General features: G+C 42.4%; 3 protein-coding genes and 1 long non-coding RNA gene across 13 annotated transcripts; 2 read left to right on the forward strand and 2 right to left on the reverse strand.

Annotated features, from left to right (window-relative positions):
* Positions 1 to 49,372: 49,372 nt before the first annotated feature.
* On the reverse strand, positions 49,373 to 56,849 carry LOC147440748 (uncharacterized). Of its 2 annotated transcripts, XR_015184286.1 has the most exons (3): positions 51,780 to 56,849; positions 50,709 to 50,876; positions 49,373 to 50,497 (listed from the first exon to the last, which is right to left on the reverse strand). It is a non-coding gene; the product is annotated as an uncharacterized LOC147440748 (long non-coding RNA). The 2 variants fall into 2 exon arrangements; XR_015184285.1 differs by having other exon boundaries at positions 50,709 to 56,849.
* A 199-nt stretch (positions 56,850 to 57,048) lies between these two features.
* On the forward strand, positions 57,049 to 62,372 carry LOC147440749 (uncharacterized). Of its 5 annotated transcripts, none has more exons than XM_086482579.1 (14): positions 57,177 to 57,315; positions 58,217 to 58,283; positions 58,899 to 59,058; positions 59,131 to 59,175; positions 59,441 to 59,731; positions 59,818 to 59,910; positions 60,020 to 60,109; positions 60,233 to 60,316; positions 60,397 to 60,474; positions 60,575 to 60,827; positions 61,043 to 61,178; positions 61,341 to 61,435; positions 61,844 to 61,967; positions 62,058 to 62,372. In XM_086482579.1, exons 5-14 carry the CDS (start codon positions 59,527 to 59,529, stop codon positions 62,139 to 62,141), a joined length of 1,242 nt encoding a protein of 413 aa, XP_086338705.1. In that variant the 5' UTR covers positions 57,177 to 57,315; positions 58,217 to 58,283; positions 58,899 to 59,058; positions 59,131 to 59,175; positions 59,441 to 59,526; the 3' UTR covers positions 62,142 to 62,372. The 5 variants fall into 5 exon arrangements, with proteins under 5 accessions (XP_086338703.1, XP_086338705.1, XP_086338702.1 ...); XM_086482578.1 differs by lacking the exon at positions 57,177 to 57,315 and adding an exon at positions 57,574 to 58,073; XM_086482577.1 differs by lacking the exons at positions 58,899 to 59,058; positions 59,131 to 59,175 and having other exon boundaries at positions 57,049 to 57,180.
* Positions 62,373 to 65,292: 2,920 nt separating this feature from the next.
* On the forward strand, positions 65,293 to 66,052 carry LOC147440750 (DNA-directed RNA polymerase II subunit 4-like). Its single transcript, XM_086482580.1, has one exon. The coding sequence runs from the start codon at positions 65,646 to 65,648 to the stop codon at positions 66,030 to 66,032; it is 387 nt and encodes a 128-aa protein (XP_086338706.1). The 5' UTR covers positions 65,293 to 65,645; the 3' UTR covers positions 66,033 to 66,052.
* Positions 66,053 to 100,546: 34,494 nt separating this feature from the next.
* LOC147440751 (uncharacterized) lies at positions 100,547 to 103,774 on the reverse strand. Of its 5 annotated transcripts, XM_086482583.1 has the most exons (3): positions 103,217 to 103,772; positions 103,070 to 103,123; positions 100,547 to 102,610 (listed from the first exon to the last, which is right to left on the reverse strand). In XM_086482583.1, the coding sequence occupies exons 1-3, from the start codon at positions 103,751 to 103,753 to the stop codon at positions 101,669 to 101,671; spliced, it is 1,533 nt and encodes a 510-aa protein (XP_086338709.1). In that variant the 5' UTR covers positions 103,754 to 103,772; the 3' UTR covers positions 100,547 to 101,668. The 5 variants fall into 5 exon arrangements, with proteins under 5 accessions (XP_086338709.1, XP_086338707.1, XP_086338708.1 ...); XM_086482581.1 differs by having other exon boundaries at positions 100,547 to 103,123; XM_086482582.1 differs by having other exon boundaries at positions 103,070 to 103,772.
* Between the last annotated feature and the right edge of the window lie 40,405 nt (positions 103,775 to 144,179).

The raw sequence follows: 144,179 nt of genomic DNA on the forward strand, positions 1-144,179 counted from the left end.
TGAGGATCCTTGATCCTCAAAGACCCTTTCCCTCTTTGGTTTGGGTTGATCTAGTGGTGGTGATTTGGGCACATGACGAAGGGTAGTGATGACTTGGACTTCAACATCTTAGATTGAACCATTATAGGACATATAAGAAGGTGCTATCATATAAGCTAGAAATATAAATCTAAGGACTTTCTTATTTATGTAATGACAAAAGAATAAGTGAGAACCATTATCATATGCTAAAGTTCTATCTCAAAAGCCATAATCATCTAATACTTAACGTCAAAACTCATTATCTTATGATATAAAAAATATAACTTTCAAATACATCATAATTTGATGATTTTGACACCATCAATGCATCCGGAACGCCCAAAAACCTCAAAAACGAATGGCTACATGCCTTGTTTGGACACTCGGAGAGGTCGTTATGACCCAGAAAAGGCCTCTGGAGGCACTTTTCTACACGACGCGATAGAGGGGGCAGTGATATTGTCACTACCCCCACTATCGTGTCATGTGGGAAAGTGCTTCTAAATGCCTTGTTTGGGTGATAACGCCTATCCGGATGTCGAAACGGGACATGTAGCCAACCGTTTTTGGGATTTTTCGGCGTTCGGGATGCATCGATGATGTCAAAATCATCAAATTTTGCAATATGTGAAAGTTAGCATTTTACTTTGAAGAGTTAGAAAAATCTGAAAGAGTGGGTACTATTGAGATTGTCACTATGTCTAATTTTGCTTAATGTAGGATAGTCCAGACTTTGTTAAGTTCTTGTGGATTTGATTGATACCAGGTATGTTCTAGCCATGTGAGACAACTTGGAGAGAACCAAGAGCTAGAAAGTAAGAGCTGCTTTGCAGGAGGGGGTGTTGGATCACAAAGTAGCCTTGCATGAATGAAGCAAGGAAAGTGTTTCTTGAATTTATTAAACACCTCCATTGCATCATGAGGGTAGGGATGTCACTGCAAAGAGTCCAACAACCAAAACAAAGCGATGGGAGAGGTTCTAAGATTCTCAAATTGTTGCTATCACGTCGTGTAGGGGGAGACCCGGATGGGGAAGGCTATCCGAACAAAGCGAAGGGGGGTGTTCTTGAAATCCCAAACAGGTGGTATCGTGTCATGCGTGGAGGGGAGGACCCAAGTGAAGAAGTTGGTCTAAATGAAGCAAGTTCCTGAAATCCAAAACCATCGCTCTCGCATTGTGTAGGGTAAGGGGAGACACAAGTGAGAATATTGACCCAAACTAAGCAACTATAGGGATTTAAGAAAGTATGAGACACAGCTATTGCATCATGCAGGGCTAGGTTGAGAGGTTGGAGAAATGCCTCAAAAGCAAGGGGAGAGTTTTGTGGTGGGTGGAAAATGAACACGTATGCAAGTTTTATATACCCAACCGTACGTACAAGTTATCGTTGTTGTTAGTGGCATACGTCACTTGGTGCCATGTGGCACCAAAGATCATATTTTTTAGTATGGATATAAGCCAACTGCCACCCCTACGTGCACGTTTCAACCCCAAAGTGCTCTCAATTTTTCCACAACCAACACCAGGTGATAGGAGTAATTTTAGCATTCTCACTCCCCCTTCTATTGCTTCTTTTGGGCTCCCTTAGCGCATTTCTTCCACATCCCTCACAACACGATAGGAGCACTTTAAGCATTTTCACACCCCCTTCCATCGCTTTGTTCGGGTTCCACGTGCAACTTCCTACTAGAAATAGTCATTGATGAGGATGAGTTGCAGAAGGTATTTTCTCTCTGATATCTCCTACCACAATCTATTTCTATTAAAGCTATTGTAAAATTGTCTTGCAAATTGAACTTCTTAGTAAGGATAATTATTTTTAAGAGAGCTAAAGGCTCCAGAGCAAAATCTATAGAGTCCACTTCAAGAGCTAAAAGCATTAGCAGAGTGGAGGAAAATCTCGTGAAGGTCAAAAGAGCTAGATAAAAGGCCATGGAAAAATGAGAGAGAGAGAGAGAGAGAGAGAGAATGAACTCATTAAAAATTAGGAGAAATAATTGTTTGCCACCAAGTCACTTGAATGAGGACAAACTTTGAGGCAAACCACAAAGGAATAGTGTGAAAACGATATCTTTTATGATATGTTGCGATATGTACTTAGATACGCTTTGAATCGCGTATATACTCTTTGAATACCCAAAACGGTCAAATTTGGAGCCGTTTTGACCGTCAACAGCTCCGCTAATTAGCAACTTAACCAATTCCTTACACATGCCTTTTTGAGGCATTTTTGGCCCTAATGACAACAAAATCAGTCGATACAGAAAGAAATCCTAAGATGATCAAGTGCAACATTGTTGGTGAGAATGAAGAAAAACTCTCAAGTAAAGTAAAGCTAGATTTTTAGTTAGAGAAGAACTTCATGTCCTTTTGCACTTGGAAAATTTGTGAACAACCACAGCTGGAAGATGCTCCTGAATTTGTGAGCATATCTGGAGACAAACAAGCAGAATGTTCATCTCCACCACCAATGAAGTAAGTTTACAGAACATTACAGCCCAGTTCCATGTGATCACAGTAAAAGATGTACTTGATGGCCTCATATTGGGAGGGCCACTATCTCAGAAGGCCTTAAAGATACAAAATGCAAACAAGGTGGAGTCTTCTCAAAGACAACCAAGAATGAAGACCAACCATAGTCACCCGCGGACAACAGCACAAATTCCTCAAGCACAATTAAAATGGAGACTGATATCAAAGCAAATCTTATTAAAGATGATTCATCTCCATTGAACATAACTTTAGAAGAGCTTAAAGAAAATCAAACAATAGCAACAAGTGTAGATAAAACAGATTAAAGAGCAAGCATGAAATCTATTGAGCAGAGAATGCCACCAAAGCCATAAGTAAAGAAGAACAAGGTTGCAAACAACCAGGAAGAAATAGGAAGTTCAAAGATGAATCACTCATTGCCAGTTGAATCAGCCGATGTAAGTTAGATTGGAAAATAGAGACTCAATCCACCCTTCATAGAGACACAGTTAGATCAAGATGAGGCCATGGCAAAAGCAGGACAGAGATCTTCAAGATGAGACCATGGCTATAGTACTCAGCAGTACAAAAGGAGCAAGTGTCAGATGCAATGCTCTACTGGATAAAGAAGCAAAGAGCAATATGGTTGCGAACAACATCCAGAGTATTCTAGAGCTTACTCCAGGCAATCCTGATAATAGAGAAATCATGGGTAAGGCTACAAGTCAAGAAGAAATGGTTGCTACCCTTAGCATGCAAAATCATGAAGAGCAGGTGAAGTTTCAAGTGAAGCCTTCAAAGGAAAGCCTTCAATCGAAGAATCAAACAGATAATGGAATCTTCAAATCAAAGAAGGACAACCCAACCAACAAGAATGCAAATTTGAAGAAGATAAAACAGGTATGGCAAAAGAAATCTTCATTTCCAACTTGGTCCTTCATTAATCCTCTTTTTGAGGATTCAACCTTACTTTTACCTAAAGAAATGTTTGTAGGTAGTAAGCACAAGAATGTAAAAATTCAAGTCGTTAGGGTGCAAAAAACACTCTTTGGCATAGTCAGAGTGGGTTGCTAAGCCAAAAAATGACCAAAGCATTAGTTCCAAAGGTTCAAGTCATATTTAACTTTTTGCTAAGAGTCGTAGTTATTAGGCTTACACTCAAGCTGGAAGAGTTAACCATACCTAAGTCATGTCGCTCATGCTGGATGAGATGAGCATAAGAGTCAAAGTCTACTAACTTACAATTGGTGGAGTGTCATAGAGTCCAACACTCACGCACAGTGCACAGTAAGATGAGAGCACATATCCTCGTCAAAAAAAACCATTCTTCAAGGAGTGCCAGCTTGCAAATCCATGTCATATGCTTTTATAGCTACACCATCTTTTCGAAGAACCCCTCAAAATCTTTCTTGCAGAGTATATTGTTTTCCATGAATTTTTGTGTATGCATAAATAGGATGTCCCAACATTGGACATATGCATTAGACACTCTTTTTTGCTTCTACCTATGCAACTTAAGTGGACTACAATAGGCAAACCAATGTTCCATCATGCTACCCTCTTATATTTGCTGCCTTTTTAATTCCATATCTATCAGAAAATAATCCCTTGAGTACTTTATTAATATTTCCCATGCTATTAAGTACTCCAATAATGCACGTATCCCAAAGGCACTTTTTTCCATTGGGTTTTTTCCCTTTGATCATCTAGGTAATAGACCCTAATTTAGAACCTCATCATTCTACTTCCCTTGTAGATACTTTTCATAAATAAACAGCAGCCTTATCATTATGCTATTACAACTGACAAATGCAACATCATCTCTCACATCAGACATATTTGGACCAATCAAGATGCTGCAGTAAATTGAACCTCATCAACAAATTCAACGATAAATGAAGACAATTAGCCCATCAACAACCAATCAAAAACCTTCCATAGCCTCCACGGACACTTTTCAATAGTGCCCAAGGACAGGCATTAAAATCGGAAGGGGGAATGTTAACGGGCTCAATGGGAGTTCCAAGATGTAAAGAACAGGTCGGTTAGTGTGCCTAGGTGGCGGATTCAGTAAGTGGTGGAGCCCTAAAGGCCTTGGGCGCCTGGACAATGCATATTTTTACCCTAGGTATATAAGGCAGTGTGTAAAAGAAATTAGGGTTCTCAAGCTCATTTGTTGAGAGCACTCTTTGGTGAGAGCTCTTGAGGTGTTATCAAAAGGAAGAACAGGTCGCTTATGGAGATGGCAAGATGTATGGTCAAAAGTCAAGCTTTGCCACATTCGTTTTGGCTTGAGGCCATCATGTGTGCCACTTATGTACTCAACAGGTGTCCTACAAAATCTTTGCAGTCTGTGACTCCATATGAAGCATGGCATGATAAGAAGCCATTTATTGATCACATGCGCGTTTTTGGGTGTTTGTCTTATGCTTTGGTGCCACAAATGTAGCACAAAAAATTGGATGATAAGGCTATCAAGTGCATTTTTGTTGGTTATAGTGCTGAAAGCAAAGGTTACAGGTTGCACCATCCGCAAATAAATTGTATCTTGGTTTCACGGGATATTGTGATTGTGGAAGATTATGTTCAACCCTTGTTGTCATGTACTAGAGACATTAATGTAAGCTCACAAGACATTTATGACAGTTTTTTGCCTCTTTTCAGTGGTGGAAGTTCAAATATAGATTCCAATGAGGCAAATATACAGCCTATAGTTGTTTTTGAAAATGTTATAGATCAGCCAATTTCCAATGTAGATGTACATGATATACTTGATGAGGAAAGGGCTGAGAATGAGCAGGCTATAGGTATGCCAAAATGGTTGGTGCATACTTTGCGTGACAGTAAATTGGATGCACTTTTGTCTAGTCGTACTCATTGAGGTTCTTGCCATGCATCTTATGCATAAGATTTTCTATGCTTTGGTTGTTTCCAATTTATGTGATATTGAGGAACCTTAGACTTTAGATGAAGCACAGAATTCATAAAATTGGATGGTTGCCATGCAATCAGAATATGATGCACTTATAGAAAATGACTAGAAAATGACACGTGGACTTTATGTGATTTACCTCCTGGCACAAAGGCCGTTGGTACGAAGTGGGTTTACAAGTTGGAACGCAAGCCAAATGATGAGATTGATCACTATAAGGCTCGATTTGTTGCAAAGGGTTATGCACAGCAGAAAGGCATAGATTATGAAGAGACTTTTTCTCCCACTTGTTGTATGACTATTGTGCGTTTTCTATGTGCATCGATAGCTCATTTGGTCAGGATGTATATCAATCATACATTGTTACAGCTTTCTTGAATGGTGACATATTTGAGGAAGTTTATGTAACGCAGCCTCATGTTGTTGTCAAGAAAGGACAAGAGGATGAAGTGTGCAAATGTAAGAAATCTTTGTATGGGTTGAAGCAATCTCCTCGAGCTTGGTATGAGAAAGCTAACACTTATTTGGTCAAACGAGGCTTTCATAATAGTCCAACAGAAACCACATTGTATGTAAAGCGTGAGGATGAGGTACTTCTCATTGTTGTTCTATATGTGGATGATTTGCTTATCAGCAATCTGAATGAGGCACATATTGTTGAATTTAAGTCTGATTTAAATGTTACTTTCAAGATGAAAAATTTGGGGTTGTTGCATCATTACTTGGGTTTATAGTTTAAGTAGTGTGATGGTGGTATTGCCTTGTGTCAAAAAAGTTACATAGAGACATTGCTACGTAAGTTTGGACTTGAGGAATGCAAACCTATTGCCACTCCCGTTGAAATAGGCTTGAAATTGAGTGTTCATTATGTTGGTGATCCAGCCAATGCCACTCTTTACCAAACTATGCATGCCTTATTTATGTATGCAACATGAGACCGGATATTCAGTTTGCAGTCTCACAAGTCAGCAGATTTATGCATAGCCCAGGGTCTAAGCATTGGCACGCTGTCAAGCCGATCTTTCGCTACTTGGATGGCACTTTATATCTTGGGTTGTTTTATCCCAAGGAAGGATCATTGCCGCCAGATTTACATGCTTTTTCATACTCGGATTGGACTGGTTGTTATGACACACAAGTGTCCATGAGTGGCTTTTGCTTACTACTTGGTAGTTCATGCATATCATGGTTGAGCAAGAAGTAACCTACTGTGGCCACTTCCAAAATTGAGATTGAGTACAGGGCACTCTTCACAGCTACGGTTGAGTGTGTATGGCTCAAACATCTTATGGCTGATTTGGGTGTTAGACAAGACACTACCAACATCATCTACCCTAATAGTCAGAGCGCATTAGCAGTTGCGAGAAAACCAATTTTTCATGCTCGCATAAAGCACATTGAGGTGCATTACCACTATGTCTGGGACCCGGGGGATTCACTCTATATATAAAACGGGACGCCACGTGCGAGCGGACAACTTGATAAAACCCCTATATACGACTCATATTAGGGAACATGACCCCCCTTTCTACGCTTATACGACAATCAATGCAAAAAATTATCATACCCTTATCTTACATATAAAATTTAGGTCTCACATGATCTAACTGAGTAAAACTAGTCAAAGAGCGTGAAGCATAGTGACTGGCAACGTACTAAGGAACCACTTATGTTGATAACTAGATGTACTCTCAATGTGTCTTAGTTTGACTCTCAAACTATGTACCCGTTCAACTTGCACTCTAACTACTCATCCAATTCTACCCCATCTAAATTACTCAAAAAACATGGTCATATAGTTGTGCTAGGTTCTTCGTGTAAATTTTCATTTATACAAACTCTTTATAGCTTTCATCCCTCAATACATGAACTATAATCACAAAACAATCAATTGATACAAAGCAGTGTTAGTTTTTGCATGGATCTTTGTAGCTATTGACTCAAAAGTTCAAGGGAAGAATCTTTTGGGAAGCAATGATTTTGAAACACAAAAACTTCCTCTCATTTTTTCCTTTTCTCACTCCCCCCCCCCAACCAATAAATATGATACACCCTCCCTTATTTTTAAGCTTAGGAGATAAATTATTGGGGGTTTGCCCCTAACTTATACACTTATGTAACTTATAAAAAAAACTCCCTCCCTTGTACTTACGTGGTGCGATACGTTTTCCATGGTGAATCCCCCGGGGTCTGGGAGAGACTCTCAGCAGAAGAGATCAACTTGGCTTATGTGCCAACACAAGACAACCTCGTAGATCTTTTCACAAAGGCATTGTCTCGTGAGAAGTTCGAAGCTTTCTGCAAAGATTTGGGCCTACTCCCCTGATCATGTCCTTAGGGCATGGCACTTCCCTATACTTTATGTGCCAACTCTCATTCACCGCATCACTCCCAAGGAGGATTTGTTACCATATACATGTGGTAGTGATGTGAACACACTTAGGACCGCCGGGGCATTTTTTCCCTCACTAGGAGGTTTTTCCCCCCGAGCATCGTATATATGCCCATCACTCTAGGCTATCTTATCTTTCCATTACATACTAAGTAATACTACTCTCTGTTGTGTGCCTTGAGCTTCCTTCGTCTTATCCAAGTTGTGTGTGTTTCCCTGCAATCCTTATTCCAACATGATGCACTCTTGTGGGCTAAACAACCTCTCAAAATGCTTTCAAATTAGTTCTAGATTTTGAGACTCCGTTGAGACATTGGGATCATCTCCTTTGAACAAGGGGTCTTCTCTCTAGAGTTCTTCCATCTAAGGGATCTAAACATTTCTTTTTTAAGTTGGTCATTTCCCACCATTGCTTGAAGAAGAAAGTTGAGTGTCATAGAGCTATGTCTTCTTCCAGTATGAGCCTGGCTCAAAGATGTACAACTTTCAATTGAGAGACATTTATACCCCATTTTCTAGAGAAACTAGTTCTTTGTATACAACCTCCCTTCTTCTCTTTATGATCTTCGTGAATTTGCAAATTGGTTGAGGGCAATTGGAGAGGCTGTTTGAACAATATTTTTACGGACGAGGTCAATCCTACACTATTTATCAAGCGAAAGACAAAACGCTTTCAAATTGTGTTGGCTATGAATGAACACCTCAATGTGATTTTACCGTTTAGGAAGGATGTGCCTTGAGCTATTGATAGAGACTGCCCAAATTAATCACCATAGCATGAAGTTGCGAGTTATTTTTGGTTATATCTCTCCCAGTCTAGAGCAACCTTGATCAAACTTGTGCCAATATTTGAGAAAGCCTTGTTTCCAAAACGGTCAGACTTCCTCTTGGTAAAGATGAGATCTCGAAGTTTCAATAGATCCTTGCAAATTTGCAAGCTTTTTGAAGTAGTGGATTGTTTGTATTTCTTACGAGTTTTTCTTCCGTTCATCTAGTTTGAAATTGGCTAATTGGGATTTTCCACCGTGTCTCGCCTAAACTAAGGCAAACCTTTCACAGACACTAACTTCAGTGCTCGAAAAAAACTTTTTTCCAAAAACTTGGCAAACCTACATAGGTGAAACAACAAAGGTAAATTGACAAAATTTGAAGGTTTTTACACTAATTTTTTCAAATTTTCGTAAGTTTTCTCACCTTCAAAGTATAAAACTTAGAGGTAAATTTCAAATTTTGGTAGGTGGGATTACATTAAACCTAGGTTTTTCCCGAGCATTGACTGACTTGTGCTTCCAAGGAGAATTAGTGTACACAAGGAAGTGCTACCTAACTCATGTACTTTTGGTCTCTTTCTCGTTTATGACATGGCATAGGGCATTGAGCAAAAGCATAGAGACTAAAGAGTCAAGAGTCAAGACTCAAAAAGAGTCAAGGGTTTGCTCATAAGGTGTGTGGTCTTGTGTAGAAAAGAATGAGTGAGGCGGTGTAAAGGGGTGGGGGAATAAAAAGTGCGTGCATTCATTCTAGCCTAGGAGAAAAATCCAACGTGTTGATGGCAAGAGTTCAAGGCCCAAGGGTGCTCGTGAGAGTTACCGGTATTTTTAAAGAGGGGGCATGCTGTCTTGTCCAGATGTGGGCGGACAAATGGCTGCGCGCAATGTACCAAATTGTGCCCATCAAATGAGCAAGACGTAGCTGCGTGCGTTCGAGGAATGATTGAAAACGAAAGATAGCTCAAGGCTGCTTTGCCTTTTCAGTTTTGTCATATGCCGCCAAGTGCCGCCACACCTTCATATTTTGTCCTTCTTGCCACTAGGCCTAGGACGACCATAAAAAAGCAATATCAAACTTTCTTGTGCTTCGAGTGAAGCTCATTACTTTATGCACATTTTTTGGTCATTTGTCAAACAGATTATCTTATTCAACACGTGTGAGTAATTTCTTAACCATTTTGCGTAAACGCATGAAATTTAAAATTATCACATCTCCTAGACAAATCAAAACCCTAATTGCCATGGAACGGGCAATGAGAGCGACCCTCTATGCATGCATGTTCGTCACCTTGATCTACATGCTCCATACACTCCAGCTTTCAAAGTTCTTCAAGACTCACTCGCCTCGACTAACACACCCTTTCCCCTTTCCCCTTTAGGCGAAGGGAGATGTCTCTCCAAGATGCTCTCCTCAATGGCGTGGTTCCCCTGCTTTCTCATAGCCTCCTCGACACTACTCACTCTTATGCCCCTCCAATGCCTAGAGCCTCCATGGCTATGCAACAACCTCCCTTGGTGCTAGAACAAAGAGCGCTGCCAAGTCTACTTTAGAATGCTCAAGCTCTCTTGGGACATGGACCTGTTGAAAGTGCAAACATTCTAGTGCCCCACATTTCGTCTATGCCTTTGTGCACCCAGATGTCATCCTATGCTGACATCACGAAAACAATGCTCCAACACAGTCCCATCAACTCCTTGTTCAGACCCTCCTTTTTGAAGGAACAAGGTATGGTTTTTCCTAATAGCTCTATGGATAGTCTGTTTTGGGCAAATGTGACTGCTCATCAGGGGAACATCAACTGGTAGGGAATGTGAATCCTAGTACTTCCCAACCAAGGCCTAATCCTTCAAGTTGTGTAGTTCCAGAACAAAGCTTCCCTAAGGAGTATCCTGACGATGCAGGACCTAATATATACTCTAATTCTGATGAGTCTAACATGGATGAGAGCAATCAAACTGTTGAACCCCTTGCCCCTCTTGAAGCGCTAGTGATTGATAAATTAAACATGATCTTGAAAAAAGGTTTGACCAGCTTAGTGATAAAGTCCTCATTTGCTTGTGCCATGGACCCAGACCCCCTCTGGATGCTTTGAAGAGCTGGATCTCCTCTAATTGGGTGAGCAGAAATGTGAACCCCTATCATGTGCAATATCTCCCTAATAATTACTATATGTTCTTCTTCGAGGATTCTAACAGTGCGTTGCACGTTTTGTATGAAGGACAATGGCTGATAAAGAGTACCCCACTCTCTCTCTTCAAATGGTTCAAAGGATTCAACCCTAAGGGGGATAAGCCTTCTTGTGTCCCAATGCGGGTGGATTTTCCAGAAAAGGAGGGTCTGAACAAGGAGTTGATGGGACTGGGAGAGATATAGCCTTCTACCTTTTGCTGAGGAATATAGGGAGCATGGTTGGGAAAGTTCTGGGGCAAAAATCTAGAGGGGCAATCAACCCCAAGTGGCATCCACAGGTCCTAATAGAAGTAGACATAAGCAAAGCCCTGGAAAATGAAATCTCCATTAAAGACATCAATGGATTTCTACTCCATTCTCAGAAGATTCTGTATAGGAACTTGCCCAAAACCTGCTTCCACTGCCATGCCCAAGGACATCTTATGAAAGAATGTCATGTCCTCAATAAGGCTAAAGGACCAACTGCTCTCTCAAGTGACAAACAACAATTCCAACATGTTCCCAAGGGGAATGCTAGTTAAAATAACAAAGCCCCCAAACCCTCTAACCCAAGAACTAACAATAGATTTGATTTTCTGATTGAAGAAGTATTTGACCCCTTGATAGAACTGGCTGAAGATTTGAGTACAAAAAGGCCCCAAACTAACAAGAATCCGATCGGCAGGCTAATTACCATGAGGTAGGGCTAGAGGATAAAGGCTCTGGCTCAACAAAGAAACTCCCCCTAGCCCTAATGTGCAGACTCGATGTTGCTCCTCATATGGCAATGAATAAGAAAGTGGCAATGAGGGTATTGAGAACACTCAATTCAATGACAAAGGAAGAAGATCAACAAGCTTTCTTGGTGGAACTGGATCATCGTGATAAAATCTCTAAACAATTACTAGCAGCCTCTCCTCAACCTCTGGCTGATACCAATATGACCCAAGCAAAAGACGAATCCCTCCCAAAGCAGAATTTAGGAAAAAGCAAGAGAAAGAAAGAAAAGAACAATGACCCAAGAAGAGTCTCAAGCCAAACCCTCCAAAACCAACAAAAAATGAAGTGCCCAAATTTGAAAGGTTTCTCTCTCAATTGCAAAGGCTTGATTGATCCTGTCAGGGCTTTGGCAATTAAGAAATAACTTTTGGACATTAGCCTTGTCCCTATTTTCATTTGCTTGCAGGAAATTAAGGCCTCCAAGAATCCTTTGGAGGATAATCTAAAAAGAATCCGTCCTAACCATGTTTTGTTCTGTATTGAGCATTCTGCAAGTAAAGGTGGTGATGTAATTGGACTAGTACATAAGTATGCAAATTATGTCTCAGAGGTCATAAAATCTAATATGGGGAACTGGATAGCTATCTCCCTCAAAGCTCCTTTCAATTACACTCTTGTAAATGTTTATGCTCCAAACTCTGTCTCTGACAGGTGCACCAACTGGCAAGATATCTCTCAGATTGCTAAACTTGTTACTTTGGTAGGTGACTTCAACATGGTGGAAATTTAAAAGACAGTATTGTGCCTATATGGAAAGAAAATAGAGATCTAGGATGACATGGCCACTAAACTTGATTTGGTGGATGTATCAAAGAATTGTGGATGCACTTGGAGCAATAAACAAAGTGGTGCCTGCTATAGGGCTGCAAGGTTATACAAAGTGTACATGACAATCAGTTTGCTTCAAGATCATTGGTCTGTGGATTGTAAGTCTGATTCTTCTCTGTTACTTTCTGATCATAAACCAGTTTTTTTTTAACTTAATAGATCAAATAATAATTATAGAGCTGGTTGTGTTCATATTGATTCGTCACTGCTTAAGTTGAAGTTCATAAGAGAAAAAATCAAAAGTATTTTCTTCTTTGAGTTTGGAACTGCTACTTCTTCATTTACTGCATAGGAAAATTTTGTCAAGAAAGTTCAACAACTCCTGCATACCTACTATAAGAAGATAGCCAAACAAACCAGGGCTAAGAGGAGAATGATGATAGCTAGCCAAATTCTTCAACTAGAAGAAAGTCCCAATTACTCAGATCCTCCTACTTCTGAACTCCTGACTTTGATAGAAAGTCTTAGATAGGAAGAGCTCTTAGACGCTAGTGGTGCCCTTGTCTATACTAGAGGGTTTTGGGCTGGTAAGTTGGATAGACCTACTAAAAACATGTTTGATTTGTTGAAAAAGAAAAATCCAAGGATTTTATCCCTTTTTTGAAAGATGGTTCTTTAGCCATTTCTCACAAAGAGAATATGGCTATTGCTCATAAGTTCTTTTCCAATATCTTTTTTGAGCCCCCCAAGAGAAATAGGGGCATCTAGGAAGCAAGAGATCAAATAGATCTAAAGAGGAAGAAAACGGTCTCCTCTCAATATGCTAAGCTTTTGGATCAGCCCGTCTTTGAGGGGGAGTTTAGAGAAGCTATCTCCAAGTTAAAATATGGTAAGTCACATGGAATTGATGGCATCCCTAATGAGTTTTTTATCGAATATCAGGACTTTCTAGTCCCCTATCTCTCTATTATTTGGCAAGAAGCCACTAGGAAATGGGCTCTTCTTGTTAGTATCAACATCGGAGTTGTGAAACTCATACATAAAAAAGGAAGTAATGAGGATCTGATTTATTGGAGGCCTATTAACTGTCCGACAACCCTCTATAAGATTTTTGCCTTGTGTTTGGCTAGAACCCCTATGATAGACCAGATTATGCTTAAAGAACAAAAAGGTTTCATAAGAAGCAGGTTTATCCTTGATTCCATCATCACTCTTTGGGAAGGCATTGAGCATGCTCTGGATGTTGGTCAGGACTTTTACTTTTCTAAAGTAGACTTTCATAAGGCTTATTATGATAGAATGGAGTGGGACTTCGTTCTCCAATCTATGCATGACATTGGTTTTGGGAAGAAATTTATTAAATTTGTTCATGTGTTGTTTGGGAATGCTTATGCAAGGATTGCAATGAATGGTGATCTGACAGACACAATTCTCCTCATGAGATATATCAGGTAGGGTTTCCCACTAGCTCCTCTATTCTTTGCCATTTCCTTAGATGCATTGAAGTGGTTCATCAAGGACAGAATCAGTGAAGGTAAGATCAAAGGGATCAATATACAGGGAGCCCCTTGTCCATTATGCCTACAACAGTTTGATGATTATACAAATGCTCTTATGCATGCTGACAGTGATTCAGTGAATGGGTTTTTAGATTGTCTCAATCTGTTTTGCCTTGCCCCAATGGCTCCATTATTAATCACTTCAAGACTAGGTTCAAGTCATCTAATGGACAAGTGCCTATCTCAATCAATAATGCTAGTTGCCAGATCATTCCAGATGGTCAAATGTTTAGGCTCTTGGGCATACCTATGGGGTTCAAAGCAACTATGGAACAGAGATGGAATTAGGTTTTAGATAGATTCAAGAAGAAGGTTTTTCAATGGAAAAATATGCAACCCAACTTGTCTTCTAGAGTGTTTGTCTTGAACCATTGCCTACTACCTTCTTTGATCTACTTTATCTCTTGTTGGGCGCCCTCCAAGGTCCAACTAAATTAGGTCATTCAGCTCTCAAGAAGATTTCTTTGGGGAGGTGATGATCTTGGAACAGAAGTACCAAAGGTTGCTTCGAAAACATGTTGTATGCACAAATCTAGAAGAGGGCTGGGAGTGTTGGATCTTGACAAAATGGTTGTTAAGCTTGTTGATGAATGGGTTTTTAGATTTGTTGAGTCTAATGACTTTTGTGTTTGCCTTCTCAAGATTCTGCAGCAAAATGTCATTTGAAAAGCTACAAAGTCTGGAAAGAGTTATCCATTTGGGATATAATGACTGCTCCCATTGAAATTAGATGCCCCACGTAGTCTGTCTCTTCCAGATTCTGGAATTCTTGGTTAGCGATAAAGAAATATTGCCAAATCCCTACTAACCTGTTGGCTAACCCTATTGTCTTTATGCAGGACTCTATCTAGTTTGGACACCTTCCATTCAAGGATAGGGTAGCTCTTAACATCAAAGCACACAAAGACTTCAAGAAAGGATTAAGGACTTGGGGAGATGTCCACATCAAGGCCATTTGTTGTCTCCAAATGACATTTTTTATAAATACCATATGTCTTCTGGCTGTCTTGCATAAATCATTAATAGACTACTCCTCATTCACGATCTCAAGACAACCAGGAGTCTCCCTTGCAAGAGCAACCCACTGTTATATGTTGTTGACCAAATGTTTAAGAAGCTAAACTTCATTCCTGAATTTGATGCCTCCCTCAAGGCTAAACTTAAGCAAAAATGGAGAGTGTCCTAGAGTAGCAAGCAATGGATGTACAAGTTTAAAGCTATCTGGAGCTTTCCTATCCGAGTTAAGCATTCAGTGCTTGGCTGGCTGGTTTTGCATCAGGGGTTATGGACAACAAAGAGGGATTTGAAAGATGGCATTGGTAATGGATACTGTCCCAGGTGTGGGGAGCAGGAAGAAATCATTCACCTTTTTATGAAGTGTCCAAAATTGAAGCCTCTTCAACAAAGTATCACCATAGCATGCTTAGCATTCCATCCTCAGCCTTTTACTTTTTTGGAATTGTTGATTGAAGAACGCAAGTATCTAGATATTCCCCTTTGCAATCTATGGAGAAATGCATACATTTAGTTTGCCTGGATTCAAAGATTGGATGCCCTGTACAATGTTTCTGAGTTCAAAATCTCTTACTTATTCATAGCTGAAATGAAGTCTTTAGCCAAGTTCTCTCTATAGAGTATTGCGGATGTGCCTTCTGATCCTTTGTATATTATCCAAAGATGTCTGCCTTGTAATCAATGGAGAAACTGAGCATTTGTGATTTTATTCTAGAGTAAGACCTATTCTGGCAGATTCTTGTAGTGTTTTGTAACCCCTTGATGGGACTACCTCTTTCCCTACCTTTGAGGCCTTGTACTCCCTTTTCTCCTCTCTTTTCATACAAATTTATGTTTCTTTCAAAAAAAAAAACCCTAGTTGCAAAATGCCCGATGCCCATAGGCCATAGCTTAGTTGGTAAGGACCAAGTTATTCTAATCGTGACCTATGTTTGATACTTCAAACGTTACTACAGCTATGCGGATTGGCATCTACAATTATGCGGATTGATGCCAATCTCCAAGGAAAATATGATGTCATGGGTGTGTCATCTCTAGGTATGTGAAAAAATACTTGAAAGGGGATACGTTTTTTGAAGTTCCAAAGCTATTTCCCTCAAGCAGCATTGAACAATAACTTAATTGCTAAGATGCATGTTATATACCCCTCCTGACTTCGTGCACGCAAGTTGATAGTCAAGCTCCATTGAGGCTATCTCTATTGACCCCAATGTCGAAGCAAGTGAGGTTTGGATGATGGGGCATCTGTCCTCATTTTATAAACACACTATAATATGGATGTGTGGTTAATGTTCATGAAAAATTTATTTTCCTTTGAGCCCCTTCCTCCTTATGGAATTGGGCATATAGTTGAGATGTTGCTAATATTCCTACATACTTACGATCGTACCACCAACATCTTGCTCTTGTGTGCCCTGGCCCTTGTTAGACTAATCTGTGTAGTGTGAGTGCTCATTAACCTTTGCCCATGTGTAGCTCTTGCTTGATGATAATTGTCCCTTGCTTGACGACCATATGGCTATTAACTTGACATTTGAATTCTATCTAGCACAATTAAGGAGACGTCAAGAATTTTCATGTTTAGTCCAGATCCTGTTGAGGTGTTCGATATATCCTCTATAGAGAAGATCTTTTCATAAATTGTTTTAGTCTTAAGCAAACTAAAAAGCCTTTCTCCATGCCATTTCCAAGCTTTCCAATCTAGCGGTGTGGAGCAAAGAAGAAGGGTTAGGTTTGAGACTTTTTCAAGTAATCTTCAGATGAGAATCTCCTCCTGGAGTGAAAGATAATTGCAATCAAATGGAGCCAAGTAGTTGAAAACATCTGGAAGGCCAAATGCAAAGACCGTGACAAAGTTTTCCTTTGGAAAATCCTTTTTGGATTCATGCCAATGGGAGATAAGGCGATAGCAAGAGGCTTAGGCAATGGCACCTATGTCAGATGCAAACACCCTACTAAAACCCTCACGCACTTGTTCTGGGGATGTCCAAAACTCAGAGTCTTCATGGGCACAGTCTGCAGGTGGGTGTACACACATCTATAAACTCCCTTCTTTAGGCACGACCTAGCTATGGGCTCTAGGTGCAGTGACAATGAGGATCTCTTGATTGACATTTGTATAGTGAGAGCTATAGCTTTGAGAGCAATTTGGCAGTCCAAAAATGTGTTACACTTTCAAAAGAAGTGTAAACCTTTGGACACAAACTTAGTTCTAGAAACATGTTGGTGGCAACTCCTTAGTAGAAGGAATGAGCATTGCAAGATACACAAGAAAGAGCTGTCAGGGAGGTGCAACCCCTTTGATGTATTTTTCCTGTTGAGAACCTTGTGCAAAGGATAGGCCAGGGCGGTTTGTAACTTTTTGTGATTAATGCAATTCAAGCTCAACCGAGCATTTTAAAAAAAAAAAGAATTTTCATGTATAGTTTGCTATCATTGCATATAGCAATGATAGAAACCATCAAGGCAAGGATAGAGTTTGCAATGAGGATTGCATATAGCAATCGTCATAGGGATAGCAACCTTCAAGGCAGGGAAGTGTGACCTAGTCAAATTTTCCACTTTGTTGTTATTGAGTGGGGTTCAAGATGGTATTACGAAGTACACTCCGATGGGGTCTATAGCTTGCCTCACCAGAATCCTCCCTATGGGAAATACACGAAGCAGCCAATAATGTATAAGGACGTAAGTGAAAGAAACTGAAAGAATTTGAGGCTTGAGTGAGTCATGAGTGGGGATCGCAGCTTGCCAACAATAGTTTTCCTAATCGAAGAAAGTAGCGGCACACTTTTTTTTAAAAATGGTTTTTATGTCAAAATTTGAAGCATTTTCCGGTATATTAGCATTGAAATTTGTAAAATTTTGCTAATTTTCTTCAAGGCAAGCTCAGAATCTAATGGAGATTTTGCAATTTTGATCGGATAAAAATGTAATTATACCTCGATGTTTTGCAAATATGGTGAGAAGAAGCTTGCAAGGTTGCTTTTTGATGGGCATTGTACTCATCTTTGGATATTTTGCCCGCTTTTTACGGGTGAAATGTGAGCTACACTTCAAAAAATACACTAAAATGCCAAGAAATTCATCAAATCTGGAAAAGCTGAAGGGCAAGGGTGTCTGTCAACAATCTACCATGGTGGGTGCCAGGGTTCCTTTTTGTCGGGCATTTCACCTGTTTTTGAAATATTTCACCCATTTCTTACAGGTGAAGGGTCCTCAGTCTAAGATGTACGAGTCCCATATATGAACGTGACGACTCCTTCGCCGTCGGGGGTCGAAAGATTGAGGATTGTGGCTATTCATCCAGAGCCCATTCCTCACCAGAATTTTTGCATGCACCATAAGATTTCAAGCACGTCAACAAACAGAATGCACCTTTTGCTCTCTCCAATTAAATGGTGTCAAACTAGCCGGTGGAATGTACGGAAGTGTTGTCATCTTAGTCGTGGTAATCCTGCCTGTGACACTTGAATTGCTCGCATGTATTGTAGTCATGCGTAGTGCAATGCAGTTCTAGCCTCTAGGTCTGCCCCCCTGACTGTGAAGGTCGGGTTGTGAAGGTCGGGAAAGGTTGAAGCACCCTCCAACTACCCCTAAAATCCACACTTATCAACTAGAGCAACGACTTTTTAGTTGGGGAGTGCTTCAACCACCCCCCACAATTCCAAAACGCCTTTTAAGCAAGATGTGGCAAGTTTCACAGTGACTGCCTCCAAGGTGCACCAGCTGCTCTCGGTACGCACGATGAAGGGCCCTCCAATGGTGCAACCCTTTAAAGGGACTATGGGAGAGGGCTATAAAACCCCCTTTTAATAAACGCTTAGTGTTACTTATTAGAACCGGCCATGCGTTGTAAGCTCGCATTCATTGGGCTACAAGTATTCGAGATTTGACGTAGGGCTGCAGTGCAAGGGGCAACCCCTCCATGCTCCATAAGCACACTGCTCTTATTAGCCCTGCGGTGGCTACTTTACAAGGGCATTGGAAAGAGTGCGCGTGACTGGAAGTTCGTTGGGCTCGACAGGCTGCTCGCTTTCAGTGACGGCTGCCGGGAATGCCAGGCTGGCGAGCCACGTCAGCCAGTCACGGTTTCGAAAAAGCGATTTGAAAAGGCTGGCAGCGTGGCGCTCTCTCTTTCTCGTACAGAAATCCGTCATTTTCAGTGAAAGCAACGTAACTCTCACACCCATGAAACACTTGCAGCAGCCTGCAGCCTCGTTAACGAATCCCTGCGTCCCTCCCTCGCTCGCTGACCGAAGACTTTTGATCTCAAAATACTTGCTTTGCATGAAGCTTCAAAACAGTTTTTGAGAAATGGGTGTCAAGACCCCTATCTATATCTATATCTATTCTATATTAAAGAGAGAGAGGTGACCCTCCACGTGGCTGCTTCCCCTCCCTTTGGCTCTCCCATTACCTCCAACCTTTTGGCCTTCGTGGCACGAACAGCAGCCCATGTGGCATCCCCCTTGACACATGGCAAGCGTTCCTGAGCGCGACGGCAAGAGAGAGAGGGAGAGCCTCGAACAGCGGGAGTGCACTCAGTGTTCACCATTAGCGAGAGCATGGCATTGAGTTGCGGGGCATATTCATCTCATTGTCTTTCTCATGGCTAGATTTCGTGCTCTGCCGATATTGTCGAGGTGCCACAACTATATTCTGCAAGCCAGGTTGAGGTGCCAGTGGTGTCGACGTTAAAATTCTCCTCTTCTTCTTCTTCTTCTTCTCAGTGTCCCAATTAAAGAGAGAGAGGTGACCCTCCACGTGGCTGCGAATGCTTGCAGCCAGGGCCTTCCCCTCCCTTTGGCGCTCCCATTACCTCCAACCTTTTGGCCTTCGTGGCACAAACAACAGCCCATGTGGCATCCCCCTTGACACATGGCAAGCGTTCCTGAGCGCGACGGTAAGAGAGAGAGGGAGAGCCTCGAACAGCGGGAGTGCACACAGTGTTCACCATTAGCGAGAGCGTGGCATTGAGTTGCGGGGCATATTCATCTCATTGTCTTTCTCATGGCTAGATTTCGTGCTCTGCCGATATTGTCGAGGTGCCACAACTATATTCTGCAAGCCAGGTTGAGGTGCCAGTGGTGTCGACGTTAAAATTCTCCTCTTCTTCTTCTTCTTCTCAGTGTCCCAAAATCGATTCCTTGGGTCGCGGGTGGGATTGCATGCATTCTGCAGGTCCCCATCAGCCTCAAGAGGCGGGGAAGGAAAGGCAGGCACATGGAAAGCCGAGAAGGTTTCATGCTCGCAATTGCTGTCGACCTGCCGCTCGCAACCCTCCGCCTCTGCCTCTATCTTTGCCATCCTCGACACCCTGTCGTGCCTCCACCTGCCTCGGCCTCTGGCAGACTCTCTCTCTCCCCCTCCCCTTCCTTCAACGATCGAGAGCGCTCTGCCTTGAGCAGATGGGTGCGGTGCCTTGAGTAGCAGAGCAACTCTCTCTGATTCAAAAGCGTCCAAGCCTCAAGGGCTCCTTCTATCTTGAGCTGTAGGTAGGGAGCATTACCTCAAATCTGAGCGAATATTCTGCTTCATTTCTGTCATTGTCTCTTCGTCTTTAATACCTTCTCATGTCCATCATGCTCAAGCTTATAGCTTACCGGCGTGCTTGGAGCTAGGGGATGATCACCCCTCCCATTGACCGTTCCACTTCTCCATATAAGGTGTGGATGTCGAGTTGACTGAAGAGCGTACCCTCAAAGAGCAAGCACCATGGGTTGCCAGAGCAATAGTAGTGGCTAGGTGCCCCCAATTAACAACATGCACACTTGGGGATTCAGAGCGCCATGGGCTGCCAACACTGCAGCCAAGAGTCTGAGTGCCGTTTATGTTCCCTCAAAAGATATTTTTTGCTTAGATGCCTCAAATTCTTCGATCACATACATTCCCAGTCAATGTCTGCTTCTGGGCATTTATGATTACAAAAAGAGGTGCGATTAATTGAGGTGGTATTGTTGGATTTGGTGCCATATTGATGTTGCGAGTAATTGGCCGAATGTGCACTTGATGTGGGTAACCCAGAAGAATTGGGGCCACATGGCTTGAATAATTTTGTCCTCACACTGATCAAGAAGCACACCAGTACCTTGAGTTGCGGGGTACCTACCCCTCTCTACATCCACGTCCTCGAGCCCGAGCACCCCTCTACACTCCCTCTATGAGAACTCCACAGTCCAAAGGTATATGCATTGTGGATTTACAAATGATCACTATCGAGGCTGGCTATGCTTTCAAGTAATTATTAGTTCTCATCTCTCTCTTACAGAGTTTCCATGGTGCTTTGCTTATATTCTATTTTTGTTTGGTGCATTCCAGGTTGCGAAATATACTCTTTAAGATTTCAGGTTTGCATGCTTGCAAAAACAGCATGCAGCTAGGAGGGCAAGTAGAAATTGGCTGAACAATAAATGTGAGCAGATTGAGGCAAAGACAGCTTGCATAATGCATCAATAGCAAGCTCGAAATGTGGTAAAAAATCAAAAGTCCAAAACAAAAAAAATCCGAGTTGCAAGCGATAAAGAGGGAGAGAGGGGGAGAGAGAGAGGCCGCCGAAGGCGGCTGGCCGTACTAGTTCTACTCTATTTGCGAAGTGGGTGTCTCCCTCAATTCCAAACACGCTTATGGTTTTTCCTTTTAAAGACCTATTTAAGAAAAACAAATTTAAAAAACCTATTTGAGAAATGCGTGTCACAGTGACACCCATTTCTCAAATAGGTGTTTCAAATCACCTATTGAGAAATAGGTGCCCACTACACACCCATTTTTCAAGGGGTGTTTTGAAACTTCATGCAAAGCACCTAATTGTATCACAAGATCTATTGAGAAATAGGTGCCCACTTTCATGGCAACACACCCATTTTTCAATGGGTGTCTTGAAACTTCATGCAAAGCACCTAATTGTATCACAGTGTTTGTGAAAGATCATATTCTGAACGATACACAATTCTTTTTTATGAGTTTGGAATGAGCTAAATACTTATGATAGCTCTTCTAGGTTTGTAGTTAAAGTTAGTTCAGATCAACTTAGAACTTTAGATCAGACAAGAGTGGAACAGAAGTGTAAAACGGGAACTAAATTATAAACAAAACTAAAAATGAGATTAAACACTAAAACTGGAAACTGGAACTGGAATGTGATGAGATCAGTGTAGACAAGTACAACAATGAGAGCCAAGCCTGCTTTGGGCTTGATTAAAGTTACAAGAGTATAAAGAACTCCAAGATACAAAGTAGTGATAGTGAAATGTGTGGAGTCCTCGAAAACTGAATAGTGAGCCTCATTTATAGCCCTCGGATTGGGTTTCTAACTGACTGTGTACTGTGTCAGTTACAACAGTAACTACCCTTGGTAGTTACCAATCTAGCCAGCCCAAGCGCCCATTCTAAATCTTTGTTTGGAGGTTGTTGCCATTCACAGTTCCTTCTCCCTTTTCTCTAAATTTTGAAATATTTCCAAAATTTAAGGTAGACAAGAAGAGTTGTACAAGAAATATGAAACAAAGAAGATTGAGAGGATGCTGGCTTCCATGAACATTTTTCCATTAACAAAGATAGATGAGTGTTGTCTTGATGGATAAAGAACAAGATAAAAGGCACAAGAAGCAATACCCAGATCAGTTTACTGAGCTGAATCTTGGGGAAAGATCAGTTCAACTAGATGGACGGCCACCAGAGCAGCAAGTACACGATAAATTTGGCTTCAAGCCAGCATAGGAAACCAGTTAGGAAGACTCGGATCAAGGAAGCCAAGCATATGAGGAAATAAGAATTCAGAATGGATTACTAGAGTTGAGCAACCCTTTCAATGACTATGCTATTGGCATTAGGACTAAAAAGGAAGCTGATTCATTTGCCAAGCAAAAGAGAGGAGGCCCAATTTGGTTGCTTTCAAGTGACCAAGAAGTCAAAGAATGGAATCTCAACTCAAAGGAGAACCCTCGAATGATTAAAATTAACAAGCATCTAAATTCAAAGATTAAGGACAAAGCAAAGGCACTGTTCCAAAAATAAAAAGATGTATTTGCATAGGAATACACACATCTGAAAGGAGTAGATCTAGAGGTGTCCCAACATCGAACATCAGTAAAACCATATGCCATGCCAATGAGGTTGTAGACATACAGAATGAATCCAAATTATGCCAAGAAGGTCAAGGAGGAGATAGATAATCTTCTCAAATCAAAGTTCATAAAACAGAGGTGGCAAGCAATGCCTGGCTATTTCCAATGGTGTTAGTTCCCAAGAACAATGGAAAGCTAAGGGTATGTGTGGATTATAGGAAGTTAAATACTCATACCATCAAGGACCCCTTTCCACTACCCTTTAGAGACATGTTACTAGACAAGATTGCAGGCCATGAAATGTACAACTTTATGGATGGATACAGTGGATACAATCAACTTAAGATTGCACCTAAATACCGGACTAAAACAAAATTCGTCACTAAATGGAGAGTATTCATGTACCTAGTCATGCCATTTGGACTCTGTAATGCTCCAGCAACCTTCCAGAGATGCATGATGGAGATATTCCATGAGTTTCTACACAATGTTTTGGCCATATTTCTAGATGATTTCACCATCTCCACAAAGAAAATGAATGTGATGGTTTTTGAAAGGTGCAAGAAGAAAAGAATGTGCATAAACCCTCTCAAATCAGTGTTCATGGTATGAAAATGACATCTTATGGGACACATTGTTTCCAAAAATGGCATTGAGATGGCCACTGATAAAGTTAAATGTGTTGAGCAAGCTAGAGCACTGACAACAGTGTCTGAATTGATCTCTTTTCTAAGGTATGTCAACTTCTACAGGCCGTTTATTCATATGTTTATCATATGTTTGCAGCTAAAACACTTCCATTATATGAGTTGACCAAGAAAGAGAATAAGTTCATTTAAACCCAAGGATGTGAACAAAGTTTCTAGTGCTTGAAGGAGGAGATCAGCATGAAGCCACTTCCTCGTCAACTAGATTGGGATGTAATCTTTTCATGTACATGTGGATGCATATGGAATGACGATGGGAGCTATCTTGGCTCAACAGCTTGATGGGAAGATAGACTACACAATCTACTTTGCCAATCGCAGGTTCAGTCCAATAGAACAAGGGTATTCAACTACTGAGACAGAAGCACTTGGAATGGTGTTCAGTGCCACAACATTCAGACATTATTCATTGGGGTAGCTATTTCACTTTTATGTGGATCACTAGGCATGTCATAATAATCAATATCTAATTCTCCTAAATGATTTTCTCATATTAAACTGATCATTTAATGTGGGAAAGGCCAGGGGAGAAAAAGCTAGAATATTGGTTAAGCTAGCAGACCGGCCACAGTAGGGATCCAAAGGAGGGAAAATAGGGATCCAAAGGGGGGGCCATCTGCAAAAGATCCATGTACAACAATGGGCTAAAAAGACCCTAAGGTTCAGCCCATTAAGACTTCCAAAATGCTAAGGTTCCAAAATTCAAAGGTTGTGTCCAAAGGTCAACCCTAGGAAAAATTGGATGCTTTGTGTGTGCCCTAAAAGTCTTTGCACATCCCTACATGGGAGGGGGCGAGCCCTAAAGGTAGGGGATGAGAGAGAAATCCACACACACACACACACACACAGGCTCCCTTTACACAAAGGGAATGAGGGACACATGTCAGCTCCCTAGGCCAGATGCCCACAAGGTGTGCCCAATTTCTATTGGATGACCCTTGAAGTGGACCAATGAGAATTAAGCTAGAGTAAATCTAGTTTAATTAATTTAAAAACATTTAATAAAAGAAACCAATGAGAATTAAGTCTCCTAGAAGACTATTGGGCAGTCTCCCAAGGGGTCCAATGAGCATTCGGAGCCCCATGGCTTGCCTGATTCCTATTGGCCAGGAGGCAAAGGGGTCCAATGAGAGTTTAGTTTAATTATTTAATTACCTAAAGCTCTCACAAAAGGGGAAAGGGGGACACATGTCAGAAGGCTACCACTTATGCTGCTTAATTGTAATTGGCTTGACTTGGGGGGGGCCAATGAGGCTTCAGCAAGAGCAATTAGCAAGAGGGCTCGCCCAAGAGAGAGAGGGGGCTGATTTTTGCAAGGCATTATCACACACACACACTCACACAAGCTCATGTGTGAAGAAAGAGAAGACTATCTCTTCCCAAGCTTTAATGGAGAACTCATCACCTACTCCAAGCTTGTGAGATAGAAGCCTACATCAACACTCTCTTGGCATGTGGATGCAAATCCAACCAAGATCCAAGCTTCAATGCATGCTCATCTCCTCTACCAAGCTAATTACTAAGCTAAGCTATGCTACATATGAGTGATTATGTGAGGAGATGTACATCTTTCTCGTAAGATACTCCTTCTTCCTCTCAATCTACTCTCATACCCTGCTAGCTCTCACCATCTTCGAAGGTGTGTGAGGTCTTGGGTCTGAGAACGGGGATAATTCAAGTTGTGTTTGTTAAGTGTTTTGCGTAGTGCATGAAGTTTCCATCTTCATTGCACTAGCTAGTCTTGAAGGAACACAAAGAATTGTATTGTACAATGTCTCCATTGATGGGAGAAACCATAATACAAAGCCTTTTGGAGGGGGGGACCGGCTCCATGAAAATCCGGTCCTCAACTGTTGTCAATAGCTTAATTTCTCTCTCTTTTGAAAGTATTGTCGATGCTATTTAACTAGGTGTTATGCTTTTTGTTGCTCTCTCCACCCAAGCACTCTTGTAATTCTCATTAGGAATCTATTCTAATGAAATGCCCACTATGTTCATGCTAATTTCCGCTACACATAAGCTATTTAGGCCATTAAATATTACATTGGTACCAGAGCTCAAGGTTTCTCTTTTCTTGCTCAAGAAGGGAGGTCCTCAAGCTAGCTACAAATGGTCGGTATTATTAATTGCCTGTGAGTAAGTAGAATAGGGATTTTTCAGCCTTGCAGTGCGCCTGCCTTCGTGCAGTTAACGGGGCATCACCGTCGAGAGATATGGTCTTAATAGTGGAGTCCTACGGGGCTTGCCTATGGCTTAACCACTATTGAGCTATTAGAAGCTTGACAGGAGCCGGTGCTGTTTTGGTGTCGAAAGACCCTCTCTTCTATTCCTTGCAATTAATGGTATTCGAGCCGCGGGTACAGTAGCTTGAGTGCTTTTTCTAAAGGGGTAAAGAGGAGTAGCAACTAGGGCTTGAAGTTCCAAAGTACACCTAAAAAGTTTACACCTAAAAGTTGTTAGAATGGCTGACAATAGTAAAGAGAGTGAAATTAATGTTGATAACTTTGATTTTGCTCATGAGCAAGCTACTAATGATGCTTCAATGCTTGTTAACTATCTTGTTTCTAGGCTTCAACAAGCCATGGGCAATCCATCTCTCCAAAGTGAAGTGCAACGGCAGCTCCGTGCTCACGGGATTCTCCAAGCTCATCACCATGACGAGAGAACACCTAGGAAGCCTCCTTGTGAGACTACCAAAAGAGGTCTCTCTCCAATTCGGGAAGAAGAAGAGAATCCATATGAAGGGCTCAAGAATTTACTTCTTGATGATGCATCTTCTTCCCAAAGGCGAACTCAAGAGTCTCCACCGAAGCAACGAGAAAGAAGCGAGTCTCCCGCCACCTCGGCGGAGATGGCTCCACGAAGACGGCGGGCTAAACGCTCTCCATCACCACCAAAGCGGAGAAGACCATCACACTCTTCTCCACGCCATAATTCAAGGAGGGATGATAAAAAGCAAGAGAAGAAAAAGGCGAGAAAGAGGAAACCCTCTTCTCCATCTTCTTCATCCTCTTCCTCTTATGAAAGCTATGGTGAAGACGACAAAGATCAAGACAAGAAAAAGGCGAGAAAGAGGTCACCCTCTTCTCCACCTTCTTCAAATTCTTCACCTTCTGCAGAAAGTGATGGTGCAACCTTTGAACCATCAAAAAGAAGAGGCCATAGGAAATCATATGCCGCATGGAAGAGGTCGTCCAAGTTGAAGAAATTCAAAGAGGGCGGGAAGAGCATCTCTTTCCTTACCTATGATGGTACCTTTGGTTCTACGGACAAAGTCTTGGCCTTTATCCAACAATTCGATGCGGCGTTTGGAGATGAGGGCTTCACGGAGTCCTCTAAGCTACGCCATGTAGCTATGCACTTTCAAAAGTCCGCCAAACAATGGTGGTCTAGCCTACGAGCCAACGGTGAAGCTCCACGAACATGGAAAGCTTTAAGAGCTTCCATTATGAAGCAGTTTTTGGCCACCGATGCCAAAGACAAAGTACTCACCGAATGGCGAAGCTTAAAGCTCTCTCCCAATGAATCTATCCACAAATATGTAGACAAGTTTTGGGACCTACAACTCAAAGCCACTGTCTTCAAAAAGTTGGATTTTGGAGCGCAAAAGCAACAATTTTGTGCGGGCTTAACCGACGAAATGGCGGAGTATGTCAACTCCCAAAGACCACGTACCATATCGGCGGTAATACACCACACTATGGTTGCCTCTCGAATCAATTTCCAAACGGGGGCAAAAAGAAATAATAAGCCCCCGGAAAACAAGGGTTCCAATGAGCCTAAGGGGAAGGACACTGTCCAAAAGTCTCCTAAGGGAAATTCCAACAAAGCTAAAGAGAAGGGAGTTTACAAAGGTAAGAATAAACTCTCTCCTGAAGAGCTTGAGCGTTATCGTAAGGATAACCGGTGTTTCAAGTGCGGCGAACAAGGGCATGCGTATCGCGCTTGTCCCCAAAAGAACAACCGCCAAGATCCTCCTAGAGCTTCCTTGGTTGAAATCCAAGAGGAGGAGACTCACCAAACTCACCACAAAGGATCTCCTCTATGCCATGCTTGGGGAAAGGTAAGAGAACATGATGCTTTTATTCTCTTTGACCCTGGTTCTACTCACAATTTTATATCTATAGAGTTGGCCACCAAGCTAGGAATACAATCCTACGAGATGGGAGATGTCCTACCCGCAGACAGTGCCTTCAAGGGGCAAGAAGCTTCAGTCACTCCCTTAATCGGGAAATTGAGGCTTCATGTCCAAGGCTATGTGGACAAAGAGGACTTCTTTATCTCTCCTCTCAAGCATGAGGATGTAATCCTAGGGGAACCATGGTTTGACCGCCTGGCTGCCGATGTTAAATTTTCTGAAAGGAGAATCTCCTTTAAGTTCAGGGAAAAAGACATGTATATAGATGCTAAGGAAATGGGTAACACCATCCCCATTGTACATACACCAGCTTTCAACAAGTCAATAAAGAGCTCTATTTCCGTGTACATGATTTTTGTTAAAGACTCTCAAAATGAACCTAATGCTTTAGCAAAAGAAAATAAAAGCAACCAAAAGGAATTAGAGTTATCCAATTTTCTCAAGGGGTTTCAAGATGTTTTTATTGACGACATCCCTTGTGAGCTACCTCCTAAACGAGGTAATGATGACCATGCAATTGAACTTCTTCCAGGAAGTTCACCGCCTAATAAACCTCCTTATAGAGTTTCTCAAGCTCAACAAGAGGAGATTATGCGGAAAGTGCATGAGTTAGTTGAGAAGGGTATGGTTAGGCCAAGCTCATCTCCATTTTGCTCACCTGTGCTATTAGTGCAAAAGAAAGACGACACATATCGTATGTGTGTCGACTATAGAGCACTAAATAGGATCACTATCAAGAATAGGTTTCCCGTTCCACGGGTAGAAGACCTATTTGATAAGCTACAAGGATCGACCTACTTCAGTAGGGTTGACCTAAAAAGTGGCTATCATCAAATAAGGATAGTTGATCAAGACATTGTAAAGACCGCATTTCGTACTACATTTGGTCTTTACGAATACATTGTCATGCCTTTTGGCTTAACCAATGCACCAGCCACATTCAACCGCTTGATGGAGAAGCTGTTCAGGCCTCATCGAACCTTCACTGGAGTGTTCTTTGATGATATTATCATCTACTCTAATTCATTGGAGGAACACAAGCAACACCTCCATGTAATATTTCAAGTTTTAAGAGAGAATAAACTTTATGTTAATCTAAAGAAAAGTGAATTTTTCTTGCAAGAGATTCAGTATTTAGGTCACATTATCTCTCAAAATGGCATCCAAATGGATCCATCCAAGTTAGAGGTAATAAAAGGATGGCCTAAACCAAGGAATCTTCATGAACTAAGAAGCTTCATAGGTATGTGTGCATACTATAGACGCTTCATAGAAAAGTTCTCACAAATTGTGGGACCATTACATGACCTAACAAAGAAAAGCGTTAGGTATACATGGTCTGCTAAGGAGAACAATGCTTTCGAAAAGCTTAAAGAAAAGCTTATCTCTCAACCTGTGCTTACACTACTGGCTCTCTCAAAACCATTTGAGGTCCAATGCGATGATTGTGGTGATTGCCTTGGAGCTGTTTTGCTCCAAGAAGGGCACGCCATAGGCTATGAGAGTCGAAGGCTCGACCCTGTTGAGCAAGCTCTATGCATATACGAAAAGGAACTCCTTGCAGTTTTACATGCCTTAGACTCATGGAAGCACTATTTATTGGGGACTCCTTTCATTCTGCGAACGGATCACCAAAGTCTTAAGTACTTCATGACGCAGACCAAGCTCTCCGACAAACAAATGAGGTGGGCAAATTTCCTTTCGCAATTTCATTTTCATATTGCTCACATTGCTGGCAAGCACAATCAAGTAGCCGATGCACTCTCAAGATGGCCGAGAGTGAATGCGGTTTCCATAGCAACTCACAATGATCTATCTTCAATGATAGAGGAGTACGCTATTGATCCCGACTTTAGAGATGTGATTTCAGCCCTGGCATTAGGGAAGAAAGAAGAACCATTCACTTTACAAGATGGTTACCTTCTCTATGGCAATAGACTATGCATTACTAACTCACTACGTGAGAAAGTAATGTATGAATCTCATGCTCCACCTTATGCAGGGCATAGAGGAATTCAGTCTACCTTAAAGGGAATAGAAACATATTTCTATTGGCCTACCATGAAAGTGAACATACAAGAGTATGTTTCCAAATGTGTGGTATGCCAAAAGACAAAATTTGATAGAGGGAAGCAACTTGGATTGCTTCAACCCTTGCCAATCCCTAATTCACCATGGGAGAGCATATCCATGGATTTTATCTTTGGATTGCCTAAGTCTATCCATGGGAATACGGGAATATGGACGATAGTAGACAGGTTCAGTAAACAAGCTCATTTTATACCTGTCAAAAAGACTATCAAAGCCCATCAAATGGCAACCCTCTTCATTTCACAAATTTTCAAGTACCATGGCTTGCCAATGTCCATAGTGTCGGATAGAGATCCTAGAATGACCAGTAATTTCTGGAAGGGTCTCTTTGAGAATTTAGGTACAAGGCTAAACTTCTCTTCGGCCTATCATCCACAAACTGATGGCCAAAGTGAAATAGCTAACCTAACCATTCTCGATCTACTAAAAGCCTATGTAACGGAAGTAGATCAAAGATCCCAATGGGAGAAGTACTTACCCTTAGTGGAGTATGCTTACAATAACACTGTACATACTTCCACGGGAAAAGCACCTTTCGAAGTAATTGAGGGAAGATCAAAAAGTCCCTTGCTACTTAAGGTACATGGGAAGATCTTCGCTGCAGATGAGTATAGCCGATACCTACAAGAATATTTCCAAAAGATTAAGGATGCTATCTCTATCTCACAGCAAAGGCAAAAGGCTACTGTTGACAAGCACAGAAGAGCCCAAGCCTTTAAAGAAAATGATTGGGTCTTGTTAAAGTTTTCAAAGGCTCGATTAAGGCACACAACGGGCAAGAATCCTATGGGTCACCAAAAGTACTATGCTAAACTAGCAAAAAGGTACTATGGTCCCTTTCAGATTCTTAGACCAATCAATGAGATGGCCTATCAACTCAAGTTGCCCAATCATTGGCTCATACACAATGCTTTTCATGTGAGCCTATTAAAGCCTTACAAAGGAGAGCCACCTCAAGAACCAACTATTGAAGACCCACCAGAGATCGAGGACCAAGAAGAGGTGTTGCAACCCGAGTCTATTCTCCGACATGAAGACAAGGTACTAAGAGGCGGTATGACTATCCGACGATATCTTATTAAGTTTAAGAATTATCCTTTTGATGATGCTAGATGGATGCAAGGCATACAATTAAAGGATAACCTAAACCTTGTCAATGCTTACAATGCTTCCCAAGAGTAAGCAAATGTACAAAATGTTAAAAAATGAATAAAGTTTTTGTCTTATAAGACTCTCCTTTTCTTTATTTGTGCACAAAAATGAAGTAGTATGCATGCTTAGATCAAGTTTGTGGAGACGACGTCTCCCAAACACCAAGTAGAGCTTGTCACTCTACTACGGAAGACTGATAGGACTACTGTGCAGACATGCTTGCGGCAGCCTCAGGCTCTCAAGCGCCAAATGGACTAGTCATCCATTGTGGAATGATGTCGTAGGGTAACATAGGGATCCTCTACCCGCTAAGAAAAGGACTCATGAACATGCTTTATCTTCTCTACACCATAGTCGAGGACGACTATGATTTCAAGAGAGAGATAATGTCATAATAATCAATATCTAATTCTCCTAAATGATTTTCTCATATTAAAATGATCATTTAATGTGGGGAAGGCCAGGGGAGAAAAAGCTAGAATATTGGTTAAGCTAGTAGACCGGCCACAGTAGGGATCCAAAGGAGGGAAAATAGGGATCCAAAGGGGGGGCCATCTGCAAAAGAGCCATGTACAACAATGGGCTAAAAAGACCCTAAGGTTCAGCCCATTAAGACTTCCAAAATGCTAAGGTTCCAAAATTCAAAGGTTGTGTCCAAAGGTCAACCCTAGGAAAATTGGATGCTTTGTGTGTGCCCTAAAAGTCTTTGCACATCCCTACATGGGAGGGGGCGAGCCCTAAAGGTAGGGGATGAGAGAGAAAGCCACACACACACACACACACACAGGCTCCCTTTACACAAAGGGAATGAGGGACACATGTTAGCTCCCTAGGCCAGATGCCCACAAGGGGTGCCCAATTTCTATTGGATGACCCTTGAAGTGGACCACTGAGAATTAAGCTAGAGTAAATCTAGTTTAATTAATTTAAAAACATTTAATAAAAGAAACCAATGAGAATTAAGTCTCCTAGAAGACTATTGGGCAGTCTCCCAAGGGGTCCAATGAGCATTCAAGAGCCCCATGGCTTGCCTGATTCCTATTGGCCAGGAGGCAAAGGGGTCCAATGAGAGTTTAGTTTAATTATTTAATTACCTAAAGCTCTCACAAAAGGGGAAAGGGGGACACATGTCAGAAGGCTACCACTTATGCTGCTTAATTGTAATTGGCTTGACTTGGGGAGGGCCAATGAGGCTTCAGCAAGAGCAATTAACAAGAGGGCTCGCCCAAGAGAGAGAGAGGGGGCTGATTTTTGCAAGGCATTATCACACACACACACTCACACAAGCTCATGTGTGAAGAAAGAGAAGACTATCTCTTCCCAAGCTTTAATGGAGAACTCATCACCTACTCCAAGCTTGTGAGATAGAAGCCTACATCAACACTCTCTTGGCATGTGGATGCAAATCCAACCAAGAGCCAAGCTTCAATGCATGCTCATCTCCTCTACCAAGCTAATTACTAAGCTAAGCTATGCTACATATGAGTGATTATGTGAGGAGATGTACATCTTTCTCGTAAGATACTCCTTCTTCCTCTCAATCTACTCTCATACCCTGCTAGCTCTCACCATCTTCGAAGGTGTGTGAGGTCTTGGGTCTGAGAACGGGGATAATTCAAGTTGTGTTTGTTAAGTGTTTTGCGTAGTGCATGAAGTTTCCATCTTCATTGCACTAGCTAGTCTTGAAGGAACGCAAAGAATTGTATTGTACAATGTCTCTCTTGATGGGAGAAACCATAATACAAAGCCTTTTGGAGGGGGGGACCGGCTCCATGAAAATCCGGTCCTCAACTGTTGTCAATAGCTTAATTTCTCTCTCTTTTGAAAGTATTGTCGATGCTATCTAACTAGGTGTTATGCTTTTTGTTGCTCTCTCCACCCAAGCACTCTTGTAATTCTCATTAGGAATCTATTCTAATGAAATGCCCACTATGTTCATGCTAATTTCAGCTACACATAAGCTATTTAGGCCATTAAATGTTACAAGGCACTACTATTCCTTATCAAAAAAGTGATTAAAGGAAGGTTGATTTGGTGGATGATGTTTTTAATGGAATTTGAGTTCAAAATCTTTCATAAGCAAGGGAAAATCCATTGTTGTGTTGATTTTCTTTCAAGAAGCATAGAAGGCATCTCAAAGACATCATTAAGAGATAAACCAATTGATCCTAAACTTTTTGAGAATACAAATAAAGCAAGACCAATCCTAAATGGCAGGATGTGTATGATTTACTTCAGCTAAGAGAATTTCCATAGGATTGATCCCAGACAATAAAAATTCACTGATAATTAAAAAGTTTGAAGTTTACCATCATCGGAGGAGCTCTTTAGAGGTTAGATGGTGGGTGCCTTGATAGATTTTAGTCACTATCTTTCAATACCTTGACGGCTATCAGAGTCCCTTACCAATGGGTCCACATGTTGATATCGCCAACTCCGTAAAAGCAAGATGTTACTTCACGTTTTGGAATGCTTTTCCCTATTTCTTGATTTATTTCAACTATTTTCTATGTTAAGTTGCATTGATGCTTATTGGACTCACTTTAATATGGCCCTCTAAAAGACCTCCAAAAATCTCTCAATGTCATTTTTGGGGAAAAAAATCAAGAATTTGGTAAATTTTACACTAATACATTTTACTTGTATTCTTTAAGGCAATCTCAAAATTCAACCACGATTTTACAATTTTAGCAAAATGCACTAAACATCGAGTTTTTATAAACACTACAAGTCCCAATCTCATGGCCATCTCCGATGTCCATGTCTTGTGCTTGAATAAAGCTTTTTTTTTTTAAAGAACTAATAAAACCTACATCCAAAGAATTTCACAAGGAGAGAAGCTTCCCTTAATCCATTCCAAAAGGAGTATAAAACTCTGATGGAGTTATCGAGAGGTAGTTCTCACCACAAGACACTATTGAACAGGCTAGGGCTAATTACTTCCTTAATAAAATAAATTTAGTATCACGTGTGGAGTGTCTTGACTCATCGTTTGAAAGCTTACATCTAGAATCTAATCAATTCCTTTTGTCAATTCTCTTTGTTTTCTTTGCGATATGTAATCTACACTTATACAATATTACCCTTAATAGCATCAAGACAATTTACTAGAAAAACTAAGAGAACTCTGGTAATAGCATTGACTTTTCACTTAGGAGAGCTCTGGTAGTAATTGTTAAGTATGGAGCCTGATTTACCCCTTGTAATTCTCATTATTAAAAACGCACATATGTAAAGCCCCCGTTATGAGGAGAAGCCATCGTGCGTGAAGAAAAACACTCATCAGAAAACCAATATTTCCATTGCTGGAAGATTCCTTTTTGCCGGAATAGCATGGCCGAACGGCGGCTAGATAGTGGTCGAAAAACGGTCAGGTTGGTCGGTAGTCAATGGCCGGTGGCCGAATTCAAGACGGACTTGTCTTCTCAAGGACAGCCACACATGGGTGCATTGGAGAGTCCAACTTGGACTTGTCCACAAGGGCGGCTACAAACGATTGCCTCTCATGAGAGAGGACAACTCTTTTGGACTATAAAAGAAGGCCTTTTCTACACACGTTTTGGAGTGTGAAGTTAATGCAACAAAGTGGGCGTGAGGTGGTGAGAGTGAAGCAAGGCGGGAGCTCTATTAAAGGTATAATCCCTTTGTAACCTACTTCTTGTTTGAATACTAAATCCATTGAGTGGCTGCTTTCCCGAGGATGTAGCTCTCTCTCTCTCTCTCTCTCTCTCTCTCTCTCTCTCTCTCTCTCTCTCTCTCTCTCTCTCTCTCTCTCGTGTGGCTTTGCTCGTAGCTAAAGTATCTCAAGGAAAGGATTCCATGAATTGAGTGGGAGTGGCACTGACATTTTCTTACAAGGGTATGCTGATGCAGATATGGCAGGTGACAAGGACACTAGAAGGAGCACTACTGGCTACTTCTTCACGATTGGAGGCACAACAATAAGGTGGGTTTCAAAGCTACAGAAAGTGGTCTCACGTTCTACCACGGAAGCAGAATATGTAGCAATGACGCAAGCAAGCAAAGAGATTATGTGGCTTCGCTGATTCTCGGAGGAGCTTGGATACAAGCAAGACATATGTGTCATGTACAATGACAATCAAAGCGCCATTCATCTTGAATGCAGCCTTTCACTCAAGGACAAAGCACATTGAGGTAAGATATTACTTCATACGTACTATTTTGGAAGAGGGACAACTAAAGCTAGGAAAGGTGCACACAAGTGAAAATCCTGCATACATGTTTACAAAAGTAGTCAACAAGGAGAAGTTGAGATTTTGCTCGTATTCTTAAATCGGACATTCAAGGATAAAAAGCCAGGATGGAAAGCATTCACACAGGTTTGGTGTGGAGATCAGTCTCCAAGTGGGAGATTGTTAAGTATTGAGCCTGATTTACCCCTTGTAATTTTCAAAGCACATTGAGGTGAGATATTACTTCATACGTACTATTTTGGAAGAGGGACAACTAAAGCTAGGAAAGGTGCACACAAGTGAAAATCCTGCATACATGTTTACAAAAGTAGTCAACAAGGAGAAGTTGAGATTTTGCTCGTATTCTTAAATCGGACATTTAAGGATAAAAAGCCAGGATGGAAAGCATTCACACAGGTTTGGTGTGGAGATCAGTCTCCAAGTGGGAGATTGTTAAGTATTGAGCCTGATTTACCCCTTGTAATTTTCAGTATTAAAAACGAACATATGTAAGGCCCCCATTATGAGGAGAAGCCATCGTGCATGAAGAAAAATCAATCGTTGAAAAACCAAAATTTCCATGCTGAAATATTCCTTTTTGAAACATATTATGGCCAAACGATGGTCGAAAAGTGATCGGAAAACGACCAGTCGGTTGGTCACTGGATGGAAATCAATGCAGTGGCCAGTGACCGAATTCAAGACGAACTTGTCTTCTCAAGGGCAGCCACACATGGGCGCATTGGAGGCTCTAACTTGGACTTGTCTACACAAGGGCGGCTATTGTGTGGACGGCGGGTAGACAGACATGCGAATAACCTCCCAACCATCCTATATATATGCCCCTGGCCCTCTTCCATATATAGACCCCTTTACTGCATGTGTGTCCGGCACATTGCCCGGGCCGTGCCCGTCTAGTCCTACCCTTGGCATGACATTACTCCCCCCTTGGAGAAGTGTTTTCGTCCTCGAAAACACAAGTGGTGGTATCTTCATAAGAACACTAATTTTTTCCACCGTGGCATCCCTCACGGATCCAACGGTTCGTTGAATCGGAACCCGGTTCATTGGGAGGTTCAATGAAATCAAGAGTAACATCTTGATTTTCTACATTGTTATCCCTGTGCAACCGTCTTGGTTAACCGACTCATAATCAAAAGAGCGTGAAGGCTCCATTTAGAACTCACTTGAGAATGCTAAACGAGTTATCACAACTAAGAGGTTTTTAAATGCATACCCAGGTTTCAGACTTTCTGAAGGTACTGGAATGTGCAATATAACCTCGGCTCATCTTTCCATGAAACTACTATGCTAACATACTCATCAGCAGCAACCAAGTCCTTGACTTGCGGTGGTTTCTTGCCAATATTCAACCTCATCCAAACTGATGATTAAGGTTGATAACTTGAGAATAACAGACAGAGACTAGAACTAGCCGTAACATGCCTTTCATCATATGAAGCAAACTCCAAACCAGAAAGGTAACCGATCTAGTTGTTTCACTTCTTGCTAACGTATGCACTTAGCATATCCTTTATCGTGCTTTACTAACGTATGCACTTTGCATATCCTTTAGTACTAAATAGAATGCTTATAAGCTGCCCATCCTACGCGGGATGAATAGCAACAGTAAGAGTGAGGTGCTTTCCCCCAACCACTTACAGACAGTCGCCCAAGACTGACGACAAACTATGACTCAATCATTGATTATCCAGCCATATACTCGATATGGAATGGAGACAACCAACTAGGTTGAAAGCAGATTGGAGTTTCAAGCAGCCAATCACGAACACCCATACTCAGCCATCACCTTGTATGGCAGGGTGGAAACTCATACTAAATCTGCAAGAGAGATTGCACTGGCAGTGCAAAAAATTGCAGAAACAATTATGTCCATGAATTTGCATGCCGCTCCGAATAAATTTGTGTTAAACACTAGGGCCCATAACACCTAGTGTGCATGCATTTAACACAAACATATCCGAACCGCAATTCCATGACGAGACTTTCCACGGTACGTACGTGAAAGTCTTGCAACAAATTTGGACCATAATAGAATGTGATAACCCGATCACAGCTAGGTACCAACCATGAGACATTCTCATGAATATAGCATATTTGGCAACAAAAGTTGGACCATAACAGAATGTGACAACCCAGTCACACCTAGGTACCAACCATGAGACATTCGCATGTACATAGCATACTTAGCTATATGTAGAAACGACCCTCCGTTAAGGTGGTTTCACAGCATTTGTAATCGTAACAAGTTTGTACTTAGTACCCGACAATTTTTGGCCACTGAAATTGCTCCTGATACTGTGTGCTTAATATGATCGAACCAATGGATGCGACCAGCACCTAGGGACTTCGTCGCGACACATTGGTAAAAAGTTGGCGCCAGTGTCATTCCAAGAGACTCATATTCTCCACATGTGGAATATGTCTCAAACAAGGATATCAAGAAAAGTGACATCCATCAAGTACGAGCTGGTACTTGTGTGTGGAGGTAACTGCAAACACTCCGCGACAAGAGTGAGAGGGACCCTCATTATCATGCTCCACACTGGCTAAACTGAACTCCTTGAGTTCGGAGACCATGTTGTATCCCATGTGACAACATGTGCCAAATCGAACCCTACAACTAGGTTCGTAACAGCATAAGGTATAGTGGGCGGTATGGTCCAAAATACTTTGTTCCAACATGCCCTTGGCATGGCTTTGAAACATTCAAGCGTATTTATACGACTTGCACTGGAAACCGTGGGTGTTGCCTGTGCAATCCAACCCCTTTGGTTAACATCTACGTAGTCAAACCCCTTGGTAAGACCCTCTATAGAAACTGCTCAACTAGCAGGCAACGGTAACCAACATAGTTAACCGTGTACATAATGATTGGAATCAAGTCGAAAAGTTGAATTCGTCCGCTATCGTGTGGTAGATTGCGGAATTCTTCCTTGGAAGTTTAACTGGGAGAGATCAAACTGTGATCCTCAATGCCGATGGGGTGATTTAGCAATCACCCTCCGGGTCGTACCCCAAACAATATGTCCATAGACACTCCGTAGTGCTATAGAGAGAGCAAGAAATCCACACAAGTGAACTACCTAGCTCTTGTGGACAGCCATGGTGTCTCAACTGATTGCTGTATCTATACTTCATTGTAGAGATCAGCTGCTGTGAGTTGAAGATTTATCAAAAACTGAACTTGAGTGTCGCACTGAAAATATGTAGTGCAAAAATGACACTGTAAACATCTTGAATGATAAGACCCTTGCTTTTCCATTAATGTCGATGTATACTTCCCTGGGTAGATCTGTTCAGTCTTGAAAACAATCACCCAAAGAATGCCAATAGTTGGGTCTTACCCTTGGCCTGACAATGGCTCTTAGCCTGTGTGGCTCATAGCCCTTGTGCAAATTAGTGTTCAATGGACGAACCGATGAAGACTAATTTGAGTAGCATCTTAGCCACGTGCTAGCTGAGAGTTAGAGCACCTTGGCTCAGGCTGACTCACGAGCAAAACACGTATCAAAAGCTTCTCAAAATATTTTTTTATTTTTCCCTTAAAGAGAGAGAGAACGAGAGAAGAAGAGCATGTTGGGCTAAGGAACTATCCTTAAGTGTTAAGAGTGGGTGCCCAAGCTGTGTGCTCTTACACATCGTATGCCTGACGTGCAACTTATTCTATAAGAATTCCATAGTTTTCTAGTATGACGCTCTCATCGAGAGAGGTAATAGAAACACAAAACTCACTCCGACCCACCTACCTTGTAGGGGTCATGATTGTATGAGTACGAGTGAGCTATGTCACTTTGCCCATAAAATAAGTCTTAGATTGAGGTTCCTTTTAGTGTTGTTGTGTGTTAATAGCAACCAACAATCATGTTAAACAATCCTGTGAAACAATCCATCACGTATGTTGTCCTTGACAGAGTTACGAGTGTGATAGCGGAAGCGTAATCCATGATGGGGTGGAGGTGAGTCCACCTGGGTAACATGCATTGCATGCAAGCTTGTAAGCCCGTGGCTACTATGACGGCCTCAAGCGTGGGAGCCGAAACCAGAAGTGCCTTGCACAACCTGCATTGGTAGTGGGACATCATAACGGGATATCACCACACCTAAAATGGGAGCAAACTACAGGTCATACCAGTTCCCCAAACTTGCGTGCCAATACCCTTGATGGCAAAGCAATGGGCAGTAGCATGGCACGCAAGAGAAGCCTTGCTTCATGTCGAATTATCAAAACACTTTGCTTTACGCGACAAACAACATGTTCCAAAGTAAACATGAAAACATGCAAAACAAACAAATTTAAAATTTGACTAATCTGGTTATCCTGTTGTAACCGGTTTTCCTGAACTGGTGATGGAGAAACTCGTTCCCATCATGCTCGTAGCCTATTTTGCTATGCGAGAGAGAGTTGGCGTGTGTATCATATACATATTTTGTGTATGTAATGAAATAACAATGCAAGCAAATTGGTAAATCCTTCCCTAGTTTGTATGCTCTTAGCATATGCCAAATGTGGGGAGTCTCAATGCAAGATGCATAAAATGAAGCCGTGCTTCACATATTTACTTATGAAATTCTTGAGAGCTCATAGCTACTGGATATTCATGTTGACAAATGTATGTCATATCAAAAGAAAGTCGACCTTGTCGATCATTCACAAACAATAGACCTTGTCTACTTGTAAATCTCATTAAGTACTCTTGTCGACGAATCTTACTTACCGCCGATTTCAAGAAACGATGGCAATTAGTCGGCCATGCCGACCATGTGTGCCGCTGCCGGCTGCCCTACTCATGCTTGGCTCTATGAATGATAGCCCTGATCAATCATTCCATTGCATACAAGAGTTATCAAGCACTTGCTCAATAACTACTCTACATCATGCTGTCAAGGGCCTTGCCCAACTTGCAACCAATGTGGAATTGTGTGAGAACTTCCATGCTCTTACCTCCTAGGTTTGAGTGCCATGGTTCGTGATAATCACCACATGGTGCGGTTGAACGATGTATACATATGGAAGCCTTGCTTTGCCGCACCCCTAAACTCAGAGGTAAAGAAAGAAAGGCTCTTGCCAGACATTCTTGAAATCGGCCATGCCGATCATCAATCCGGCCATGCAAAACAGCGGTGCAGCAAGATCAATCTCCGGTGCCAACAAGCATTTTGTAAAAAAGATAATGGCGTACCTCATGAACGCATTATAGGTAGAGAAACCTTGCTTCTCCGCAAGCCCAAACTTAGGGCTCTTGCTAGTCACCCTGAAATCGGCCATGCCGATTAACGATGCAACCATGCAAAACAACTGTGTACGCATGAGCCGAAGTAGGCACCGGCCTTGCCGTTGCATCAAATATCAAGCTTAGAAATTCGTTATGTATAAGTCTGCAAAATAGCATCACATAGGGATTAAGAAAATCCTTGGAAGTACGAAAAGACCAACCTGATGAGCATGGCGTTCGTTCGTGTACGCGGCAAATATATCTGCCATTCGATCAACAATATCGTCTTTGCTTAGGAGCTTTGCCCCTTTACCAAGCAGAACAACAGGCCGTGCCTGTCGAGCATGCTCAGTCGAGTTACTTCTGTTGGATGCCCATCATAGGGAGAAGCTATGCTTCTAATGTAGATTGTCGTGTCCAAGCCATTAAGGTTATGGCGCTGCCAAAACCGTGCCAAGAACCATGACGTCGATGTTGACATCTCCAAGCATGCAGCTGCTCGAGGATACCACGCTAGAATCTCCCTCATGCGTGCTGGGAGAAGATACTGAAAATAGGGGCCTTGCCCGTGGGTAAGTGCCCTTGCATGGTCAAGCTAGGGCACTAAACATAACAAACATAAAAAACTGTTCCTTGCATAGCGGCTGCAGACAGCGTGAGCAAGGAAGTAGGCCAATCAGCCGCTGCAGACCTTCTCTGGGCAAGCTCATGTGACGAAAAACTCTCCAAATTGCAGCGTGAATTCATCAAGCCCTTCTGCATGCAATTGTACGCATGTCGAAAAACGCTTTCTTGGTGCACTGGAGCCCCTTCACGCGCAGTCTGCAGCCGGTTTAGACCTTCCTCTTCTCAAATGAAATCGTTTCCTGCCTTGTCGACCTTTCATGACCGCCATGACCCTTTTGAAGTTTGTTACCCGAGCAAGAGCCACAACCACGCTCCTCAAAAACGCCATGGAAGAGGTTGCTCGTCCTTTGCATGGTTTCATGCAGCCCACCACAACTTCGTCCTTCCTCAAAGCGAGAGAGAGAGAGAGAGAGAGAGAGAGAGAGAGAGAGAGAGAGAGAGAGAGAGAGAAAGCGAGAGAGAGACCGAGCTTCCGTGAAAGCCATGCATCGCCATGAACAATCACCATCTCCGTCTTCCCTGCTTCTTCCTCTCCACATTGCTCTGATACCAATGTGAGGACAGCGGGTAGACAGACATGCGAATAACCTCCCAACCATCCTATATATAGGCCCCTAGCCCTCTTCCATATATAGACCCCTTTACTGCATGTGTGTCCGGCACATTGCCCGGGCCGTGCCCGTCTAGTACTACCCTTGGCATGACAGCTACACATGGTTGCCTCTCGTGAGAGAGGACAACTCTTTTGGACTATAAAAGGAGGTCTTTTCTACACACATTTTGGAGTGTGAAGTTGATGCAACAAGGTGGGCATGAGGTGGTGAGAGTGAAGCAAGGCGGGAGCTCTATTAAGGGTATAATCCCTTTGTAACCTAATTCTTGTTTGAATACTAAAGCCATTGAGTGGCTGCTTTCCTGAGGATGTAGCTCTCTCTCTCTCTCTCTCTCTCTCTCTCTCTCTCTCTCTAAGGTCTCTTGGGATAGTTTCCTACGACATTAAAAACTCTCTTCTTCTTCTTCTTCTTCTTCTTCTCTCTCTCTCTCTCTCTCTCTCTCTCTCTCTCTCTCTAAGGTCTCTTGGGATAGTTTCCTACGACGTTAAAAACTCTCTTCTTCTTCTTCTCTCTCTCTCTCTCTCTCTCTCTCTCTCTCTCTCTCTCTCTCGAAAATTTGTCTCTCTCCATTAAGTAAGCTACTCTACTATCTATTTAGCTGCGTTCTATTTCCTAATAGTAATTTGGTAGTATCTCAATTCAAAAAACACAAAAGAAATACACAGGAAATGAGATAGATAAAACATGAAAAACCCTAATAAGAAGAAAGATTTTGGTAATACTTTGGTATACAATTGAAAACTAATAGCCACCAATATTGAGAGAATGAATGACAATGTATCAAAAGTGAACATGGACTGAGTCAAACTATCTCCCTAGCACCTTCAAGCTAGTTTGGAAAATGAGATAAGCATGCATACCCATTCTATACATAATCTATGGTGATGCTACAAAAGGGGACCTAATCCACAAGTACCAAAGCTTCGTACTCCAACTTAAAAAACCTCACTACAACCGTCACACAGATACAAAATACATATACAAACCGCATACATTGTCTATAAGAAGTTTCCTAGAATAGCCAATATGGTGAGTACACAAACGTACAAAGATATAATTATAAAAGATATATGGAAACTAGAGAATAAAAGAGAACAAGGTATTGTTAAAATAGTAAACTGTGCATGTACAGTTGCACCAAATCAAAAAAGAAACTCGCAAAAACTACAAAATATCCCATATCAATGAGACCTTCTCTCAATCAAGAATGAGGAGCCAAAAGATCATATGATCATCAACATGAGGCGATTTTATGAATCCAATGTTGAACAGGGTAGGGAGGTCAGAATCTTGAAAGAAGATTTTCAAAAAGAACTTTGTTCTTTGGAGGTAGCATTTATTTGGAATAATGAAAACACTGCTAACAAGCCATCTTAATATTTATGACTTTTGTGCTTTGATACAAAAGAGGGAAAGCTCTAGCTGCAATGCAATACAAGTAACATGGGACAATGGGGGGACAATTTTCTTTTTTACATCTTATTGTTTCTACCCTAGCTCTCCATGTTTTGAGGAGCCTTTGGGATAGAGGGAATGTTAGAGCATTTGGTTTCATCAAAGTGATATTAGCCTAAATTAATATAGGAAATGACATTAAGACTTGGGCTTTCTTGATTAGTTAGAACATGTTTGGGGTGGATTGATCAATTCTTCCCACCCATCAATCAGTGTCGAAGAACTTTTGTCTGAGTAGCTTTGGAGTTCACATCTAAGCACATGCACCTACTTCTCCACTTGCATGTCCTCTAGTTAAAACTTTTTAATTTTCTTAATTTTCCATGTTTATGTTTACTTAGGTCAATGATGATTTGTTTGACCTCCTTGCTAAAATGTGATAAGGTTATTTGGGTATTCTTCACTGCCATGATTGAGGCTCTAGATGGAGAGTGTTCCTATCTTGCAATTATGTCTCATAATGTAGTGATGCACTTAGTGCCTCCCATACTTTAGTGCTTCCATGAGAAGCCACCAATTGGAATGGTTTACGAGGGCTTATCTTAGTGGAACAATATAAGAAGTGCAATGTCGTGAGAAGGTGGGGTATAGCGGCTCCTTATCGCATAGTAATGCATATCTCGTTTGCTCGATTTTATATAGCATTGATGTATGGGTCTCTGACTTCCCTGTAAAAAGCCCAATTTTATGGACTATTATGTGAATTGTTAAGTCTTTGTGTCATCCACGTCTCATTTCAAGCATGGAGGTGTTATCTTTTTTTTATATTATGCTAACATATATCTCCACTCATAGTTGTGAGTATGCCGTTTTTTTTTTTAAGTGCAATGTCATGTAAAACCTATCTAACTATGCCTTCTTGCAATTATCTCTCATAATGTAGCGATGCAATTAGTGCCTCTTATACTTACCTTTTGCCCTAAGAAGCCTTAGTCTAAGAAGCCACTAAGGCTTCGTTGTCTAGGGAGATTCTAAGCTCTTCCCATTAGCCGTTTTCCTTGCCTCGTAGGATTGTGTTCTTGGACTGAGAAAGAACTCGACATGACTGAAGGGACTGCATCAACTTTAATGCCTCATGTGAGGGGTGATCTTACAACAAATGAGGGACTAAGGGATTGAACATCCCATGCGTTAGGTCACTATCCCAAATGCAAGTGGCTACGGAAGGAACAAGAAATTGAGGGCTAAATAAAAACGGCATGAACACAATGCTTTTTGGAAAATAGGTACTCTCGAAAAGGGGCTTGATGTGGTGATAATGATTATTCAACAAAAACTAGATTGTGAAATATGCTAGTGCCACTAACAAAAAGTTTGTTACTAAACACATAAAGAAAGGTTGAACTTTAGGGTTGTAGCTCTACTTCATGACTATCAAAACGAAAAGATCGGGCACCTCTACAACAACCATTGTGCAATAACTCCTGTCTCTTTGAATAGATTGACCACGATTGAAAACGACCAAAGAACCAAGAGAGTTGAATGTTCATAGAGAATGGGGAACATAGAGGACTTTGATTATAGGTTGTTGTAGAAAACACTCACGAAAATCAAGGCTTCATAGCCAGTTGGCCACTATGTTGTTGCATTGGCTACCTTGCATCTTTGCATAAAGCTTCATTCCACCACTTGCAAGCTCTGAATTTCGTGATTGGGGGTGGCTGAGACAATGGGAATGTATGCTCAATTGAATTTTGGTTCTATAAAAGTATAGCGCTGGCCCGTCGAGTACACTAGCTTATCTTTGATGCAGAAAATAACTTTAGCAAAGCGTGGAGTAGTTTGAATAGTGATTAGTGTCGTCATGGGATTACCCAGCCACATTCTTGAGCACAAGCACATAGTTGGAAGCTAGAATAGAGAAATAGGGCAGAGGTTGCCAGGGGTCTAATGTAGGGAAGCAAAATTACTACTGCAAAAATACGAGCGATTATTGCAGGGGGCGAAAGAGCTTGGTTGATGTGAGCCTCTTGGGCTTTGGGTGACTGTGTAGAAGAGAAGTATTCATAGCTCCTAGCCTGGCTCGATGGAAAACGTAATAGATACGTGAAGCAGGAAGCAGAAATTAAACACTAAGAAAGTTCCTAACAACCTAGGGACTGCCCATCAACTCCACCAATGTGATGTGTCAGTCACGTGCGAGTGAGCGAGAGAGAGATAGACGAAATTGAGTGTCTCTTGCCCTTGAGCAAGTACGTCCATTGAGTACCAAACATTTATACAAGGGTCCACACTTAGGCCTATCTGGCCACACACCACAATAGTTTTTGAAGGGCAGCCCACATTTTTTTGGCATACCGGCAAAAACACCTACAAGCAGGTAAACTGCGTCAGTGGTTAAGCATCGGGCCCGCAGGGGTAGAAAAAAACATTTTTCCTAACCGAAGAAAATAAGGGCAAACTTGAAATTCTCTCGGTTTTTGGGTCGAAATTTGAATCTTTTGCCGTAATTACACTAAAACTTGTGAAAATTGCCCGGTTTCTTCAAGGCAAGCTCAAAATCTAACCGGGATTTGAAGATTTCAGCCAGTTAAAATACACTAGACCCCGGTTTTTTTCTAACACTGCATCGGGGTGGTTGCCCCCGTGTAGGTAGAGGTGATCGGCACAGCCGATCACGAAGATTTTGGGGGGCGCTAGTATGCGACTCCAGGGTATAATCAGCTACTCGCTCCAGGCCAGCACGCATGTGTGTGTAGCGCAATGGTAGAGACGCAGCTTGCTCTCACCTTGGTACAGAGTTTGACTCCGCGTGAGGTACGCGTTGACTGTCTTTTCGGTCAACTGGTTGTACCCTATTATGGGTGACAGCAGACCGGCTAGGAGCTGGCTGCCACGATGTCAAGCTCCCCGATATTTAACAAAAGCCGTAAACTGCATGTCAAAAATCGATCCTGAGATTCATTGGAACCAAACTGCTAAGGGCATGGTCACGCGAGGCTTAGTTATATGTAAGCTTCGACAAGCCTGACGATGGTGGCAGGCACGGCAGGTCAGAAGGCGACGGGCAAACATCTGTAGTGAGAGAGAGGGTGAGGCGCAGCGAGGAGAGAGAAACAGGAGGCTGACCGGCACGCGAAGGGCTTAGTTCTCCAACTATGCTGAAAAAGGCATAGTTAGCCTACGAAGCCGGTGGACTCTTGCGAAAAGCTGTTTCGCGTCAGTGGTTGTCGGCTCGCTTACTGAAAACTAAGCCTCGCGTGACCATATCCTAAGTTGCGAAGGTGGAGGAGAACAAAACTTGAAAGAGCGGGACTTCGCTTCAAAGTTGAAGTAGTCTAACAGTCTAACTTGTTAGGGCCCAGGGGTGGAGTCCCGCTGGACCGTGGTACCCCATTGATTGAAGAGTGGGACAAAAGCTGAGCACCGTTAAAAGAAAGCTGGTGGTGATTGTGGCCGGGCAAATGCAATTGGGTAAGAAGCTGAGCTGGTTAGACATGGCGGCGACGGTGGTACAATTGGCGGCAGTGCGGCTCTCTCTCTCCTCTCTCTCTCTCTCTCTCTGGTAAGAGGGTCGCACCGTGGCATTACCCCCTGAGTCCCCCTCCCCCCTCTCTCTCTCTTTCTCTCCCTCTGCTAGCCTGGTACGACGTTTAGCTTTGCCGAGAGATGGGGACGTGAACGGTGAGATGCGTGCGAAGGTCCCAAACTCGCATTGCTTTGTTGGTCGGTGGTGACCAGGAGTGATGGGCGATTTCCAAACCATCATCCCCACACGAGTGACAAGAGAGAGAAAGCGGGGCACCAGAGAGACAAAATTACAGTCATTTCTTTTTTTGGGTATATATATATATATATATATATATATGTGTATATCTTTTTAATGGGTACATATATATATATGGGAAAAAAAATAGGAAATTTGTCTGTGAAAACGGCAATGCCCACTTTGGCTAATCTTAACTATTTAAAACACTCACTCACTAAATTTTCACTCGCAAGTACTTTTGTTAGATTCGTGCAAAGGAATGAGAATCTAGTCCATGGATCGTCATCAGCCAAGATCCTAATGGAATCTACTTGAGCGCCCATTAGATTAAGCAAAAATAAAGAAATCTAGAGAGATGAAAAAATGGGCAATTTTTTGCTTTTAAATATTAGTATTGAGAATTTCTGATGATTACACGGAAAAGGCAAAAGTGAGGGGTTTCTGTTTGTTATACATGTAGGGTCGTATTGAGTCATGATGGTGCAGCCAAGAAAGACTTCGTCCCTTGTCACTCATGCTGTTAATCATCATCCTAATATGGAATATTCCCTTAGCCAAATAACACCATTTATCTCTACTCCAAATTATGGATAATGGCTAAATAAAAATTTAAAATATGAAAATAAGATTTCAACTAGTGAGCAAAAGGAAGCTCCTTTTTTTTCTTTGGTTGAAAAGTCGGTGACTAATACTACAATTTTACATTAGCTCGACTCGTTGAACAATATTATATTATATTATAATAGAATCCCTCCCCCCCTCCCCCCCCCCCCCAAACATGGCAAGCGCTCCTTGCTCCGGCATGTGTGCCCTGCAACTCCCAACGAGCGAGAGAGAGAGAGAGAGAGGCGGCCGGCCAGACTAGTTGTATTAAAGAAGAAGAAAAACCAAGTACAAAAGACCCACAGAAAGGGGGTGGGCCTACCCCAACGAAGGAAAAAGTACGACTCCATAATGGCTTGTTTCATCTTTTAACAGAAGTGACACACACCACCCTACCTCCCATTTAAATATATAGCTCTCACCTAGCATCCACTAGGGTAGATATAACATTGCTTGAACACCCAACCTTGAGGACTCCACCTCGATAGCCACTCCACTAGGGTAGATAGACATAACATTGCTTGAACCCTCAACCTTGAGGAGTCTCGACTAGCGTCACTGGGGTAGATATAACATTGCTTGAACGATCAACCTTGAGGACTCCACCTAGATAGCCACTCCACTAGATATAACATTGCTTGAACGATCAACCTTGAGGACTCCACCTAGATAGCCACTCCACTACGGTAAACATTGCTTGAACCCTCAACCTTGAGGACTCCACTTGGATAGCCACAACAACGCTCGAACCCTCAACCTAGATAGCCATTTAAGCACCATACCAACTCAACTAAAGTTAATGAAAGGATTTTCCAACTTATCAAGCAAAACTTGTTTCTCCATCATGTTTCTTTGTCTCATCTGTTGAAGTCTTAACAAGCCCTCACGGGCTTAGATCTCCAAGCTCAAACAGCTCAATGCTCACGACAATAGATGCTAAATGGATTACATTGGGGGTGTGGAAAATTGCGGTATGTCATCCCCCTAGGCTTTTTATCCCCTAAGCTACCTTCTTGAGTAATAGGTATTGAGTTCGAAACTTGTAGGATAGATCTTTGAGGGCTCTGGGGATTGTTGCTACAATGTTAAGAAATTCTCTTCTCCTCTGCTTAGTGTGACTTTGCATCCTTGTTGATAGTAGATACTTTTTTTTTTTTTTTTTTTGGGTGGGGGGGGGGGGGGGGGGGGGGGGGGGGGGGGGGGGTTTGGTGCTTTTTTCATTAAAAAAGAGTTCAATCATTAATCGATGGTGGATAATCTAAGAAAAACATTGGTTCCGTTAAAAGATGGACTTTTGGCACATCCATAGAAATGAATAGTAGGTTTGAGGGAGACACTTCTATAAAATGGGAACACACCAATTAGCTCTCCCAAGTTGCAATCCTGGCTTTTGAGGGAATCCAGCCACCACCCCAACGTTGTGCACCCGTTTTATGCTTTCCCCCTCCATAACATCATCATCATCAACCACACCAACCCTTTTTCTCATCCCCAAAGGAGCTTTTCTAAGAGGCATGTTCACACACACACACACACACACACACACACACACACACAAAATACATGCACATGCATACGCGCCCACCACATGGTGACTGGTCTACACATAAGCATTCTCTCAAGTTGTCAGCTTCCAAGCCCCCTAGTTTATGGCGCTGTTAGGGAGTTTATATATATGTGGATTGTCAAGTAAGCTCTACCACATGTTAAGTCCCTTTTGTGGACTCCAGTCTCACTCTTTGCATAAGGGGAGTGTGAGCATGACATGGGTGAATATTTTTTGTTTATAGTGCATGAAGAGCATGATAGCCTAGAAAATACTCACAAACAGCAAGACATTGAATTTTGAGATGCATTTATGTTTGAAAATCCCAAGCCAAGAAACAGGGGGTGTGAGACCTACTTGCACCCGCACCCCCACCATTTTCCAACATTTGATATTCACAAATGCATGTCAAAAATGGGTCTTTATACATTGCACTAAGAGGCCCTAGGAGCACTCTTCTTTGCTCACATACAAAAAACTTTGGCTATTCATTGAAGGTTACCATATGGTGGCAGGTGAGTGTACAATATGGGGGGGGGTTTGTAAGGGAAAAAAGGATAGATTTTACAATATGGGGGGGTTTGTAAGGGAAAAAAGGATAGATTTTACAAAGGATCTCTCCCACATTCTTAAAAATGTGCATTGGATCGAGCAGATGATTAATAAGTAGATCACTCCAGTACGGCAGGCCGCAATTAGCGATGATGCAGATTTGTATATAAGTTAAGGTTTCATGATACTAACCTGAACACTCACCAAAACCTGGCCAGTCGTGCAGGGTCCACATAAGAATGCCTTGCACATGGGCATGTCGCCGTCCAATCGGTTGGGACATGTCAACCACATCAATCCCTGACCACAATATTTGAAGCTCTTCTATAAGTGGTGCCAGATAGACGTCCATGTTCTTTGCTTTGTACTTTCCTGGGACAATGAGTGACAGTAATAGATGGCCTTTCTTGATAGCCAGCCATGGAGGAAGATGATAATTCACCAAGAAAATAGTCCATGTGCTCCATGATGAACTGCGTAATCCAAATGGGTTTACTCCATCCATTGCTAACCCAAAATGGAGTGAACGAGGCTCCTCCGCAAATGTACGCCATTGTTCTTCTATGTGCTTCCATGCACGAGAGTCAGCAGGCACGCGCATCACATCATCCGTGGATCTAGTGTTGGTATGCCACGTCATCAAAGATGCTATAGACTTGCTCCTAAACATGCTCTTTATTCTTGGAATGATAGGAAAGTGTCTAAGAACCTTTGCAGGGACAGATTTTCCTTGTGTGTCCTCTCTATATCTGTTTGATCCACCTTGGGACACTGTACTAGATATGCGTACTCATTTCGAAAGAGTATACAATCCTTAGGACATGCATGGATTTTATGATAATCCATGCCCAAGTTGGTAAGAATCTTCTTGGCAGCAGGTTGGGAGGGAGGCATGTGATTGCCTTCCGGCAAAATTTGCTCGTTTAGCAACCTGTCAATACATCACCACATCAAAAGCCATGATTATTGGTTTTTTGTGTCCATACTAAGCATATAGTACATTTATCTGAAAAGCTCTGTGACACTCCTGTCAAACCATCCATAAATAGACTGTAGATTAAGCAGTGCCAAATATGTATGAAGAACTGAAATGTTTGCACCATTGTAAAGCGGCGTTCGTGCAAGTCCCCGCATCATCTCACCTTCTGGCTCAACGTCACTCTCATGTCGTCGATGTGGACGTGATGACTGAGGTTGATCGACATTGTTTCCTTGGATGGTTTCTCCACCTTGGTTTTCAATAACCGGATCCATGTCAAAAAACGCATCCAACATTTGATCCATCTCAGCTTCTTGGAATGTGACATTCTCTGTTGGTGGGGTAGATTCCGATAGATAAGGCGATTTCATTAAACGCAGGTGATGTCTCCTTATTACTACTAATGAATGCTTTGCGCGAAAAAATAGTGTTTGTTACCATAAGGATGACCAGACATGGAAGGCGCTTAAGAGCAAAAATTTGAAACAACAAAAAATTGGTGGATTTTTGTTTATGATCATGAATTGCTAATAGAGCCTTTTCCATAAGAACACATGAGATATTTATCTCTGGTCTTCAAGATTAAGCCAAGGGTTTTACTTTTTTGGAGATGCCCAACATTGAGCGAACTAAGCCATTTCTCAGACTTCTGCATCAAAATCTCCATGCACATGCACAAGAAGAACATATGTGTAGGTAGCCATAGGGTTAGAACAAAGGTTCCAATGTGAGACGGAAACTAGGAGGAGAGCTAGTAAGAAAGGGGCCATATATAGGTTAAGTCTATATATAAGGAGGTTGGGTGGTGCTTTCCTAGTTTCTACGAGCTCCGTTCTCATGGAAGGCTCAAGGGAGCTATTCAGAGAATATAGACTATGGTGATGGCCTAGTTGCAAGCATGACGAATAGACATAGAGCACTTATGAGAGCCACTTTTTTACCTTAAAAATGTTATTACCCATTCTAATACAAATCGTCCCTTTGCATTAGGAAAAGGGATCATTAAGTAGAATTGTTTTTTTTTGTCTCTGCAAAACTTGATGTTGTCCTCTTAAACATAACCATTGTGCTTTGTCTTATTGGATGCCTTAGTGATAACTATTATTTGCAATCATTTCTTAAGCGCAATTTGTGTACGTCATGCAACTCATTCTCTCAAAGATCACAACTATGGACAACAAATATGCAAAGCAATTGTTTCAACTTCACAAAAACACCAAAGGCAAGAAAGTACCTAGCTAAGGTGCCCTCACATGGGAAGGGGTATTTTGGAAATACATGTATTTGGGAGTACCCAATAGCATGCATTGTTGCTTGTTTGCTTTAACATGGGGTATCTTCAATGAGCCAAATAGCTCTTTGATTCATCTTTGGAACATTCTTCAACTTCCGTCATTGTACTTGGCGTTTAAAGTTTCTTTGTTGTTCAACTTGCATTCTTTTAGGCGCCATGTATGAATACTGTTGGGATCAAATAAATTAAAAAACCTATATATAGATCAACATTTTGAGATTTTGTTGGCTCATTTAGGTAAAAGCTTCATAGTAATAAGAGTACCAACATTCTTTCAAGATTTAAGAGTGTCCTCAAAGAAAATACCAACTCCATCTATGTGTTTTAAGAACATATTTGGACGGATCAGCCCTTGTTATAACAAGTAGAACGAAGCATGCATGCGCTTTGGACTTCAATATCCCAATCAAAGAAGGGGGAGGACGTGGTGGTGATGTTGAAACACAATCAAAACATCATGTAAAAAACAAAGCTTGAAAACTTGTAATAACTTACAAATCAACATGCCCCGACGCATATATATGATGTAATAGTAAAACTAATTAGTAGCACAAATTGATGCAAATTTTCCACTCAATCACCATCCTTCATAGTATATTACAAGTTTGTATATTAAAGCAAAATGATCTCTACATGATTCCTAGCATCTATCATATATACATGTCCTTTTTAACAAATACAATTTCTACTAAAAGTATGGCAATACACTGAAGTATCATGCCATACTAGTGTAATAAATTGGTATCTGAGTAAACCAAGCATCTTTCATATATTTAACTAGGTAATCACCTTAAAGCAATTGATTGTATTGATGTGAGGAACTATATTGAAGAAAACCTTATACAATCAAAAGCTTCAATGCTGCAATAAAAACCTCCTTCAATACTTTGTTCTTATCAAATTGGCTTGGATTCTCTCTTGCCTAAATGGGGCTTTGCTAAATGTATGAAAGTACACCTTATGTCTCCATAAAAGAAAAGACAAAACCCAACACATTAAAAAGACATCCTTTCTAGTAGAAAGCAATGTGCTAGAAAGGAGACCTTTCCAATGCTAAAGTCTCTAAACTTTTCACCACCTTTTATTTTCTATTTCATAGGTATATTTGAGGTGGTGACTATTGATCCTTTAATCATAGTTACAACCAACAACTGAATAAGTTAACCAAGATAACAACTTACACATTTGAATAGGTCTTGAGAAAATACCTTTTGTCATGACCAAACTTTTACTAATAAGCACTTTTGACTCAAATGCAAGAATAGATGCATTTTATCCCTTGACCTTGCACTAGAATGAATCTTAGTATTGTTCTATCTTCTACTTACAACACTAACACCATGCATGAATTAGATACAAAGGCCATCTACAATAACTAGAGCCCCTTTACCATGTATGCATTGAAATACAATGCTCTAAACCTAAAAAGGTCCGGGCCGGGAGATATAAAGGTCTTTTACAACCAAACACCCCCCATACCACAACCTACATAGTACAACATGTCTTGAAATTTTTGAATTTTTGGTCTCTTACTCATATTTATTATGGAAGGATAAGTTACAATTGACACAAGGACCATGAAGAATATATGAAGAATCGTGAGATGTATGTATGCTGAGTTATAAAATATCTCCAACAAGATGTATAACCATGTAAGTAAGTATCACATTCTTGATGAGTGCTTGACCTACAAAACATCTCTTCTAGGAGAATTTTCTTTGATGCTTACTTTCTTAAAAATTACTACAATTGAATATATCAAACAAATGTGTTGTGTGATGCAACCTCTAGAAATGGCCTTACTACACTTTCATCTTTTTAACTTTTAATAAAATACACTTGTGTTTGTCATTGTAGCAATTATGGTGCACACTTTTATTTTTGTTTTAAAGAGAGTATATTCAAGTATAATGATAATGAGCAACACTCGCTTAATTTATCATAAAATGCTATATTAATATCTAGCCTTTGGATAGCATTCATTCGTATCCGCACTAAGATTTTTGAAGTAAACAATGATGTTTTATACAACTAATATTCGACCAATTAGCAATATTTTCAACACTCACATACATATTTCTCATGCTACTCAAGGTTTAAGGAGGAACTTGAGGTTTACAAGCTTGAAGCTGACAAGAGCATCATGCAAAACTCCATTCTTCACCTTTTCAAGGTTTGTGAACAACATAGGATTGTAGATCACTATCAATTGAAAGAATCTCAATTGTAGTTAATATCATTTTTTGATGGATGCACCACTTTAACATTTTGACCACAACATGATTTGTTTGATTCAAATATAGAATGTGGTTCTTATTGATGTGTATACCAAATTGTGTTCAAGAAAAGCCCATATTCACATATAGGGAAAAGTGCAATATATACTCATGACAGTCATCCATGAGACAATATTTTAGTAAAGATGGCCACTAAACAAGTACTCACTAGTGGCCTGAATCTTTAGAGTACTTCTCCACGATAAGCCTCTCCTATCATGAAGCAAAAAGTATGCAAGAATCCCCAATACAATTGACCAAGACTGACCATTCCCAAAAACCATTGCAAGCACAATGGCTTTCTATCAATGTTGCAAAGATAAGGAACTAGATTTTTCTAGAGTTCCCAATCAAGACTACCAAATAACCATTATAGTGTCAACTTTTTTTGGTGCAATTAAGTGAAGGAAAAGAAGAAGAAACAAGAGGGGAGAAAGGGCATACTACATAACTTTTTGCAAGTACAACACTAAGGTATTGTCTAAGTCCCATAAAATCTAAGATTGTTACACCTACTACGCCTTGTAGGCAATTCAACATGTATGGGATCCCCTACAAATCCTTGGAGGCAACTCAAATTGTAATGATAAGCATCAGCTCACCATATCTAGCGAAGAAAAAAGTTTCCTTTATAGTGAGGGGAGGCTTATCATTACCGAAAGGTAAAGCACTGTGATACAAAGAAAATATCTTGCAAACCACATTCCCCCAAGGCATGCAAAAGTATAACAAAAGAAGATTCTTCGACCTTCCTCACTAGATAAACATGATGATGATTCCGTTATAACACTTGCTAATTCTTGCATATCATGAGCATACATAGACTAGAGCAAAAGTGTGACCCCCAAATATGCATCTTAATTGGGCCTAGAAGTTTCCTAGATGGCTTGCGTGTATGCCTCGACCATCCTTGCCTCTGCTCCCACAAGACTCAAGTGGATCAACAATGTTAGCAAAATGTTTACAATAAGATCAACGTACATCAGTATCACGAATCATAAAAGGAATGAAGCTAAGGCATGAATTGGTGCACTCCAAAAAAATCGGTGAATCCTAAGCACAATCTTTGTGAAGAAATTATAGGTTGTGCAAGGTGACTTAGTGCTTTAAAGGCATAACATGCACAATGAAAACCCTCATCACCATAGCACTAACTAATTTCTTTGGGAAACCCTTATTACCATAGCACTAATTGTTTTCTTTAATTTATCTATAGAGACAATTTACTACCTATAAAAATTCAATCACCAATACATCATCATCATTATCTCTCTCTCTCTCTCTCTGTCTCTCACACACACACACACACACACACATTCACCATGATGTAACTCTCTAGTCTCATACGTCAATATAACCTTTAGAAGACGTTAATTCATTTCTCTCTCTCTCTCTCTCTCCCCCCTTCTCCTCACATTCACCATGATGTAACTCTTTAGTATCATAGGTCAATATGGCCTTTACAAGACATTAATTCATCTCTCTCTCTCTCTCTCTCTCTCTCTCTCTCCCCCCCCACACACACACACACACACACACACACACACACACACACACACACACACACGATGCTGTAGCAATTGACCCTTCAAGGTCATGACATACAAGACGACAACATAGATAAACAATGTTACCTTAATCAATCCCCTCCTAATTGGTCCTTGTTATTAACTGAGATTTACATTAACTATCGAAGTGTTAGCACCGTCCATCTAAATTTATTATTGTTTTCATTTCTTCTTCTTTTTTTCGTTTTGGTGTGTGTGTTTTTTGGGGGGGGGCGGGGGGGGGGGGAGGGCGCATGACTAGATCTTTTCCAAGCTTTTAAGCTTAGTACTATCAAGATCATGACAAGACCTTATAATTTTTTTGGCTGTTCAATATAATTCACTCACAATTGTGAGTTTTGCCAAAAAAAAAAAAAAAAAAGCTTGGTACTATCTCATCTAACAAGCTTCTTACACTTGGCAAATAAAAGACCAAACATCCTCCCTTGCCCGAGTTGAATATTTCCATATCAACAAAGAAGAGGAGAGAGGCAAGCGTGCACTCACACCCATTCGACCTACTCAACCCACTCCAACTTGTCAACTTGCATCTAACCGTGGCGTTCATGAGGCTTTGTTGAGTGAACCCCAACACATTAGAGCAACTAGTGTGAAAGTTAGCTAAATGAGGTGAGAGAACACCTAGTTGTCAATCAAACTACCCCTTAACTCCTCCACTAAAGCTCGCTCAATGTGAATCAAAAGAGAGGGCACTCAACAAACACCTCTACTAACAAAGGATGTCATCCTTCTCCATTGCTGAGAGAGAGAGAGCAGCTCTCTCTCTCTCACACACACACACACACTCACACACAAGTTTGAGTTTCACACTTATGGCTAGGGATCTCTCTCTCTCTCTCTCTCTATGTGTGTGTGTCTTTCTCTAAGCAACTCAAGCGTGCGCTCCATGTGTGTGTGTGTGTGTGTGAGAGAGAGAGAGAGAGAGAGAGAGAGAGAGAGACACACACACACACACCACGTGTGACAACCCACTTCTAAACTTGCTTCATTCCCATTGGCTTTGCATTGTTTAGGCTCATATGGGCCGATAAGATAAAAAAGAAGACTAAAATAGTCTCCTTCTTGGGCACCCAACTAGGCTTAAAAAAATTGAAATGCTCAATGGGATGCTCACTTTTATACCTCCCACCTCCATTAAGCCCATCATTATCCGCATAACCCCCTCCATGGACCTACAATTAAGCCCACTTCAATTCCCTGTATAGAAGGAGACTCCAAAGGGTCTCACATTTTCTGGCAATAAACTTTGAAAGGGTAACAATGGACGCGATATAAAACAATGTCTATATTCTTGCACTAGCTGGATTGTATAGAGATAGTTGGGCTTGCCATCCTTGGGGCTCTCTCTCTCTCTCTCTCTCTCTCTCTCTCTTGTCGGGGGATTACCAATTAAAAACCCCGTCGCAGCGTTCTCTGCGGGCTGTATAAATGGATCATTACCGGCTTTCAGAATAAGCACTACCCTCGCACTCACCACCCTATAATCTGAGCAATCAGGTCCTCTCTCTCTCTCTCTCTCTCTCTCTCTCTCTCTCTCTGTGCTTACATCCTTCATTCGTGCCCGCGCGTTACTAGCATGCAAGGTCGCTCCCACAGAGCTAGTAGGAGCCACTGAGGCCACCCTTGGCGAATGTAAGTTTTCCCTGAACTTTTACTTTCACTAGGAGCAAGTCCTTTCAAGAATCGCTATGCAAGCTTGAGTGTTGTCTAAATCAGTAGCAGATACTACCTCTAGGTGAACAGGGTAACGAGAGAGAGAGAGGGAGAGAGAGGGAGGGACGGCGTGTGTGTGCAAGAAGAACCCACTACGTAAACTTGAGCCCTCTGCTCGCGCGCGCGCGTGTGTGTGTGTGTGTGTGTGAGAGAGAGAGAGAGAGAGAGAGAGAGAGAGAGTAACCCACCACGTAAACTCAAGCTCCGTGCTCGCGCGCGTGTGTGTGTGTGTGTGTGAGCACACTACGTAAATTTGAGCTCTCGCGCCCGTTGTGGTGTTGTGTTTGCTTGTGTGTGTAAGAGAGAGAATAACCCACGACGTTCTCTGCGTTTGTGTGTGTGTGTTTGTGTTGCGCTTGTGCCACTACGTAAAGTCGAGTTCTCTGCTCTAGCAAGTAAGCCTTCACGCAGAGGCAGGAAAACGCACACAACACGCCTTCCTTCTTTACCGAAAGAAAACGCACAAAATGTTGGGCGCTCCGTTAAGCTTTTTTGAGGCGTAAACAATACTCGCCCTCAATCCAGGGCTTTTGCGTTCACACCATCGCCCGCCCATTAAACAGGAGGAATTTTGGGCAGCGTTCCGCCCTGCTTCACCAACAATGCCATCATCATCTGCATCTGCATCCGCCCTGCTTCTGCAGGCACTCATCAGCCCTTCCCTGCTGCCTCTGCAGGTTCCCCTGTTTCCAAGATTGTCCCTGCATTCATCTGCCAATTTTGCTCTGTTTTCTTGATTGCTTGATCTGCGATTTTGCTTTTTTTCCTTCATAAGGTTCTTAGCCATAGCCTTTGGCCATGTGATGATTCTCTACTCCAGGTTGAAGGAACAGGGGAAAGCAAATACCCAAAGAGCCTCCTAGAGCAACCGGCCGACACCAGCAGAGGTATGCACATCTCTTGCATTAGTTTGATGTTAAATCTGCCTTTAATGAACAGCAGCTCTTAAATGAAAACAGCTGTGATTTGCATAAACTGACTTTGAAAACAAAAGATAGAGATTTGCAAGTTGGATTACTGACATAGAGAAAACCCATTTTGATCCATATAGTTGATGTTATCAACAAGAAAGAAGTCTTTAAAGAATGTCGAAAAAATCCTGACCCTTGCAAGTTAAGCTGAGAAGTAGAATTATAGTAAGTTGGTTAACAACGACCACAAATTGACAACATTGGTTGGAAACTGTCCAATGTCAAATGCTGGCCATCCCTTGGCAGCTTACTTGGAAAGAGGAGAATTCAGTTCCACTTTTACTTTGTCAAATTTAGTATTGTCTGACATCTAAACATCACATTGCAGCTACTTGGCATGCCAAAACATGCCCTAGAGGTGAAGGCAGAGACGTGTACAGATAATTTTTTGTGCCTTTGTTTAGTTTGTGGATGGGTCCCTTCGTTAAAGGGCTGCATTTACATCCTTAACATTCTGTTTTGTAATGCCTATGTGAGGCTTCACCTGTTTATCTTTAAAAATGTCGAGAGTTTTATCAGCTTGTTGCATAGGTAGACTGCAAATATCAACAAAAATACAAGAACTCTCTACCAGAAAAACGCCTCATTGGCTATGGATTAGGCAGTGGCCCTGTGGTACAAAGTTATAAAATGGTGCTTTTCCCCACCGGCATTTCGAGAAAATGTCACCATTTCACACCGTCCCTATCGGGTAGGTGCATTAATTTAGGCTTTTTCCTTTCCATCGCAGGGCTATGTTTTTTTATCGTGGATTCCGTGACAGGTAAGCGGGTACTATGAACCCTCTGCCCCATGCTTCTGCCCACAGGTTAGATGCCCGGCTCACCACTCACTTGTTGAAGCATAGTGCAATTTAGGCCCAAGCCTCATGGATTCCTAAAGGGCTCGCTTTTTGAAACTGTGTCTTTGCATGGTCACACGTGCACTTAGTTATTTGTCTCATATGCAAATATGCAAGTCTTCTTGTAAATATGCCGATTTTGGCTTAGTTGCATTAATGATATATCACTGATAACTGATGCAGGCGTGACCACATCCTTAGTCATTTGCTCACATCCTATTGTTGTTTGCAGCATGTCCAACATTTTTGTGGGTGAACTCTGAGAGCTTCTTCTAGGCCTCTCGGCAGGAAAGCTCTACTACAGCATCGTTTATAAAAATGGCCAAGGCAATTGAGAAGTGCATAAATCGGACACACGGGCAAGAGAAATGTGTTCGCGAGAGTCACATATCTGATGGAGCAGAGCTCTTGAACACCAAGCTACTGCTACAACCCACTGAATATACCGTGGAGGTGGGCGAGTGTGAACAATTGGAGCTTTTAAAGCTCAAAGTTAATGCACCAACGTCAGCAATTAGTATCAGTAAGCTATAAATTCCAATCTCAAATTTCAACCCATTCCTTGTTTATAAAATCAACTCTGATGGCACCTACAATATCACATTTCAGCTCCTGCTTTCCACATCACCCAAGTTGAGAACAACTTTCCCATGCAAAATATCAAGAGAAAGAAAACCCAGCAAGCCAGCTCTATCGTACACTGTAAGTTTTCTCAACATATCATAGTTTTCATTTATTTTGTGTTGCTCTCATATGATTGCTAGTACCCAGCTCTTGCTATGAAACAATAATGCAGTCAAAATGATTTCAGTTGCCAGTGAAAGTGGTACAATGCTCCTTCAAATGCAAGGCAAAAAAGATCGTTTGAAGCATTTAATCAGGGACACTCTCTTGAAAAGCTGTAAGTGTTAACAAACATAAAGTAGAAGTAGGTGTGCATGTAGCTAACAAAGAACATAGACAATCCCCATCGTTAAAAAGTATTTTGGGGTTTTCTACCTTACTAAATGGGTCATTGGTGCAGTTGGCCGCTTGATAGGTTTATGTGAAGGAAGACAAAGGGCAAAGATAATCAGAGTGCTAAATGGGGTGGTTAAGTTTAAGAAAGGTATCTAATTGTACAGTTTTTCATAGCACAAATATTGCTCTGTTTTCGACGCTCACAGTCTCCTACTTGATCTACTCTAGATGCTATCCCAAGCAAAAGGGTTTTACAGGAAAGAGATGCTAACAGACTTCTTGCTGAGGTACACCTTATGGAAAGATGTGAGTGCCCTCTCTGCTAATCTTTCAACAGCTTGTGTTTGGTGCTACCTTCTAATTAAGCTGATAAATTTAGCTCTTCCTTGTTTTCCCACGTTAACAGTTTGCAGCGAAAGTGACAAAATTCTGTTACCTGGCATGGTTGAGGCCATCAATCATAGTGTTGTCAAGTATTGGCTCCGCAGATACAGCTTGTTCTCTCGGTTTGACGAAGGAATAAAGATTGATGAAGAGGGCTTGTTTTCTGTCACACCAGAAGAGATAGCAAAACATCAAGCCGCTCATTGTGGTAGTTCCGGCATTGTTATCGATGCGTTTACGGGTGTTGGCGGCAATGCTATCCAATTTGCTTGCATGTGAGTGAACCTGTTGAAACAAATTCCTTTATCATAACAAATTTATTAAAAGAAACTGTCTCTATATATTAGTAAGTAGAAAGGAATATTCTCATGACAAGCATTCAAAAACCATAAACAACACATTGTAAAAAGCATAATTGATGGCATACCTGTCCCTTTCCGCTGAGGATGTGATAATTCACTAACATGGACCACCTTTTACATATTTCCAGGAACTTCAATGTGATTGCAATTGACATAGATCCAAAGAGAATAGAGTATGCTCGGCACAATGCAGAAGTATACGGCGTTGCCCACAAAATAGACTTCATAGTAGGAGACTTCTTTCAATTAGCACCAACCCTAAAGGTAATTTCTCTTCAAACTCTGCACCATGTATTGTATTGGGCATACAAATTGTTGAAAGCCTAGAAGGGGAATATAAAATTTGCAAAACCTGAAATTTCAGTTGTCATACAGAGTCCAAAATTGCTATAAAGTCCTAATTATCAACTTCTACTTCATGTGCAGGGAGATGTTGTATTCCTATCACCACCTTGGGGAGGGCCTGAATACATTAAGGCGGACAAGTATGACATAGAAACAATGATAAGGCCTGCCAATGGGTAAGTCGATCCTACCGATCAGCCACACTCGTCTCTTGTGCATCTGTGTGCGCGCATGTGAAGGTGGAGACCATAGTACCCATCAGACACTCTCGTCCATTGAGCATCTTTCTATGTGCACATGTGAGGGTGGCATCATCTTGGTGTGCACATGCGAAGATGGAGTCCATCGTACCCATCAGCCACTCTCGTCCATTGAGCATCTTTCTATGTGCACATGTGAGGGTGGCATCATCTTGGTGTGCGCATGCGAAGATGGAGTCCATTGTACCCATCAGCCACTCTTGTCCATTGAGCATCTTTGTGTGTGCATGTGAGGGTGGCATTGAAAGGGATCTTCAATGTATGTAGTTTGGCTAGTTTAACCCCCCTGTTCAAAACCACACTAAATTAGCCATCTCTATCCAGGTTCTCCCTTTTCAAACTGGCTCTAACTGTTGCCCCTAGTGTGGCGTACTTCTTGCCTCGAACAGTGGATGTTGAGCAACTTTCCCGCTTGTCGTGGCTATCAAGTCCTCCTCTGCCTTATGAGGTAGGATACTTCTTGCACAAAGCTCAACCATGTCATGCAATTTTGTTAGCTGTTTTAAAACACACATATTACTCGGATGGACATTTGCAGATTGAGAGAAATTATGTACGCGATGAATTGAAGGCCGTTACAGCCTACTATGGTAACATAGCTAGCCGAAAGATCGAATATTGAGAATGCATGACTCTTCGTTCCCACGTCAAGAGCTGGCGGCAAGGCAAAGTTTTGAACCCAGACAATTTAAGAGACGCATAGCAGAACTACATAGTTTCTTCTCGCTGTAAAGCACCCAAAACCGGGTTTTCAATGTCCATCTATACTTACTGTACCACTATTCTTTATGCCTATAGTGTTGTGGGCTCAGTTTTGAAAAATAAAAGAGTAGACTCTCTGAAGCAACCTCTTTCCAAGCAGCTCTCTCTCTCTCTCTCTCTCTCTCTCTCTCTCTCTCTCTCTCTCATAACCTTCCTTTTTTCCAAAGAAGCTTTAACATATAACATGATTTTCCCTGGCATATTCACTTCCTACTAAGGGAAGACAATGTGGTGAAAACACTGCATTCACTTGATTATAGAAAGAAAGCATAATCGGAAACTTTAATTTACATAAACTGTCTTACATAGCTAACCTTATGCAAAATATACATGATGAGCCATCTATAATTTGCTCTTGCATACTGCAAGTATGCACATAATTAAATGAATACCAGATCTTTCCCCAATAACATTCACATTGCTGAAATATCTTGCAATATTTGTGTTTTTGTAATGAATCAGAAGTCGTAAAATGTTGCTAGCACTGTCTGTACAAGCCACTACAATTTAGAAGAATTTTGGCAAAATCTGTGGTAGCCAAATCAACAGACAAACGCAGACAACATATGACAGCTATTGAATGCTTTACAAGAACACAATTGAGTGTTTCAAGCTTGATGAGGTAAGGAAATGGAAATTGTAATGCAGAAAGTTTTCAAAAAGCTTATTTAATGGCAGTTTCATGCTTGGACTATTGAAACATGGTGTGCTACAATTCAATCATCAACCTGTAAAACTGGAATAGTATGATGTATTGCGATCGTTCGTCATGCTCGCATATGGAACTGCTTATGGGTATGGAAGTATGGAAAAAGTATGGTTCACATCACGCACCACATGTCACATAGACTTACGACAGCCTAAATTCAAGGAAAACCATGCTATATATGACAGAAAACCATAATATGCCCCGAATTGATTACTATACATATGAGACTCATATGAAAGAACGAACATACTTACATACCTCCACTCATCCAATAGGAAATAGATCCAGCAACCCGGAAGCCGATCCACACATGCATCCAACTCCGTGTTACACCTGTTATCTACCATGTCCCCTTCTCTCTCTAGGCATCTATCAGGTCACCCACCAGAAAGAAAGGTACTACAGGGGAGTATGCTCTCTCCATTTCACCTTCATAGTTGAGGATCCAGAGAAGGTGTGGACAAATATGAAATATTTTTTTTTACTTTCCCCTAAGTTTGGCATGCTTTAATTATGTATTGTCCACTCCTAATACCCATTACTTATTACCCCTATAGGTGACTACAACCAGCACAACCAAACTTTGGCATTTGCTTATTTTTGCAATTACGCTCGTTGTATCAAATCCGGGCTTGTCTATCTCCAACGCCTAATAATTTCCCATACACCTCCCATGAGAAAAAGATTACATATATGATGGCCCAAAACTCTGTAAAATTTGTCTACCCCATAGGTATGATTGGATTGTTGACTGTGCAAGCCTTTAGGTGCACACACTTGCAATTTGTGCATCACTCAATCAACAATGCCAAAAGCCATCGTGATGCATACGGGCACGCGGCCCTTGCCCGACCATGTTTCATGGCTAATATTTGGAAGGGATAGGCACCTCCCCTTGTGGCCTTCTGATGTGCTGCAAAAAAAAAAAAGGCCTCAATGCATATAGGCTACTGAATTTGGCATGCAAACTATGTGCATACCATGGGAAGATCAACAAAAATCAGCCCTCCTGTTACCGATCATATTGTGTATGGTGTGGTTCCGATTGATGTTTTGTAAGCTATCCTGTATGCCCATAGTGTTGAGTGTAATTGTTGATCCCAGTCTGTCCTTGATTCTGATACAATTTTAGTCAAAATAGTGCATAGTGTTTTATTTGTGGCCTCAGCTTGCCCATTTGCCTGTGGATGATATGGAGCAGATTTCTTATGTATGACCATGAATTCCTCTAACAGGTATTCAATGACTTCATTAAGAAAATGTGTTCCTCGATCACTGACAATTTCTATTGGTAATCCGTATCGTACAAAGACATTCTCATACAAAAATTGTGCAGTGGTTCTTGCGTCTGCTTTTTGTGTTGCTTTGGCTTCAGCCCATTTTGTGAGATAGTCCGTAGGCACAATGATATATTGGGTATGGATGCGATATGCAGGGGGTGAAATAGGCCCCACAAAATCAATTCCCCATTTTGCAAATGCCCATGCTCCCACCATTGGTCGTAGTGGCATCTCTTCTCTCTTTATCGGCACCTTAGTGTGCTGTCATGCGTCACAACGCTTAACAAACTCCTCGGCATCCATGTGCATTGTAGGCCACCATATTCTTGCGGTGGTTAAAACAATTTTTGTCGTCTTATCGCCTGAAAAATGACCTCCACTTATTCTTCCATGTGCGTGTTCTAAAATCAGCAAGTATCCACTTTCACTTGCACAGATTCTAAGTCCACACATCTACCTCAACTTCACTGAGACATGACGAGAATATGTTCACGAGGTAAGGAGTTCACCTTCCATCTTCCATCTTACACCTCTAGACGTCGACCGGACAGTAAACAAGGATTTAGCATACCTCTTACACCTTAGAAGCTTGTGGGAAAGTAACTGAACCTCAACTCAAAGAAACCTGTCCTTCTCTCTCTCTCTCTCTCATACACACACACACACACAAACTTACGGGAGAATGCTAGCGGATTTGAAAGAGATGGAGCCCGTAGAGAGCGTCTGCGTAGGAGGTATCACCACTCCACTGCTTGAGAACATATCCAGACCTTCGCACACGTTGAAGTTTTTGTTAAGGAAAAATTACCAAAATACCCCTCTAATTTGTGGAAATTCCCAAAATACCCCTCTAATTTCAAAAATTCCCTTGTATCTATTTTGGTTGAATCGTTAAAGCTTATCATTACCTTGATTATCTAACAGCGGTTTTGACAATCCTGTAAGCATAGCTACGCCACTTGGCAATATCTCATTGGAGGAGCTATAAAAAAGAGGAGATAATTTTGGCATTCGTCTTCCGCTTTGAGCGAACGATTCCTCAGGCCCATGAAGGAATCGTTCGTCGCAACGTTTACGTTCAGTATAGCGGGAAGCTCTCCTAAAGGCTGCGAGTGCTCTGCAACTACCCTGCACAAGCTCTGCCAAAGCCTGCAGCCTACGTCAGCAACCTCGCGAGCGATCGACTCTTCATGTGTGCTGGAAATCAATTGTTCGCTGACGTTCACGGAGAGGGAACGAACCAAGTGCATCTCTTTCATGTGCGCACTACAAGAGATCGGGTCGAAGCAACGCCTTCCAGGTCCCTGAAGACTTCGCTTTCTTTCTGTTGCGCTACTCTTGCAAGCGCGCGCGAGAGAGAATACCGCTACCCATCATGGAAGAAGAAGATGCTTCAGAACTCAAGCTTGGTGAAGACTTTGAGAAGGCAAAGTGCTTAATGAACTCTGAGGTAGCAGTCATTTTGGAAAGGAAGTATGAGCAAATCCAACAACTTTCTGATCCAGCATCTCAAGTATCACAGGTCTTCGAGAAGTCCTTTCAGTATGTGAAGCACTTCAGTCGCTATCAAAATCCGAATGCTGTCAAACAAGTTCGAGAAGTGCTTAGTCAAAATCAGTTAGCTGAGTTTGAGGTTTGTGTAATTGGAAACTTGTGTCTTGATACATTGGAAGAAGCAAAGGCATTGGTTCCTTCTCTTGCTAAGAGAAGCAAATCTGATGAGGATGATGCAGATTTGGCAACAATTAAGAAGTTTGAATAGTATGGATATGCATAAGGAGAGTTTGTATTGTCCAATTTTGACCATCATTCAAAGACTTGAGTACAGCTTTTGACCATGTATGGTATGTGTCCAGCTAGAGAGAAATTCTCTGCTGAAACAAACCTTAAGATTCTGCCTTGAGGTGACTCGACTGGATTGTGGTGTTGCTCTATTTCCTATTTTTTCTCCTGAACTTTGTTATTTTGCATGGTGGCTGATGATATGAGAGTTGATAACTTTCAAGACAGTTGCCACAAGTCACACTGGGGCTTGATTGGCAACTTAATGCATAGCTGTTTGAACCCTGCATGAGAGGTAGATTGCAAGTGCCATCCTTGAGTCATGTGCAGAATGGGGAAAAGAATTATGAGCATTTGGAGCAGAGAACAAGAGAGGGAACATGAAAAATGCTTTCGGTAGAGGAAAGGCTTCATAGTTTAGAGCAGGGCGTACCTCTTTCAACAGATGAGCTTGTACAAATTTTGCAGAAGTGCAGGAAAGAGAGAGCTGGAAAAAATGGAGTGCGCTGTTATGCATACCTGCGGAAGCATGGATTGGAAGCTGATATATATCTTGGTAATTATCTTGTTCCCATGTTGGTTGACATAGGACGAATCCAGGATACTCAGGTAGTCTTTGATTGGCTACCTTATCGAAATGAGCAGTCATGGAACTCTCTTCTTTCTGGATGTGTGAGTTGCGGCAAGGCACAACATGCTCTCATTCTTTACAAAAAGATGCAGGAAGATCCTTTGCACCCAAATGGGCATACATTTATTGCTTTACTCAGTGCCTGCGCTAAGCTAGCAGATCAGGAGAATGGTGTTGAATTTGTAACCATATATATGTGGTAGAGATGTGTGTGAACACACTAAGACCGTCGGGGCATTTTTTCCCTCTTTAGGAGGTTTTTTCCCCGTGCATTGTATATACGCCCATCACTCTAGGGCTATCTATCTTTCCATTGCACACTAAGTAACATACTCTCTATTGTGTGCCTTGAGCTTCCTTCGTCTTCTCCAAGCTGTGTGTGTTTCTCTGCAACCCTAATTCCAACAATTGGTATCAGAGCAGGTCACGTCCTCCCGGGCTTAGTCGCCAGCTGCTCCAACACACGCCTGCTCACTTTCTCCGATTTCAGTGAGCTTTGGCGAGCGTTCGCAAGTCGACAAAAATTTTGGGACTCCTCGAAGAGCTCGGTCTGCTCAGAATTTTGATTTGGGTTCATTTCGGCCTCCGTTTCCACTATAGGCAGTACTGCACAGGCTATTTCGTCATTTTGTGCAGAATTTCTATCAGTGCCGTTTTCTGCATAACAGGTGCCTTATAGTCTTCTACGGTTTGTGCTATATAGCACAGGTTGTTTCCGCTCCATTTCTCCTATTTTCGGACAGTTTTCACATCAGGTCAGCATTTACCATGGCTGACAACAACAACACAGATGTGTTCAAGATGTTTGCTGCTAAGGACACGTTGGATGGGGACAACTACCCTATGTAGGCTTATATGATGCAACATGTTCTTGTGTCAAAGGGTGTCTGGAACATTGTGCAGGGCATTAATGTACGTCCTAGTTCTGAGGATGTAGGCGACGTTGAGGATGTTGCAGGTCTTGCTGCAAGGATTGCAGCTGTTAGAGTTGTTTTGCCTACTGGCAGAACAAGCTCGTTGGGATGTTAAGGATGCGCAGGCTCATGCATTGATTGCGTTGTCTGTGACGTGCACCATTGTTCCTCACATCCGTTCAGCAAAATCTGCAAAACAAGCTTGGGATATTTTAGCAGGTCTTTATACAAGCCGCAATGAGGCTAAAATTGCTTTGCTGCGTAAAGAGCTGGAGTCGAAGATTATGCACGAGGAAGATGATATGGACACTTTCCTTGCTAGTGTCAAGGATATCAATGAGCAGCTTATTTCTGTAGGTGAAGTCATTTCAGACAGTTCCCTTGTGCAGACTGTTCTTGATGCCTTACCAGATTCCTACCAGACTTTTGCTAGTACTTGGAAACTGATGACCCAAGGAAATCCTGAAGTTGTCAAGTTTGATGCATTATGCACATTGCTGTTGCAAGAGTCACTTTCCAGAAAAAACAGGATTAGGCAGCGTACAGTTGAACAGGCTTTTATTGCTTCTCAAAGAAAGGGTGATAACAGTAATGCAGCCACTTCTTATGGTTCTGCTGCGAGTAGCAAAACTTATGTTCCTAATGCTTCTGCTGGCAGCACTTCGTCTGGAAATTCTGGTGATAAGGGCAAAAAGAAGATGCGTTGCCATTATTGTGAAGCCAATGATCACTTGATCAAGTCGTGTCCTAAGTTGAAAGCCAAAGAGGCTAAGAAGAAAGAGGGTGGTTCCACTCCAAATGCTGGTTCCACTACAAATGCAGCCATTGTTGAGTCTTCTGTGAAAGGAGAGTGTGTTGCTGATGTTGATGCAGAATGGGCTTTTAGCGCAGAGTGGTCTTATAATCCTGTTGTCCATGATGCATGCTTGTCAGTTGCTGCAAATTCACATGTGTGGTATTTCGACAGTGGTGCTACAAAGCACATTACCTCACATCGTGAATTGTTTACCTCTCTCGAGTTTGTCCCTCATGGAAATTCAGTCACTTGTGCCAACAATGCCTCTTATCCAGTTCAGGGAGTTGGAAAGATTGTGCTCACTACTGCTAATGGCAGTTCCTTCACACTTGTTGATGCACTTTATGTACCTGGGATCAAGAAGAATCTCTTGTCTGTATCCGCACTTGCTAGACTTGGACTTGTAGTCAAATTTGTGGATGACAGATGTACAGTTCATGATCTCAGTTTTGGTGATTAAATTGTTGCATCTGGCCTTTTGTGCCGTGGGCTGTATAAGCTCACTTTGTATGACAAGTGTGGACAAAACTTTGCAAATGCTGTTGCAGATTCAAGGGCTATTTTAGATGCAAAACTTTGGCATGCACGTTTTGGTCATCTGAATTTTGCCAGTTTGTTGCGTTTGCAGAAATCTGATATGGTTGCTTCTTTGCCGCCTCTTGAAGCACCTATCAAACATGTTTGTGAAGGCTGTATTTTGGGTAAGATGCAGCGTTCCAAATTTCCAAAGGATGGTTCAGTTCGGGCCACATACAGGTTGCAGCTTGTGCATAGTGATGTTTGTGGGCCCATGCAAACTCCGTCCTTGGGCAATTACCTGTACTTCGTGACTTTCATTGATGACTACTCCAGGCATGCATGGGTATTTCCGCTTAAAGCGAAGTCCGAAGTTTTTATGTGCATCAAACAATTTCTGGCTATGGCTAAAAATGTCTCGAAATGTACTATGGGCACCCTCCGTTCCGATCGAGGGGGGGAGTATATGTCTCATGAATTTAATGCATTTCTGGCTAGTCGTGGGATAAAACACCAATGTATAGTGCCTTATACACCTCAGCAAAATGGTGTTGCTGAGAGGAAAAACAGGTCACTGACGAAAATGGCACGATGTATGGTCAAAAGTCAAGCTTTACCGCATTCTTTTTGGCTTGAAGCCATCATGCGTGTCACTTATGTACTTAACAGGTGTCCTACGAAAGCTTTGCAGTCTATTACTCCATATGAAGCATGGCATGATAGAAAGCCTTCTATTGGGCACATGCGTGTTTTTGGCTGTTTGGCATATGCTTTGGTGCCACAAGTGCATCGCAGAAAATTGGATGATAAGGCTGTCAAATTATTTTTGTTGGTTACAGTGCTGAAAGCAAAGGTTACAGGTTGTATCATTCGCAAACAAAACGTATTCTGGTTTCACGAGATGTAGTGTTTGTGGAAGATTCTGTTCAGTCCTTGCTGTCATGTACTAGAGACAGTAATGTAAGCTCACAGGACATTTATGACACTTTGTTGCCTCTTTTCAGTGGTGGAAGTACGAATTTAAGTTCCAATGAGGCAAATGTACAGCCTATGGGGGTTTTTGAAAATGTCGTAGATCAGCCTATTACTGATGCAGATGTACATGATGTACTTGATGAGGAAAGGGCTGAAAATGAGCAGGCTAGAGGTATGCCAAAATGGCTGGTGCACACTTTGCGTGACAGTAAATTGGATGCACCTTTGTCTAGTCGTACTCGTTCAGGCTCTCGCCATGCATCTTATGCATTAGATTGTTATGCTTTGGCTGTGTCTAGCTTACATGATGTTGAGGAGCCTCTGACTTTTGATGAAGCACAAAATTCAAAAAATTGGATGGCTGCCATGCAATCAGAATATGATGCATTTATAGAAAATGACACATGGACTTTATGTGATTTGCCTCCTGGCAAAAAGGCCATTGGTACGAAGTGGGTTTACAAGTTGAAACGCAAGCTGGATGGTGAGATCGATCGCCATAAGGCTCGACATGTTGCAAAGGGTTATGCACAGCAAAAAGGCATAGATTATGAAGAGACTTTTGCTCCCACTTGTCGTATGAGTACTGTGCGTTTTCTATGTGCATTGGCAGCTCATTTTGGTTGGGATGTACATCAATCAGACATTGTTACTACTTTCTTGAATGATGACATATTTGAGGAAGTTTATGTAACGCAGCCTCGCGGTTTTGTCATAAAAGGACAAGAGGACAAAGTGTGCAAATGTAACAAGGCTTTGTATGGGTTGAAGCAATCTCCTCGTGCTTGGTATGAGAAAGTTGACACTCATTTGGTCAAACAAGGCTTTCGTAACAGTCCAACAGAAAGCACATTGTATGTAAAGCGTGAGGGTGATGTATTTCTCATCGTGGTTCTTTATGTTGATGATTTACTGATCACTGGACCAAATGAGAGACATATTGCTGAATTTAAGGCTGATTTGAATGCTACTTTCAAGATGAAAGATTTGGGGCTGTTGCATCATTACTTGGGTATACAGTTTAAGCAATGTGATGGTGGTATTGCCTTGTGTCAGAAAAGTTACATAGAGACATTGCTATGTAAGTTTGGACTTGAGGATTGCAAACCTATTGCCACTCCCATGGAAACAGGTTTGAAGTTGAGTCTACATGATGCTGGCGATCCTGCTGATGTCACTCTTTACCAAACTGCTGTTGGCTGCCTCATTTATGTATGCAACACGAGGCCGGATATTCAGTTTGCAGTCTCACAGGTCAGCAGACTTATGCATAGCCCAGGGTCTAAGCATTGGCAGACTCTCAAGAGGATTTTCCGCTACCTTAGTGGCACTTTACATCTTGGCTTGTTTTATCCCAAGGGGGGATCATTGCCGCCAAACTTACATGCTTTTTCGGACTCAGATTGGGCTGGTTGTTTTGACACGCGAGTGTCCACAAGTGGTTTCTGTTTCATGCTTGGCAGTTCATGTATATCATGGTTGAGCAAGAAGAAACCTACTGTGGCCACTTCGAGTTGTGAGGCTGAGTAGAGGGCAATCTTCACAGCTACGGTTGAGTGTGTATGGCTCAGATGTCTTATGGCTGATTTGGGTGTTGGACAGGACACTGCCAACACTATCTACACTGACAGTCAGAGCGCATTGGCAGTTGCGAGGAACCCAGTTTTTCATGCTTGCACAAAGCACATTGAGGTGCATTACCACTATGTCAAGGAGAGGCTCTCAGCAGGAGAGATCAGCTTGGCTTATGTGCCAACACAGGACAACCTTGTAGATCTTTTCACAAAGGCATTGTCTCGTGAGAAGCTTGAAGTTTTCCGCAAAGCTTTGGGCTTACTCCCCTTTGTGGACTGATCCTGTCCTCAAGGCATGGCACTTCCCTTTACTCATGTGCCAGCTCTCGTTCACCGCATCACTCCAGGGGGGATTTGTTACCATATACATGTGGTAGTGATGTGTGTGAACACACTAGGACCGTCGGGGCATTTTTTCCCTCTTTAGGAGGTTTTTTCCCCCGTGCATTGTATATACGCCCATCACTCTAGGGCTATCTATCTTTCCATTGCACACTAAGTAACATACTCTCTATTGTGTGCCTTGAGCTTCCTTCGTCTTCTCCAAGCTGTGTGTGTTTCTCTGCAACCCTAATTCCAACAGAATTGCACTCAGAGATTGCTAGAAGAGGTTTGACAGGAGACTTTCTTGTGGGAAGTGCACTAGTCCACATGTATGCAAAATGTGGCTTGCTTGCATTGGCTCAAGAGGTTTTTGATGGACTTAATGTTAAAGATGCAATCACATGGACATCTTTAATAGCAGGGTATGTGAAACTTGGGCATTTTGAGCAAGCCTTGCTGCTATAGTAGGTTGCTTGAAACCAACACATACTTGGGGAACATGTTGGTTAGTATGTATGTTAGGTGCACTAAGTATGTATGTCAAGTGTGGTGCACTTCTCATGGCGTAACAAGTCATTGATGAGCTTCCTGTGCGGGATGTCATGTCTGATTGCAGGATATGCCCAAGAGGGGCATCGCCAGGAAAATCTCGGTTGTTTTCATTGGATGCGAAGAGAGGGCCTATGAGATCTTTTGGCGGGCAGGAAGCTCTGCGTTGATTTCAGGCTACGTTGGGCAGGAAGCTCTACGCGGATTTTAACAAATGCAAGGTGAGGGCATCTGTCCTGATGCAATCACCTACGCATGCTTCTTGAAGGCATGTGACTCTATGCAAGATGCCGATATGAACTTAAAAATTCATTCTGATCTTATTAGTCAGGGGTTGTTGTCTAATGTCGTCTTTGAGAGTGCATTGATTTCGAGATGCGTGCAACAAGAGCAGGCCAAAAAGCTTCAAGCTGTTTTCAACAAATGAAAAGGGAGGGCCTCTCTCTAGATACAATCACATACGAGTGTATCTTGAAGACATGTGGCTCTACACGAGATGCTGATATAAGCATAATAATTTATGCTTATATTGTTTGCCAAAGGCTATTGAAAAATGATTTTTTGGTAATGCCTTGCTGATATTTGCTATAGTGGGTTGCTTGAAACCAACACATACTTGGGGAACATGTTGGTTAATATGTATGTTAGGTGCAAAGAGTATGTATGTCAAGTGTGGTGCACTTGTCATGGCGCAACAAGTCGTTGACGAGCTTCCTGTGAGGGATGTCATGTCTGATTGCAGGATATGTCCAAGAGGGGCATCGCCAGGAAAATCTGGGTTGTTTTCATTGGATGCGAAGAGAGGGCCTATGAGATCTTTGGCGGGCAGGAAGCTCTGCGTTGATTACAGGCTACGTTGGGCAGGAAGCTCTATGCCGATTTTAACAAATGCAAGGTGAGGGCATATGTCCTGATGCAATCACCTACGCATGCTTCTTGAAGGCATGTGACTCTATGCAAGATGCCAATATGAACTTAAAAATTCATTCTGATCTTATTAGTCAGGGGTTGTTGTCTAATGTCGTCTTTGAGAGTGCATTGATTTTGGGATGCGTGCAACAAGAGCAGGCCAGAAAGCTTCAAGCTGTTTTCAACAAATGAAAAGGGAGGGCCTCTCTCTAGATACAATCACATACGAGTGTATCTTGAAGGCATGTGGCTCTACACGAGATGCTGATATAAGCATAATAATTTATGCTTATATTGTTTGCCAAAGGCTATTGAAAAATGATGTTTTTGGTAATGCCTTGCTGATATTTGCTATAGTGGGTTGCTTGAAACCAACACATACTTGGGGAACAAGTTGGTTAATATGTATGTTAGGTGCACCGAGTATGTATGTCAAGTGTGGTGCACTTGTCATGGCGCAACAAGTCGTTGACGAGCTTCCTGTGCGGGATGTCATGTCTGATTGCAGGATATGCCCAAGAGGGGCATCGCCAGGAAAATCTCGGTTGTTTTCATCGGATGCGAAGAGATGGCCTCTCTCCATATGCAATCATGTGCATTTTGAAGGCATGTGGCTTTACGCAAGATGTTGATATAGGCATAAAAATTTACATTGATATTGTGAGTCCGGGGTTGTTGAAAAATGGAGAGCAAGAGAATGAGTCTTTCTTTTGTGAGCTCACTTAAAGACTGTGCTAAGAAGAAGTTATGTACCAAGGCAGTAGCATTCTTGCTGATATTTGCGATAGTGGGTTACTTGAAACGAATGCATTCTTGGGGAATATGTTGGTCAGTATGTATGTCAAGTGCGGTGCACCTATCAAGTCTTTGACAAGGTTAGTGTGCGGGATGTCATCTTGTGGAACGCACTGATCGCAGGATATGCCCAAACAAGGCTAGGAAGCTGTGGGTTGTTTTCAACTGGTGCGTAGCAAGGGCCTATCTCCAGACGCAATCACCTATGTGTGCATCTTAAAGGCATCCGCATTGTGGCTCTACGTAAGATGCTGATCTAGACACAAAAATTCGCGATATTGTTAGTCTAAGGCTGTTGAAAAGGGATGTTGTGCCAATCTATTTTCAGCAGAGGGCCTCTCTCTAGAATCACCTATGTATGAATTCACGTGGCTTGCTGATGCGAAGCGAGGGCCTCTGTCCATATGCAATCACCTGTGCATGCATCTTGAAGGAATGTGACTCTATGCAAGATGTTGATATGGGCTTATAAATTTACTCTGATATTATTAGTGAGGGGCTGTTGCAAAAGATTGTTGTGCTTGGCAATGCCTTGGTTGATATGTATGCCAAATGTGGTGTGCTTTGTAAAGCACAAAAAGTTCTTGAGGGCCTTCTATCCAGAATGTCGTCTCTTGGAGTGCATTGATTGCGGGATATGCACAACAAAAATAGTACCAGGGAGCTCCAGGCTGATTTCAGCGGCGGATGCAAATCGAGGACTTGTCTTCGCATCTTGAAGGCATGTGGCTCTACTGATATGGGCGTAAAAATTCTTGCTGATATTGTTACTCAAGGGTTGTTGAAAAAGGGTATCGTGCTTGACAATGCCTTGGTTGACATGTTTGCTAAATGTGGTGCCCTTAAATTAAGAGAGCACAAAAAGTGCTCGAGGAGCTTTATGTTCGGAGCGTGGACTCTTCGAATGCAATGATTGAAGGATTTGCCACATAGGGGTAGGGTCAAAAAGCTCCAGTCTGTTTTCAACAGATGCAAAGCGAGGACCTCTCTCCAAATGCAATCACTTACGTATGCCTCTTGAAAGCATGTGGCTCTATGCAAGATGCTGATGTGGGCACAAAAAATCACAATTGTATTGTTAGTTGTGAAAAAAGATGTTGTACTTTGCACTGCCTTGGTTGATATGTATGCCAAACATTGATTGTGGGATACACACAACAAGATCATGGCTAGAGAGCTCTATGCTGTTTTCATTGGATGCAAAGTGAGGGCCTCTGTCCAGATGAAATCACCTACGCGTGCATCTTGAAGGCATGTGGTTCTATGCAGGATGCCGATATGGGCTTCAAAATTCACTCTATATGTTAGTCTCGGGTTGTTGCAAAAAAATGTCATGCTTTGCAATGCCTTGGCCGATATGTATGCCAAATTTGGTGTACTTTAGGGAGCACAGAAAGTGCTCGAGGACATTCGTGTCTGGAATGTTGTCTCATGGAGTTTAATGATTACGAGATATGCGCAGCGAAAGCATGACAAGGTTACTGTGCGGGATGTCATCTTGTGGAATCCACTGATTGCAGGATATTGCCAAACATGACTAGGAAGTTGTGGACTATTTTCAGCTGGTGGGTAGCAAGGGCCTATCTCGAGACGCAATGTCATAAAATCTAATATCTAACCAACCCAAATTATTTTCTCATATTAAATCGATCACTTAATGTGGGAGAATAAATGGGAACAAGTGTTAAGATATAGATATGTGCTTATAGATCTATCTCAACGCGGGGCCAATAGTAAAGGGGCCCAAATGGGAGATGGTCTATCAAGAGCAAGGCTAACCAATGGAGCATAAGACCTTAGGGTTAGCTTCATTGAAGACCTCCAATAATGTGTGAAAAAGTCCCTTGACCTTAGGTAAGCTAGGGCTGAGCTTGAGGTGGGAACCCGACCCAAGCTCGAGGTGCTTGACCTGCTTGAGGTGCTTGTCGTGCTTGAGGTGTTTGTCATGCTTGAGGTGCTTGATTAAGGTGCTTGAGGTGCTTGACTTACTCCATGCTTGAGGTGCTTGACTTGCCGCTTGATTAAGGTGCTTGAGGTACCTTGACATGCTTGCCTGAGATGCTTGTGGGAATACCCCCTAGTCCAAGTGCTTTGTCATGCTTGATGACTAAGGTGCTTGAGCTCCTAAAGTCAAAAATATCCCTACAAGGAGGGGGGCGAGCCTACAAGGGGGGGGGATGAGAGAGAACACACACACACACACAAGGGAACCCCTAGCTTGAAGAGGCAGCAAGGACACTTGTCAAGTTCCTCCTCATGTTGCCCTCATGGTGTGCCTGAAGCCTATTGGTTGGCCACCCAAGGGGTCCAATAATAATTTAGGATATTTAATTAATTGATTTTGCATTTATCAAGTCCTCTCTCTCAAAGGGGAAAGGGGGACACTTGTCCCAAGGCTACCCCTGTTGCTTGTAATGGCTCCTGCTTGTGATTGGCTAGGCCTGGAGGGGTCCAATGAGCTTCAAGCATGAGCTACAAGGAGGGGTCGACCCAAGCAAGCTAGGGGGGTGCTTAGGGGGTATATTCACCCACACACACTCACAAACACTCTCATTGTGTGCTATGCAAAGTGCAAGAGCTCCCTCTCCAAGCAAGTAGAGGTTGAGAGCCTACACCAACACTCTTGGCTATGGAGTGGAAATCCAACCAAGAGCCATGCTTCAATGCTTGAGCTTGTCATCTCCTTCTTCTTCATTACTATGCTATTATGTATGCTAGCTCAAGAGTTATGATAAGTGAGGAACTAGCTCTTTCTCGTATGAAATGTTTCTTCTTCCTCTTCCCTACCCTCATTCCCTGCTAGCTCTCTCCACCTTCGAAGGTGTTTGAGGTCTTGGGACTGAGGCTTGGTATAGTTAAAGCTTTCTTCAAGTTTAGGTTATGCTATGATGGTGATGCATGAAGCTTTCCATCTTCATTGCTTCACCTAGGTCACAAGGAACACAAAGAATGTATTGTAACAAGTCTCTCTTTATGGGAAAAATCATAATACAAATGCCTATTGGAGGGGGGACCAGCTCCACATAAATCCGGTCCTCAACTGTGGTCATGTTCTCTAAATTCTCTCTCTTGCAAAAGTATTGTCTATGCCAAGTTAACTAATTGCTATGATTATGTTGCTATCTTCAATTATGTCTGCCTGCTATGATCACAAAATCATTTCTTGAAAGTATTCTCATTAAATTCCGCTACTCTTAAATTGAATAGGCAAATTCCATTACATTGGTATCAGAGCATTTGGTTTCTCTTTTCTTGCTTAAGAAGAGAGGTCTTTAAGTAGCCTATAAATGGTTGATGTTGTTAATTATAATAGAGTAAGTGGAACTGGGATCTAATATCGGTTTTGTTAAGCCCACTATGTGGGGGATGGTGCACACCTCGGGAGCTTTGGACTTAATAATGGAGTCATTTTAGACTTGCTTACGGCTTTACCATTATTGAGCCATAAGAAGTCCGAAAGGAGCTAGCCCTTGGCAACTCTGCTATGTTAGACCTACTCCTCTACTCTCTATAATTAACCACTTTGAGCCGTGGGTGTGGATACTTAAGAGCCGATTTTCAAAGGCTAAGAGGAGTGGCAACTAAGGTTTTGTATTGCCAAAGCATACACTAAGTATAAACATAAATTTTGTTAACATGGCTGACAATAATCAAGAGAGTAGAATGAATATTGATAGCTTTGATTTTGCACATGAAGGTGCTAATGATGATGCTCCCATGTTTGTGAATTATCTTGTCACTAGGTTGCAACAAGCTATGGGCAACCCTACCTTGCAAGCCGAAGTTACTCAACAACTTCGTGCTTATGGAATTTCCCTTCCTCTCCAAGAGGAGAGAGAGCTTAGGAGGCCTCTTGAAGAGATAACCAAAAGAAGACTCTCTCCTATTCGAGAGGAGGAATCCAAAGAGAAAGAAAGCAATGAAAGTCTAAGTTCTTTTGAAGATGTGGCTCCACGAAGAAGGCGGTCTACACGATCGCCTACTCCTCCCAAGAGGAAAAGAGCAACCCATAGTCCTTCTCCTCATCACTCTGAAAGGCAAGAGAGGAAACAAAGGAAGAAAAGGGCTAGGAAGAGGTCACCCTCTTCTCCTTCTTCTTCACCTTCCTCCTCTTCCGATGAAAGTTATGGCTATTCTCCTAGAGAAGACAAGAGGGGAGGACATCTACACAGTGTGTGATGGGTATTCAGGGTATTTTCAAATCAGAATAGCAGAAGAAGATCAATTAAAAACCACTTTCATCACACCTTGGGGTTGCTTTGCCTATAGAGTGATGCCATTTGGGCTCACAAATGCTCCTAGTACCTTTATAAGGTTTACAACTCTTGTCTTTTAGCCCTTCTTTGGAAAGTCAATTAGGGTTTTTATGGATGACTTCTGTATCTATAGTAACCAAAGACTTCATTGCCAAAAAGTTGAGGAGGGGCTTAGGAGGCTTCATCAATTTGGGGGACAGCTTAATCCTGAGAAGTGTCACATTGCAGAGTCACAAGTGGTATTGCTAGGTCATGTGGTTTCTTTGCAAGGAATTCAAGTGGATCCATCAAAAGTAAATGCTCTCTTGTCACTACAACCACCAACGACAACCAAGGAGCTCATGACTTTCAACCACAAAGTAAGGTACATGTCTCGTTTCATTCACCTTCTAGCGGAAGCTATTGCACCTTTGCACAAGCTAGCAAACAAACCCACATATGAATGGAGAGAGTGTTGGCCTTCATCCAGAAATTTGACGCGGCCTTTGGGGACGAGGGCTTCACAGAGTCCTCCAAACTACGTCATGTAGCTATGCACTTCCAAAAATCAGCTCGTCAATGGTGGGCTAGCCTTCGTGGCAATGGAGAAGCCCCAAAGACATGGAAAACTCTACGAGTTTCCATCATGAAGCAATTTCTGCCAAGCGATACTAAAGATAAAGTTCTTACCGAATGGCGCGGCTTGAAGCTTCTCTCTCATGAGTCTATCAACAAGTATGTAGACAAGTTTTGGGATTTACATCTCAAAGCTACTGTCTTTCAAAAGATACACTTTGCCGAACAAAGACAGCAATTCTGTGCGGGATTACCTGAAGAGATGGCCGAATACATCAACTCTCAACGGCCCGGTACTATTACCGAAGTAATCCACCACACCATGGTTGCTTCACGCATCAATTTCCATCAAGGGGCTAGACGTAATGTCAAGCCCATGGAAAACAAAGATAAAAATGATGCAAAGGGGAAATCCAATGCTCAAAATAATTCCCAAGGCACTTCCAACAACAACAACAATCGGTCCAAGGAGAAGGGAGTTTACAAAGGTAAAAACAAACTCTCTCCTGAAGAGCTTGAAGCTTTTCGCAAGGACCATAAGTGTTTCAAGTGTGGAGAGCAAGGACATGGCTATCGTTCTTGCCCCAAGAAGAATACTCGCAATGAGACTCCTAGGGTTTCCACCATCGAAGCTCCAAAAGAGGATGGTCATTGCAAAGGATCATCACTTTCCTATGCGTGGGGAAAGGTAAGAAAGCATGATGCCTTCATCTTGTTTGACCCAGGCTCTACTCTCAACTTCATATCAATAGAGTTGGCCACCAAGTTGGGCATTCAAGCTTTTGAGATGGGAGATATAGTAACAGTCAATGCAGCTTTCAAGGGACAACAAGCCTCTGTTACTCCCTTGATTGGGAAGTTGAGGCTTCATATCCAAAGCTATGTCGACAAAGAAGACTTCTTCATCTCTCCTCTCCAACATCAGGATGTTATCCTAGGGGCACCATGGTTTGATCGCATGGCTGCCAACATGAATTTCCCTGAAAGGAGAATTTACTTCACCTACAGGGGAAAGAACATGTATATAGATGCTAGTGAGCATGGTCGCACTATTCCACTTGTAAATCCTCTTTCTTTTGATAAATCAATGAAGAGCTCCGTTTTTGCGTACATGATTTCTGTCAAAGAGTCTCTAAAAGCTAATAATGTTTCATCAAAGGAAAATAATAGGAATCAAGAAGAGTTAGACTTGTCTACTTTTCTAAAAGGATTCCAAGATGTGTTCATCGATGATATCCCTATGGACCTACCTCCAAAACAAGGGGATGATGACCATCGTATTGAGCTCCTTCCAGGAAGCTCACCGCTTAACAAACCTCCTTATCGAGTCTCACAAGCTCAACAAGAGGAGACTATGAGGCAAGTACAGGAATTGGTAGACAAAGGAATGGTGAGGCCTAGTTCCTCTCCCTTTTGTTCTCCAGTCCTTTTAGTGCAAAAGAAAGATGGTACATACCGTATGTGTGTGGACTATTGAGCACTAAACCATATCACTATGAAAAACAGATTTCCCGTGCCTCGGGTAGAAGATCTGTTTGATAAGCTACAAGGCTCTACCTACTTCAGTAGGATTGACCTTAAGAGTGGATATCATCAAATAAGGATAGTGGATGAAGATATCCTAAAGACCGCGTTTCGCACAACATTTGGTCTTTATGAATATTTGGTCATGCCTTTTGGCTTGACTAATCCACCAGCTACGTTCAATCGTTTGATGGAGAAAATTTTTAGACCATATCGAAAATTCACTGGAGTGTTCTTTGATGATATCATCATCTACTCCAAGTCTTTGGAGGAACATAAGCAACATCTCCAAGTGATTTTTCAAGCCTTGAGGGAGAACAAACTTTTTCTCAACCAAAAGAAAAGTGAATTCTTCCTTTAAGAGATTCAATATCTAGGTCATATTCTCTCTCACGATGGTATTCGTATGGATCCATCAAAGTTAGAGGTAATAAAATCATGGCCTAAACCAAGGAATCTACATGAGCTAAGAAGCTTTATTGGTATGTGTGCATAGTATAGACGCTTCATAGCAAAATTCTCTCAACTAGCAGGACCACTACACGACTTAACAAAGAAGAACGTTAAGTTTGTATGGACTGCTAAGGAGCAAAATGCTTTTGAAAAACTCAAAGAGAAGCTTACTTCCCAACCAGTCCTCGTGCTTCCGGATCTCTCAAAGCCATTTGAGGTCCAATGTGATGCTTGTGGTGATTGCCTTGGAGCGGTTTTGCTTCAAGAAGGACATGCCATAGCATATGAGAGCCGAAGGCTCAATAGTGATGAATGAGTCTTGGGCATTCATGAGAAAGAGCTTTTAGCTGTTCTACATGCCCTAGACACATGGAAGCACTACCTATTGGGGACTCCATTTATCCTACGAACCGACCACCAAAGTCTCAAGTATTTCATGACGCAAACCAAGCTTTCCAACAAACAAATGAGGTGGGCAAATTTTCTTTCGCAATTTAATTTTCATATTGCTCACATAGCTGGTAAGCACAATCAAGTTGCCGATGCACTTTCACGACGACCAAAAGTTAATGCGGTGTCTATAGCTACTCACAATGATCTATCCTCTATAAGAGATGAGTATGCAACTGACCCTGACTTTAGAGACATAATGTCAGCCCTTGCTTTGGGGAAGAAAGAGGAACCATTCACCTTGCAGGATGGTTATCTTCTCCACGGAAATAGGCTATGTGTTACCCATTCCCTTCATGAGAAGGTTATGTATGAATCCCATGCTCCTCCATATGCAGGGCATAGAGCTACTCAACCTACTCTCCGAGAAGTAGAGACGTATTTCTATTTACCTACCATGAAAGTGGACATACAAGAGTATGTTTCAAAATGTGTAGTATGCCAAAAGACCAAGTATGATAGAGGGAAGCAACCTGGATTACTCCAGCCATTGCCTATTCCAAATTCACCATGGGAGAGTATATCCATGGATTTCATCTTTGGATTGCCCAAGTCTATCCATGGGAATACAGGAATATGGACAATAGTCGACAGGTTTAGCAAGTAAGCACATTTTATTCCTCTCAAAAAGACTATTAAGGCACATCAAATGGCAACTCTCTTCATATCTCAGATTTTCAAGCACCATGGATTACCCACATCCATCGTGTCAGATAGAGATCCTAGAATGACCAGTAATTTCTGGAAAGGTCTCTTTGAAAATCTAGAAACAAGATTGAATTTCTCTTCGGCCTATCACCCACAAACGGATGGCCAAAGTGATATAGCCAATCTTACGATACAAGATCTACTCAAAACTTATGTTACCGAAGTAGATCAACGCTCACAATGGGAAAAGTATTTACCGCTAGTAGAGTATGCCTACAATAATACTGTACATACTTCTACGGGGAAAGCACATTTCGAGATCATAGAGGGAAGACCTAAAAGTCCCTTGCTACTGAAAGTACATGGGAAGATCTTCGCCGCCGATGAGTATAGCCGTGACCTACAAGAATATTTTCAAAAGATTAGGGAGGCTATAGCCATCTCTTAACAAAGGCAAAAAGCTGCTGCTGATAAGCACAGAAGAGCCTTAATGTTCAAAGAAAATGATTGGGTCTTACTCAAGTTTCCTAAGGCTCGATTAAGGCAAACGACGGGCAAAAATCCTACGGGCCATCAAAAGTATTATGCTAAACTAGCAAAAAGATACTATGGTCCTTTCCAAATCTTGAAGCCTATCAATGAGACGGCTTATCAACTCAAGTTGCCCAACCATTGGCTTATACACAATGCCTTTCATGTAAGCCTACTTAAGCCCTACAAAGGAGAACCACCAATTGAACCAATTATTGAATACCCTCCCGAAGTCGAAGACCAAGAAGAGGTGCTACAACCCGAAGCTGTCCTTCGGCATGAAGACAAGGTACTACGACATGGTAAGATAATCCGACGGTATCTTATTAAGTTCAAAAATTATCCTTTTGAAGATGCTAAATGGATGCAAGGAGTACAACTTAAGGATAGTATGAACCTTGTCAATGCTTACAATGTTACATTAGAGTAAGCAAATGTACAAATTTCTTTTAAATGACTCATGTTTTTGTCTTATATGACTAGTCCTCTTTTTAATTGTGCACAAATTTAACTAGTATGCATGCTTAGAATCATGTTTGTGATGACGACGTCTCTCAAACACCGAGTAGAATTTGTCACTCTACTTTGGGAGAATGAAATGGACTAAAGAGCAGACATGCTTGCGGCAGCTATGTCTCCCAAGCACCAAATGGATTAGTCATCCATCTTGGAAAGATGTCGTAGGGTAAAAAAGGGATCCTCTACCCGCTAAGTACGATTGACTAATGACTAAGCCTTTATCTCTTCTACCTCATAGTCGAGGACGACTATGATTTCAAGAGAGAGGTAATGTCATGAAATCTAATATCTAACCAACCCAAATGATTTTCTCATATTAAATTGATCACTTAATGTGGGAGAATAAACGGAAACAAGTGTTAAGATATAGTTATGTGCTTATAGATCTATCTCAACACGGGGCCAATAGTAAAGGGGCCCAAATGGGAGATGGTCTATCAAGAGCAAGGCTAACCAATGGAGCATAAGACCTTAGGGTTAGCTTCATTGAAGACCTCCAATAATGTGTGAAAAAGTCCCTTGACCTTAGGTAAGCTAGGGCTGAGCTTGAGGTGGGAACCCGGCCCAAGCTCGAGGTGCTTGACCTGCTTGAGGTGCTTGTCCTGCTTGAGGTGTTTGTCCTGCTTGAGGTGCTTGATTAAGGTGCTTGAGATTCTTGACTTACTCCATGCTTGAGGTGCTTGACTTACCGCTTGATTAAGGTGCTTGAGGTGCCTTGACATGCTTGCCTGAGATGCTTGTGGGAATACCCCCTAGTCCAAGTGCTTTGTCATGCTTGATGACTAAGGTGCTTGAGCTCCTAAAGTCAAAAATATCCCTACAAGGAGGGGGGCGAGCCTACAAGGGGGGGGGATGAGAGAGAACACACACACACACACACACACACACACACACACACACACACACACACACACACACACACACACACACACACAAGGGAAGCCCCAGCTTGAAGATGTAGTAAGGACACTTGTCAAGTTCCTCCTCATGTTGCCCTCATGGTGTGCCTGAAGCCTATTGGTTGGCCACCCAAGGGGTCCAATGATAATTTAGGATATTTAATTAATTGATTTTGCATTTATCAAGTCCTCTCTCTCAAAGGGGAAAGGGGGACACTTGTCCCAAGGCTACCCCTGTTGCTTGTAATGGCTCCTGCTTGTGATTGGCTAGGCCTGGAGGGGTCCAATGAGCTTCAAGCATGAGCTACAAGGGGGGGTCGACCCAAGCAAGCTAGGGGGGTGCTTAGGGGGTATACTCACCCACACACACTCACAAACACTCTCATTGTGTGCTATGCAAAGTGCAAGAGCTCCCTCTCCAAGCAAGTAGAGGTTGAGAGCCTACACCAACACTCTTGGCTATGGAGTGGAAATCCAACCAAGAGCCATGCTTCAATGCTTGATCTTGTCATCTCCTTCTTCTTCATTACTATGCTATTATGTATGCTAGCTCAAGAGTTATGATAAGTGAGGAACTAGCTCTTTCTCGTATGAAATGTTTCTTCTTCCTCTTCCCTACCCTCATTCCCTGCTAGCTCTCTCCACCTTCGAAGGTGTTTGAGGTCTTGGGACTGAGGCTTGGTATAGTTAAAGCTTTCTTCAAGTTTAGGTTATGCTATGATGGTGATGCGTGAAGCTTTCCATCTTCATTGCTTCACCTAGGTCACAAGGAACACAAAGAATGTATTGTAACAAGTCTCTCTTTATGGGAGAAATCATAATACAAATGCCTATTGGAGGGGGGACCGGCTCCACATAAATCCGGTCCTCAACTGTTGTCATGTTCTCTAAATTCTCTCTCTTGCAAAAGTATTGTCTATGCCAAGTTAACTAATTGCTATGATTATGTTGCTATCTTCAATTATGTCTACCCGCTATGCTCACAAAATCATTTCTTGAAAGTATTCTCATTAAATTCCGCTACTCTCAAATTGAATAGGCAAATTCCATTACACGCAATCACCTACGCGTGCATCTCAAAGGCATGCGCATTGTGGCTCTACGCAAGATGCTGATATACACAAAAATTCACAATGATATTATTGTTAGTCTAAGGCTGCTGAAAAGAGCTGTGCCAATCTGTTTTTAGCAGATGCAAAGCGAGGGCCTCTCTCCAGATGCAATCATCTACGTATGAATTAATGTGGCTCTACGCAAGATGCTAATGCGGAGCGAGGGCTCCGTCCATATGCAATCACCTATGCATGCATCTTGATTGCATGCGACTCTACGCAAGATGTTCATATGGGCTTAAAAAGTGAGGGGATGTTGCAAAAGATTGTTGTGCTTGGAAATGCCTTGGTCGATATGTATGCCAAATGTGGTGCGCTTTGTAAAGCACGAAAAGCTCTTGAGGACCTTCTGTCCAGAATGTCATCTCTTGGAGTGCATTGATTGCGGGATATGCACAGCAGAAGCAGGGCCAGAGAACTCCAGGCCGATTTCAACGGCCGATGCAAAGCGAGGACTTCTCTCCAAGTGCAATCATATACGCGTGCATCTTGAAGGCATGTGGCTCTATGCATGATACTGATATGGGCATACAAATTCTTGCTCATATGGTTAGTTAGGGGCTGTTGAAAAAGGGTATCGTGCTTGACAATGCCTTGGTTGACATGTTTGCTAAATGTGGTGCTCTTAAGAGAGCACGAAAAGTGCTCGAGGAGCTTTTTGTCCGGAGTGTAAACTCTTCGAATGCACTGATTGAAGGAATTGCCACACAGGGTAGGGACAAAAAGCTCCAGTCTGTTTTCAGCAGATGTGAAGCGAGGGCCTATCTCTACATGCAATCACCTACATATGTATCTTGAAGCATGTGGCTCTACGCAAGATGCTGATGTGGGCACAAAAATTCACAATTGTATTGTTAGTTAAAGGCTATTGAAAAAGATGTCGTACTTTGCATTGCTTTTGGTTGATATGTATGCCAAGCACTGATTGCGTTATATGCACAACAAGAGCATGGCCAGAAAGCTCTAGGTTGTTTTCAACGGATGCAAAGTGAGGGCCTTTGTCCAGATAAACTCACCTACGCGTGCATCTTGAAGGCATGTGGCTCTATGCAGGATGCCAATATGGACTTCAAAATTAACTCTGATATGGTTAGTCTCAGGTTGTTACAATAAATTGTCCTTTATTCTTTTCTGACAATCAAGATCCATTTTTGAGTGCTTAGCATGTAATTTTTCACAAATTACGTCGCAAAAAAAGGCAATTATATCTAAAAATAATGAAGCAATTCGTCTCCAAAGCCTACATAACCTCCTCAAATTAAGCTCATGCTACTACTCGCTCCCCTTTCATTAGTCAGAATCTCTCCAGATTCCTTCCCTTATCGCCGTCGCCATGGCGAGCTGCAGGCGGTCGAGCACCCTCCCCCTCCCCTGCATCCATATGTCACGATGGCGAGCTGCAGCGCTTGCTCTGAAACCTCCAACCCTTGTGCCCATCCTCACTAGAGCTATTCTCTCACCATTCTGTTGCATTCCACCATCTCTCCCTATGATGATGACATAGCCATGTCCTCGCCAGGTACAGGTTGAATAGACGCTTGCACTGTGCACCTACACACACACAGAGAGAGAGAGAGAGAGAGAGAGAGAGAGAGAGAGAGAGAGAGAGAGAGAGAGAGAGAGAGAGAGAGAGATTTTGCGGCTCCATCCCGGGCCTGCCTTGCACACAAACGAGACATGTTGCAGCTGTACCCTGAGCCTCCCCTGCTGGCGGACAAAAAACGCATCGCAGCCTTCAAGAAAAATCTTACGCTCTCTCTCTTTCTTCCCTGCACGTGTCACCTTCCCTTTCCATTTCCGGGGGGTTACCATTCATATGAGAGGAAGAAGAGTTTTAACGTCGTAGGAAAGCATCCCAAGAGGCCTGTGAGAGAGAGAGAGAGAGAGAGAGAGAGAGAGAGAGAGAGAGAGAAAAGAGAGAGTTTTTGGGAAAAATGTGTCTCAACTTAATATCGTGCGGATTTCGCTTTCAAAAATGCCGGTTGAGGGAAGGTGAAAAGCAGAAATTCGCCTCAAAACAAACAAAAATAGTGTAAAAACCAGAAAAAATAATCTAATTTTTGAAATTTCCTCTTGACAAATTCAACGAAAGGAAGTTTTTATGTTTGGAAAAATGAATTTTCCGGAACACTGGGACTCAAAGAGAGAGCTTCATGTGCACGCGTTTGCACACAATGATGAGTTGTCGCTATTGCAATGACAGTGATGGTGACACCACTCAATTAGGACCAGGCCTGACGACGACCGCTCGCAAATGAAAATAATAGCTGTTGTAGCTCACTACAACTTCATTGACGTTGTCATTGCCACTATCTTAGTACTTAGTCTTAGTCTTGGTTGTAGGCTCACTCGCAAGGATAGAAAAAGTCATTTTTCCTACGTGGCAAAAACAAGGGCAAACTTGAAGTTGTCCCGACTTTCAGGTCGAAATTTGAAGCTTTTGTCGATAATCACACTAACACTTGTGTCTCAAAATCATACCGGGATTTTATAGTTTTAGTCGGTTGAAAATACGCTGGACCCCGGTTTTTTTCTAACACTATCCACACGTACCAACAATGAAGAGAGAGAGAGAGAGAGAGAGAGAGAGAGAGAGAGAGAGGTAGATCAATATTTTCACACAGAGAGCAGCCATGACTCATCTACGTCAGTGATCTCAGTTGATTGGGCTTGTTCTGTGTTGTGAGCCTCCAACTCGACGTGTTGGTCCTCCCTCGGGTGACCCCCGTCTTCACCTCCCCCCCCCCCCCCCCCCACTTTCCTATTTGAACTAAAATACTTATGTTTACTTTTCCTTTTCCTCTTTTGTTTTCCCAACTGAAGTATCTTGGTTGATTCCCATCAATGAGACATGCGTACAAACCTACTCAAATTCTAGTTTTAGTATCTTGTATTGATAGACAATCAGTCTTCTTATGAAAGGTACAAATTTTTTAATCTTTGGAAAATTTGAGGGGTATTTTGGGAAATTATGACGAAATATGGGGGTATTTTGGAAATTTTTCAAATTTGAGGGGTATTTTGGGAATTTTCACAAATTAGAGGGGTATTTTGGTAATTTTCCATTTTGTTAATAGCTACAAAAGGTGTAGTATTTAAACTAAGATAATATTCTAAACTAAGATAATATGGCGAAAGGTTGAGCTCTTTACACGTGTCGAAATCTATCACATGAAGGCTAAACCCCAAAACTTAGAGAAACCCTTGTGCACACGATAAAGAGGGAGAGAGAAAGAGAAAGAGAGGCCACCGAAGACGGTCGGTCGTACTAGTAATCTCTATTTTTCTCAATGGGGGCCTCTCTCTCTCTCTCTCTCTCTCTCTCACATCATCATCTCTCTTTGGTTCTAAATAAGGTTGCTCCATCTCCCATCCTCCTCAGATGGGATCAACGAGAACCATTGATCCCGCTTTTTGAGTTGAGTGCTCAGTTTGAGGCCCAAATTAACTAATTTAACAGAGAGGAGGGAACGCGCATCTTATGCTTGTAAACCGAAGAGACAAGGCTCGCGTCGCAAGGGGAGGAGGGTGTGCCTTCTTTTGCAAGGGGAGGAGGGTGCACGCCCTCAAGTCCTCGCCTATATGTAGGTAGCTCTCTCTCTCTCTCTCTCACGGCGTTTCTGTCTGCCTCAAACCCTATGGTTTCTCCATCTTCAACCTTGTCTCCCCCTGGGCGAGAGCAGCCCTATGGGGGGGCGTTAACACACAACCCCACCTTGGGACCTAGCCAAAGCCATGTGCTCCTGCCCGCTACAGACAACGCCCTGCCTTGCCCGTCTTCGCCAGCTAGACACGTCATGTTTCTTGCTCGCTACAGACACGCCCTGCCTTGCCCGTCTTTGCCAGCACAGTCGCCCTACCTTCCTGCACATCTCTTCTCTGCAGCGTGAATAAAAATACCATGCCCTCCTTCATCGAACCCTGCCTAGAAGGCAAAAGTGAAAAGCTTGTTTAAGGCTCTGTGATTTCGATAGCCTCTCCCCCCCCAAAAAAAAAAAAAACCAGACTACTTCTCCCTCTCACTCTCTCACAAGCTGGAACAAGCTCCACAACAAAGTGTACGGGCAGAATGTCCACCTTCGGCACACCAGCATCTCGCCCAAGAAGTTTCCTAGCTGTGGCCTGGAAAGGACCCCCCCCCCCCCCCCCCCCCCCCCCCCCCCCGCGCGCGGGAAAGGACCCTCCGCCCGCCAAGAAGCAAGACTCCTGGCTCTTGAGACCCAAATTCAATTTCTCATAGAGGAAAACGCAACCCTCAAACAACGGCTACACAAGCTCGAGAGTGTGAAGGAAGCAGAGAGTCAAACCAACCAAACTCTACTCGCAAAAGCACGCGAGGTTGAAGCCTGTCTCACCGAGTTTGTCACAGTTGTTCAAAAGAAATTCCACGAGGTAACACATGGCATCACGAAGAAGATCGACATTGAAATACAGGCAACCCTTCACGAACGTTCTCTTGGCCTCAAAGTGAGAATCAGAGGACTTCCGTCACCGTGGTGCACCGATGAGGACACACTAGAAGATGCGATCACCAAGCTCAATGACATCCTCAACCCAATCACCATTGAGCCCACCACACTCTCGTGGATTAACGATATGAACAAGCGCATACCACCTGAGTATTGTATCATCACCTTCAAGGGAAAGGAGGCACGGATGAAGCTATTATGCCAATCACGTCTCCTGAAGGGAACCAAGTTTTGGATCGCAGAGGAACTGACCACCAATCAACTCAAACTCAACGCAAACGAGCTCAAGAAAGTACACAAAGCTCGCAAACAAGGAAAATGGACGGTCTACCGAGGTGGTAAAGCGATCATCCAAGAGTTTCAGACTCCCAGATTGGCTTCCCCATCACTTGACCCACCTTAGGTTTTCTATTTTCTTTCTGTTTTTTCCTATTGAAGGTCCCTCAGACCTTAACTGACATGTATCCCATGTTCTCACTCAAAGGAATTGATGTACTATTTCATTTTGGTCCCATAGGTCATATCTGACCTCCGCGGACGATAAATCAATCTCTCTCTCTCTCTCTCTCTCTCTCTCTCTCTCTCTCTCATAAACGATGAGGAATTGAGGAACGTCCTTTCAACACATTTTTGGGCTCCTGATTACTAGATGTGAGGGAGAGTGGGCTCAATTGGGCTCGCCATCCAACAAAGGCAAGCATCGACGCGATCATCAATCGTCCAAAATCAATTGCTCAACCCATCAATCGAAGACAATCGACGAGATGGAGTGCACTTGGACGAGGTATGTTGTTGTCTTCTTCTTCATTATTTGCATGTTGTGCCAAATGGTGGTGCTTATATTCTCTTGAGCATTCATCTTCCATTGTCAAGTAGGGTCTAGGTTTGTATGCAATGGGGAAATCTTCAAAAAAATGCAAGCAGGGCAATTGAAAAACGTCGTTTCAAAGAGGATAATGAAGCCTCATCTAGCCACATACGGGCATTCAGAGAGGATGATCATGGAAACAACAATGATTCTCTAGCTTTGGTAAGCTCCACATTCAAGGATGTGACCTTTTTGTGTGTGTGTGTGTGTGTGTGTGAGAGAGAGAGAGAGAGAGAGAGAGCATGATGTGATGCATAGGCTTGCGCTTATTACATCAAAGACATAAGAGCTAAGGATGGAGCTCTTGTCCCCAATGGGTAAGGTATGGGATAAGCACGTCAACATCATTTGACATATCCAAGAGAAGCATGACATCACAATTGACATTCCTCGTAGGGATGTAAGGAGGCCCAAGAATAGCCAATAGGGACCATTGCCAACCGAGTCGTGGTCCCATAGGCAAGCAAGTACTCGATTTGAAAGCATTGAAATTGCATATCTATCCAACCTCTTCTTCTAAGCCATGGAGATCTTCGAGCACTGTGGCTATGTTTGCGTGTGAGTGGATTCACTATACGATCATTCACGATTAGAGTGCGGAGGCAGTTGCACCATCGAGAATCTAAGGATCTTCATAAAAATTGAAGACCTAGTCGCGCCTATGGCCTTCAAATTGTGCAACCTAAAATTTGCTTGGAGGCATAATCTGCAACCTCATGAGTAATCATCTCATGAGGACTTCATGAGAAGGCTTGAGAGGCTTTGCTGCCCTCTGTAGCCCTCAGGTCTAAGTTCCATGGCAAGGGAGTGTGTGCGCAAAAGCAGAGGTAAGCTCGGTCGTCCGATTTTAAACGAACGTGTCCGAGTTTACATTTTCTGTCCTAGTTTACTTTTGCCTGTGTGAGTTTACCATATAGGGTTTATTTTGCGCCTTGATGGCAATGAAATGCACGCGCCTGCGTGGTTAGCTCATCTCACTGCCATGGCCCAGGTTGTGGGTTCAGGTCGTCGGCCGAGCGTTGACCCCACATTTTTGTTGGCCGTCGATCGCCCTCGAGATGCACCCGTGTCCCCTCTGCCCGTCGATCCCATGACGGGGTCTTCATTAAAGACCCAGATTTCTTTAGTCCTGTGGCTTTGCAGCCTTCAAATTTCAGGGTTGGTACTTACGTTTTTTGACAAATCTAAGATTTGACAAGAACCCTTTACATTCAATGATTTACTTCCCCTTGGAACAAGCACCCCTCTCTCACGGGGCCGCAGAGAAGAAGGGGGGGGGGGGGGGGGGGGGGGGGGGCGGGGGGCAAAAAAGCCAAAGCCATTCAATTAGTAGAGGGGGAGGGGGGTAACTCTCATAACACTTAAACAAAACACCCCCCCCCCCCTTTGTGGATGTCCCCCTTACTTCTTTTAGTAACACAGGAGTAGGCTAAATGTTTTTATCATCTTGTTAAATACATATTTTTTGCAAAAAAGAGTAGCATATTGTGTTAATTTAAGATAGAGAATACATTCGAATATGGGGGGAGTAAAGTAGAACACCCTTGTTGTAGGTGGAGTGTTTGTAAGGACTAAATTTCTTTTTTTCTTTTTCCTCTTGAGTCCTTTTTTTTTTTTAAAGTGCTGGCGAACACTAGCTTTCAACCACTCACGTTGATTTGACATCAAGCTGTGCCGCGCGGACCATCTCTTAAGAGCCTACGTCTCCGTGCGCCCAAGGGGTATTGAACCCACCCCCTTAGGGTACAAGTCCAATACACTAACCACTTGGGACAGCCCACTTTGACTAGGGACGATTTGGAGGCAAATTTATTTAAATATAGCTTTCATTAAATATAACCTCACGATAATGGAACCTAGTAGACATGATAGATGTCTTCTCTCTTTCCTTGCTCTCTCTCTCTCTCTCTCTCTCTCTCTCTCTCTCAAAGTTACCTACGTCTCTCACCTCTCTCAGGGTTTGAGAAAAAACGGGTTCGCTTTAGCCTAGAATTTTCTGAGTTTGGGGAAAATTCTTTTCAAAATTTTGTGAGAAGGAAATAAAACCTATTCAAAATTTACCAATTTTAGTCATACTTTTAAAGTTTATATAGAAGATACCCTTCCAAAAATAGCAAGTTCCTTCTTACTTGGTGGTGAAAAGGATGTAGTTCCTTGTCCCTAAGATTGTTTTCCCCAACCCTAACCTCCCTTTCATCATGCCTCAGCACTAAAGGGCACGGGAAATTTAATAAAGCCCAAGCGGTGGAATCTGTCATAAAATCTAATATCTAACCAACCCAAATGATTTTCTCATATTAAATTGATCACTTAATGTGGGAGAATAAACGGGAACAAGTGTTAAGATATAGATATGTGCTTATAGATCTATCTCAACACGGGGCCAATGGTAAAGGGGCCCAAAAGGGAGATGGTCTATCAAAGAGCAAGGCTAACCAATGGAGCATAAGACCTTAGGGTTAGCTTCATTGCAGACCTCCAATAAATGTGTGTAAAAGTCCTTTGACCTTAGGTAAACTAGGGCTGAGCTTGAGGTGGGAACCCGGCCCAAGCTCGAGGTGCTTGTCCTGCTTGAGGTGCTTGTCGTGCTTGAGGTGTTTGTCATGCTTGAGGTGCTTGATTAAGATGCTTGAGGTGCTTGACTGGCTCCATGCTTGAGGTGCTTGACTTGCTGCATGATTAAGGTACTTGAGGTGCCTTGAGAAGCTTACCTGAGATGCTTGTGGGAACACCCCCTAGTTCAAGTGCTTTGTTATGCTTGGTGAGTAAGGTGCTTGATCACCTAAAGTCAAAAGCATTCCTACAAGAGGGGGGGCGAGCCCTTTTCCTAGGGGCTAGAGAGAGAACACCCACTCACACACACAAGGGAAGCCCCAACTTGAAGAGGCAACAAGGACACATGTCAGGCCCCTACCCATGTTACCTTCATGTGTTGCTTGAAGCCTATTGGCTAAGCTTCAAAGGGGTCCAGTGATAAATTACATGAATTATCTAATTGTTTTAGCATTTCTCTAGCCCTCTCTCTCAAAAAGGAAAGGGGGACACTTGTCTCAAGGCTACCCCTATTGCTTGTAATGCCTCCTGCTCATGATTGGCTAGGCCTGGGAGGGTCCAATGAGCTTCAAGCATGAGCTACAAGGGGGGGTCGACCCAAGCTAGCTAGAGGCTTGCTTGAGGGGTATACTCACCCACACACACTCACAATCACTGGCATTGTGTGCTATGCAAAGTGCAAGAGCTCCCTCTCCAAGCAAGTAGAGGTTGAGAGCCTACACCAACACTCTTGGCTATGGAGTGCAAATCCAACCAAGAGCCATGCTTCAATGCTTGAGCTTGTCATATCCTTCTTCTTCATTACTATGCTATTATGTATGCTAGCAACAAGAGTATGATAAGTGAGGAACTAGTTCTTTCTCCTATGAAATGTTTCTTCTTCCTCTTCCCTACCCTCATTCCCTGCTAGCTCTCTCCACCTTCGAAGGTGTTTGAGGTGTTGGGACTGAGGCTTGGGACAATTAAAGCTTTCTTCAAGTTCATGTTATGCTATGATTGTGATGCATGAAGCTTTCCATCTTCATTGCATCACCTAGGTCACAAGGAACACAAAGAATGTATTGTAACAAGTCTCTCTTAATGGGAGAAATCATAATACAAATGCCTATTGGAGGGGGGACCGGCTCCACATAAATCCGGTCCTCAACTGTTGTCATGTTCTCTAAATTCTTTCTCTTGCAAAAGTATTGTTCATGCCAAGTTAACTAATTGCTATGATTATGTTGCTATCTTCAATTATGTCTACCCGCTATGCTCACAAAGTTATTTCTCGAAAGTATTCCCATTAATTTCCGCTATTCTCAAGTTGAATAGGCTAATTCCATTACAGAATCTACGGCAACGAAACTAGGACACGGAGATCGGGATGCGCTCAACCGTAAGATGGCCATAGTAAACTGGGACATGAAAAAGTAAACTTGGACAAGCAGGGAGCCTGTCCATGTTTATTTATGATTTCATGGTTTGCCCACATGTCAACGAAAGCGTCGCGGGCGTAGTGGTTAGTGCATTGGGCTCTCAGGTGGTGGCGAGGGTTCGAGTCCGGGTGTCTACGAACGACGGACGCTTATTTTTTTCCACCTTCCATTCGCCTCGAGAATCCCATTTTCTGTCAGGACAACGACAAGGCTGGACTAGACAAGGGCAAGGCCGGGCTAAGCAGTGTGGAAAGGGAGTCCAACTAGGGCAAAGGGCTAGGAGCCATGCTATATAGTGGGTGGTTGGGAGGTGGACTCCTAGGTTCTAGTTCCCCTTGTCTAACATTGGTATCAAGAGCAAGGTTTCTAATTTTGGGAAGGCACAACCGTGGTGTTGGAGAGCCACATAACTTCTTGCATGCTTTTGCATGCCGCGGTCACTGAGGCCGTGGAGCTCACCCCCTGTGAGGAGGACAACAGAGCGGATGGCGTGGGCAACACCGCTTGCGAGGGGATGTGGTCGACAAGCGACCTGCACCGAATCGCAAGCTCTCGGGCTTGACGGCATCGCGCGGGTGCATTGAGTGTTTCCCGTGCCTGACAGAGAGGCTCTCGACCACCATCGAAGGCGGGGTGAGCAAAGGCTCCCCCCTCGCGCTGTCTGCTTAGGCCGCCATAGCCGGTGAGCAGTTCTTTTTTCACACCCAGTGGGTGCCCAACCCATTGGGGGTTAGTGGCCACAAGTTTTTTTTTCACCAACTAAGGGACGGTACCCACAGTGGGGTACCCCCCCCCCCCCCCCCCCCCTTCCCTCATGTGAAGCTTCGGGCGAAGCTAGGAAATCCAACAGAGCCAAGCAAGGGCAACCGGGAAAAATAAAGGCAATGTGCTATTTTCTGCTGCGTATCCTGCATATTCTTGTTTCGTACCTTCATTTAAGTCATCGGCAAGTTATCCAAAATACACACACCAAGTGTAGTACGGGTGCTCAAGGCAAACACACCTACACTATTGAATTGTTTTCTTGAAAGCTGGAGCAAGATTACATCCTCAGCGGAAATTGGAGCACGAACGAAATTAGTAAGGCTAATTATCGGTATCAACGGGATTCTTTATCGATTTTTACCGGTTGCGGTGCATCCTACATCTACGAGATTATTCTTCGACTCCAGGTATTTTTCTTTCCAACCGCCGGTGGAGTTAGCACGACTAATCACCGTCCTCTGCTACGAGTTTCTATGTTCGACATGGCTATGAGCCTTTCTGCAATCCAAGGTATTGTTTTCTCTTTTGTTCGCACAACACGTCTTTGCCATGAATGCAGAAATTGATGATAAACACAGGTTTGACTTCGAATACTTGGAGTCTGCTTCACTTGTCGATGCTAAGGGGTCGGATACTCTCATGGAGGGTACCCACGTGGCAACCAAGACGGATGATGCATACCCAGGCAATCTTTCTTTCTCTTCGCGAGTATGTACACCTCCTCCTCAGAGCGTGTTTGATATTCTAGAGGATGATAGTGACTTGCTGGATGCTAGGGAGTTTGTCACTCGACAAGACTGGCAAACTTTTGATGCCCGATTTGCGACTATCACAATCCGACTTTCGACGTGCAAAAAGTCAAAAATTATGCTTTATTTGCTTAAGAACGCATAAAAAAAAGCAGTGTCCACATGTCCGACAACGTAAGCATGTTGCATTAGTTTGTGATTCGACTTAAACTCCAGTTTTGGTGTCGGGCACAGTAGTTATATGTCCTCATACGTGAATGTGGCTTTTCAGAGTATTGTCCGTTTTTTTGAATTGGATAGAGTTATGCCCCAATTTCTTTTCTGATATCATAATTTTTGGTACGACCAGTCCATACTCTCGGCTTATACGCTTAGTCAAAAACATTATGAGGTGCATGCAGGATCAATGACTTAGGGTGTATATGATACACGTGTCACCCAATTTTACATTCCGCATTTATTTTGGACATATGCAAGGCACTTCCGGTATTAACTTTTACATTTATGATGGTCACGGTAGCCACGGGCTTCCACTTTTCTATGCAAGGCATGCTAACCGGGTGGTATAAAGTATGCTTCCGTCCTTACACAGTCATCACAAACCACCACTACAAGGAACCTAAATCTAAGACTTAATTCACCGGCGAAGTGCCATATTTAAGTCATTTTTGTACAGTCACGATCTCCTACACGGTAGGTGAGGCCACATGTGGCTTGTGTTTTCTGTTACCTCTCTCGATGAGAGCGTTCTACAGTCAGATTGTTGCATGCTTATAGGATAAGCTGCACGCTACACATAAGATGCACACGAGCATGGGCGTGGTATATACAAGGTAGTAACTAAAGGAAAGTTCATCAGCCCAGTATTCTCTCTCTCGCTCTCTTTCTTATCTCTCACGAAGAATAATGCAACTTTTTAAGAATCTTTTGCTACATGTTTTTTTGGGGGTCAGCATGAGCCAAGGTGCTCTAACTCTCAGCTAGAAATTGAGCACGACGCCCTCTACATTAGTCTTCATCATTTCGTCGATTGAACACTAATTGCCATATAAGGGCTATGAACCACACACGCTAACTAAGCGTCATTGTCAGATCTCGAGTATGACCCAACTATTGGCATTCCTTGGGTGATTGTTCTTGAGATCGAACATATCTATCCAGTGGAGTACACATCGGTGTTAATGAACAAGCAAGAGTCTTGTCATTACGGATGTTTAGGGTGTCATTTTTGCACGACATGTTTTCAGTCCGACACTCGAGTTGAGTTTTATAAACTCACATCAGCTGATCTCTACCACGGATTTTAGATACAACAAAACCGTTGCGACAGCATGGCTGTCCATAAGAGCTAGGCCTTTCACTGGTATGGATCTCCTGCTCTCTCTATAGCACTACGAGTGTCTATGGACGCATAGTTTTGGGGTAAGACCCCGCGGGTGCTTACTGAACCACCCCATAGGCATTGAGGATCACAGTTTGATCTATCCCAGTGGTACTTTCAAGGAAAGAGGTCCGCAATCTACCAGGGGGTAGTGGACAAATTCAACTTTTCAAGTTGATTCCAATCATTTTTATACACGGTCGACTAGGTTGGTTACCGTTACCTGCTAGTTGAGCAGATTCTATAAAGGGTCTTACCAAGGGGTTTGACTATGTAGATTATAACCAACGGGTTTGGATTGCAAAGGCAACACCCAGGGTTACCAGTTTAAATTTCTTTAGCTCACTAATTTCTCTTTTAGTGTTTCACAGGTCACATAAATTTTGGTCATGTATCTTTCCAGGTGGAAAGCTGCACTGGCCATTCCGATAAGTATCAGGTATTATTTACCCCAGTGTAAGTATATGTTTTTGGGTTTCTTTTTTCCAATTATGTTTGATTAAGTTCTGTACAAGGGATGTTTGAGCTAGAAGGGTTTCATCCAGCTGGCTCTTTAGCCGCATGACACGGTCATGTAAGAGCACAATATTTTGAGAAAATAGTGTTATTTTCTCTCTTTCCTATTCCTCAAGATGTCGTGATGGGTTTGATTCTTGTTAAAATAGTTACAGACCTCCAAGGAATGGTTCTGTTTGGCACATGTTGACACATGGGATACAACATGGTCTAGGAACTCGAGGAGTTCAATTTAGCCAATGTGGAGCAATGATAATGAGGGTCCCTCTCACTCTTGTCGCAGAGTGTTTTGCAGTTACCTCCACACACAAGTACATCTTGTACTTGATGGATGTCGCGGCCATCCTTATTTGAGACATATTCCACATGTGGAGAATATGAGTCTCTGGGACTGACACTGGCGCCAACTTTCTAATGATGTGTTGCAATGAGGTCCCTACGTGCTGGTCGCATCCGTTTATTAGACCATTTGAAGCACACCGTATCAGGAACAATTTCAGTGGCAAAAAATTGCCAGGTACTCAGTACAGACTTGCTGCGATGACAAGTGTTGTGAACCCATCTTAAGGGAGGGTCGTTTCTACATACAGCCAAGTATGCTAAGTTTCTAAAATGTCTCATGGTTGGTACCTAGGTGTGACTGAGCTTTCACATTCTGTTATGGTCCAACTCTTCTTGAAAGGTTTTCACGTACCTACCATGGAAAGTCTTGTCATGGAATTGCAAGTTTGGGTAAATTTGTGTTAAATGCATGCACACTAGGTGTTATGGGCCCTAGTGTTTAACACTGATTTATTTGGAGCGGCATGCCAATTCATGGAGTTTATTCTCTCTGCACCTTTTTGCCCTGCATGTGCAATCTCTAATGCAGATTTATGATGAGTTCACCCTGTCATACAAGGTAATGGCACAGTATGGGTATTTATGGTTACTTGGTCTAAACTCTAAGAGTTTACTCCACTCCAACCGCTTTAAAACTCGTTTGTTGCCTCCACTCCATATCGAGTATATGGTTGGATGCTCACGGGTTGAGTCATAGTTTCTAATCAATCGTGAAAGATTGTCTGTAAGTGGTTGGGAGACATCACCTCACTCTTACTGCTGCTATTCATAGAGCGTTGGATAGGTAGCTTATAAGTATTTTTTCTAATGCTAAAGGATCTGCTAAGAGCATACATTAGCACAAATCATTTCTGAATGGGCGATTCTCTTCCTATTCTAGAATTTGCTTAGATTTTCACTTTGAACACCTATTTGCAATAGTTTCATAAGTCAAGGACTTAGTAGGTGTACTGCCCAAGTATGTTGGCATGTAACCTACATTACGGGTGAACATGTAGTTCTCTATTCTCTTCCATAGGAGCTATGAGCTTTTTAAGATACTCACGCGAGTTGGAAATCTAGCTTACAACTTCACGGACAGTTGCGCCTAGGTTTTCTTGCATTATTCCAATACCTTCAAAAGATTTGAAACCTGGTTATGCCTTTGAACAACTCTTAGTTGTAGTTACTCCTTTACAGTACTCAAGTGAGTCATACATGGAGTTACTAATTAAGACCCAAGTGCTTGCAAAAGGACGACAATGTTGAAAATCCAGAGATTGCTCTTGGTTTCATTGAACCTCCTCACTACATTAAGCAAACATTAGTGTTCTTACGACGGTACTACCACTTTTGTTTTCGAGGACGAAAACTCTTCTTTAAGGGGGGAGTAATGTCAGGACAACGACAAGGCCAGATTAAACAAGGGCAAAGCCGAGCTATGCAGTGTGGAAAGGGAGTCCAACTAAGGCAAAGGGCTAGGAGCCATGCTATATAGTGAGTGGTTGGGAGGTGGACTCCTAGGTTCTAGTTCCTCTTGTGTAACACTTTCGACCCCCACCGCGGATCCCATCTCTTCCCATCCGTGCCCTTTAGTGTTGAGGCTCATAATGCTCTCTCTCTCTCTCTCTCTCTCTCTCTCTCTCTCTCTCTCTCTCAAAATCACCTATGTCTCTTACCTCTATCCCCCCACCCTTCCCTCCAGTATATTTCTTTGACGGGCATGGTTGCCCGATAAAAATCTGATTTTTTTCAAAAACCCCTAATTTTTTTTAATACGATTTTAGTGTATTTTTTGACGTGTAGCAAAAGATTTTACCTTGCATTTGACGGCTAAAAGCAACAAATCGTTCATGCCGGCCGTCAAAAAGCAACCCCCCCTTAGAGCAACTACACCAAGTTTGAAGTTTTTTTTACCACTGACTACTTGGAGTGAATCGCATGATTCACTCCATTGGAAAAGCAGGGAGCATCTGGATGCACTGGTGCATAATCCACCCTCAGCTTTAAGTGCCACAGGGTCCCAACCATGGGATCAATGGCTCTTGTGCAAAATCAAGGGCGCTCGCAGATCTCAGCCGTTAATGCGTAAAAACTAAACTCGAGATCCCGAGTTTACTTTTTATGTGGAAATCTATTGTTTTAAGTTTAAGTTTATGGAAAAACACATCTATTTCAAGAAAGCGCACGCGGGCGTGATGGTTAAGGCTCCGGGCCCTCAAGCTAGTGGTGAGGGTTCAAATCCCGACTGGGGGAGCGGGAGCGCGGGCATCCCGAGATTAGACCCGCTTGGTCGGTAAAACCTAAACTCGAGATCCCGAGATTAGTTTTGAAAAATCTAAACTCGGGATCCCGAGTTTAGTTTTAGCAGATCGATGGTCCATATTGATCTCTCTTGGGACCATTGATCCCATGGTTGGGACCCCGTGGCACTTATAGGGGAGGATAGTCCACCTTGTCACTAACAAGTTCTTTTAATGCTTGGCAGAGTGTAAGTATCACATTATAAAATATCAAACCAGGATAACCAAAAAAGAAAGTATTTTACAATTTGCAAGGTACAACCAATTTAAAAATTTTCAACAGCCTTTTGGAGAGAGAAAGTAATGCTGCTATACAATATAGCATTAAGAAAATCTATGACCAAAAAAAAAAAGAAGGAAAAGCAGGAGTAAAAAAGGTATAAAATTACAAATTAAGGGGTAGGGAATGACCCCTTGGCGACTGGCGGAGGCCGGGAGCCATGTGGGAGCAGGTATTATGAGTGAATGGACACTAAGTGTCCATTTCCGACCGTCAAGGTCTACAGGAGGGGGGCCATGAAGGGAGGTACAGTGTCCACTGTTAAAGGTACAGGGTTCAGAGAGAGCAGACTACAGTTTTTCCTGCTTGCTGAGGTGGCAACCTCCTGTGCACTCTGCCATCGCCATCTGCTCCCTGCTATCTATGTTTTTTTCTTCCGTATGCTGAGGTGTCAACTGGCAAGCCCACCAAGTTGATGTACTGCAGTCTGTGATTCTTATGCGTGCTGAGGTGTCGAAGATCTGGCGTTGAAGGCTTGTTTTTCCTGTCAATAATACCTGCTGAATAGACGGTCGTGATTCTCTACCCCCCGACTGCAGACCTTGACGGTGTAGGGAATGGTCATCCACAGACCATTCCCTGAAAGAAAGGGCGGGAGCCATGGTGGGAGCACTTTCTGAACGGAATGGTCAGTGGATGACCATTCCCGGCCGTCATTGTCGGGCGGAGGGGGGCTAATAGAGCAACACTGGTGCACTGCAGCGCTGGAGTAGGGCAGCCCATACAGTGGGCAAAGTAGCATTAAAGTGGATCACGATTCACTGCAGCACAGTGATGCTTGGCAGTTTGAGCTTGCAGAGACCGCATGGATTCCAGGCGCTTATGTGGCGGCTGCTTAGCGACAATCGAAGATTACGCATGCTGAGTTGTCGACCTCCGAGCTCATTCTGGCTGCTGAGTTGCTCGGCGTTGATTGGATGCAGCCCGCCATATTCCAGCTGCTGAGTTGTCTCTCATCCAACACCTCTACCCGTTCGTTCCGCTCAGTAATGGCAACTAAATGGAGGGCTGAGATCTGCAGTCCCCCCGACGCCCGACTGTGACGGATGAGCGAGTAAACTATTTAGCAAGATGGCATATCGATGACATGGAAGATACAGGTCCCGTCACACTGAACCCCGTATTTTTTGGCTGAACTTTTCCATGAGTCTGCAACATCTTGTCCGAAGCCTCCAAGAATGAATTGGGTAGACGATTCTGTGGAGAAAATGGCATTAGCCACCTCTGATGAAAATAGCAGCACACCAACTTTGTGTAGCTGCCGCCCCGGCCCCAATCCTGTTCTCCCCACACACACCATCACAACCACTGTACCCATGCTTCTTTTACGGGCATCCCCCCACAGGACCAAGAAAACATCCTGCGGAAGCACGAAGTGGATACAGTCGAGCGGTAGGTGCACTGCACCGTCCATATCCTGCACACAATCAGCACAATCCTCCTTATTTTCCAGTACGGCGGGTGGTTGGATCAAGCATCCATACGATCTTATGTGTACTGGGATGATGCCTGATGTCACCTCCTCAGTTTTTACATAACTCTCTATGATCACATTAGCAGTGAGAGGGATGCAGAGATTGTTGAGCACTTCAAGATGACAAAATCCCCGCTGATGCACGCGCTTGTGATTGTGCTCACAGCAAAAGTGTTGACATCTAGAGCATCCTCTATATTTCTCGGTGTGATACTGCCATGTCTGATCATTTGGATCTCGAAAAATTTGCGCATGCGCCACTCTTCCCTCGAGCCTCAAGCCCCCTTCTTGTGTAACTTCTACTACCTGCACCCTAGCTGATCTCAAATGTAGGTAGCTATTTAGGCTACTGTTAAGCCCACATCCGAACTGATTTAATCGGTAGTTTGGAATCCAGGATGAACCTACCTTGTATGAGAATCTGGTGTCCTCAATGCACAGGTTCAGCAGCTGTATCTTGAGATGCTGCTCCTTGACCAGTTCTCGAGCTACCTCCACCCACTGCTGCTCCAATGTGGTGTTTGTTCGGACCTGCATCTTCCCATCCAATCCCATGAGACACAATATAGAAAGCACTCTATCCTCATCTACACTGCAAATGCGAGTCTGTATCAGATGTGCAATTAACCCCATTGAGCTGCATGCAAAACACTTGCACTGTAACAAATTATACAAAAGACGCAACTGCATATGCCACGGTTTGACGGCGATGTGCTTTGCCGCTGACAATGGGGGCAAGTTGTTGTTTATGGGAGCAGAAGGACCTAGATCCATCATAATAAGGCGGTTGTAAGCAAGCCTGTCCACAAAGTATATAAGCTGTCCCTTACAGCCTTTGGCTTTCCAAATGAAAGGGGGTGTCTGGCATCTACTACACAATTCATCTCTAGACACACAGAGGATTTCTACTGTACTGTTGTCATCAGCTGTTTCTTTACTGTTTTGGCATAGCCAATATGGAGATCGACAGCAGTTACAATATACCCTTACCTGGTTTGATAAGCAGCATCTGCACAATCCGGAGCCTGATGAGTATTTTTTGATCTGTTCATTAAGAAGTAGGGTAACATATTTCTTGAGATTGCTCACTAAGAAGATGAGATTGGTAGGCAATAAAAACTCCTGCAAAGTCCATACCCTAGTAAACCACCGAGGGAGGCACGCCTCACCCGTCCGCTCATCCAAACCAAGAAGATCATAACCCTGCCCAATCCCATGGTTCACTACATAGCATCCTGAAGAGTACTTGTAGTAGGCACCCATGTGCATGATCTCCGTGCCCTTCTCGACCTCATCCATTTGATTGATACAAAGAGCATCAAACCAAACATACTTCACTCCGTCGCCCATCAATATCTGCAAAAACTCTAGCAGATCCTGATAACCACTCTGATTGCTGAAATCTGATCTAGCGAAGGCATCACTGTACTCTTGCGTGCCCTCAATTTGGCCTGACAAAGATCTGCCCACTTCCTTTGAGAATTCTCTGATGGAGAGGCTCCAAGTATGTGAGATAACATGGAAATCCCAGTCGTTCTTGGTAATGAACACCACCCCTCCTCCGCTGGCAAGAGTGGAAGCTATGTCGATCAATCGGAGAGGCCAGTGATCAGCTGGGATCATCTGTTGTTGATGACCGCAGAGGGGAGCTTCTGCCATGGCTGGATAGTTCATCGAGAGAGCCAGAGAGAAACTCATAAAATAACTAAGGGAAAATTACCAAAATACCCCTCTAATTTGTGGAAATTCCCAAAATACCCATTAAATTTCAAAAATTCCCAAAATACTCCCCATATCATGTCATTAATTCCCAAAATGCCCTTCAATACTTGAGGGGTATTTTGGGAATTTCCACAAATTAGAGGGGTATCCTGGTAATTTTTCCAATAACTAACTATATAGGTTCTCCCTCGGCAAATTGAAAATAAGGCTATATAGGTATCAAATTAAATAAAAAGTATAGTAGTAAATAAATACAACGAGCTCACACGACCCGCCTTCGTCGGGTCTCGTTCGCTCTTACCAAGGGGTCATACCTATAAAAATTTTCAAGCTCAAACATGTGAGTATGTGTGTACGCACCTATGTGTGTATATAAATGTGTGTGTGTGTGTGTGTGTGTGTGTGTGTGTGTGTGTGTGTATCCTTATATATCCCCATAGGACACACATCACATTCTCTCTATCTCTCCCTTGTTGGCATCCAGCATGAAGAAAAGAACCATCACTTAGGTACTCCAAGAAACCCATTTTCTCGACCCGAGATAGAAACCTCGTCATCAAATTTTGTATCTATGCACCGCACCATTGCAATCATGCAATACAAAACTTTCAATAAACATATAGCTCTCTCTTGTGCCCTGATTGCGCTTGAGGGGGACTGTTGGAGTTCACACCCAATCAGGAACTCCATACTGTCCGCCTATGGGGCAGGTACTCTCACTCGCTCTTACCAATGTATCAATCGTGTCAATTTCTCAAGTTCACTCATGTGAGTATGTTTGTACATACCTAAGTGTGTGTGTGTGTATAGATAAATATGTATATATACATGTGTGTGTGTGTGTGTGGAGTTTGGTAGAGTGGCCTCCATGCGTGCGCGTGCATGCACACACACACACACACACACACTCAAATTATTTTCTCCCAAAAACTTGACAGACATTCATATGGAAAAAATTTAAGTAAACTGATTAACTTCTAAAGCTTTTACACTAAATTTCTTTGGATTTTGTAGATTTTCTCCCCTTCAAATCTAAAACCTAGAGGTAAATCTTTTTTTTTTTTTTTTTGCAAAACTCACAATTGTGAGTGAATTATATTGATCATCTCAACAAATTACAAGAACTTGTCATGCTCGTGCTGAGCCATGACACCATCCAGAGACCAAACTTACATCAGCTATCTGGGGAGCCACCCCTATCGACCTGCCCCCATGCCCTTGATACACCAGGTTCATTAACATGTTCTTCACTAATCTTCTGGTTTCATGATTTTCCCCTTACCTAAGCATTCCACTGACAACAAGGCACTGGTAACCCTAGACCAATCATCCGAGTTTTGCTTGCGCCCGAGAGTCCATATTAGCACTCTGCTTTCTTGCATAATTTCTGCGAAGCTTGCCACCTCAGGAACTCCTTCGCACACACGGCGGTTCCTTGTTTGCCATACATTCTGTAAAAAGGAAAACCTGATAATTTGAGTGCAGATAAGGATGGTAGGGCTACCCAAGTTCTTACCTCCAAGGAGTAAATCAGTCTTGAAAAAACCAATTTTCCATGTTCTTTGGACCCACTTGCAATTTTTTCTTGTAAGGCCTCTGATAGCTGGGCATTCCATAAAAAGGTGGGTCAGATCTTCACTAGCCATCGTGCATCCCAGGCATCGATCTGTCCCTATCCCTTTCTCCTGAATCTTCACCCACGTCGGAAGAGCACCCCTAATTACTTTCCATAGAAATACCTTCATGCGATGTGGAACCCTTGGCGCCCAAATGTTCTCCATTACTTGCTCCCACCTTTTCTCCGACCATTGTTTTTTCCATATCTTGTTAAGGGGGCTAGACCAATTCTTCTTTAGCATCATTGTATGGTAAATGTCTTTAGAATAGGGTTTCCATAAGAGGCTGCTTCTGGGCCATTTCCATGCATTCCAGTCAAACTCCGAGTCACAGATTGGCATCATTGCACTGTCAAGCTCTTTCATCATCGTTGTTGACTAGCAAAACCTCCAAGCTATTAAGTTGGAATTGGGTTACCAAAAGTTCAGTGGTTTTCCAGCTCTTGCTACTACTGTCCCAGAAGTGCCCTAGTCACAGTTCAGACCCTTATTATTCAGTTTCCCGGCTGCTTCTATCCAATAGGGATTTTGCGGCAGATCTACAACTTTGGAAAGCCAGGGGGACCAATGCAGAATGGAGTTCTTGAAGTATCTGGTTTCTTCCCCCCACTTTAGGACTCCCGCTGCTCTGTTGCATTTCCTTACCAATTCCCTTGAGCCGCCCCCCAGACTTAGTGAAGCCCACGCTGTGGCTAAAAGTTTGTCATGAAACTCTACCCCTCTCCACTTTCCTCCTTTCGAACCAAGTTTAGCTGCTTCTAGCATATCTCTGACCATGATAGCCCAAGCTTGGTCTTGTTTAGCCAAGGAGACTACAAATTTGGCACAACAAGCTTCTGCATGGGCCATAGGGTTGAGAATTCCGAGGCCTCCTTGATTCACTGGCCGAGCGATTGACTCCCAACAGGCCCATTGCCATGGCTTGGAGGACTTTGTGTTATTTTTCCATAAAAACCTTTTTACCGGTTTTAAGAACTCTTTCCAGTGACATTTAGCCATCTTGAGAAGCGGGCTAGTGAAGGCAATATATGGGAGCAAAAAGGCATGAATCACTTTTATCCGGCTTGGGAATGGGAGAAGAGCATACTCCCACCTACTCATTTTTGTTTTGATTTTTTCCAGGACCCACTGACATCTTTGTTTGTGGGTTACGTCTACCCCCAAGGGGGCCCCCAGATGTCTGAAAATATTCCCTTTTGTAACAATCTCCCCCGACCAGTCGGAAGGGTCAAATGAGTCATTTTTCGATAGGGAGATCGGCCTTGACTTCTCTATATTGTACTGGGACCCGGAAGCTATAGAGAACATTTGTACAATCTCCGGACCTCGGGACATGCCCTCAAGAAGAGGAGAGAATCGTCTGCAAACATTTTTGCAAGTAGTTGGTTGTTTCCTGGAAGAGCCAAGCCTTGCAGCTCCCCACACTCAGCACTATCAGCTTCTGACTGGGGAATCTTCTTCTCGACACTCTGAAGTAAGGTCCTTCTGGCTTCATCTACTTCCCGGAACTGGATTTCTGGTCGTCCAATGATTTGGCTAAGATAGTTCAACATCAGACTGGCCATCTCATCTTGGTTATGAACTGCTATCCCTTTCTCATCATAGAGCAAGTGGACATGTCCCCGGCTCTTCTTGATTTTCAAAGCCCTAAAAAAATGAGCTTGATTAGAGGCTTCTGGTTGTAAGGAAGTTTCCTTGGAGAGAATCCTTGCCTTTCTGATACCTTCCAATTGCTTGTTAGCCAGGCAAGCTTTGGCTTCAAGCCATTTCTTGTGCTCTTCCTCAGTAGCAAGCCCATTGGCTTTTGTGGAGGTAAGCCGTTGTAACTCACTTGTCAGATGAAGAAGGTGCGCCTCCCTAGATTTTTAAAATCGGGGGCCCGAGGTTTTGATTGCTTTCTGAATACTTCGAGAAAATAGGTCCCACACATTGTGTTTGTTGAGATCGACATCCTTTCTGAGTTTACCCAGTGCTTTCTTGGTTAAATTCTTGAAAAGAGGATCTTTGAATAGGTGTGCCCCTGTAACTAGCAGCGTTTTCCTACCTCCTGGGGTCTGGTCCTCCTCTTTATTCTTCTTAAAATGTATGTGTAGGGGTATGTGATCCGAAAGGATTTTTGTTGGGACTACCTTCATCTCTAGCATCGACGGTATCCAGTCAGCTTGGTGTGAGCAGTAGCATCTGTCCAGCCTGGAGGTAGTGCAGGCGTACTGGAGACTTGTGTAGGTGAAACCTAGCGTGCTGTTCCATGGGCCAACTTGCCATAAGTCGATCATCGCCCACTTTTTGCACAAACTTTGCCATTTAGTCATTTCCGATCCGACCAGCATACCAGAGGATCCTATTCTGTCCTTGCTCTTTTCCACCATATTGAAGTCGCCAACTAACAACCACTCTCCTTCTATAGGAGTATCTCTAAGATACATCCATAGTTTAGCTCTATCTTTTGCATTGCAAGGGCCGTACACATTCACAATGGTGAAGGGATGCCCTTCCCGTCTGATTCTAATTCCCAGGATTCTGTAGCCTTCCCAAGCACAGAGAGATACGCCTGCTTGCATCAAATGAATCGCTTTGCACGTCTGCATTTATGGAATCGGGCAAAGAATAGCGAGCGTCCCCATCCCGTGACAGCCCCCGATCTTCTGCATCCCGCTGAGAGCATTAGATCCTCTCCCTTGAGTCGCCCACTCTCTTAGCCCCTGACGAGCCTGCCGGAGCCCTTCCCGGCTCATGCAATACTGTTAGCACAATTAGCTAGGCTAGGGTTCATCACGATCTGCTACTTGCTGCGCTTGCTTCTCCCATTGAGGTTCGCATCTGCTGCACACTAGCCTTTGTCTTAATAATCGCGATTGTGCCAAGATAATAATCGCTTGAGAAAATAATCCCCCCCCCCCCCCCCCCCCCCCCCCCCCCCCACCCACACACAATACCAAGGCCTCAAAGCCCTTTTACATTGCACCCCCTACATACCAAAGCCTCAAAGCCTTTTGATCGCGTGTGGTCCAATTGTTGAATTGAGCCATTCCGTCTCAATCTTTTGTCCAATTGGCACCAAGTTGGCCTCTGCTACTTGGTAATGGAAATCGACACTATGGTCATAGATGAAGACATTGTTAAATTCTCACACATGCTAGCGGCGGAAAAGATAGCTGCCAGGGAGGTAATCGTACCAATGGAAGTAGGAGATGGCTCGATCTTGAGACCGTTGTATGATGCGGAAATGTCGCGTCCCAATTTGCCAAGAGCTCCAACTACGGAAAATGACAAAATTGTTTCGTCTGAAAAAGTTTTCTCTGAAGAAATAAGAGAAAAAATGGGATTAGATCAAGGATGTAAATTTGAGGTAAATACCCTCAAAGACGGGGTTCCTCAGGGCCCCATCTGTACGAACGGAAGTAAGGCGACAAGTGTATCAGCAGCTCGTAGGCCTGGCATTTCGTTTGCTAGCATACTCAAGGGGCCCGACTCTAAGGACGATGGAAAAGGTACATAAAGATGCAGGAAAAGATTGTGGAGAAATCGATTCCCATGCAACGAACCCCAGAAGGCTCATGCAAGGATAAGGTAAGCATTACTCCCGTTGCTCCCCTGAAATTTATGACGGTCACAACGACGACAGCTATTCAAGTCCCTGGTCTGAAAAGAGCCAAAAGGGTGAAGGCAGTGGCAAGAGACTCCAAAGTACTCGAAGTCGTGAGAACATTAGAGGGGAAAGGATCTGCTCCATTCCCCACCCCCTTGCAAGGAGGGGGGTGCACTATCCCACTTCACAATCCATTTGCAGTATTGCAAGAAAAAAAATCCCCTCACCTGAAACCCCCGAACTCTCCCGAGACCAAGGAGAGGGAGTGTGCGCACGATTCGGATGCTGAAGAATTTGTTCCTCTATCTCAATGACCCCTCTTTAATGATGGAGTCTCTCACTATACAATCTTGGAACATAAAGGGAGTTAAGACCCGAAAGGAGAGTACCCTTTTCTGGGAGGAGATAAAAAAGGAAAAGGCAGTCAACTGCTGGGCCATCCAGGAACATCACTTGGATGCTCATAGCAAGAGAAAGCAGGCTGTAGGAAAGAAACTTGTTTTCTATGGAGAAGGAAGTAATGGTTTCAGTGGTGTCCTCAGTATTGTGAACCTAGAGGTAAATCTTAAAATTTGTAGGTGAGATTACAATAAAACTTAGAATTTTTTTTGAGAAGTAATTGCCACTAAGTTGAAACGGGTCACAGTGTATTCGATTTTAATTGTACAGTTCTCTCACTACACTCTATCTCTTGGAAAGTTGGGCATGTAGCAAAAATTATAGGGCATGTCCACCGACTGGGCTCTAGGACGTGAAGCCATGCTCGATGCATGCTTCTACATGAATATAGTTGTACCTTGAATCATGTTCAATGCCATAAAATCTTCAGCAGCTTGCACATCAGCAATTAAGAGAGAGGCTAAGAGCACCGAACTATCTCATTGTTCCTTGTGGCAGGGATGAAATTTCATCTTTGAAGCTGTGTGTGTGTGTGTGTGTGTGTGTGTGTGAGAGAGAGAGAGAGAGAGAGAGAGAGAGAGAGAGAGAGAGAGAGAGAGAGAGAGAGAGAGAGAGATAGATTATATTATCGTCCACGTAGGTCATATATGACCTATGGGACCAAAAAAAAACAAAACATTACAATGGATAGGGTTGTCATATACATCTCAGTTAAGGACTGAGGGTCCAACGGGGGATAAACAAGAAAAGAGAACAAGAAAAAACCTAAGAGGGAGCAAGTGGGAGGGAGGCTGGTTTAGGAGTTCGAAACTCCTGGATGATGGCTTTACCTCCTCGGTACACTGCCCATTTTCCTGCTGCACGTGCTTCGCGTACCTTTTGAAGTTCTACTTTTTTTTGTTTGAGTTGAGCGGGTGTAAGATCTTCCGCAAACCAAAATTTAGTGTCTTGGAGAAGCCTTGATTGTTGAAGGAGTCTGATTCGATCCGATTTAGTCTTGAGAGTGAGGATGGCATGGTTGGTTCGATACTCGTGTGTAACTACGGTGATTGCCTCTTCATCCCATTGTATCATGGGGAGTGCTGCTTTAATTAGAGGAAGTGCCTTACCAAATTCGATGTCCCCCTCCCCTTTCAAACCTCTTGGAAGCCCGCCGATGCGGACATTGAGAGAGAGAGAGAGAGAGAGAGAGAGAGAGAGAGAGAGAGAGAGAGAGAGAGAGAGAGAGAGAGAGAGAGAGAGAGAGAGAGAGAGAGAGTCCTTTGACTCCATTACAAAGGCCAATCGTCGACTTGCCTCTCTGTTCCTGACATGGCCCATAGGCAAAGTGAGATCGCACCCTCAAGGTAGCTACAAAGTGAAGCGCCCAAGATAGCGTGCTTGCAGTCTACACCTAGTACTGCGTAGCAATATGCATGCAAAGTATGGCACATGTGAGGCCGAACCTCGAGGGGAGCACGGCTCAGGCAAGGCACTCTACCCGGAGTCGACACATAAGGGGGCAGCGGATTGAGCTGCAGTGCACCCGATGGGCATTCAAGAAGCTACCCTACCTATGGGATCTGGTGGCATGTGAATGAGAAAAACAAAATGGGTAGGCAATGCCGCGTAGCAATATGCATGCAAAGTATGGCACATGTGAGGCCGAACCTCGAGGGGAGCACGGCTCAGGCAAGGCACTCTACCCGGAGTCGACACATAAGGGGGCAGCGGATTGAGCTGCAGTGCACCCGATGGGCATTCAAGAAGCTACCCTACCTATGGGATCTGGTGGCATGTGAATGAGAAAAACAAAATGGGTAGGCAATGCCCACTGAAGGCATTCGTCGATAATTGAGGACATTCTGGGCACCCGATGGGCATTCAAGAAGCTACCCTACCTATGGGATCTGGTGGCATGCGAATGAGAAAAACAGAACGGGTAGGCAGTGCCCACTGAAGGCATTCGTCAATAATTGAGGACATCCTGGGCTAGAGAGAGAGAGAGAGAGAGAGAGAGAGAGAGAGAGAGAGAGAGAGAGAGAGAGAGAGAGAGAGAGAGAGAGAGAGAGAGAGAGAGAGAGAGAGAGAGAGAGAGAGAGAGAGAGAGAGAGAGAGAGAGAGAGAGAGAGAGAGAGGGTGGTGTTGTGGACTCCGGAGCCGGGTGGCATGAAAGAGAATCAGGCAAGACAATTCCAAATGAATGTGCGTTCTGCGACCTTGCTTTGTTTTGCTCCAAAAAGTGCAAGCTCCCCACTCACCACACCTGAGTCCCCTTCCGCTGCCACTTGGCATGCTTGAATGTGCTTTCCCATAATAGAGTAGTATAGATATTCACTCTCTATATGTGGAGTCTACTCTCTCCCTCTCCCCACAATAGGAAAAACTCACAATCATGAGAGAGAGAGAGAGAGAGAGAGAGAGAGAGAGAGAGAGAGAGAGAGAGAGAATCACCTCTATATTTGTCGTCGAGTGATCATCTCAAACATGTTATCAAAAAGTAGGAAGATAAGTTGGTTTATTGGCTGAAGTTTATCAACTTGCATGCATAGGAGACAATGAGAATTGGTGTGACCCTCTCTAGTAATCACTCTCAAGCTCTCGCCAATCTCTTTAATTGGGAGACCCTATGATTGGCAACAAAGAAATTTCTATTCAAAAGGGGGCTCGTGTCTATTATTACTACTCACTCTCTATATATGGCTCCTTGGTCTTTGCTGGGGGGGGGGGACATGCTGCAACCTAGTGCGAGGCAAATGAGAGAGGGGGAAACTCCAAGTACCCACTTCATTGCACGCATATTTCTTTGCATTTTTCTTCTTAGTGCTCATCACTTTTGTCCCAATATTCACATGGAATTGTTGTTAAGTTGCCTGTAGCTAACTCTAGCATTTACTCTTTGCCACTTTTTTCTTGCAATTCACATGCACATATTTTGAATCTTTTGCCTCTACAATTTTCTTTTGTCTTGTTCTACTTCGACATCTTCACGCGTGTCCTATAGACATGCATTTTGCTCATGCAACTACTTCTAGCTCTCCATTTTCGGTGTACTCAAGAACAACATTCAAAGATCTCTTCCGTCAATCAAAATGTTTTTGTAGTAGCATGTGGAAGCGCTCAATGTGTTGATGATAGTAAGCTTCTTTAAAAACTTCAAATCTTCTCCTGTGATGAGTTTAGGATACTTATTTCCACTCATGATTTTTCTTAAAAGGATGACCAAACAAAGACAATGTGAATATCTGATAACAAAGACAAAGGTCATGATTTACAATTTTTGGGCCCCTCCTTCCTTCCTCTGTAACAAAGTCATTGCTGTCGTAGTCCCTTTCAATCTCCTTTTGTATAAGCTTCCAACCAGGGCTTTGCCAAAAATATTAATCCAACCACCGAAAATAAGGGCACACCTAAATCTCCTCCGTTTTTAGGTCAAAATGGGGAGCATTTGTAGGCAATGAAACTAAAAATTCTTAATTTTGTTCGGTTTTGTTCAAGAAAAGCTTGGAAACTAATTGGGATTTTGCAATTTTAGCCGGCTATAAATACAGTAAACCCCAATTTCTGGTGAACACTGCTCCCAACCTACATGTTGAAGAAGTCCCCATGCCTATCAAGTAGTCGCTCGACTTGATATGAGACCGTTACACACATAGATGACCAGTACATAGATGAGTCCAAGGCTACTCTCTAGAGGTATTGAGTGTTCACATTGGTAAATGAGTCATCCCCGGGGGATTCACTTACAGTTATGGGGGGACGTCACCTGCGTGCAACCATATAGGAAAAACCCCCTATCTACGGACCCTATAACAATAGTCTCAACCCCTATCTATAAATGCTAAAGTGGTTATATACCCCCCTTTCTACGATGTCTGTATATTCAACTTAACCCCCTCTATAATATATATACGGATTGTAGATATTGTCATCTGTTAAAAAATTCTAGAGTTTCATTTGTACATTGCCACTAGTTTCAAAATCTCATCATAAGTATGTCTCCTATTGAGGAGGATTGCTACAAGGGTTGTAAGGCTTCAAAAATGGAAATAAAACTAAAACCTCCATATGGATAAATCCCCTAGATATCGATTACAATAATGGCACGGTCTCCAATAAAAGCATCACCAAATCTTGAGAAAAGTGTCGTAGATCTTCAAAGCCCTCCAAAGCTTGTTTTAACCTGCAAGAAAGCATCGATTCAAACTAAGCTTCTTTCTAGTATTTTTTTTCTGAAAAAATTGAAGTAAAAGTCTTTTAGATCATTGGTTTCTTTTATGCTTATCAGTATACATTTAAATACATGTTAGACTAAATTACTGATGTAGAACATGATACCTTCACGTAGTCATTGAAGATCTTACAATCATCAGCATCAAGTTGATATTTCCTTGTCTCCAAATCATATGATAAATTAGCAATGGAAATCACTGATTCCAAGGGGACACATTGATTGTCAATAAGTTCATAAGTGTAGCTCCTTGTTCCCTTTGCTTTTTGATACCATGCTAAATGTATCTCCACATTAGGAGGACGATCAAGAAGATCAATTGGACCTCTTACCTCTTTCATAGCATAGCCCATCTTTCTTCTCATTGCCATAATCCTGCCCAAGTACCAGGTACCTTTTGTCACACCATGACTCGTACTCGCAAGTTTTCCTTTCCTTCGACACTTAGAATTCTCCTTTGTAGAGGTGCTTTCAAACAAAACATCACAGTCTGATCCTACTACAAGGCATCTGCCTGTCTGAAACTTTTGTTTCATATCAATTGAGAAGAAAATCCCACTTTTCACCCTGGTAAGTCTATCCTTGGACAATGTAGGTCCATTCAACTGACTGACAAGAGTACTCTTGCAGATTTTCTTTCCACCAATTTCCACAAAAGGGGATATATCACTTGCAATGCTTTCCTCTTCATTGATTATAGAATCCATAACATGACGCAATTCAGACTCAGCCACACAAACTTCATCTTCGACACATACACTCATTTCAAATCTTTCCTCGGTGACCTCAAGAGAAATATCATCTACGTTATCTGCTTCTAAGAGTTCAAGTAGGACACTTGTATCAAATAGATATGAAAGATCTCTTTCTTCCCACCCTTCATGCAACCAAGATTCATCTTGCATACCTAACAAGACACAAATAACCTTCGCTTCTTGTAAACCCTCTTTTAAAGCATGTACTATATGCTCATCTGTAGCCACAGAGGTAAAATCTCCAAGATCAGCCATGGCAACACCATGTGCATGGTTCATACTAGACCATATGCTTTCTTGTTTGGAGTGGGTAGCTAGAAAAACAAGTGTCTCTCTTGATTTCATCTCGGAAATTGTATTTAGTGCTCTTGCACTACTTAATAAGTCATATCCATCATAATATCTTTCATTCCTGACCATGCCACCAACTTTGCTAAAGAAATTCTCAGAAGCATCAGAACCAGTTGAAGAGAATGGAACTTTTAGCTTAGGATGCTTCTCTCTGAATACTTTAACCAAGAGAACCACAAAGTGACATGATAATTGGATATCCAAAAAGGTCTGAAGTTTTGTTTTAGAGTATATGCATCGTGGTTCATGATCCATGTCTGCCAGATCCTGGAGACATATATAGAGACATTAAAGATTACATTGGAAGAAGATTTTTACATAGTTCACTTAGAATGTAAAAAGTGTGTTTCATACCATTTAGTGCAAAATGATTGTCTTGCATACCTGAGAAAGAATGAAACTTTTCCAGCGGCTTTGACTCTCTCATACAAAGTGAGAGTTGTAGATAAGAATATATCAATATATGTTGCCACTATTGAAAGATACATCTCTGTTGCCAAAGTTCTTTCTTGATGGATACCTCCTTCATCCCTCATAGCTTTCAAACATGCTTGCACTTTTCTTCCTGCAAGTCTTTGTGCGGACGTCCAATTTTGTCGATCCTTTCTCTCAATGTCTCCTTCTTGCAATTTGTGCTCATCAACCTTGAAACGTTGGTAAACAAAAGCCACATGGTTCAAGGTAGCAAGGTCCCTACCAAGAACAAGTCTTTTGGATGCATTGTCCAATGGATTAATTGACTTCTTTTCATTGTGAATAAAGTCAGAGTCATGCAGATCCAAGATGTTACCATCAACATCCATGTTAGTTGTTAATGGCCAACCTTTCCAAGGGATTGAGAACCTCTTACTTGTAAGGGAAGTGTAGTCCTCAATCATGATCTTCCTCCGTCGAGCATCCCCATCGAAGGCATGAACCTTTTTCATGCCTCTGCACTTCTCAGCTATCACATCCTCGACGCCCATTCTGCTTTCACTCGCATCTTCCGGGATTCGCCTTCATGACCCTTTTTCAAAATGTGTTCAACATATGGCTAATGATCTTTCTCGTATACTGGCTCCACCTTTCTCTTACTCTCAACAAATCTCCCTTTCTCTTACTCTCACAAAATGGAAATTGAAAAATTGAACCATCTACCTCATCGAATCACGACAACACTTCCATGCTGGAGTAAGCCATGCAGACAAACGCCTACGCTGTTTGTAGAAGTGCCATTTACAGTTCTATAAAGACAAAACCAACCCCCTTCTCTCTCTCTCTCTCTCTCTCTCTCTCTCTCTCTCTCTCTCTCTCTCTCTCTCCCTCCCTCCCTCCCTCCCTCCCTCCCTCCCTCTCTCTCTCTCTCTCTCTCTCTCTCTCTCTCTCTCTCTCTCTCTCTCTCTCTCTCTCTCTCTCTCTCTCTCTCTCTCTCTCTCTCTCTCTCTCTCTCTCTCTCTCTCTCTCTCTCTCTCTCTCTCTCTCTCTCTATGTCATGGGCTTGGGAAAATCTGCGCCAACACTCATTGATGGATTGTTGACAAGCCTTGTTGCCCTGTGCATGCATGGCAAAGCACATATGCCGTTTTTTCTGCTAACGCTTCCCCATTAGCATCGTCAAAGATTTGTTTTAAATTTTCTTTGTTGAAATTTGTAGCACATACTGTCTCAGTGAGATAAGCGCAGCAAATGCCAGCGAGCCCTGTCTCAGCAAAGCCGACTAATCAGCGAGCTCTGTCCAGCGCCTGTTTTGTTGAGATAAGCGCAGCAAATAGAAGCGAAGGCATGCATTGCAATTAGAGCGAGAAGAAGCAAGAAAGATGGGAGCATGCAAAGTGCCGTGAGAAAGAGAGCAACCAGTTTGCATCCAGGGTGGGTGCATTAGGAGGGAGTCGCATTCCAGGAACTTGCAGCTATGCCTATGGTGAGAAGCCGGAACGGGGAGGGTCATTGTTTCTTGAAAAAGGGGAGCCAAGTGCTACAGAGAAAGGGGAGGGTCTTTGTTTTCTATGCAAGACACAGAAAGGGAAATGTGATGAACTATGACATTAGGGGCTCTTGAGAAAAGATGTTGAGCTTTGCAGTGAGTAGACATGTATGCAAAACGTGATGTACTTCTAAAACACAAGGTCTCTTGGACTGCTTTGATCGCAAGCCATATGTGGCAGGGTATGATAGCAAGAAAGGGGCTCTTTTCGATGAATATGCAATGAAGATTTCTCTCCGGATTCCTACTATGCCATGCAACAGGTGCATAGCAAAGAAACCCTTGGGCTGTTTTCGATGAATATGCAGTGAAAGGTTTCTCCCCGGATGTCGACATGTCTTGGACGTAGGCTGCACTTCTATGATTATATGCTCAGCAAGGGGTGGTGATCGTAAGAAAAGCTTTGAGCTGTCTTCAAAGGATGAAATAGGCAGCCGTTTTTTGAGGCAAGGCTTTCTAGCAAATCTGTGCACACAGCTCTGAGTATCCGGCTTCATGGTCACCAATGTCAAACATGAAGATTTGAGCTCATGTTCCCTGATTGAAGCTCCGTTTTTGAGGGACGAGCTGGGGAAGGCTGCACTCATGCACTTGCACACATCTGTTTAACCTCTCTCTCTCTCTCTCTCTCTCTCTCTCTCTCTCTGTGTGTGTGCATTGCTGCTTCAGCCAGTAAACTTACCAAAAAACTCAGAAGCTGCCAGTAATACCTACAAGGGATGATGGATTTGGTAAACAGCAGTGCCAAGAGGCCCCCAAAATCTGCCCGATATATGCTTAGAAGATGCTGCGGTATTGAGGAGGGGCAAAGGAACAGGTGCAGACAGTGGCAGCGGTAATGGCACAAAGTACACGTGCATTCCAAAGAGAGTTGTGTGTGTGTGTGTGTGTGCGTGTGCGCACTACTTGGGCATGCGCACCACAGGAGATGGAAGCTTGAAGGTGGCCAGTGGGCACTAGGATAGTATGGAAGCCCGAAGGTGGCCAGTGGGCACTGGGATAGTGGAGGGAATCCGAGGGATTTGAGAATATAGAGCTTAGAAAAGGAAACTTGGAGTCATTTTTCTCTGACACCATTAATGCCCAATGCTAATTTCCAAGCGCTTCCAACTTCCAAAGTGGCAAGTCAGGTAAGGTACGCTTGAAGCAAGGGCCTGTTGATGCTGTTGCTAGGCTAGTCACTGCCCCACACACACACACACACACACACACACACACACACACACACACACACACACACACACACACACACACACACACACACACACACACACACACAGAGGTGTCGGTAGTGTTAAAGAAAAATCAATTTCACAAATATACAAAATTCCCTTTAACGTTTAGGGTAGATTCAAAGAGGAATTTTAATCATCAATATTTTTTTGGAATTCTACTCTATTTTCTCAAATTTTCCAAGCCATTTTCTCCTTCTTCTCCTCCCTTCCAATCGACTATTTTAATTCTTCAATCGGCTCAAGGTTAAGTTGAGGCACACTTTTTCCGAGCATCAGGTCAATCGTCTCTTCAACCATCCATTCTTTTCTTCAATGTTGCCCACAATCTGTGCTGCCTCACCTTCCATTTCAATTTCCCATAATCCCTCCTTGAATAGTTTTAGTATTCTCTTTAGAAGGTCCATTAAGACCTAGGTCGCACTTGTTTCGCTGTTTTGCTATCTGACAGAAGTTATTGGTTACGTGAAGGTTATGTTGGGGCTCCAAGGTTCGTAAAAATTGGGGTTAAGTGCATTTATGCTAGCTTTAATTGCAAAATGTCGGCTAGACTTTGGCCTTGCCTTATAGAGAACCGAAATTTTTTAACAAGTTTTAGTGTAATTATCAACAAATACTTCAAAAATTGGCCGAAAAACTAGAAGAATTTTGAGCGTGCTCTTATTTTCTTCAGTTTACTAAAAATATTTTTGGCAAGCCCAATGTTGGCTCTTTTAATGTGGTCAACCACTGAAGAGCTCTCTTAGTAACGTGAGGAATAGTCTACACCTTCAATAGTCGAATGATTGCCCAAGCAAGCCACAAGCGACATCTAAGTGCAAAAATTTTTACACAATGAAGGTGATCGAGCAAACCCCGAGCAAAGAGTTGGATCGCCTACCCCCACGACCTAGCCTTATAAAATATGCCTATGAACAAATGCATATAAAATAACTGGAGGATGCCACAAACTCCCCTCACTTGAGCTACGACTCGACATTGGGTTGAGATGGGGTTTTTAATCCAAGTGAGTAGCATGCATTTGTTGATGAAAATAGAGCAGTAGCTTATAACCATATGCATATTGTACATGTGTGCTCTCGCAACCACATCTTTTGACAGTTCAGAGATTTCCAAAGTGCCTCCGTCATTGTTCCCTCAAATGTTGTTCGGTCCCTCAAAGTCGTTGCAGAAGCTTTTTGTACATGTTTGAATGTGGGGGAGAGATGTAGAAGCTCTATAGATTGTGCATGGCAAAGTCTGCTTATGCATCCTCTAGTTATATGTAGGTTGCCTGCTTCTTTGGCATTAGGTTGTTTATGCACTATCTTTTATTGAGAGCACCCACATGGGACCTTCTCTAATGTTCATTTCCCTTTTTGCGCTTTGTCCACAATGTCCAAACTATGTCAAAGGTTTCTCTTAACACCTAAAGAGGCTAGGTGGAGCTGCAACGCTCGTCCTTTTGTGTTCTACACTTCTCATGCTATTATACTTTTGAGAGGTTCTTGATAATTTTTTGTGGATTTCTTGCTCCCCTTCCATTACCACCCCCCCCCCCCCCCCCCCCCCCCTCTCTCTACCTATGGTAGAAACCGAGAAATAAGAGGGGAGTACCTCTATTGTATATGCTTATGCCCCCCCTATTTAAAACCCCTCTTCCTTACACTCACGTGATACCATACGGAACTACATAGTGAATCCCCCAGGGAGTCATCATCCAATCGAACACCTTGCATTGCATTCCCTCAAACAATGAGAGATAAAAACTAAATCTCTTTGTAGGCTTGCACGTCCATGAATTAAGTAGGCACACCTGCTATTCAATGGGTTGATAGTGCAAGAAGAGCAATAGACCAATCGGACCAAAGTGATTTTTTTGCACTTCAACAAATCATGTAGCTTGCCAGCATCATCATCAATCTCTCAGCAAATGTCGACTTTGTTAAATCTAACAACCTAAGGTGTGTCTGACTCGAGTGATCATTTGCTAAGGCCTCTTATGAAGGGTTAGAAGAGAGAGAGAGAGAGAGAGAGAGAGAGAGAGAGAGAGAGAGAGAGAGAGAGAGAGAGAGAGAGAGAGAGAGAGAGAGAGAGAGAGAGAATTGCTAAGGAGAACACCTGCAAATGGTTTGGTGCAGTTCTTTTTGTCGCCAATGAAAGCTACAAACCGAACTTACAAAGTGGGCATTGGCCAGAACCTCACCCAAGGCACTCCTCGGCCTCAAATATGGAAGGGTGGGACTTGGCAACTCTACTCACAACAACTTATAGTTTTGGAGGGGAAGAGAGGGGCAGAGAGAGAAAGGGAGATACAAAAGGTCGAGATTTGGAGGGCAAAGACAAGACCCATCAAGGTTCAGCTACAGATACGACCAATTTGATTGTGTGTGTGTGTGTGTGTGGGGGGGGGGGAGAGAGAGAGAGAGAGAGAGAGAGAGAGAGAGAGAGAGAGAGAGAGAGAGAGAGAGAGAGAGAGAGAGAGAGAGAGAGAGAGAGAGAGAGAGAGAGAGAGTTAACATGAAACACATGCCAAGGCAGCCGAGGCCGAGGGTATGTGGAGCATCAGTGTCGCCTTATAGACAGGTGGTGTGTTTTTTTTCGTTTACCCACTACCTCCATGATCAACGCCCTGGAAACACACCGGCCCATCATTCAAGACTCAGCAAAGGGAGCTGGCCGAATTTCGTATTTGCTGCCAGGGGTCTCCCCCCTGTACCGGAATCCCTTTCCACTTAATAGAGTAGTATAGATAGTAAATTTATTTTTGTCGAAATTAATAGTTTCAAAACTAAAATCTCTCTCTCTCTCTCTCTCTCTCTCTCTCACACACACACACACACACACACACACACACACACACACACACACACACACACACACACACACACACACACACACACACACACACACACATAAAACAATTAAAATGACCCCACCCTCCTCTCTTTCTCTCACATCGTGAGATTATCTCAATATCTTGTAATAAGACTTACTCTCTCTCTCTCTCTCATCACAAACTATCTCTGAATATCTTGTGATAGGATTAGTTTTTATTAATTGTTGTAGTTATTTATTAAAGAACATTAAAAATATTAATATGGCCTACCGTTTCTATCTACATACGAAGCTAACCAATCCTATGGAGAGAGAGAGAGAGAGAGAGAGAGAGAGAGAGAGAGAGAGAGTTGATTGTCTTGTGTGTTTGTGTGAAAGAGAGAGAGGTGCTAATTTAATTTTAGCAAAAAAAATTATATACATAGCTAAGTTAAACTTGGATTTTTAGAATCAAAATCTGAATTTATTATAATTATGGATATTTCTTTACCACCCAATTGTAACTATTTTAACACACAGGTTTCTTGTTTTCTCCTAATAGAATCTCGTTCTTTCATACTTGCTAACACACTTGATCACGATCGTGTGATTAAGTTAATAACGTGAGTAATTACACATGAAAAAGTGGTGAGTTTCATTGTAACCTACAGAAATCACTAGAGCTGGTAACCTGTCGGGGCCTTTCTACTTACACCCCTCCAAGAAAATGAAAAGGCTCGGCAGGCTAAATTGTATGTAGTAAAACCTCTACTAACTTTGGCATTTTGACTAGGCAAATCCTCGAGGAGTGTGCCGAGTACAATTATTTTCTTGTGAATTGACCTAAGGTTACAAAGTCACATGTCCTTTTTCTAAGCCTAGCGTGATTCTTAATACGACAACCACTTCTAAAAAAATTTAAATCCTTCACCAAAGACAAAGATACGATGCCAAAACACTGGAATCTTTGGAGAGTCATGCTCATTGTGATGAAGCCACTGGTCCATAAAAGGGTTGAAGTTAGTTTTAGAAGATGAACATATTTAAATAATGAGTGGGGTCGGCTGCCATGTACTAGTATACTGGGTATATAAAGATCCTTGAAGTCTTGCATTTTACACCATCATAGGTTTGAATCGATATACATTGTCATTGCAGAATATTAGAGCTATAATGCTTAATTGGGTGAAAATAGCTTTTATATATTGAATTGGATGCATAAGGGGGCTACAATCCTTGATTGGGTACAAGTAGTCCTCAATTGTGTAATTGTATTAAAGATTTCATAGTCTTGTTTTATGCATTGATTTAGATAGGGAGTGAATTGTGTATTATGAAAGATTGTTAGTGCATGAGATGGCCAATCATAGATATTATTGCTTTCGTTTGTGTTTTGCAAATAATTATCATTGTTTCAAGGTATATATAAGTTGATTATTCTTTGTAGCATGTGAAAATAGTTGATCAAAGTAAAAAACCCGAAACCTCTATATATACGAACAACGTGAAGTTTTTAGATGTGTCTTATTGTGTACAAATCACAAAGGGTGTATAACTAATCCTCACATTTATAATTACATTGACAAATTCATAGCGTTGTTGTATGCATGATGTCATGTAAAGAGTGCATTGAAATGTGTACATTTTCTCACAACATATGTGGTCGTCATGCGGATTGACAAAAGTGCATTGCAAATCACACAATCTGTAAATTTGATTGCTTTCTTAATAAAGGTTTTTCAAATATATATTGATAAGTAGAAGATTGCTTTTATAACTGAACATCTAGTACTTATGTCTTCAACATTGAATTCAAGCAATGAAGCAAAATGTCGGCACAAGTGGTACAAAGAAAAAAAAAATCCCTTGGCAAGAATGGGAGTTTGCTCAAAACATATGTAGTCGAGATATGGAGTGGAAATGTAGGTTTTGCTTCACCACAAATTTAGGCAGGGCACCATGTATTAATTACAGACCATTTTTTGGATAGCCTTACAAAGAATTATCGCACATACGATCATCCTCAGGCACGTGCAATTGCAAAGCGTTTGAGAGAAGAGCTCGTCAAGAAAGGTGGCAACAGACAGTGGGTACATAAATCTGTTATGGATGCATGTCAAGAACATACAAACTTAAATATCAATCATGATAATCCTGTGGTGACACCAACCAACTCTATAGAACAACCTGCGCAAGGAGAAGAAATGACAAGAAGTGTTCTTTTATAGCGCCTCAATGAGGGTGGACTTGGATAAATGTGTTAAAAATCATTGCATCAAAGTTTTCGAATGCAATCACTAGAAGAAGCACAAAAAGCAATTTTTTTCATTGGGAGTGCTCTACTCATGGTAGACAACAATCACTGAAAACATGCATGGAAGAAAATTGGTGAGTTCGGCTTAGGATTTTCAACCCCTTCGTATCACACGATACGAAATGATCTCTTGGACAAATATTACATCGAAGTCAAAGAACGTGTTTTCAAAATAATTATTGGGATACATTCCTTTCAAGATGCACAATTGTCAATAACAGTTGGTCTAATGTTCAAAGAAGATCACTCATCAATGTGATGCTGATTTGTCCTAGGGGAGAAATGTTCATAAAAGCGGTTGACAATTTTTGGTGCAATTAATAGTGGCGGATACATCGTTGAAGTCTTGATTAATGTAATTAAAGAAATCGATGTTGAACATGTCGTTCAAGTAGTCATGGAAAATGCAAAGAACTCTAAAAATGCTAGAAAAATAATAAAAAAGTGCTTTCCACACATTTTCGCCAATGGTTGTAATACACACAATTTAAACTTGGTGTTAAAAAATTGGTATACTAGTGAAGAAACCACATGGTTCGCTAAAATAATTGACATAGCGTGACAAATTATGAAGTTCATCTTGAAATGACAAAGAGTGCTTGATTTGCACAGGATGTGCATGTCAGTTATGTTCAAATTACCTGCTGAAACTCGATTTTGCACGCACTTTTATACATTAGAATCACTCCTACGCAATAAGTGCGTTGTGATTGACACTTTCAAGTGCACGAATTTTTGATGAATGGCAGCTTGAGCAGACTGAAAAAGTGAAAGAGAAAATTACTTGTCTACGTGAGTCCATAAACAAGGATCCTTGGTGGAGGAGTGTAATGGATGCATACCATGTAATGATGTCCGTTATGTTCGCGATTCTCAACCTTGATCAGAAGGCGCGAAATATGGGCAAAGTGTGGATGACCTGGTGGTCAGTCCAACAAAGTTTGGAAAATCCTAAGGAGTTAAAAGAGTTCATAGTAGAGAAGGAGTGGAGAATACCATTCTCTGCAAAACTACAAAGAATTTTGTGTGAGTACTTTCATGCAAGGTGGAAGAGCGCTCATAGTCCACTCTATAGTGTGGCTTACATATGTAGCTCAATTTAAAGTATTGGAATTTAGACATGATGTCAAATATAGAGGTGGTCAATGATTTCTATCATGTAGTCAATACGTTCCACCATTCTTTCTTTATCTCCACGTCTTCACATGTCCATATTTTTAAATCATGTCCTTTGTCACTTCTATGTTGATGTCTTTCCATTATGGGTGGTTTGGATTTGCCCATTTCGACAGTTGATGAGCTGCGACGAGCATCATTTGTTGTACTGACATATCGCGTGCTAGAGATTTCATGCATTGAAAAGCATTAACAAGCAATTGTTGTTGATTTGCTGGCACCGTTTGTGTACCACATGCCTTCTCTTCATCAATCATGGTATCTTAGAACTGCAATGTCCACATAAAAAAATATTAAATATCTTTGACAAACATTTATACTCTCGATTCAGTACTCTCAAAGATATCACAATTGACTAAAGACAATTGATCCAAATATACTTCAAGTGTGTTACCATATACATGTGGTAGTGATGTGTGTGAACACACTAGGACCGCCGGGGCATTTTTTCCCTCTTTAGGAGGTTTTTTCCCCCGTGCATTGTATATACGCCCATCACTCTAGGGCTATCTATCTTTCCATTGCACACTAAGGAATACACTCTCTATTGTGTGCCTTGAGCTTCCTTCGTCTTCTCCAAGCTGTGTGTGTTTCTCTGCAACCCTAATTCCAACAATTGGTATCAGAGCAGGTCACGTCCTCCTGGGCTTAGTCGCCAGCTGCTCCAGCACACGCCTGCTCACTTTCTCCGATTTCAGTGAGCTTTGGCAAGCGTTCGCAGGTCGACAAATATTTTGGGCGAGCTCAAAGAGCTCGGTCTGCTCAGAATTTTGATTTGGGCTCATTTCGGCCTCCGTTTCCACTACGGGCAGTACTGCACAGGTTATTTCGTCATTTTGTGCAGATTTTCTGTCAGTGCCGTTTTCTGCATAACAGGTGCCTTATAGTCTTCTACGGTTTGTGCTATATAGCACAAGTTGTTCCCGCTCCATTTCTCCTATTTTCGGGCAGTTTTCACATCAGGTGCAGCATTTACCATGGCTGACAACAACAACACAGATGTGTTCAAGATGTTTGCTGCTGAGGACAGGTTGGATGGGGACAACTACCCTATGTGGGCTTATATGATGCAACACGTTCTTGTGTCAAAAGGTGTCTGGAACATTGTGCAGGGCATTGATGTACGTCCTGGTTCTGAAGATGTAGGCGATATTGAGGATGTTGCAGGTCTTGCTGCAAGGATTGCAGCTGTTAGAGTTGTTTTGCCTACAGCAGAACAAGCTCGTTGGGATGTTAAGGATGCGCAGGCTCATGCATTGATTGCGTTGTCTGTGAAGCGCACCATTATTCCTCACATCCGTTCAGCAAAATCTGCAAAACAGGCTTGGGATATTCTAGCAGGTCTTTATGCAAGCCGCAATGAGGCTAAAATTGCTTTGCTGCGTAAAGAGCTAGAGTCGAAGATTATGCATGAGGAAGATGATATGGACACTTTCCTTGCTAGTGTCAAGGATATAAATGAGCAACTCATTTCTGCAGGTGAAGTCATTTCTGACAGTTCCCTTGTGCAGACTGTTCTTGATGCCTTACCAGATTCCTACCAGACTTTTGCTAGTACTTGGAGACTGATGACCCAAGGAAATCCTGAAGTTGTCAAGTTTGATGCATTATGCACATTGCTGTTGCAAGAGTCACTTTCTAGAAAAAACAGGACTAGGCAGCGTGCAGTTGAACAGGCTTTTATTGCTTCTCAAAGAAAGGGTGGTAACAGTAATGCAGCCACTTCTTATGGTTCTGCTGCGAGTGGCAAAAATTCTGTTCCTAATGCTTCTACTGGCAGCACTTCGTCTGGCAATTCTGGTGATAAGGGCAAAAAGAAGATGCGTTGCCATTATTGTAAAGCCAATGATCACTTGATCAAGTCGTGTCCTAAGTTGAAGGCCAAAGAGGCTAAAAAGAAAGAGGGTGGTTCCACTGCAAATGCTGGTTCCACTACAAATGCAGCCATTGTTGAGTCTTCTGTGAAAGGAGATTGTGATGCTGATGTTGATGCAGAATGGGCTTTTAGCGCAGAGTGCACTTACAATCCTACTGTCCATGATGCATGCTTGTCAGTTGCTGCAGATTCACATGTGTGGTATTTCGACAGTGGTGCTACAAAGCACATTACCTCACATCGTGAATTGTTTACCTCTCTCGAGTCTGTCCCTCATGGGAATTCAGTCACTTGTGCCAACAACGCCTCTTATCCAGTTCAGGGAGTTGGAAAGATTGTGCTCACTGCTGCTAATGGCAGTTCCTTCACACTTGTTGATGCACTTTATGTACCTGGGATCAAGAAGAATCTATTGTCTGTATCCGCACTTGCTAGACTTGGACTTGTAGTCAAATTTGTGGATGACAGATGTACAGTTCATGATCTCAGTTTTGGTGATGAAATTGTTGCATCTGGGCTTTTGTGCCGTGGGCTGTATAAGCTCACTTTGTATGACAAGTGTGGACAAAATTTTGCAAATGCTGTTGCAGATTCAAGGGCTATTTCAGATGCAAAACTTTGGCATGCACGTTTTGGTCATCTGAATTTTGCCAGTTTGCTGCGTTTGCAGAAATCTGATATGGTTGCTTCTTTGCCGCCTCTTGAAGCACCTATCAAACATGTTTGTGAAGGCTGTATTCTGGGTAAAATGCAGCGTTCTAAGTTTCCAAAGGATGGTTCAGTTAGGGCCACATGCAGGTTGCAGCTTGTGCATAGTGACGTTTGTGGGCCCATGCAAACTCCGTCCTTGGGCAATTACCTGTACTTCGTGACTTTCATTGATGATTACTCCAGGCATGCATGGGTATTTCCGCTTAAAGCAAAGTCCGAAGTTTTTATGTGCTTCAAACAATTTTTGGCTATGGCTGAAAATGTCTCAAAATGTACTATGGGCACCCTTCGTTCCGATCGAGGGGGGGAGTATATGTCTCATGAATTTAATGCATTTCTGGCTAGTCGTGGGATAAAACACCAATGTACAGTGCCTTATACACCTCAGCAAAATGGTGTTGCTGAGAGGAAAAACAGGTCACTAACGGAAATGGCACGATGTATGGTCAAAAGTCAAGCTTTGCCGCATTCTTTTTGGCTTGAGGCCATCATGTGTGCCACTTATGTACTTAACAGGTGTCCTACGAAAGCTTTGCAGTCTATTACTCCATATGAAGCATGGCATGATAGAAAACCTTCTATTGAGCACATGCGTGTTTTTGGCTGTTTGGCATATGCTTTGGTGCCACAAGTGCAGCGCAGAAAATTGGATGATAAGGCTGTCAAATGTATTTTTGTTGGTTATAGTGCTGAAAGCAAAGGTTACAGGTTGTATCATCCGCAAACAAAACGTATTTTGGTTTCACGGGATGTAGTGTTTGTGGAAGATTCTGTTCAACCCTTGCTGTCATGTACTAGAGACAGTAATGTAAGCTCACAGGACATTTATGACACTTTGTTGCCTCTTTTCAGTGGTGGAAATACGAATGTAAGTTCCAATGAGGCAAATGTACAGCCTATGGGGGTTTCTGAAAATGTTTTAGAACTTGATGAGGAAAGGGCTGAAAATGAGCAGGCTAGAGGTATGCCAAAATGGCTGGTGCACACTTTGCGTGACAGTAAATTGGATGCACCTTTATCTAGTCGTACTCGTTCAGGCTCTCGCCATGCATCTTATGCATCAGATTGTTATGCTTTGGCTGTGTCTAGTTTACATGATGTTGAGGAGCCGCTGTCTTTTGATGAAGCACAGAATTCAGAAAATTGGATTGCTGCCATGAAATCAGAATATGATGCACTTATAGAGAATGACACATGGACTTTATGTGATTTGCCTCCTGGCAAAAAGGCCATTGGTACGAAGTGGGTTTACAAGTTGAAACGCAAGCCGGATGGTGAGATCGATCGCCATAAGGCTCGACTTGTTGCAAAGGGTTATGCACAACAAAAAGGCATAGATTATGAAGAGACTTTTGCTCCCACTTGTCGTATGACTACTGTGCGTTTTCTATGTGCATTGGCAGCTCATTTTGGTTGGGATGTACATCAATCAGACATTGTTACTGCTTTCTTGAATGGTGACATATTTGAGGAAGTTTATGTAACGCAGCCTCGCGGTTTTGTCATAAAAGGACAAGAGGACAAAGTGTGCAAATGTAAGAAGGCTTTGTATGGGTTGAAGCAATCTCCTCGTGCTTGGTATGAGAAAGCTGACACTCATTTGGTTAAACGAGGCTTTCGTAACAGTCCAACAGAAAGCACATTGTATGTAAAGCGTGAGGATGATGTATTTCTCATTGTGGTTCTTTATGTTGATGATTTGCTGATCACTGGACCAAATGAGAGACATATTGCTGAATTTAAGGCTGATTTGAATGCTACTTTCAAGATGAAAGATTTGGGGCTGTTGCATCATTACTTGGGTATACAGTTTAAGCAGTGTGATGGTGGTATTGCCTTGTGTCAGAAAAGTTACATAGAGACATTGCTATGTAAGTTTGGACTTGAGGATTGCAAACCTATTGCCACTCCCATGGAAACAGGTTTGAAGTTGAGTCTACATGATGCTGGCGATCCTGCTGATGTCACTCTTTACCAAACTGCTGTTGGCTGCCTCATTTATGTATGCAACACGAGGCCAGATATTCAGTTTGCAGTCTCGCACGTCAGCAGATTTATGCATAGCCCAGGGTCTAAGCATTGGCAGGCTGTCAAGAGGATTTTCCGCTACCTTAGTGGCACTTTACATCTTGGCTTGTTTTATCCCAAGGGGGGATCATTGCCGCCAGACTTACATGCTTTTTCGGACTCAGATTGGGCTGGTTGTTTTGACACGCGAGTGTCCACAAGTGGTTTTTGTTTCATGCTTGGCAGTTCATGTATATCATGGTTGAGCAAGAAGCAACCTACTGTGGCCACTTCGAGTTGTGAGGCTGAGTACAGGGCAGTCTTCACAGCTACGGTTGAGTGTGTATGGCTCAGACGCCTTATGGCTGACTTGGGTGTTGGACAGGACACTGCCAACACTATCTACGTTGACAGTCAGAGCGCATTGGCAGTTGCGAGGAACCCAGTTTTTCATGCTCGCACAAAGCACATTGAGGTGCATTACCACTATGTCAGGGAGAGGCTCTCAGCAGGAGAGATCAGCTTGGCTTATGTGCCAACACAGGACAACCTTGCAGATCTTTTCACAAAGGCATTGTCTCGTGAGAAGCTTGAAGCTTTCCGCAAAGCTTTGGGCTTACTCCCCTTTGTGGACTGATCCTGTCCTCAGGGCATGGCACTTCCCTTTACTCATGTGCCAGCTCTCGTTCACCGCATCACTCCAGGGGGGATTTGTTACCATATACATGTGGTAGTGATGTGTGTGAACACACTAGGACCGCCGGGGCATTTTTTCCCTCTTTAGGAGGTTTTTTTCCCCGTGCATTGTATATACGCCCATCACTCTAGGGCTATCTATCTTTCCATTGCACACTAAGGAATACACTCTCTATTGTGTGCCTTGAGCTTCCTTCGTCTTCTCCAAGCTGTGTGTGTTTCTCTGCAACCCTAATTCCAACAAAGTGATGTGAACCACAACATCGCAATCAATTATAGACTTGAATTCAAATAAAATACCCAGATGGCAAGTCAATAGAAATTTACAAAATGTTCCAACCGGATAAAAAGACGGCGTAAGTTCAATGAGCAATCGCTGAACAGGATTAGGGTCTATCTTTAAATGCTCTTTAAAGAATAGAAAAATATCAGATGCATTTCTTCTAGCTTCGTGCTCTCTTATTTCATCCAAGTGACCACTTTTTGTTGAATAGCTCTCATAGCATCTTGGTCTAGGTGGTAAAATACTTCTTCTAAGAAGTACACTTTTCTAGCTGCACTCCAAAAGTCTATTAACATATTGTATAGAAATCTTAATGCATAAATGTCGCTAGCTTTTGAGTATGCATTTGAGCACTATGGATCATATATCCCGGAGCAATCCATGGCCTCTTTTGCGAGCTCATGTTCCCTTGCTTCCTTTGCCTCCAAAATTGCAAAGTTAGATTGAGTTGCAGGGTGCACAAAATTGCTTGATGCGCACTTGGCTAGGGTTCTAAGCATCATGCCCCAATCAACAATGCCAACACGGGGTTTACTTGTGTGAGTAATATCTAGCATTACGTTGTAGGGATGTAAGTCGCTGTGCACTATTCCAGCAGAGTGAGTAGTTGCAACGCCATCAGTCAAAGCGTGTAAAATAGCTGGCATCTGCTCAATCACTACTTTGAGCTGTGCAGTCTTTATCTCTGATAATTATTGATTTAATGGTGGAAAATTCCTCCAGCCGTGTGCATGCAACATCTGAACGCTCCTTGCACAAATGACAAATTGCACATCATGTCTCCCAAAGTGCCCCCATTGTAGTATGGGACGATTGTGATCCAAGGGGCCTTGATGATAAATCCAATGCATCTAACAATGGAGGGGTCAAATGTTTGCATGCCTTTGCTCTGTCTGGAAGCTATCAAATTTCACTTATGCCCCTCCCTTGTAGCATTTTCCTACATACGTGATATGCTCTAGAAAGAAAGAAATGCTTTTATTAGTGTATAATGTGCATATACCAAAAGAGCCTGCTCCAATCCTTGCACATTCTACCAGGGCTTCATGAGAAATGCCGATCAGATATATGCACTTGAAATTTAACATTGTGCGCATGATTGTGCCGTTGCCGTTGACATCTAATCGACCACCCATGGCCCCTTGTGCATCTTGTGCCGTCTTGAGTTGCTTGGGTAAAGTGGACTGGTTTGAGCTTTAACCCGCTTCATCTTTATCTTTTGCTCCTCCCATTGTTTATCCCACAACTCTATTTTTTCCATATCGCAAGTGAAAGGAAGATCTTCTTTCAAATCTTTGTAGCATACTTTTATATTGCCAAGCACAATCCTGAGCTTGTTGGGGGGTGGGGGGTGTCAAATTCTCTTATCCCTGTAGATGGAAACAACTTGTACTGGCCTTTGGCATGCAATCTGTGCTCAGTGTCTCCTAAATAGTGCTAGTGAGCTCTTTAATGAAGACGCCACTTTGATTTATTTATTGAATGTGTCCATCTACACATGAGGATATTTCTAGTATACATTCCTTTCAAATAGCACGCATAATAATTTTGTTTTTCTTGGATGTCATTTACTCACTAGACTATAGAAAACAACATATCAAGTAAAGTTTCAGGCGCACCAACACTCTCACACTAGTTCGGACAAACCTAAAAACTTCAAAAAAATTGTGTAGATTAGATTAATACGGGTTGATAACCATTTTCACCTCAAAAAGTGGTGTTTGATCATACAATATGTATTAAAAACAATTAACACATAAGAAAACCACGCAAATTGAACAATAATAATCCTAAACATTGCAAACAATTGTGCCAGACCATAAGACGTGAGTTCACATTTTGCATGTAACACTTCAAAAAACAAGGTTACAATAGAAGACACGTGCATCGTATTTAAAATTACAAGATGAAGACACAACTAAAATGATATAGTGGATCCTTAACCCAATTAGTATAATGAAGCTGAAAAAGTCGTGCAATTTTTACAAAGAATTCATAAATTGAATATAACGTCTCACATCCAAAAAGATTTTGGAACGATATCAAGGCAACACTTAAGATTTATAATGTATCTATTGCCAACCTCAATTAACAAAGTAATTCAAGGTTTTAAACTAACAAGCATCTCGTAAATCTTAGCTCATTTAAAAATAGTAGCGTATAATTTCTTGAAAAAAACATTGTTATGAAAAATTTAATGAAAGTGTTTATGTAAAATTTCTAATTGAGTTTATATAAGTTATTTGTACACAAATAGAGAAACAATAGAGTATGAATTTTAGTGAAACATCGACTATTGTTTTGCAAAGATATTATTCATTGGGGTAGACAATATTGAGGTTCTACAAAAGTGATATGTTATAATTTTTATGACTTTTGTAAATGTATCATTTTAATAAAGAAAAGATGATTGATTTCATGTATCATATTAATAAAGCAACAATAATTGATAAAGAATTCAATACGTAGTTGTTGCATAGTTAAAATTTTCTTTTGAATATGATTAGATATGATAAATTTTGACAAATACACTTAAAAATAACAATTACAGACAATATATAAATTACTCTTCACGGTCGCATTATCGACCAAGTATTTCATGTACTTAATACTTAAAAAACATAAGACACTCAATAGCTACATTACCGATCGAGTGCTGCTCAAATCTAAAGAGTAATAATCGTTTGCATATACGAACATCATATAGCTGCATTATCGATCAATGCCCATATGTTTGTTTTGCAAGGGGAAGGGAAGTTGACTCACCATAAGGATACCAATATCATCGCGTTACCGACGTAGTACCCAACGATGAGCCAACACTTACTACAAGGATATCATATTCCCTGCGTTATCGAGGTGACATCGGTGTGGTAAGCATTATTTTGTAGAACAACTTACACACATATCCACATTGTGTGGTAAGGTACCTTATTATTTTCGTATATTACGACAAAAGGTATGCTACCACACAACGCACACACAACACAAACACTCGAGTTGTGTGGTTAGGTACTCTGCTATTGCCGCGCACTGCACAGAGCATGATCCCACATGACTCCCTCTCTCCTCTCGAGGTACCTACATAGGAGGTCATCTGTGTGTGTGTAGAAGGCCTGAACGAGTCTATCTATATATTTAGTTACAAACCCGCCAGGTGAATGTAAAAGCTTGACAGGCCTGCCATGAAAATATAAGATCTTGGCAGGCTTTTTGTGGGCTACCAGGTTGTCCTAAACTAGCTTATTTGTGATTATGTTAATATGTTAATAACTCCTTGTGATCACATAAAATTTTACATAATTACGTAACTATTAAATCCTTGGATCATGTGGCAAATAAGAGGTGTCTATTCAGTTCTCTCAAAGGCAAAATACCTTATGGGGAATGGAAAGTGCAATATATAGAAGAGAAAATGGTCGAGTGGGAGGAAGGCATGCCAGAGCCGAATGTCAAAATGCAAGAAAAGATTGCAAAGGACATAATGAAATGGTATAACACTATTTTGATTCAATGCATTTATTTGTGTAAACATGTGTTCTATTATGCTCCAAAAGAACAATGACTTTACTTACTTGCTTGATTGACAATCACAAAAACAGTCAAGAAAATACAAGGGAATTAAAGGAGGTGTTTGGTCAATGCAGCTAACATGCACCCTCCTAGTTGACCACACCTTGCCCAAGTCTCAAATTTTGATGTAATCTATCTCTTTTTTTTTTTTGAAAAGACTTGTAAAAGAGTCCATGTAATTTTGAGATGAATGCTACATACTCAGAGTTGTAATATTTTGTCATGAGCCCAAAGCCATGTGAGCCGACCATAGGCCATTTGGGACTCCCTAGGTATAAATCTCAACAGCTTTAGTTTGAACATCATTATAGCATTAGCTTAAGTTTTGGAAAAGCTTTTGTACGTACAACTCTGAGCGGCTACTCAGCTTCAACTTAAAATCAAATTTTCTTATGATGTAATAATCCAAATTCGATTCCAAAAGTTGCATTGTGTTCCTTGTCTCTTGCTCTTTCAATTAAGTATAATCATTTTCAATTTTGTTTTGGTTTGCGACTACGTGTATGAAAGTTTATCTACATATTTGAGTGCTTAAATGATTGTTTTTTGACATTTTGACCATAGTAGAGTGTTATTAGACCTTAAGGAAACCTACCTGGACTATTTTGTTGTAGTTTTTTTTATGTAGACCATGATGGATTAGGATTTTAAAACCTTGTCAAATGACCACCAGACTTTGTAGATTAGTGCCCTTAAACCTAATATAGCTTCCTCTAAAGTTTCGTGACGATCTGAATTCATTCAGTCGATGAAATGACATGATGACCTACAGCGGCGAGATAAGACATAGATAGATTTTCAAATCAAAGTGTGTTGGTTTGCTTGTGAGGTTGTTATGGTGGCTTTCTATGAAAGGCCAAAGAATGGACTAGCATCTGGTTCTCCTCCCAACCTCCCTACTTATAGCCCTTGGCCCTTGCAAGTAGGTCCCCTTAACTCATGTCTGGCCCTCAGCTCCTAGCCGTACTGAGCCATTCAATCCCTGGCCCTTGGCCTACTACCTGGTCCTACCATTGGCCTGACATTATTCCCCCCTTGGAGAAGTGTTTTCGTCCTTGGAAACAGAAGTGATGGTATCTTCATAAGAACACTAATGTTTTCCACCGTGGCATCCGACATGGATTCAACGGTTCATTAGAGCGGAACCCGGTTCAGTAGGAGGTTCAATGAAAGTAAGAATAACATATTGATTTTCCACATTGTTGTCACTGAGCAACCGTCTTGGTTAACCGACGCATAACCAACATAGCGTGAAGACTCCATGTAGAACTCACTTGAGAATGCTAAACGAGTTATCACAACTAAGAGGTGTCTAATTACAAACCTAGGTTTCAGACTTTCTGAAAATACCAAAAAAATGCAAGAAAACCTTGGTGCAACTCTCCATGGAGTTGTGAGTCAGATTTCCAACTTGCACGAGTATCTTGAAAAGCTCATAGCTGCTGAGGGATAGAATATGGAGTGTCCTCATGTCAGACTTCTAAACATTTTGGAACACACAGAAGTACCTGTTCACCCCTAATGTAGGTTACATGCTAACATACTTTGTCAGCACACCTACTAAGTCCTTGACTTATGAAACGATATCCAACCCCACCACAATAGGTGTTCAAAGCTGAAAACCTAACCTAAGCAAATTCTAGAATAGGGAGAGAATCACCCATTCAGAATGCGTTGTGCTAACGTATGCGCGCAGATCCTTTAGCAAAGAATACGTGTAAGCTGCCCATCCAACACGGGATGAATAGCAGCAGTAAGAGTGAGGTGATTTCCCCAACCACTTACAGACAATCTTCCACAATTGACGATAAACTATGACTCAACCATTGAGTATCCAGCTATATATTTGATAGGGAGTGGAGACAACCAACTAGGTTGAAAGAGGATTGGAGTTTAAACCAGTCAATCTCAAACACCCAAACTGAGCCATTACCTTGTATGGCAGGGTGTAAACTTATACTCAATCTGCAAGAGAAGATTGCACTGGCAGTGCAAAAGGGTGCATAATGAATAAAGTCCATGAATTTGCATGCTGCTCCGAACAAATTTTGGTTAAACACTAGGGTCCATAACACCTAGTGTGCACACATTTAACAAAAACATATTCGAACCGCAATTCTATGACGAGACTTTCCACAATACGTATGTAAAAGCCTTGCAATAAAGTTGGACCATAAGAGAATGTGACAACCCAGTCACACCTGAGTACCAACCGTGATACATCCTCATGAATGTAGCATACATTGCAATACGTAGAAACAACCCTTCGTTAAGGTGGTTTCACAACAGTTGTAATCGCAACAAGTATGTACTTAGTACCCGACAGTTTCTGGCCACTGAAATTGTGCCTGATACTGTGTGCCTCAAATGGTCTAATGAACGGATGTGAACAGCACGTGGGACTTTGTCGCGACACATCATTAGGAATTAGGCGCCAATGTCAGTCCCATAGACTCATATTCTCCACATATGGAATATGTCTCAAATAAAGATGTCTATAAAAAGAACATCCTTCAAGTATGAGACATACTTGTGTGTGGAGGTAACTACAAACACTCTGTGACGCGAGTGAGAGGGACCCTCATTATCATTGTTGCACACTGGCTAAACCGAATTCCTTGAGTTCCTAGACCATGTTGTATCCCATGTGACAACATGTGCCAAATCAAACCCTACACGTGGATTCATAATAGCATAATGCCGAAAAATATACGCGACACAACGGCTTAAAATGCTTTGTTTCGACATGCCCTGGCATGTCTCTGAAACATTCAAGCGTATTTATACAACTTGAAAAACCCAAGCAAAACATACTAAAAAATGGAATAACACCAAATCAATAGATGCGTACCTGGAGAGTGGAACTTAATGTTCACTTACCCTTATTCAAATATAGAGGAGCACGTCGCCCACCTGTGAAAAAAAAACAAGCAACATTGCACTGGAAACCCTGGGTGTTGCCTTTGCAATCAAACTCGTTGGTTATAATCTATGTGATCAAACCCCTTGGTAAGACCCTTTGTAGAAACTGCTCAACTAGAAGGTAACGGTAACCAACATAGTCAACCGTGTACAGAATGAGAGGAATCAACTTGAAAAGTTGAACTTGTCCGCTACCGCGTGGTAGATTGCGGAATTCTTTCCTTGAAAGTATAACAAGAATAGATCAAACTGTTATCCTCAATGCCTATGGGATGATTGAGTAAACACCCGCTGGGTCTTACCCCAAAACTGTGCTTCCATAGACACTCGTAGTGCTATAGAGAGAGCAGGATATCAACAGAAGTGAAATGCCTAACTCTTATGGACAGCCATGCTGTTGCAATGGTTTGTTGCATCTAGACTTTGTGGGAGAGATCAGCTAATGTGAGTTTATGGTTATTAAAAACTCAATGGGAGCATCGTACTGAAAACATGTAGTGCAAAAATGACACCCTAAACATCCGTAATGACAAGATTCTTGCTTGTCCATTAACGTCGATGTGTACTTCACTGGGTAGATATGTTCAATCTTAAGAACAATCACCCAAGGAATGCTAACAGTTGGGTCTTACCCGATTCTTAGCTAGTGTGTGTGGCTCTTAGCTCGCATAGCAATTAGTGGTCAATGGACAAACCGATGAAGACTAATTTGGATTAAGTTGTCATTATTCTTTGAGAGAAATAATACAGAGAAGAAGAGCATGATGGGCTGAGGAAATTTCCTTAAATTTTGAGAGTGTGTACCCAATGTGTGTGCTCTTACGCATCTTATGCCTGACTTGCAGCTTATCCTATAGGCATTCAACAATCTGCCTGTATAACGCTCTCATCGAGAGAGATAACAAAAAACACAAACAAGTCACAGACTGACCCACCTATCGTGTATGTGGTTGTGACGACACCAATGTGACTTAATGATAGCAATTTGCCTTTGAATGAAGCCCTTGATTTAGGTTCTTTTTAGTATTGTTGTGCGTTGACAACAACCAAAATTATGTGAAACAATCCAGAACTTATCTTTTCCTTGACAAAGTGTCTGGTGTTATAGCGGAAGCGTGTTTCAGGAGGCGGTAGAATTGAATCCACCTAGCTAGCATGCCATGCATACATAATCTTAAGCCCTTGGCAAAAGTGATGGCCTCAAACGTGAGAGCCAAAATCATAAGTGCCTTGCACAGGCTAGACTGGTAGGGATTCTGTGAAGGAATATTCCCTATTTGCCAGTGCCCAAAACTTACGTGCCAATGCCCTTGAGTCCAAGTCAATGGGCAATACCTTGGCACAAGTAAGAAGCCTTGCTGCGTGTTTAACTGTCAAAGCACTTTGCTTTGCAGAAAAACAAGTAGTTTCCAAGCAAAGGTGTAAACATTGAAAAAATACGAAGAACTTAAAATTGGCTAACCTGGTTGTTGTTGTAACCAGTTGTCCCGAGATTCCGTGGAAGAAAACTCGCTCAAAGATGGCTCATATCCATATCTTCTGCACGAGTGGTAGCTGTTGTATGTACTTATACGTCCCGTGTATCATATACGACTGTCGGGCACGTAATGAATTAACTTGCACACATTTTGCCATATCCTTCCCAAGGTGTATGCTCATAGCATATGCCAAACGTGGGAAGTCTCAATGCAAGATGCAGAAATGGAAGTCTTGCTTCACATAAGTTCATCAAATAGATGAGACAAGAATGTAACCTGAGTGCTCATAGCTAACAGATGCTCTTGCTGACACACATATGTCCAAGCAGAAAAGGATCTACCTTGTCAAATTTCATAGAGAATTGGCCATGCAGAGTTTTGCTATTTACTGAGAATTATGAGATTGCTCAATACTGAGAGAGATAGCATCTACAGTTGGGCATCAAATGTCAGCTATTGTCCAACACTGCTTGATCGAAGAAACATTTTCTCGACAAGTTGGCATTATGAAAATTCATGTGATGGTATAGGTGGTGGGCGACATTGGATTCAGCTCATAGCTGTGAATGCAATGTTTTTTCACTAGGCTTCATGTAGTTATGTTTCCTGCTTTCCTCCTCCTCTAAGGAACACAACGAGGAGATATCAAAATGAATAGCTGGGCTCGTGTAATGTAATTGATGGGAGACAGCTTGCCTAGGAGCCTTGCCCTAGAAAACTTGGTGTACAACATCGTAAAATGGTTATTACGGATGGGCCGTGCCGAATACCTTTATTGTATAGGTCAGAGGCCCTGCCTGACTTGCCTTTGTATCAAGATGCAACCTTCGACTCGCATATGTTGTTAAGGTATTGTGTACTCAAGCCGTGCTTGATGTATGGTTACGACCACAAGCCGTGCTTGTGCTTGGAGTGTGTACAGTGCACTGATTTCTGTTGCATGATAGAGCTGTGCAACATGTTTGAAAGAATTTATCAAACAGAAAAAAAAACAATGCATACCTTGATGTTGAGCGCTATCATGTAACATGCAACTATACGCTTGCCAGCATGTGGAAACACTCCCCTTCTGATAATAACATGATTGTATGATACAAGAAGATGTGCAGACAATTGTACTCCTTCCGGGTCAAAAGCTGCAGATTACGTGAGAACCTCCTGCCTCATGCATGTTGGGAGAAGATGCTAAAAATAGGGGCCTTGCCCGTGGGTAAGTGCCCTTGCATGGTCAAGCTAGGGCATGAAAAAAATAACCAAAAAAAAACAGTAGCTTTCATGGCGCCAATAGATAGCGCGAGCCAAGAAGAAGACAAGGCCAGCGCTGCATACCTTCTTCGGGCAAGGGGATGTGATGAAAATTACCCCCCACTGCAGTGCAAATCCAACCATGTAACTTGCATGAGAATCCGAGCAGGTCAAGCGGCACCCCTTCTCTATGCAAGCCCTCCTTCACACGCAACCTTGTCGATTGTTCTTGGCTTTGCAGGGGCGGATTCCTCCACATCCTTGACCATCCTCCTCCTTTGCATGCCTTCACACACTCATCAAATCCGCCATGGGAGAGACTTCATGCAGCCCTCCATGCCTTGTTCCTTCCTTAAGGAGAGAGAGAGAGAGAGAGAGAGAGAGAGAGAGAGAGAGAGAGAGAGAGAGAGAGAGAGAGAGAGAGAGAGAGAGAGAGAGAGAGAGAGAGATAACTCCGGAGAGAGGGAGGCCATGCCTCATGCTGAGATTGAGAGAGCAACAGAGAGAGTCCTTCCCCCTTCCATTGCTCTCCCCCCTGAGCCTTGATACTAGTGAAAGGCCAAAGGATGGACTAGCATCTGGTTCTCCTCCCAACCTCCCTACTTATAGCCCTTGGCCCTTGCAAGTAGGTCCCCTTAACTCATGCCTGGTCCTCGGCTCCTAGCCGTACTGAGCCATTCAGTCCCCTGGCCCTTGGCCTGCTACCCGGTCCTACCATTGGCCTGACATTCTAGGTTCACTTCTTGAGGTTGACACCCTTAAAGAGTTTTTGTGCCCCATCCGAATCATTACCTTGAGTATTGACATTATGTTAGTACTAGATAGCTATGCTACAAACGTCCATCTATGGCGACCCTTCCTAAGGTGTCCTCTATCGAATATACGAGGCAAAAAATTGAGTGAGATTTCTTGTGAATAAATTGAAATTAGAGCAAAGAAGTATGTATGTAGTCAATCGAGTACATGTTGATTGAATACATATTTATCTCAATTTATTTGATGCAAACAATAATGAATCTAGTTTTATTTGATCAAACATGGTAACCTACAAAAGAGGTGCATTTTGCGGCCAGGAGACCATCACACACTTCCTATGTTATTTTGAATACCCCACACAAGCTAGAAGTGTAGATATTCTCTAGAAATCAAGTTAAGTTGAGAAGTTTCTCTTTTGTTTTAGAGGATAGAGAAGATTATACTAGTGTGGAGCCATTAGCTTACATTATTTTTTATATGTAGCTATGATGTGGCTTAATGGTCTAAAATTGGTCTTCTCAAACTAGTATGAGGCCTATTTCTTGCATTAGAGTTACTATATGGTGATAGTGTAGTGGCCAATTAAAGTTGCCTACGTGGTCTAAACTTGATCTTCTCAAACTAATGTTAGGCCTATTGCCTACATTGAAAGTACTATATGGTGATAGTGTAGTGGCTTGTGTGATCTACTAAACTATAACCAAATGTGGTGTTTAGATCTTGCCTTCCTTATGGTTAAGGTGGATCTTGTTTGCGTGGTGCTTGCATTGTCATGCCAGGCACAACCATATTCAAAAATATGTAATGAGTTGAGTTCTCCTTATCATCCACCACAAATGTGTGTGTGTGTGTGTGTGTGTGTGTGTGTGTGTGTGTACTTCCCTCAGACAACTATCAGAATGAGACAACAAGAACTCAAAACCAAACATAAATGGGCGGTCTTACCATTGATGTATGGAAATGTCTATAATCTGCACAATTTTATTCACAAATGACTAACATAAAAGGCAACATAAAGACAAACTAAAACTATAGGACATCACTATCTATGAGAAGCATTGATGCTTCATCATCATCACCATCAACCATGTTGATCTATCATTTTTTCTTCTTAAAACACTTATTCAAAATCTTCCACGGTGAATACAAGGGTTTTTGCTGAAACAGTCCTTGGTTTGATGATTGTAGCGGCCATAGATCGCACAAGGTCTAGTGCTGGTAGTAGGTTTGGTTGAACTATAGTCAAAGTGCAACCATGGGCTACAAATGTAGTGCGACTTATGGCAAAACTAACACATGGTACTTGTTTCTCTTCTTCTTGCAATGAATTAACAATACCTTCCAAAGAAGGCAACGGATCCTTCTCCTTTAAAATAGTCACAATCTGACAAAATTTTGTAGGTAGACTATTAATGAAAACAGCTATAAGATCTTCATATGGCACAGGGGTTCAACAATTAACTGAGTGGGGATGCTTTTCAATTTGCTAGCTAAAGCTGTAGTGTTTTTGTCATCATGCATGGTAAGAGAATATAACTCCATATTAAAGCTCATTTTGGAGTACTTGGCTTTGGGACCGAAAACTTTCTCTAATTCCAACCAAGTAGAATTTGAAGATTCCACGTCACCCAAATAATGAATAAAGTCATATTCAAGAGATGTGAGAATAATACCGAATGCTTGCTTTCCTTGCGTTGTTGCTCGGCATATAACTCTCTCGTAACTGAAGTGGATGTGCATGCTTCATCTGTTAAAAGGGGTTTGACCATGCTCCAAAGACTCTTGCATATCAGATAGCCCTTCACTTTTAATTGTGAAGTATGAAAGCCGGATCCATTAAATTTTTTGACTTTTAATGCCATAGTGAATCAACAAAAGAGCTTGATGTTGAAGACCATTGTCGAATACATTTGGATTTTTCACACCACCATTAGCAAAAAACATGAGTAGTTTTTAGGATACTTTTTGATTTGAAACCATTCAAATTGTGGCTTTTAAAATCTGAGCAAAGGCTTGCTGATATGCTGCAAATCTGGAATTTACAGTATTTGAGCTTGAAAGTAAGTCTTCAAGACCACCTGCCGATCTACGACCGAGCACCAAGGGTGTGAATGGGCTTTTAATTGAAGCCAAAGGGATCAAATAAGGTGGAAAATTTAATAAGTAGTGTGAAAAAAAATCAAACTTTGTAATGGAAAAATATCACAGATGACAACGTTGATGGATGGCTTCGCTTGCAGTGGGCTAAGGAGGCCGAAACATCAAATGATGTTGTGTCAAAAAATCACCAAAATTGCAAGGCAAACTGATTGTGGGTATTTATGAGCGAATTTGTGCTAGCGGATGTACAACTTATCTCCTTTGCAAGAGGCGTTTCCCAAGAAGTGCTTCTAGCACAGGCCCTCGAGGAGGCTCTGATACCAATTGTAGAAGATCTCGACTAAGGTGGGTGGTGACAAGATGTAGCCATGGCGTGCTTGTTGATGTAGAGAAGGAGAGAGAAAGGAGTTCGACATTGTAAAAGAAAGAACACGCTATATTTTTGATTAATTAGAAACCATTACATATAGGTAAACCTTTCCATGCAAGAAACTCTACTAAAATATCCTTGTCTGCATGCTATAGAGCGTGTTCCCATGGACTGACACCACTAGGGCTTGGTAACCCAACACACATCCCCTAACCAATGCATTCCAAGATATGACATCCAGACAGGAATAAGCACTTGCTATCTCTCTTGGCTTACTCCCATCGCCCTCCACTCTGAGAGGGTCATTGTCAGCTACCAATGGCATCCTCGACATGAGAGAAAGAGGTTAAACCTGAAGCACACTACAAACTGAATCACTTACTGCCTCTCTTGGCTTATCTCCATTTCCCTCCACTCCAAGAGGGTGTTATCATATACATGTGGTAGTGATGTGTGTGAACACACTAGGACCGCCGGGGCATTTTTTCCCTCTTTAGGAGGTTTTTTCCCCCGTGCATTGGATATACGCCCATCACTCTAGGGCTATCTATCTTTCCATTGCACACTAAGTAATACACTCTCTATTGTGTGCCTTGAGCTTTCTTCGTCTTCTCCAAGCTGTGTGAATTTCTTTGCAACCCTAATTCTAACAATTGGTATCAGAGCAGGTCACGTCCTCCCGGGCTTAGTTGCCAGCTGCTCTAGCACACGCCTGCTCACTTTCTCCGATTTCAGTGAGCTTTGGCGAGCGTTCATAGGTCGAATTTTTTTTTGGGATTGCTCGAAGAGCTCGGTTTGCTCAGAATTTTGATTTGGGCTCATTTCGGCCTTTGTTTCCACTACAGGCAGTATTGCACAGGCTATTTCGTCATTTCGTGCAAAATTTCTATCAATGCCGTTTATCGCATAATAGGTGCCTTATAGTCCTCTACGGTTTGTGCTATATAGCACGTGTTGTTCCCGCTCCGTTTCTCCTATTTTCCGGCAATTTGCACATCAGGTGCAGCATTTACCATGGCTGACAACAACAACATAGATGTGTTCAAGATGTTTGCTGCTGAGGACAGGTTGGATGGGGACAACTACCCTATGTGGGCTTATATGATGCAACATGTTCTTGTGTCAAAAGGTGTCTGGAACATTGTGCAGGGCATTGATGTACATCCTGGTGCTGAGGATGTAGGCGATGTTGAGGATGTTGCAGGTCTTGCTGCAAGGATTGCAGCTGTTAGAGTTGTTTTGCCTACGATAGAACAAGCTCGTTGGGATGTTAAGGATGCGCAGGCTCATGCATTGATTGCGTTGTCTGTGAAGCACACCATTGTTCCTCACATCCGTTCAGCAAAATCTGCAAAACAGGCTTGGGATCTTCTAGCAGGTCTTTATGCAAGCCGCAATGAGGCTAAAATTGCTTTGCTGCGTAAAGAGCTGGAGTCAAAGATTATGCATGAGGAAGATGATATGGACACTTTCCTTGCTAGTGTCAAGGATATCAATGAGCATCTTATTGCTGTAGGTGAAGTCATTTCAGACAGTTCCCTTGTGCAAACTGTTCTTGATGCCTTACCAGATTCCTACCAGAATTTTGCTAGTACTTGGAGACTGATGACCCTAGGAAATCCTGAAGTTGTCAAGTTTGATGCATTATGCACATTGCTATTGCAAGAGTCACTTTCTAGAAAAAACAGGACTAGGCAGCGTGCAGTTGAACAGGCTTTTATTGCTTCTCAAAGGAAGGGTGGTAACAGTAATGAAGCCACTTCTTATGGTGCTGCTGCGAGTGGCAAAAATTCTGTTCCTAATGATTCTGCTCGCAGCACTTCCTCTGGCAATTCTGGTGATAAGGGCAAAAAGAAGATGCGTTGCCATTATTGTAAAGCTAATGATCACTTGATCAAGTCGTGTCCTAAGTTGAAGGCCAAAGAGGCTAAGAAGAAAGAGGATGGTTCCACTGCAAATG

Source organism: Adiantum capillus-veneris, chromosome 15, assembly GCF_014529385.1.
Source record: "Adiantum capillus-veneris isolate H3 chromosome 15, ASM1452938v2, whole genome shotgun sequence".
Taxonomy (NCBI): Eukaryota; Viridiplantae; Streptophyta; class Polypodiopsida; order Polypodiales; family Pteridaceae; genus Adiantum; species Adiantum capillus-veneris.

What these genes read in the sequence shown, in the direction of transcription:
- LOC147440749 (XM_086482577.1), top strand. Translation starts at nt 59,527, where the DNA reads ATGGCCAAGGCAATTGAGAAGTGCATAAATCGGACACACGGGCAAGAG. An exon ending in GCTATCCAATTTGCTTGCAT is followed by an intron (nt 60,828 to 61,042) that starts GTGAGTGAACCT and finishes ACATATTTCCAG; the next exon opens with GAACTTCAATGTGATTGCAA. An exon ending in AATTAGCACCAACCCTAAAG is followed by an intron (nt 61,179 to 61,340) that starts GTAATTTCTCTT and finishes CTTCATGTGCAG; the next exon opens with GGAGATGTTGTATTCCTATC.
- LOC147440750 (XM_086482580.1), top strand. Translation starts at nt 65,646, where the DNA reads ATGGAAGAAGAAGATGCTTCAGAACTCAAGCTTGGTGAAGACTTTGAG.
- LOC147440751 (XM_086482581.1), bottom strand. Translation starts at nt 103,753, where the DNA reads ATGAACTATCCAGCCATGGCAGAAGCTCCCCTCTGCGGTCATCAACAA. An exon ending in TCCCTCGGTGGTTTACTAGG is followed by an intron (nt 103,124 to 103,216) that starts GTATGGACTTTG and finishes CTTAATGAACAG; the next exon opens with ATCAAAAAATACTCATCAGG.